Source organism: Castor canadensis, chromosome 12, assembly GCF_047511655.1.
Source record: "Castor canadensis chromosome 12, mCasCan1.hap1v2, whole genome shotgun sequence".
Classification (NCBI taxonomy): Eukaryota; Metazoa; Chordata; class Mammalia; order Rodentia; family Castoridae; genus Castor; species Castor canadensis.
The window spans coordinates 128,134,487-128,278,665 of NC_133397.1; the positions used below are offsets into that span (position 1 = coordinate 128,134,487).

At 42.6% G+C, this 144,179-nt stretch overlaps 1 protein-coding gene and 4 long non-coding RNA genes across 8 annotated transcripts; 1 reads left to right on the forward strand and 4 right to left on the reverse strand.

Annotated features, from left to right (window-relative positions):
* Nucleotides 1-6,528: 6,528 nt before the first annotated feature.
* Abcd3 (ATP binding cassette subfamily D member 3) lies at nt 6,529-67,599 on the reverse strand. Its single transcript, XM_020163936.2, has 23 exons — nt 67,418-67,599; nt 53,178-53,214; nt 45,827-45,925; nt 44,355-44,443; nt 35,562-35,631; nt 33,926-34,023; nt 33,481-33,604; nt 31,384-31,440; nt 29,436-29,578; nt 26,748-26,817; nt 25,221-25,290; nt 25,041-25,138; nt 24,864-24,955; nt 23,112-23,203; nt 22,956-23,028; nt 21,781-21,844; nt 17,813-17,890; nt 17,645-17,710; nt 17,449-17,538; nt 16,905-17,024; nt 11,523-11,627; nt 9,148-9,204; nt 6,529-7,916 (listed from the first exon to the last, which is right to left on the reverse strand). Exons 1-23 carry the CDS (start codon nt 67,525-67,527, stop codon nt 7,839-7,841), a joined length of 1,980 nt encoding a protein of 659 aa, XP_020019525.2. The 5' UTR covers nt 67,528-67,599; the 3' UTR covers nt 6,529-7,838.
* Nucleotides 66,561-118,314, forward strand: LOC141414967 (uncharacterized). 4 transcript variants are annotated; one of them, XR_012439995.1, is made up of 9 exons: nt 66,564-67,293; nt 85,134-89,831; nt 89,924-90,008; nt 92,716-95,315; nt 98,864-98,995; nt 101,612-101,739; nt 101,844-102,155; nt 115,936-116,103; nt 116,539-118,308. It is a non-coding gene; the product is annotated as an uncharacterized lncRNA (long non-coding RNA). The 4 variants fall into 4 exon arrangements; XR_012439993.1 differs by having other exon boundaries at nt 66,561-67,293; nt 89,924-95,315; nt 116,539-118,314; XR_012439996.1 differs by lacking the exon at nt 92,716-95,315 and having other exon boundaries at nt 66,569-67,293; nt 116,539-118,298.
* Nucleotides 69,723-73,841, reverse strand: LOC141414966 (uncharacterized). Its single transcript, XR_012439992.1, has 3 exons — nt 73,772-73,841; nt 72,087-72,201; nt 69,723-70,886 (listed from the first exon to the last, which is right to left on the reverse strand). It is a non-coding gene; the product is annotated as an uncharacterized lncRNA (long non-coding RNA).
* LOC141414968 (uncharacterized) lies at nt 77,516-86,063 on the reverse strand. The gene is made up of 3 exons (XR_012439997.1): nt 85,960-86,063; nt 78,398-78,556; nt 77,516-78,272 (listed from the first exon to the last, which is right to left on the reverse strand). It is a non-coding gene; the product is annotated as an uncharacterized lncRNA (long non-coding RNA).
* LOC141414969 (uncharacterized) lies at nt 98,964-101,859 on the reverse strand. The gene is made up of 3 exons (XR_012439998.1): nt 101,765-101,859; nt 100,211-100,317; nt 98,964-99,565 (listed from the first exon to the last, which is right to left on the reverse strand). It is a non-coding gene; the product is annotated as an uncharacterized lncRNA (long non-coding RNA).
* Nucleotides 118,315-144,179: the final 25,865 nt, after the last annotated feature.

The window sequence follows — 144,179 nt, forward strand, 5'->3', positions numbered from 1 at the left end:
GTTTTTGTGCCAGTACCATGCTGTTTTTATTGTTATTGCTTTGTAATATAGTTTGAAGTCAGGTATTGTGATACCTCCTGCATTGTTCTTTTGACTGAGTATTGCCTTGGCTATTCGTGGCCTCTTGTGTTTCCATATAAATTTCACAGTAGATTTTTCAATCTCTTTAATGAATGTCATTGGAATTTTGATGGGAATTGCATTAAACATGTAGATTACTTTGGGGAGTATCGACATTTTTACTATGTTGATTCTACCAATCCATGAGCATGGGAGATCTCTCCACTTTCTATAGTCTTCCTCAATCTCTTTCTTCAGAAGTGTATAGTTTTCCTTGTAGAGGTCTTTCACATCTTTTGTTAGGTTTACACCTAGGTATTTGATTTTGTTTGAGGCTATTGTAAATGGAATTGTTTTCATACATTCTTTTTCCGTTTGCTCATTGTTAGTGTATAGAAATGCTAATGATTTTTCTATGTTGATTTTATATCCTGCTACCTTGCTATAGCTATTGATGATGTCTAGAAGCTTCTGAGTAGAGTTTTTTGGGTCTTTAAGGTATAGGATCATGTCGTCTGCAAATAGGGATATTTTGACAGTTTCTTTACCTATTTGTATTCCTTTTATTCCTTCTTCTTGCCTAATTGCTCTGGATAGGAATTCCAGTACTATGTTGAATAGGAGTGGAGATAGTGGGCATCCTTGTCTGGTTCCTGATTTTAGAGGGAATGGTTTTAATTTTTCTCCGTTAAGTATAATGCTGGCTGTAGGTTTGTCATATATAGCTTTTATAATGTTGAGGAACTTTCCTTCTATTCCTAGTTTTCTTAGAGCTTTTATCATGAAATGATGTTGGATCTTATCAAAGGCTTTTTCTGCATCTATTGAGATGATCAAGTGATTTTTGTCTTTGCTTCTGTTAATGTGGTTTATTACGTTTATTGATTTTCGTATGTTGAACCACCCCTGCATCCCTGGGATGAAGCCTACCTGGTCGTGGTGAATAATCTTTTTGATGTGTTGCTGAATTCGATTTGCCATTATTTTGTTGAGGATTTTTGCATCAATGTTCATTAAGGAGATTGGCCTATAGTTCTCCTTTTTGGAGGTGTCTTTGCCTGGTTTTGGGATAAGTGTAATACTGGCTTCATAAAATGTGTTTGGCAGTTTTCCTTCCCTTTCTATTTCATGGAACAGTTTAAGGAGGGTTGGTATCAGTTCTTCTTTAAAGGTCTGATAGAATTCAGCAGAGAATCCATCAGGTCCTGGACTTTTCTTTTTTGGGAGACTCTTGATTGCTGCTTCAATTTCATTTTGTGTTACAGGTCTATTCAGGTGATTAATTTCCTCTTGGTTCAGTTTTGGATGATCATATGTATCTAGAAATCTGTCCATTTCTTTTAGATTTTCAAATTTATTTGAATATAGGTTCTCAAAGTAGTCTCTGATGATTTCCTGGACTTCCATGGTGTTTGTTGTTATCTCCCCTTTTGCATTCCTGATTCTACTAATTTGGGTTTTTTCTCTCCTCATTTTAGTCAGGTTTGCCAGGGGTCTATCGATCTTGTTTATTTTTTCAAAGAACCAACTTTTTGTTTCATTAATTCTTTGTATGGTTTTTTTGGTTTCTATTTCGTTGATTTCAGCTCTTATTTTATTATTTCTCTCCTTCTATTTGTTTTGGGATTTGCTTGTTCTTGTTTTTCTAGGAGTTTGAGATGTATCATTAGGTCATTGATTTGGGATCTTTCAATCTTTTTAATATATGCACTCATGGCTATAAACTTTCCTCTCAAGACTGCCTTAGCTGTGTCCCATAGGTTCCGGTAGGTTGTGTTTTCATTTTCATTGACTTCCAGGAACTTTTTAATTTCCTCTTTTATTGCATCGATGATCCACGCTTCATTAAGTAATGAGTTATTTAGTTTCCAGCTGTTTGCATGTTTTTTGTCTTTACTTTTGTTGTTGAGTTCTACTTTTACTGCATTGTGGTCAGATAGTATGCATGGTATTATTTCTATTTTCTTATATTTGCTGAGGCTTGCTTTGTGCCCTAGGATATGATCTATTTTGGAGAAGGTTCCATGGGCTGCTGAGAAGAATGTATATTGTGTAGAGGTTGGATGAAATGTTCTGTAGACATCTACTAGGTCCACTTGATCTATTGCATATTTTAAATCTTGGATTTCTTTATTGAGTTTTTGTTTGGATGACCTATCTATTGATGATAATGGAGTGTTAAAGTCTCCCACAACCACTGTGTTGGCGTTTATATATGCTTTTAGGTCTTTCAGGGTATGTTTGATGAAATTGGGTGCGTTGACATTGGGTGCATACAGATTGATGATTATTATTTCCTTTTGGTCTATTTCCCCTTTTATTAGTATGGAATGTCCTTCTTTATCTCGTTTGATCAATGTAGGTTTGAAGTCTACTTTGTCAGAGATAAGTATTGCTACTCCTGCTTGTTTTCGGGGGCCATTGGCTTGGTAAATCTTCTTCCAGCCTTTCATCCTAAGCATATGCTTATTTCTGTCGGTGAGATGAGTCTCCTGTAAGCAACAAATTGTTGGATCTTCTTTTTTAATCCATTTTGTCAAACGGTGTCTTTTGATGGGTGAATTAAGTCCATTAACATTAAGTGTTAGTACTGATAGGTATGTGGTGATTCCTGCCATTTAGTTATCTTAGTTGTTTGAAGGTTTGATTGTGTGTACCTAACTTGATGTTACTCTCTACTGTCTTGCTTTTTCTTATCCTGTGGTTTGGTGCTGCCTGCCTTTTCATGGTTAAGTTGGGTGTCACTTTCTGTGTGCAGGATCCCTTGCAGAATCTTTTGTAATGGTGGCTTTGTGGTCACATATTGTTTTAGTTTCTGCTTATCATGGAAGACTTTTATTGCTCCATCTATTTTGAATGATAGCTTTGCTGGGTAGAGTATCCTGGGGTTGAAGTTATTTTCATTCAGTGCCCGGAAGATCTCACCCCACGCTCTTCTTGCTTTTAATGTTTCTGTTGAGAAGTCTGCTGTGATTTTGATGGGTTTACCTTTGTATGTTACTTGTTTTTTCTCTGTTGCAGACTTCAATATTCTTTCCTTAGTTTCTGAACTTGTTGTTTTAATGATGATATGTCATGGAGTAGTTCTATTTTGATCTGGTCTGTTTGGTGTCCTGGAGGCCTCTTGCATTTGTATGGGAATATCTTTCTCTAGATTTGGGAAATTTTCCGTTAATATTTTGTTGAATATATTACGCATTCCCTTCGCTTGCACCTCTTCTCCTTCTTCGATGCCCATGATTCTCAAGTTTGGTCTTTTGATGGAGTCAGTGAGTTCTTGCATTTTCTTTTCACAGGTCTTGAGTTGTTTAATTAATAGTTCTTCAGTTTTTCCTTTAATTACCATTTCATCTTCAAGTTCTGAGATTCTGTCTTCTGTTTGTTCTATTCTGCTGGATTGGCCTTCCGTTTTGTTTTGCAGTTCTGTTTCGTTCTTTTTTCTGAGGTTTTCCATATCCTGGCTGTTTTCTTCTTTATTGTTGTCTATTTTTGTCCTGAGTTCATTTATCCATTTATTCATTGTGTTCTCTCTTTCACTTTGGTGTTTATACAGTGCTTCTATGGTTTCCTTTATTTCTTCTTTTGCTTTTTCAAATTCTCTATTTTTATTGTCTTGTAATTTCTTGAGTGTCTCCTGTACATTTTGGTTGACCCTATCCAGTATCATCTCTATAAAATTCTCATTGAGTACTTGTAGTATGTCTTCTTTTAAATTATTCTTGTGGGCTTCATTGGGTCCTTTGGCATAGTTTATCTTCATTTTGTTGGAGTCTGGCTCTGAGTTTCTGTTCTCTTCATTCCCCTCTGGTTCCTGTACTAATTTTTTGCTGTGGGGAAACTGGTTTCCTTGTTTTTTCTGTCTTCCTGTCATTGTCCTTGGTGTTGTTACTGTCCCTGTACTGTGTGTAATTAAGTATTTTCTAGCTTGTAATAATAACAATGGTAATATTGAGAATGGAAGAGTGAGCTGAGATGGAAAGCAAGAAGTTAAAGAAAAGGGGAAAACAAATATACAGACTAGAGGGAGAAAGCAGAACAAGGTATCAGACAAGAGAGTTTCAAAGGTATAAACAGGGAGTGTTAGTGTACTAATCGACAGTAAGCTGAACAGACAATAGAGTGACAGAGAGAGGATTGAAAATCAAAGATAAAAAAAATAAAAAATAAGTATATGAAAGTAATATCTATTTATAAAAATGAATTAAAATAAAATGGAAAATAGAAAATTAAAAAAAAAAACAAAAAACAAAAAACCAAAAAACTTCCAAGTTTATATGCAATGCAATTTCAGTCTTAATAATTTGGATGTCCGTCTCAATCTCCAGTCCTGGAGTTGGTGCCTCAGATGTTGTTCTGTAGTTGTCTCATCAAAGGGGATGCATAAAGTAGAACAAAACTACACTCACACACACACAGAAGAAAAAAAAAAAAAAAAAGCCCCACCAAGTGCCCCCAGTTCAAATGCAATACAGTTTCAGTAAGTTTTTCGGCTTGCAGGTGTAATTCGGTTGTTCTCTCATCAAAGGTAGGGAGAAAAAGAAAAAAAAGCGTCTGGAGGCAGTTCTGAGAGTGGTATCTGCAGCTGTGGCTTGCCTGCCTGCTGCTCTCAGCCTGTAGCTGGCGGCGTTATTTATGCAGATCTCTGGGGTGAGCTTAGCACTCACCTGGTCCCACAGGCTTTGTTTGCTCAGAGTTCTCCTGTGCAGGAGCCTCTGCTACAGGCTTTCCCCTTTCCAAACACTGGGAAGGGTGACACTGCCCCACGTTGTCAGGCCTGCGTGTTTATTTACAGTTCACGTGGGAAGTGGGTCTTCCCTCCTCTCACAAGCGTCCCCGCTCCTGGTTGCTGGGCGCGCCCCGCTCCCACCAGAGCCTCTCCGGCCCGCCCGGCTTGTTTATTTACAGTCCCGGGAAGGAGTCCCTTCCCCCAATCTTCAGCGCTCAGGGCGCCCCACCCTCTTTCCAGCGTGTCTTAACTGTTCTTATTGCTTAGTACTCAGTTTCTCTTTTTTTCCCGGGTGGAGGTCAGTCTGTCCAGGGGGCTATGCTGCTCTGGCCCAGGCTTGTCTGTGGGGCTACCGCGGTACCGCGAAGCTCACCTGGTCCGCGTCTTCCCAAGCCGTATGGGCGCCAGCCACTGGCGGCCCCGGGGCCCTCCTCGGTTCTCCGTTTAACGTGAAGTGGAGATTCTCTGCGCCGGCTGGAGATGTGGAGGAGTCAAAGTTATGCCTTTTCTCGGTGATTATGCCTGCAAAGTGTGTCTCCAGCGTCTCTCCAAGATTTCACTATAGGAGGCTCGCTTTCTGCTTCCTACCTCTAGCCGCCATCTTGGAATTCTTCCTTACCAAGTCTTAAAAATGATTTGTGGGGAGAAGGCAGCAGGCACATCAGTGGTGGGGAATATCTAAATCTGATAAACCAAGAAATAGCTGAGGACATATTGTTTTTGAAATAAGAAGTACCCCAATTAAGAATTAAAACTGGGACTGAGGGTGTGGCTCAGGTGGTAGAGCACCTGCCTGGCAAGCCTGAGGCCCTGAGTTCAAACCCCAGTGCTGTATCCCCCACAAAGAAAAGTTAAAATTGGTTTCCCTTAAGGAGCAGAAGTGAATTTTTTCCCCCAGTTTTTTGGTATTAGAGTTCTTTTTAAAGTGACATTTACATGACATGTTCAAAGCATTTCAATCCTTCATGAAAAAAATATTCCTAATACAGGTTAAAAAAGGAGACAGCTTCGGATGGTAAAAAATGTGAAAGTCCATCTGGCAGAAGAAAATTCACTCTGCTTATTTAGGTACATATTATGGTTTTAAAACCCAAGTTTAAAAGTTTAAAAATGACATAAGGAAACACTATTTTCGGGGCTGAGGATAACCCCTGTAGAGGGGAACCTGGATACATTTTACCCTCTCCTCATCACACATAACACACAGCGGCCCTCGCTTAGCAGAATGCTGAGGGCGGGTCTGGTTCAATCCCCCATTCCCCATGCAGTGTGACAGGTGTGTGTGCACAGGAGTTGTAGTCAGTCACGCTTGCAGACACCGCTATCCTCACAGTGGGTCAAGGTCCTCAGTGAGTTCCAGTGCAGGATCCTCTAGAAGGACCCTCCTCTGTGACTCAGATGGGAGTGAGTGATGGCGGGAATTCATTACAAAAGGGATCCAGAGACAGGAGAGAGTTCTTTCATGAAAGGTTATGTAACCCAGAACTCTGAAAATCTGCATCTGGCTGCCTTCAAATCTCTCTCAGGACTGACATGCCTGAAGGCCTCCTTGTGAGGGATACACTGAAGATTTTGTTAGCTTTTCTAAAAAAGACATGCATTCACTTCAAAGCACATTGAACAAAACTTTTTAAAAACAGACACTTAGTGCTAAAAGCACTTTCTGGATGTTCACTGCTTTTCAGGAACTGCCTACCAACTACCCAGCATCTGGACACTGAACACGACAGAGCAGGCAGAGCTGATGAGGCATCTGATCTTCTTTAATCTGAACAGAAAAGTAATACAAGTTTGCTAAACAGAAATGGTAAAAATTGAGTGTTATGTATTAGAGAATCAGTACATCGAGTTGACTTCGGTAGCCAGTGATTCTTGGTTAATTCTGCAAAACACCAACCAGTCATGCAATGCCTATGCCGACCTCAGCTTGATGAGCTGACTTCACAGCTAGCTCCCTGGTTGTGCTCACTTTCAGTTCTCTTCGTGCAAATAACACATGAGGCATCATCGATGGGGCTTGGTGAGCTGAATTCATTTCTCTTAGGAAAGTTCGCATAATTTGTCAAATATAAAAAGTTATTCAAGATTCACAGAGATAAACCAGTGCCTGGGAAATGTAATTCACCCCTGTGCATAACAGTATTACCTTTTTAACCTAAAAGATGGTTGTAGAGACCATGACGACACTTCATCTTCAGTGCACACTCGCGCAGTGTGTGTGCGGCTCATCTGCAGCAAACACTCCACAGCCACCATGCTCCGGTCACAGACTTCCACCACACACAGGTCTGTCCAATGCTTTGGAAAAATCTACAACTCACCTAAGACTTAGAGCATCCCAAACATTGGGAAGATTAGGTGACACATGGTTACTGCCCTGTAATAAGCAAGATTGCACATGGACTTCTGTCACAAAGAACCCTCAAAACAACTCAATGCTGCAGAATGAGAGGGGCCTGGTTCTCACCTGGAGAAAATCCGATGGCTCTCGTGGCATCAACATACCACAAGGCATAATGAAGAATGAGCATGGCAGTGACGGCTCAGAAATCTGCCACTGTGTGACAACTTTCAGTACAAGCTGTGCGGTCACGCTGTGCGGTTCAGTAACGCATTGTGATGTGTGTCATTCCCACGACCATGGCACAAGAAAATGAACTCAAGACTGCTGTGACTAGGACAAGTGATGACCCCCATTTTAAGGAGGGTTTCTCATCGAAGGAAAAGTCAAATTAGCTGACTTCACATGCTTTACATCCAGGATGAATCAGGTCACGCTGACTTAAGCCCAATTGAATTTAGGCAGGTTTTTAACCACAAGAATAAGGACATTATTAGCACATATTAAAAATTAAACCAACATATACACAATTAGCAATATTCTACATCATATTAAATGTTTTAACATGTTCTCGATTATTCTATATCTAGTTAATTTGTTGCTTTGTTTTTTAAAAAAACAAGCTGAACTTTATTCCACAATGCACGCTGTGTTTCTAAGTGTTCTGTAAGGATTTATCTCATTGAAGAAGGTGCAGTTCTCTGGATGTCTCTAGGAGCCGAACTCAACAGTGTCATCTGTGATTTCTTTGAATTCATAGTTACCTCTGCCGTCCATGTGCAGGTAGAACTGTGGGAGACAAGGGAAAAATCAGTCCCCAAGGCAGACAGAGCACTTTCTTCTCTGAAAACTAAACTACAGACTTCTGTCTTGTTCTTAGGCTTCCCACAAATGAGACTGCTTCTGCGCCTTCAGGAGCAAGGGTCAGCACAACCGTGGGGCGGCCACAGTACAGTCTCCATTGCTTCCTCTGTAGCTGATTTCCTAGGTGAGCTGATGATAGCTGAGATGCTCTTGGCTTTAGCAGAGGAGCAAAAGAACTCCACGATGTGCCTACTTAACTGGTCCCAAGGACAGCAGCTACAAAGCCGTCTGGTTTTCAATGTCTGTCTTCCTGCTTATCTTCTGAACTATTTCTCAGCTATTCTGACCTTACCTTCCCCCGTCCATCACACGATTACTAGCCTGCTGTTCGTTCACTAATTGTCTAAAGCTTCAGGAAAAGAGGACAGGGGGACCCAAGCCCTCTTGCTGTCCTATGGCAGCAGTGTTTGTGAAGTTCTAAGAAAACAAAAGCTTGGATGTATTTTAAATTCCTCTGGCTTCTAGTTATTCCATTCCTCATTCACTACGTAAAAATTATAACATGTACCTTAAGATAATAATAAAAGTCAGTGGCTCACACCTGTGACCCCAACTACTCAGGAGGCAGAGAACAGGAGGATCAGTTTACAGCCACCCAGGGCAAAAAAGTTAGCGAGACTCCATCTCAACAAACAAGTTGGGAGAACTATACCAACACAGACCAGGGCTCACATGACATCCCTGTATGTGACAGTGAGGAGCTAGAGAACACTGTCTCGTTACACTGTGACTGTAATCCACATCCCCCTGTAACCCTAACCTCTACTAAAAGTAACCCCAAAATGGCTGCCATTGGTTCTTCTTAAGACTACTGTCAAACCTGGATGATAAGGTTTATTCAGCCCTCTCTCTGTGATAAGATTATGCAAACGTAGCTATTATGCAATGCTCACCAAGAAAACTAGAAAAATGCTAACTGCTCACTGTGGTGTCTAACTAGACATTGTTAATATACACACTGTACTTCCAAAACTGACTACAATAATATTGAAGAAAGTCCTACTGTATACAACAAAACTGGAGCGAAATTGCTTTTTTTCTTGAGGTGTATGTTCATTAGGGAATATACACCATGAAATTTAAAATTACATTCATTTAAATTCACATATATAAGTAAAAGAAACTCACTGCACCATAAAAGAGAAGAAATACAAACCTCGTGGTGTTTCCAGAGAGACTTTCTATGTGACACAGTGAACAGGGTGATCCCAACCTAATTCAAAGAGAAGGGTTCAGTTTTATACAGGAAGGCAAGCCGAGAGGTGAGCCAGTGCAAATTCGCTAAGCTGTTCAGATGACCAGTGCCAAACAGAAAAAACTGCAAATGATGCAAATGTTTACAGCACTGAAGTTTGGGTCATTCACCACATAATAAAAACTAGCAGGTCCAGGACTGAGCATATCATTTTGTCTGGGGCAGAGGATCAACCTTCTAGCACGTTTCTTGACCCCCCTGCTGGAGACTCTTGCTGCAATGTCTTGGAATCCAGAGTTTGGAAATGTATTATTTAGCATCCTCGAAGGTTCGGGGACAGAAATTTGCAATGAAACACACAAGTGTTCCGTAACAGCAAGTATGGACCTGGCGTTATAGGTGGTTCTCAACCAAGGGGAGATTTTTTTGCGTCCCCAGCAGACATTTGAGGAAGTCTGGAGCCATTTTTTAGTGGTCCCATCTGAGAGCACTGCTGCCATCTACTGGGAAGAGGCGGAGATGCCACTGAACACAACCATCTGTAACAGGAGCCTGCCATGACAGACCAGGAATCCAGCCATGGTCGGTCAGCACCACCTGGTCAACAGCACCTGGGTGTGAGACGCACTGGAGATCTCAGCCCTTCAGGCTGGCAGGACACGCTTTGGGAACTCAGAAATTGCCACTATGGTTTTAAACTTTATTCTTATTTTAATGATAATTTTAAAAAGTAGCCTAAGTATATTCTTGATCATTCCTACCATAAAATTACACTTCCGCTGCCACAAAGCATTATCACTTAACACTTTCCAGTGTCACAGGTTTGGCTGCTCTGCAAAAATTGGTTGTGAACTGCATAATAAAATAAGTACATCGTCAGCATTAAGAAAACACATTTCAGCTGACTACTGAAAGCTCAATGCATACGTTATTATTTTGTTCATGATTCCATAACTGGGATTAGATCTCTAATTAGAGTAGGCATTCTTTAAGATTTTTCTTAGCACATATTGGTTGTGTAGGGGTTTTCACTGTGACATTTGCACAGAAGCTCACAATGTTCATTAGGTTCACCCCTCCATCAACAGAGTAGACATTCTTTATATTAGAGTTACTTAAGTCAAAATACAAAAGCAAAACTGTAAGATCTGAAGGGCAGATTCTGTCCTTCCATAAACAAACACAAAACACTAGCTTGGTTTCAGCAAAAAAGCATCACAAGTGTCTTCAGTGCTACAAATTGTGCATTGTGCCTAAGTTTTCTTGTATTTAAATTTGCAGTTATTTTATAGTCGTAGAAGAGCTCCAAGCTTAAGGAGTTCATACCTCACTGTCTGTGCATCCATGTATAAGTGCTGTTATGATTTTATGGTAACTTTTTGTTACTATGATTTATCACTGGGACCCCTTATGAACTTCCTTCCTTTAAATACAATCTGTGTCTTACAGAGTTACATAATCTTTTGTGGAGACTCACAGCCTGTACACAGGATACATAAGGAAGTCACATGGTGAATTCCCAGCAAAAGCCTCTAAGTCAACATGAACTCCCTGGTTTTACATATATACCTCAAATATCGCTAATACCTACAAACTGAAAACCATATGGACAAATGCATAGAAACTATGAATTACCAAACTGATTCAAGAGTAGAAAATAAGCATCAAAGAAATAAACAGTTACAATCTTCCTACAGAGAAGAACCTGCATTTCTAACAACCTCCTGAATATTACCTGCTTACACATGTAATATGATCTTTTTTATTTACCATAAACTCCCTAAAATACTCCCATACTTCACCCAGTTACACAGAAAAGAGCAAAGTGTTGTTCTTAAAATGTAACAAGAGTATAGGGGGTAATAACAACTCCTTCAAGGAGAAAGTGACTGGGACTACTGAATGACCATGTAAAGAGCAGCCGAATGGACAGCCTTGCATGTGTCTACTAAATAGTTGGTAAGACACTGCCCAGGCCACAGAATCCAACAGATAAATTAAAAGTTGCGAAGTGATTACTGCTGGGTTTTCCTGACAAATGATGCTCAGGTAAAGCTCATGAACAAACTCGGAGAAGACCAGTTAACGCCTGGTGTAGGCATGAACTACAAGCGAGGAAGCCGTGCGTAAACGTTATTTTGTGTGGAAGAAGTGGCTAGAATGGGTTATACACAGAATGCATGCACAGTTCCTTTTCCTTTCACTATTTTAGCTCCCAGTTTTAAAATCGTCCTTAAACCAAGGCATCACCTTTTGGTGGTAACTCTGCTGAGTAGCCTGGTGGACACGGTGCCCATGGGGACACAGACCCTGCCACCAAGAAACTGCCCGCTCACCTTCCGACAGTGGCTGTAAATGTAGTCCTCCACGTCCACGCTGACGGCACTTGTGCACTCATCCAAAATGGCAAACTGGGGCTTATGATAAAACAACCTTGCCATCTGAAGCAAAGAAGAAATGTTATTTGTAAACACATGCAGACCTGAAACTAATAAGCTAAGATAAACTTACTTTAGTTAAATATGCATTTGATATCTTGTAAAGCTGAAGTATGAAAATTATTCTAACTCAAACCATCTTCTTCTCAGGAATGGGAACAATTTAACAAGACTAGTTGTCTTGCCGGGTGCCATGGCTCATGCCTGTAATCTCAGCTACTCAGGAGGCAGAGATCAGGAGGATCACAGTTTGAAGCCAGCCCAGGCTAATAGTTCACCAGACCCTATCTCAAAAAAATCCTTCACAAAAATAGGACTGGTGGAGTGGCTCAAGGTGAAGGCCCTGAGTTCAAGCCCCAGTACCCGGAAAAAAAAAAAGGACTAGTTGTCTTTACTGTTGTCCCAAAGGGGAAGACACAGTACATGTGTAATAATCATTGATCAGAGCAAACCACAAACTGGTGTGACATGAGGCTGTTTTAAAATAGTACTGAAGTTCACTAAACAAACAAGATTAGAGGCAGAACCAAATCTCAGAAGTCAGAGGTCCAGGTGCTTGAGCGCATCAAACCCCAGTGAGCACTCGCCTGCATCAGGCCTCGGCTGTTCCTGCGGATGTGTGCGCTTATTAAACGCCATTCTAATTTTACCAGTGACAATTCCCATCAGGACGCCACAGCTTTCTTTCCCTCATTGGCAGGAATGCTGAGCACTTCTCACTCTTACCATCCACCTGTACTTCATGTTCTGGAAATGATTTCTGCTAATCCTCAGACAGATGCTGCAATTTGTCACCTGCTCCCGACAGTGACCTCCATGTTGCAGAACTGGCCTTCCCACCCTGTCGTCTTGCCTGCTTGATAAGCCTCCATCCACCTGTCCGTCTCTCCCTTCCTCCAAGTCCCACTTCCCAGGCCGCCTTCTCAGCTTCTCCTCCAGCACTTTATCCTTCACTTGGCATGAAATGTGGTATTCTCAGGGCTGCTTCCCATCTCTCCTCTTCCCTACACCGTGTCTTTCTGAGGGGTCTCATTCGATCTCACGTTTCAAACATGTTTACCTTCTCAAAACTCCTAATACACATCTCCTTGTCCCTTTCTAACTTCCAGATTGATAAATTCTTCTTTGGATTCTCTACTCAGATATCTCTCAGGATTTTTAGACTTCAAGACTAAAACTCAAATGCATTTTTTTTTCTAGACATTTCTCTAACCTGCTCCCCCACCTCCAATCTTCAACATTTCAGAAAATGGCGTTAGTCCTCCTTAATCCTTCTCCTCCTCTCTCTCACCCACCCCTCCTCTTTAGTCAAGTGCACTCAGTCTTCCTCATCCCCACCACCAGGCCCTCATTCCAGATCACACTCATCTGCACGGGTGGCCACAAGCAATCACCTGCTTCCTCTTGGCTCATCCTCCAAGTAACCAGAGAGAATCTGTACAATTGTAAATCAGAATCTTCACTGAAGGTTCAACATCCTTCAGCTCCTTTCTATTTCACTTAGAATAAAAGTCAAACTCCTTACCACGGCCCCCACAATTTCATTCCCACTACTGCTCTGGCCTCAGCATTCTACCCAGGACTGTCTTCCCACAACTAGGAGCACCATGGCCTACAGTTCAGAGGCTCAGCACGTGCCGTGCTTTCTCTGTGTCTCAAGGCCTGATGGCTCCAACAAGTGCCTGCAGGAGACTGCAGGAGCTCCCTCTTGACAGTAAGCTACTTATCTTTGTCTGCTTGCCTGGGCTGCAGGACTCACAGAGACTACAATTTAATTACCCATCAGGGAATATTCAAATACATAGTAAGTGAATGACTAAAACAAGCAGCTGTCTTGGGGTTAGCTTGCCTTTGCAAGGCGAGGAAGAGGAAACAGGAAAGTCTGCAGAAATGAGAAGTACGGGCCACAGGGACTTCTGATGAGGCAGGCTGCCTCTAGATTAGACTTGAAAACATCTACTATAGATGGAGGCAGGATGCAGAGCTGAAGGCCATGGGAGTGACACTCAGAGGAGAGTGTCCCTGGCACTCAGCCTTCCAGAAGAGCGAGACAGATGGAGCCAGGCTGGTCAGAAGAATGGCTACAGGAAGGAAGGCCTCCACAAGAACCTCTCCTCTGCTCACATGGCAATTTTGTCATCATGTAGGACCATCACTTTTCTCACCTCTCTCCTTCTGTGCTATCAGCTTCTTGGCTCCACAGCACAGGGAGGTTGTGGAATGAGTGGTGTACGAATGCAGGGGCCGTACTGCTGCCTAAGCACCACAACCACCCGCCACGGGCTCTAACATTCACAGTCATCTGTGCCCAGCCAGCCACCCAGCAGCACAGAGTCCCTCTCCCCAGGGAAATGGGCCCTCGGTGCCTCACTCAGGGCCCGCGGGGATGACTGTGTGAGGCAGTCTGCTAATGTGCTTGGCATGCTGTCTGCACCTACAAAACAGCTACCATTTAACTGAACAAACAGCCTGTTTTTTCTTTATGCAGAAAGCCAGTCATTCTGCTGACAGCAGTAAAGGAAACAATGAGGTAAAAAACCCAAGATGGTAGTTTTTAAATAATTACCATAAAAAATGAGAAAGTAGCTGGGGACAAGGCTCAAATGGTAAAGCGCCTGCCTATGTGGCAAGTGCAAAGCCCTGATTTCAAATCCCAGTACCATGAAAGGAAGGAGGAGGGGAGGGGAAGGGAAGGAAAGGGAGGGGAGGAAAGGAAGATGCGTGAAGAGCACAGATAAGCAAAGTAACTGCCAAGCTGCACTTCGAGCCCCTCACCACACATATACCAGTCTCATTTGTTCAGCTATGCTCAGAAGCCTACATAGCTTTTGGGTGGGGTTTAGGTAATAGGAAGAAAGAAAATGCAGGAAGGGCTGCTAAGGAGCAGGGATTATCTGTTCACCCCTTTAGAATGTCCTGGGTGACCAAAGAAAAGGGAAGAATTCAGTGAGATTTAAGTCAACAGAAACAGAATTACAAAACTGGATTTTTAAAGAACACTGCACACTTTGTGACAGAGGTCCTCTGGTGTGAGGTTTCTAAATATTCCAGCCTTTCTATCATATCACTTTTTCATCGTTCAATATAAAAAACTCGTTAGTAAGTAGGAAGAGTAGAAGAAAGAAGTAGAAAAAAACTTTTGGTCAGAGATATAGGATGTCCCAACATGGTATAAGCTGAGGCAAGGGTGACTGGGGTCGTAAGGCCCAAATGGGTGCAGTGGAGGTAAGGGAAGCATCACTTGATTTTTCATCAAGGGCCAGGTGTGGTGCTGCACACCTGCAATCAGCTATACAAGAGGTGAAGGTAGGAAAAGATGGTGGTCTGAAGTTAGTCTCTGGCAAAAGCAAGAGATACTATCTGAAAAATTAACTAAAGCAAAAAGGACTGGCTCAAGTGGAGAGCACCTGCCTCCATGCACAAGGCCCTGAGTTCAAACTCTGGTGCATTGCCTGCCTCCCAAAAAAGGAAGTATCAAGGGCCAATGAAAGAAGCCCAGGGCTGCTAGGGGTTAGAAGGGAACTGCCATGCAAAGCCAGGCTCCTCCCTACTACCCCAGGCTCCTTCTTTGGAGCTGTAACTGACGCTGTCAAGTGTTACAGTTACATGAGAGTAACTGGAGCTCTGCCTAGATTTTAAAGGCAGGACGGAAAGCATGTCATTTAACACTTTCCATGCTGAGATGTCCCACATACACGCTAACTGTCACCACACCTCCCGCGTTCAACAGCATCACTCTATTCCGTGTCACAGCCCAAACTCAAATCCTGACCTTACACAAGGGCTGCTTGAGTTCACCTGTCTTACTGCAACCTCCAGGCTTACAGACTGTGGAGGTGGCCAGGCCTTCACATCTGTTCTTTCTACATGCTAAAATGTCTTTTCTCCCAAGGCTCTACTGGGACAAAAACTGAGCAACAGTAAAATGAACACAAATCTTTCCCATGCCAGGATTTGCTGCCCTGGCCTTCTGTCTTCCTCTCTTGTAAAGCTGGCCTACAGGAGAGCACCCTGCCTGTGGCTCCTGTCAGGTGGGCGGCAGCTGCACTGATGAGCTCGGCCTGCCTCCCAAACAGCTTACTACGCACCGCCCACTTATGCAGGGCTCTTCTCCTGCTCTGTCACTCCTCAGAGTTACCACACCCACCCCTTCAGGCCACAGTCTTTCTTCTGACTTTCTACGGTGCCCACTTCCATGTTCTACAAACTTAAATTTGTTCTGCTGACTTGCAGTGTGATTTCTCCACAGTCTACAGAGTCATTTTCTATTAAAAAAAAAAAAAGAAGCTGCCTCCATGCCTGGTTGATTAAAATTCTCACTCCTTGCTAATTTCCATTTTGAGCACAGAAAATATTTCCCTTCTGCTTGTGGTTCATTCTTCACAGAAATTAATCTCACGTGACAGCACTAGGCAAGCAATCACAGCATTAGTTACCAAGTTCTACAGAGTGGTGGTGACCCTGGAAAGAACATGCAAAATCAGGGAGGAGCCAAAGAAAAGCCAGAAAACAAAGGATGTGGCCAAAGATGGTGGCAAAAAATCCAGTAGAAGCCACTGCTTCTCTTTCCTTCCTTGTCTAGCTTTCTGCAACTTCCACCAGCTAACACTGAGGGAAGAAATACTCTCATCCTCAATCTATGGTACACGCAGCTAGAAAAGAGTCCTCACAAGTCAGTCCTCTTAAAAGGTGTCCCAGGACCTCTCCTAACATGCAGCGTTCAGCACATGTTTTTGGTTTGAGATAAATGTAATTATTATAAAAATTAAAGTCACTCCTTTCAAATGCTTCTTTACATGAGGAAAAATGTTCAATTCCAAACAACTTCAATCAGTGGCTATTGAGTCTTAAAAGGAAGACACACATAGTAGAGGGAGAAGGTAAGAACAAAGAATAAAACAAAGAGCTGCCATTTCTGATCCCTTCAGCTATGTCAGGGAGAACAGCCTGAGGGAACAGAAGAGGTATCTGCAGGGAGAAGACACTGAGAAGACCCAGTGACTCACCACGCTAGCACAGACCCAGGGCCAATGTGCCACACTGTCTCCAAACTAGAGGGTTTATCCAGCTCTTCCTTTCACAGGTACACATTATTAATGGGTTTTCAGAATTCCAAATCTGCATGTGAGTTAAACATTTCTAAGCACTTCTATTACCATTTAAACTAATCCATCTTATAATAACTGCTAAATAAGAAGATAAAAGCTAGAACTCAGATGGACTCTAAAAGTAACCTTCAGCAAGCAGTTGCATTTGTGCAGGTCTGTGGAGTACACTTACAGCCATTCTTTGCTTCTCTCCTCCGCTGAGCACATCCATCCAGTCCTGAACACTGTCCCAGCCTCCTTCCCGTTCTAAGATATGACCCAACTGCACGTTGTCCAAGTACTCCTTCAGTACCTGTCAACAAAGGAGGAAGAATGAAGTCAAGCTTATAGAAAGCACATACTCAATGGAATCTCAACGATTCCATTGCCAATACCCTCAGAGAGGTATGCACTCTTCACAGGACTGTGGCACAAGGTAACCCTGAACTTTCCAGATCCTGTCTCTGTCAACCTTGGCCAAGTGTGTCTACCATCTTGAGATACTGGAGCCCTGGGCATCATCAGAGGGCAGGGTGACGAGAAAGCAAGCAGGAGTGAAGTACTTGCACATGATGCTTACCCTCTCACCTCAACCTGGGAAGGTGTGACTAGTGGATTGGGAAGGCCTGACTGGCTTAGGCCAATGCCTGCACTGAAAATACTCCACTAATTCAGGTAAGGACGTAAGAGGAAGCATTTTCAGCAGCCCCAGGACATAATCCCTCTCCCTCTCTTACCTGGTCGGAGATACCCTTCTTCTTCTGATCTTCCCTTCCATCTGGATATATCACTTGGTCTCGAAGAGTTCCAAGGGTCATGTAAGGTCTCTGAACAGAGCACAGCAAAAGCCATTGGAAAGTATATAAATAAATAAAGAAGAACATTTCATTAAATAAGTAAAAAGATTACAAAATAACTCAAAAAAGGTCTTACCTGAGGAACATAAAACAACTTTCCCCTCTCAGGTTTAGTAAGACGCCCTCCAAAAAGAGGCCATAACTGTAAAAGAAGGGAAGGAAGAGAGAAGCAACTGTGGAATTCTCATGTAGCAAAAGGTATTGCAACATAAGACTGACAACTTGGACAACAGTTTGAACATACTTCACCGAGAACACGGAACAGTGAACTCTTTCCGCAGCCATTTGGGCCACAAATGAGTACATTGGCCCCAGATCGAACCTGAAAGAAAATTCATCTATGAATTGATTAAATCAAGTGAGTATGTCCACACAAACACTTCCTTGGAGTCAGACAGCTGTTTGCTAATTGTGTGTAAGCATGGCATTAGAGCAGAACAATGGGGTGATATGGCGCCCGTAAACTTCTGTTTATGGTTTCACCTTGCCATTTAAGAACCATTGCTGACCAATGCCATCCAACTTAATCTGAATCAGAATTCAAAAAGCTAAAACTTTAAAATCTGATAATTCTTGAGAACAATAAACGTGTATCCTCAGCCTTTTTCTAAAAAACTGAACTCTATCTATGTATGTATATATTGCATATGCTATTCTACCTAGTGGTCCATATATACATAACAATATTCCACGAATATTCCAGTCAATAAACTTTGTGACCCCCCCCATTCCCATCACCTTAAAGCCTTGTGGGGCCTTCCACAGTAAGAATGCACCATAATTTATTTCACCGCCCCCTTTGGTTAAATAATTAAATAACTTTGTTTTGCTCTTTTATCTAATACTGCAATGAACTTCTGTATCAGCAAGTAAACTTACGCACTACAAAGAAATGTTTGTATAAATTAGATTCTCAAAACTTAAAGTTGTCAGATCAAAGAGTATGAGAATGACCAATATTGACAAGTGCCACTAAACTGTTCTGTGACCAGGGAAAGATCAGTCTCATGAGAAATGTGAAATGCGGCTGTGTTCTAAACTATGGTCGTTCCAGTGTCTAATCACCTCTCTAACTAATTAGAGAATCTGGGTTATAACTCTTGTTTTCAGCACTGTGCAGCACAGCAGCACAGAAGGCGCTGAAGAGTCATGGGCTGCACTGGCTGTGTAGCCTGCCTCCGGCAAGTGTTTTAAACTGGTGATAACAGATTCTGCTGATTGCAGCCCGTGCTTTCTGTCAGGGTCTGTCCTCAACAATGGGCTACATTAGTGAACAAGAGACAAAAAAGAAACAACAACCCTGCCTCACCTTTTACTCTCCAGTGGGAGGAGAAACACATAAAGACTGTGCACAATAAACTGGTGAGTGAAAGTCTGTGCTAGAGGCTAAGCACTATGGGTTAAAAGCAGATCTAGATCAGGACGACTAAGGCGGCTGGAGTAGACTCACTGAGTGGCAGTGGGCAGGACTGGAAGAAGTGATCTAGATGGGGATCTGGAGGAAATCCGTGCTTTACAACTAAACACAAAGGGCCGCTGCAAAGGCACTGAGGCAGCAACAAGCCTGTCCTTTGCACACAGCACAAAGGAGGCTGATTTGGTTTGAGAAGAATGACCAGGAGGGAAGAGAAGCAGGAACTAGGGTCAGTGAGCAATGAGACAAGGCAAAGTAGATGCACTTAAATCTCACCAATTACTGTAAGCCAGCTGAGAAGACTTTGGCTTTTACTGTGACGAAACAGAAAGCTATCAACATTTTTCATAGTGGCCAAAAAGTGGAAGCAACCCAAGGGGATGAATAGATTTTAAAATGTGGTGCACACATACAATGGAATAACATTCAGCCTTCAAGAGGAGTGATGCACACCTGTGCGGGGAGCTCATGGAAGAAAGAGGCAAACCCTCTCATCCTGATGAGGCTTGTGTTTTCGGTTATAGCGCAATCAGAAGATAGGTGAATTGTAAGGTGGACAGTTTACTTTCTGAGGGCCAAGTCTCGACTCCACTATACTTCTCTCTGAAAGAAATCCTTCAGGCTGGTGCAGTAGTTCAAATGGTAGAGTGCCTGCCTAGCAAGCATGAAACCCCGAGTTCAAACCCCACCACCACCACCACCAAAAAAAAAAAAAAAGCAACTAACAGAAATCCTTCAAGCCAGGTAGGCAGAAAATAATTAACAGTTACAAAGAACTAAGCAGGATGCTAGTTGCATAAAGAAAGGTTGTGCTCAGAAAAGATGGCAAGATAATAAGTGAGAAAAGCCAAGTCTAACAGAGAACACTGAGTCAGGGATACAAAAGGAACCTGAACAGCGCTATTGGACAGGAGTCAGAGAACAGGTGCCAGTGCAGGAGAAAACTAACAAGAACCACTTTACGAAGCAGAGCTAGGAACATGCCATGAGGTTGAAGCTTGAGCAAGTCGGAGCAAAACTGCAGACTCAGAAAGACTTTGCAAACAAAACCAAAATAAAAGCAACAAGGGCCTTTAAGACTATAAAAGTGACATTACAGGGACTGGTCACAAATATATCCAATCCAAATTTAAGGGCTTTGACAGGACAGGCTCTGGACATAAATGAAAGAGACAGCTTCAGTGTGTGGCAAAGTGGTATCACGAACCAGTCATGATCCAGCATACCTGTGTGACCCATCCACTCTGGGTGTGTACAGACCCCTCCGTGCTCAGGCCATGTGGCCATCTACCCTGCACCTGTACAGATCTCATGATACTTAAGCCACATGTGACCCATCCATTCTGCATACACACATTCCACGATGCTCATGTCACATGACCCATCCACTCTGTGTGCACACAGACCACTCCACGCTCAGGTTGTGTGTGGCCATCGACTCTGCACCTGCACACACAGATCCACAATGCTTAAGCCACATGTGTACTTACAAAGCTGGCTTATTTCAGTTCTGCTAAAGATTGGAATGAGGGACAGTGGGAGAAAGGCTACAGAGGCAGTCTTCAATGGAGAAGTATCATATCCTTCTCATCATGGGGGCTTAGTAATAAGGGGGCTACTGGGAACCTAACAAAGACAGGATTCTGAGCTCTGTTCTCTATAAAGTCAAGCTGGCAATGACCCCCTCTTTGCAAAGAAAGCACTAAGTGACACTTCTGCCACCCCTAGAGTCTCAATATTTGCCAACTGTATTTACATTTTCTGTACTTCCATCTTATGTTTCCTGGCTTTAAAACAACTATGAAGATGATATAATACTCGCTGCTGAGTAAGTTTAAAGCTCTCTGCATAGCTAGCAACCTTCTCACCCCAAGAAGACAATAGAGTTGCACTTATATATAATTACTAAAGACTTACCTAAGACTGTAAAAATTTAAAAACAAATCCAGTAATTGCACCCCTTATTTTATAAACTATTAGACATTTTTTTAATGAAAGCAGCTGGGAAAACCTCAAATAAAACGTCACTACAGATGCCACACATAGAGTGGCTTTCTAGAGCTGTGCTGCCCAACACAGAAGCCACTGGTCACCTGTGGTTACTTAATTTACAATCAAACTAATTAAAATTAAAATGCGTCCCTTGACGGTGTTCAGTGTCCACACCTGGCTACTGAGTGGACAGCAGGATCAGAACATGTCCGTCAGCACAGGAAGTTCTAGAGACCCGGCACCTGGAACTGGGGAGAGTGTGCAAGTGGGGATGTCCTGTCACAGCATGCACAGCCTACAGCAGCCCTTGGGTCCTGCAGGCCCTCCCCAGGAAGCATAGTCCCTGTCTGCGGTCTGCTTGCTGGGGACAGGCTATCTGCACTGCTCCTGAGCTGCTCTGCCAAGGGTTTATCAGTGAGACATGACTGTACTTTGTTTGTATGGGTATAAATCCTCCTGCATAATCAAAGTAATATCAAACCATAAGATTCTTTTATAATTTGAAGAGAGTAAAACTATATTTGCATGTTTAAACAGGAAATTCCAATTAAATACAAATTATATGGCTTTCTTGGTATGGATTTAACTTGCAAAAAAATTTTGACAGAGGAGCAGTACTTGAAATCTTAAAGTCCAGTCAATTAAAAAAACAGCAACTTCCAGGTGATTCAAGGATTGAATTTGAAAAGCAATTCTGTGAACAAAGACTAAATGAAGACTTGCAATTCATTTAACTATTGCAGACAGTTTTTCAGTTCACATTTTGAGGATGATTTAAGCGTTTATATGAACATTCAAAAACTTACTTCAAAATTAAGATCCTGGATCAAGATATCTCCATTTGGTGTTGCTAAAATAACATGATCAAACCTACCGAGGAAATTAATAAGAAGAGGACAATTAAAAAACATGTAAGGAACTCATACAACTCAGTATCAAAAATACCAATAATGCGTCTGAAAAAGGGGCAAAGGACCTGAGTAGACACTTCCTAAGAGGAAGCCAGATGGCCAGCTGGCATGTGAGAAGGCGCTCGATCTCTAATCACCAGGAAAATGCAAATCAAAACTGCAACGAGAATCCCCTCACATGTTAGGATAACTGTTATCAAAAACGACAAGAGGTAAGGACCCGTTCCATGTGGTCAATAAGGATGCAAATTAATACAGCCATTATGGAAAACATATGGAGGGTCCACAAAAAATTAAAGATATAACTGCCAAATGACCCACCAATACTACTTCCAAAGAAAGTAAAATCCATTATCTCAAAGAGGTATCTGCATTCCATGTTCACTGCAGTATTTTTCACCACGCCAAGATGTGGGAGCAGCCTAAATGCCCTTCAAACTGATGAAAGAATACACAGTGTGCGTGAATGAATACACACACGCATGCACATATGGAATATTATTCAGCTTTAAAAAAAAAAAAGTAGGAAACCCTGCCATTTTTTACATGGATGGTGCTGGAGAGCATTACACTAAGCAAAATAAGCAAGACACAAAAGGAAACATACTGCATGATCTTATCTGTACGTGGAATCTAAAATAGTCAAATTCATGGAAGTACAGAGGATGACAGTGGCTGCCAGGGGCTGAGGGAGGGAATTGGGGGTGACAGCGGTCAGAGGGCATAAAGTTTTCAAGATGAGTAAGTTCTCGAGGTCTAAATGCACAGACTGGGCAACTGTTAAAGATGATGCACCACACAGTTGAAATTTACTAAGCTGGATCTTAAATTCTCAGCCCATGCATAGGCATATTCAAATGGCAACTACGCAGAGATGACAGACACATTAATTAGCTAGAACGTGGTCGTCATTTTACAATGTATACTTGACATCAAAACGCTACGTTATATTGCTCAAACATACACAACGTTATGCCATGGCATCTCGAGGCGTTTCTGAGACATTCCTTTTTAAATCAGACATGAAGGGCCGTGATGCCTGTGGCGTGGAGCCTTTCCTCTGCACTTACTTTATAACATTGTCTGCATTGATGATTTCTCCAGCACCAGGTATCAAGGGACTGAGCTGCACTCCTTCAGGACCTAAGGGGAAAGTCAGAGTTAACGCATCCTGTCACATCAGCAAGGACTGAGCTGTGAGCTCAACCTGTGACACTCATACTTACCCCTTTCCTGCTGTGACACCATCGTGCGCTCGTATTTGCCATGATTTAAATCCTTCAGTACTTGCATTAACTCTGTGATCCGGGCAGTAAAACTACAATTTTAAAAAAGAAAAGCATAGTTCTTCAGACTGTTGTCACATTCTTTAGTCACACAAGTGTGACTGAAGCTTCTAAATGTCCCATTGAGTTTAAGGGAGGCACTCTGAAAGATTAAGAACGTGCCTGCTCTACCGCTTCCTAAGAAAGCAGGAACGTGGGAAAGGGCAGAGGTTTCACAGGAAGGGGATTTTCAATGTGGCTGTGTGCACTGCGTGGGGTGACTGCACATCATATGGAAGGATGGCATCTCTATCAAGGAAAGAACATTCTAGATGCATGCCAAATGCACACGGCCTCCCAGAGATGGAGGAGTTGGGCATCAGTGCACCTTTCTTTTCTGAGGAGGAGCTGTTACATGGACATCACTGTGTTAAAACAGAGAAAGGACCAATGACAAGAGACTGTAGAGCATGAGAATGACATAAGGCCAGAGAAAGTTCTCTGCATCAGAGAAGCAAAATGGGACTTTTTTGAACAAGGAAGAGAAACCTCCTACAGGACACTTTGGATGATGATGGATAGATGCACTTATGGTCTTGACGGTGGTGATGGTTTCACAGGTGCATTACTTGTTTACATACTCATCATGAACTATGTAGATTGCAGTGTGAATCACACACTAATGAAGAACCTCCTCAAAGATGAGACCCAGCCCACAACGCCATGAACTATAAAGAAAAGCTATTAACAAGCACAACGAATGTCAGCATTCTCCAGAGCAAGAGAAGCCTCACAGAGGTTCACAATGTCTATCTGCCATGAAGACCTAACATGTCACAGCAGGAAGAAGGAATAAAGAGGAAGCATGAAGATGGTGACTAGGACACCAAGTCACCAAATTCCTCAGGTGAGCTCAAGTGTATGGCGCTTTTTATGTTACAGTGGTTTCTTTTTTAAATCCCACACTACGCCCTTTATGGTAGAGTTCTAAATACTGAAATATCTAATGTCTTCCCATTTAAGAACAACTTTACAATATGGCTACATCTACAACTGAACCTACAAATTAACTTGTCATTTTTAGTTCATTAAAATCTACCTCTGTTCATTCACTTTACTAAGTTGCCAGTATCAAAATCTAAGGGAAAAACCTATAGTGACGAACAAAAGAGTTCAAATGAGAAAATTCTACCCACTGAGGTGAACTGCTGTGACTCAGGACTAGACTGTCCTGACTCTTCATTTGTCAGCTCATCCACACTGTCACCCATGCAACACCCGGCTCTAGCACAAGGCTGACAACAGCTATCTTCAGGAAGCAGGAAAAGTTCATGTCAGAGAAAAATCTTCCTCCATTGTCTATCAAAAACAGCTTCCTAGAGAAGGAAAGGCTGACTCTTTATCGTAACTGGGCAGAGTCATAAAGGATAACATATTTTTAAAAAAACTACTCTGCTACTGAGTGCTGGTGACTCACACCTGTAATCCCAGCTACTTGGGAGGCTGCTATCAGGAAGATCACTGTTCAAAGCCAGCCTGGGCAAATAGTGTAAGAAACCCCATTTCCAAAATAGCCAGAGCAAAATGGACTGGAGGTGTGGCTCAAGCAGCAGAGCACCTGCTTTGAAGCATGAAGTCCTGGGTTCAATCCCCAGCTCCACCAAAAGGAAGAGAGAAAAAGTTACTCTGCGGGTTGTTCACCGTCAGCCTTACCCGGCCAGTCTAGTCATCTCGCGCCCAGCCAGGACAATGCGGCCCAGCGCTTGAGACATCCGCAGAAGCATCCGCCCGCTTTGGTAGTAGTCCTGAAATGGAAAGACACGCACTTACATTTCCGATGCTAAAACGGGGCTCACGCATACACGCTCACGTGACTGCTTCCCGCTTTACCTCCAGAAGCTCCGAATGTGTGCTCCTGACATGTCGAGGGTGAGTCAGATCTAGGAAAGGGCGGCTGACCACCAGGTAACCGACCACAGTGGCAATGTCTGAAACACAGTGGTGTTAAAACATGCACTGCTTGACTTTTCCGCAAATCTCATTACACCAGCTCTTTTAAGACACACTTACATTTGGCAATTATGTTATCAACGAAGCCCATAGAAAACCGAAAGAAAATGAAATTATGTAGGTGCTCCACCTGGCAAAACACAAAAACAAAATGAGTTTTTTAATATATAAAAAGTTAATTTACCACGAGGATAAAGCCAACTGGATAGTCCATTTATCCAACAAAATCCTGTGGGTGCCTATGGTTTCTGATGACACTGCACCCCACACTTTGCCACACAGTGCTGGTCACAGCGCAGGTGCAAACACGTCATTCAATCATTTTTATGCATGCACAACAAAAATGACATGAACAACTTTAACACCACTGTTTCCCTAGTATGTAACCGCCCCCAGCTTGTTGGAGCTCATCAACAACGAAAGAAAATAGCGAAGGATGAGCAAATCTGAAAGAAACAGCCAGTGGTTGCCTGTGGCAGGCACCTGGTCCGTGCTTTCTCTCAAGGTGACAGCACACCTGCCCTGGTCAGAGTGCTGATGCAAATACTGCAGTCCACACAGCTGCATCTAGAGCTTCGATCTGAGCACACAGCATGTCAACATCCAAATCTAAAAACGCTTCTCATTCTGGAGTCCTAGGGTTCTCCAACTGTCCTTCAGACTGTTCAAGGCAGTGCACGATCTGCTGCACGGGCTCCACTGTGCTCCTTCTGGCTGTGCTGCAGATACCTAAGGCCCCTGCAGGGGCCAGTCGTCCTCCAAAACATGGCCTTAAGTGACTTGAGACAGTGATCTAAAACCTCAAGCATGCTCCACTGGGTGAGCCAAAGTCCAATTTCTGAAATAATTTAGCAACTTCCTTAACTTTTCTAAAGGACAAGCTTAACTCCATAACTTGAGCTAAAATGTGAGTTCCCTGGAGGCAGAATTCAAACCAGCACATTCACTATGCAATTATCATCCGCACCCAGGGAGGATGGCCACTAAGCACCTTAGAAGGCACTCAATGTCTTTGAGTGAATACTGAATAAAATTACAGGAACTCAAATTTTTCAAGTAGCAAGTAAATAAAAAGAGAAGCACAGCTTTCATGAGGAACAAAGTTTACATTCTACATCAAAGGTCAGCAAACTATGACCCACCATCCAAATCCAGTATGCACTTGCTGTAATTAAAGCTTTTTAGAACACTGACCAACACAGCTGACCAAGGTCTGGAAAGTTGAAAATATACTCAAGCTATCTCCTCCTTTGCAGAGAAACTTTGCTGAAGCCCACTCTACTCACGCATCTTTACTGTGTTGCATGACTGCTACAGAACACACAGCATCACTGTGCTTATCAATAAGACTCCTTAAGCAACTACTGCAAAAATATACCCAAGTATTTTAATAAACATAACCGTTCTTATAAATGGGCAATTTAATATGCTGATAGGATAGTTTTTATCTCTAGTTTTAATTTAAAATGTGTACCCTTATGTACACAAGATATATAGATAGATACTTTACACACACACACACACACACACACACACACACACACACCCCTTTCCATAAATACCCAAGGCTCAATTATGTTATCTTACCAGTTTTCGGAAGACTGAGTGGATTGTCTGCTTTTCTCTTTTATTCCCATTGTAAAAGGCAATTTCTTCACTGTTAAAGAAAAGGATTTGGCAATTAATTGCAATATTGCCTAAGCCTGAAAAATAACTGAAACACTGTATTTGATGACTAAACATTTGTACTTCAATGGACATCTTTGAGGCATCTCAAGCCAGGGATTGTACTTGCAATCCACTCTCAGCTATCAGAACACAGAAGTGTACACCTCAATGAACCACAGACTGGACTACAACTTATGCCATATGTAGCCTGGCATACCAGAAAAGGTATGATGGGCTTAACTCTCAAAAACCTGAAATAAGACAATGAAGGAAGATGCCACAATACCCAGAAAGACATGGCTAGGACAGACATTGTAGACTGTAAGTTAAAGTACAGACCCAAACAGGAGTGAAGGGAAAGAATGACAGTAAGAAAAACACAGGTAGCAATGCCTTGACATACAGCCTTTGAAAAACAGAAATGCAGGCTAGGTTCTGGCAGCTTCCCAGAACCAGCTCCCAGGAGTCCTATATGCACCACAATTTCTTTCTTATTCTTGGAAGCCCACCATATCCTCACAATTCCCCTTTTCCTGAGCTACCTTGAATGAGTCCACAAAGACCACAAGGATCTGACTAGGAAAGAGAGAGAATCTCCAGATGAAGAAAGCTTCAATTTAAGCAAATTTGCTAAAGTCACGTAGCTAGCAAGTCAGGAGCTACAGTCCTCCTGCAATGCAAGTACGACGTACCCCGTCGCAGAAGTACCTCTCACAGCACAAAACTCCATGTATCCCCACTCAAACAGCCTTCAGTAAGCATGCTCTCTTAAGTATTTTTCCTTAAAAGTTTATGTGAGTTTTATACTCCACTCCAAAATGCAGCTGTAGTCATTCCATTGTAAAAGGAAGCTATCTCCTATCTCAACCTCTTCAAGTAAAATGAACTTCCCATAAAGGTGCATGACATTTGGCCTGTGGTTCTCGGTGTTAAGAGCCCCAGGGACCAGAATCCCAGGGTAAGAGAATCCCACAACGCCACAGCTATATCAGCTGCTTTTCTCATGTCCTTTTACCTCCTCTACACTCTAAGCCAACAGAGGAAGAGAGGCAAGGACTCTCCTCACCTGAGTCCTCCGGTGACAGTCAAAAACCTGAAGGAATGAATACCCGCTGACGCTGGCAACTTCTTACACAATATTGATTCTCTTCAAGACAGTCTTCCTGGGGGCCCAAGTTTTCGTAAAGCTCTCCATCCTTCTCTGTGCACTCTATGCTTTGGTCTCAACCCCATTCAGAGGGGAGGGTTCCCCCTGATTTAAGCCAATCACTTTGCTGGAACTGCTTCAGGCTCAGGCCAGTGAGATGTGAGCAAAGTCGGCCATGGGACTTTTCTATATATCTTTTCCAGTAAGGGTTCTTTGCTCTCTTAAAGGAAAACCAAAAGCATCGCCCTCTTTTGTTTCTGACCTTTTTGCAAGGAAGGGAGGCTGGTGAAACCAGCATTGCTTCTTCCACCTTGAGATCACAAGAAGGATTATAAGTGGGCAGAGTCAAGAGGACATCCAACCAGAGCCAGAGCCCTGACCTGTTGTATCTTATGGCTTCTTGGGTGAAGCAGGTATGTCGTTATGGTTGGAGACTCTTGAGTCAGACTTTGTTCTTACAGTTAAGAACAGCCTACCTTATACTACCTTCCATTTATTTTGCACATTACCATTCTGCTTAATCCTCTAGTCCCCAGCCTCCTAGGGCACAAAACTCCATATGTAAAGCTAGCCCCAAGCAAATAAGGAAGAGGGAACCCTGAAGAGAGTAATTTTCTAAGAAATTTCACAAATTCCTATAGAGTAATCTAGAGTATTCAATAAGTATTAGGACCCTCAAAATTGAATGAAAGTTGACAGATCAATAAAGACAATAAAACTGAGCTAGAAGAGGCACAGTATCAAATTTAATCCCCATAATGGTATTATTACCTATTGTAAGCAAGAAGTGTGAGGCTGTGAATAACTTGCTAAATCTTACATCCTTGAAGAGTGAAAGGGGACAGATTTTGAAACTAGTATGGCTGGCTTTAAAGCCTACATTTTTTTCTTCCTATTTTAGGCTTTAAAGCTATCTGAGCTAGGAGTGTAGCACAAGACACTGGGTTTAATTTATCCCAGCACTATCAGAAACAAAACAAACAAACAAAAAACTATCAGAAAAATGGGTAGAAACACAAGCTGTGAGAGTGAATTACTGAGCAATACTCAAATTTAAAACATTACGCTGAGTGTGGTGGTGCCTGACGATAAGCACAGTACTTGGGAAGTTGAGGATTTTGTTTGAGGCCAGCCTGAGTTACAAAACAAAACCCTGACTTAAAAGAAATAAATAACAAGTAAAGTTTGTGGGCAAACTGAGTCAAAATGTTTTTTGAAAAAATATTATCTGCAAATTTGAATTTTAATTATGTCATAACTAAATTTAAAATGAAATTAATACAGAGTGAGTCAAGGGGACATATCAAATGGTGATCAGAGATGTCACAAGGTTATCAGGAAAAAGGTTTGAAGCATGGAGGACTGCTTCTCTATAACATACACTTCAGAACAAGTAAAGACAGGCTTTTCTGAGGCCACATGAATGACATCACTCTCTATGAAATGGGTTTGCAGCATACCTGTTTGTGATAAGCCGGGCATTGACATATCTGTATTCACCTTCATACTTTTGCTCGGTCACTGTCATCTTCCCAATGGGTCTTCGAAGTCGAGTCAGGAATAGCCCAGAAACCAGCAGGTAGGCCATCATACATGCTGGTCCCTGTCATTATTGGAAGATAAGATACACGAAGGACATTACAACAAAACCTCCTCGGTGCAAACGTGTGCAATTTCTATAGCTAACGCCCGTGACTCCCAGTCGCTGATCCTTTGGTAACTGTCTCCAGTTTCTTTCCTGAGAAAACACTCGGTAGTCTACACTCCTCTACTCACCTGCTCTCCAGCCTCTGCAGCTCTTCCCCAGCTTGCTCAGTTGCCCACAGAGAACTTGTACTTAAATTCACATTTTTCTGTGGTATCTGACACTCTTCTGTTGGAATTCTCCTTAACATTCTCTCAGACCCCACACAGATCTCAGACCCCTTTTTGCCTCCTATCTGAACATTAGTATTCCCCCAGGTTCCTTTCTTAGGTCTCTTCTCACCCCAAATGTACACCGCTAGTCCCACCATACTTAGGAACTCAGACATTATTGCCAAGCAAGTACCGTACACCTCATCTCACCTGCAGTGTGCCAATGTCTAAAGCTCAATTCTCCCAAGCAAGCTCTCCTGCCTTGCCCTGCAGGAGCTCCTTGCATCCAGCTAATGCATTTTCTAACTTTGCAAATGACCTCGTCACCCGATGACCATCTAAGAAGCTTCCAGCTTACCTTTCCAGGCTCATTGTAGGCCCTTCTTTCCTTTCTGAATGTACCCTATGTTCTGCCATACCAAAAAATTGTTTCCTGAACTGCCATTCAGCATGGTGGTTTTATGTCTGGCAAGTTTGACATATCTAATGGGCACTTACTTATCTCCTTAAAACAGTTCAAATATCAGCTTTTCTTCCAGGTACTAAGTACTTCCCTGAAACTTCCATTATATTTCATTATCATTGCTAGTGTAATGACTTCTTTCATTATATTGCAATTTGTCCTCAGAAAGAACATTTTATTTCTACTCTCTAGCATAGTATATGTGAAAAACAGTGGATGTCCAAGATTTTAAAATTACACCTGGCTCGTTCAATGCACTTCCACAACCATTGCAAATATGGACCAAAAAAATGGCTAAAACTCCTGTAAGGAAATGCAGAATTAAGTAACATGTAAACACACATGAACATAAGAAGGACAATACTCCAGCACAGACACAAGAGAGGCTAAGTCATCACTCTCACACACAACAGTAAATTCTGACAACGATTAAACCTTAATCAAAGAATTAAAAGGACAGACAAAACATTCAGTAAAAACCACTTTCTGCAGTGTTGTGGAAAGCAACAGAAGCCAGCACATATTAATTAACCACCTGCCAAGAAGACATGCATGCACATGTACACATACGCACATGAAGCCACACTACTGTACAGAGTGCTACAGATGTGAACAGCAAGATTCCATAGGACTAACTGACTAAGAATTCCATGAGACGCACACAGAAAACTTAAGGTGACTCGTGCTATCACAAACGTCAGAGCCAGGGCTGGAAGGCTCCTGGGACAGCCAACAGTTTATATTATAAAATATGCTTGAAACTACTATGCCCATTCCAATGAATTGCTCATATTTCAACATTCAAATTTTATACTAGAATGGCTGCCTTCAATTTTCTTTTTAGACATTACTTTGTGATAAGTGCATATACGGTTACTGCCATAAAATGTTTCCAAGTGTCTGACCAAAGGGATATTAAAAAGCCAAGTAATAATGCTTTTAAAATCTCTAGTACTATACTGTTTTATAACCAGACTACATTAGCCACACGATGTGAAAACATGTCTGTACAAAAAATCCTTAAACTATCACGCTAGTCACTACAGGGTGTTATGGCAATTTAAGAGGGAGAATAAAAGTAGACTTACCTGAGCGCCAATTGCACTTGTTAACTTGAAAATATACAAAACTATATCTAAAAATGGCTGCAAAATAGACAATAGAACAAAGAGAATTAGAGCTAAGAACTAGAGGGGTTGCCTAGACTGCTAGCCAGTACAGCACACTGAACACACAAGGCTACTCTTCATGCAGCACTCTCCTCGTGCAGAATGGACCAATGGCATGTACCTCACAATGGAGATAGGCTGAACAGTTCTTACTGACCATCTAGTGCAAGAAACACATTGTCTTCCACCAGCTCTGACAGCTCTACAGTGATAACTGACCATAATTAACTTACCGACTTCTCAGTGTGTATGGAGGCCCTGACCAAGATTACTGAGTTGTAACCCCACATCCACTACCCACTTTCCTGGTTTCTAGACATCTTCACCTGTAAAGTAAGAGGGCCTTCCTACTCTAATACTGTTTGAGTGTGTTACTCATTTACCACAACTAAATACTAAAATAATCAAGTAGGCCTCTGATCCTAAACTTGCATTATAAAACTCAAGCTCCTGGAACTAGAATGGTACTGCTTCTCGTGCAGAGGCAACTCAAGAATTGGACCTACGAACTAGACTGCTGAACTGATAACTACACACGTTACACGCTACGTACAAAATGGCACTGCGGCACTAGCAGCATTACTCTGAAGTGCTTTCCAAGGAACCCAGGCTGCTCTTTCACTTTGCCTCGGTCAACTCCATTACTATGGTACACGGCTCGGTTTACAAATGAGTTACAACTAAGAGGCACCTTTTCTTTTCTTTTTGTCTTAAGTATTATCAAGAAGACAAAAGTATGGCAAAATTCAAGTACATTTAAAAATTACTGACAAAAATTAACTCATAATTTAAATCAAAGAATTTTCAAACAGCAAATACACTGTAGAGCAACACTACTATTAATTTAGTAACACATCTCTATGGCAGTGACAAGAACTGAGACACAGTTTTGCTCAAAGTGCCAACATGTAAAAAATATGCAATCATCTGTCTATGAACGGGCCGTAAAGCACAAGACAAGTTTTATGCGCACCATCCACCCAGAGAGCAAACTTCGAGTGTGGTGAAAGCTAATCACTAAGCTGTGAGCAGCTGTCAGTTTCTAGAGCTTGGGGCCAGTCATCAAAGACTTCTGGAGCGCTAAAGGAAAGGACCAAGTCTGGCACAGTGAAAAGTTCCTTCCTAGTGGCCCTGTAGTAAGGAGGAAAGTTTTTGTGAGTACACATAACTTTTCCAAGAGCTGCCTCTCCTCCGTCCACATGGCTGAAGCAGGAGCACTCCTGGTGCTCCATCGTGACCCAGACACTTACGGTCTTCATGTCAAGAGACTGAACACCTTGGTTGATTGTGAACAGAAGCAAAGAGAGCACGATCAAGTCAGCTTGAGCCACCTCCCACCCCAGACCAAGGGCAGCCATGTGAAAGAGAGTGAGAGAAGAGCACCTCAGATAAGAGGGCCGGGTGGACTAGCATACAGGTGTTGCTATCAACACAGCAGATAACGACAGAGACAGTGGCTTACAGGGAAGACTACAGAAACAGTGCGGGGCTGGCAAGAGGGCGGATACAAACAGGAAGACAGCAATCTGGTTCAAGACCTATCAGAACCAAGAGCTTTGGCAGCACTCTAAGAAAGGAGGAAACGGCAAAGAAAAACTTAAACTTCCAACAATTTATTAGAATTAGAGCAATCCAGAGAAGAGACGTGGGTAGGAAGCCCCTCTAGTTTTATAGGTGTTGAATGAAAGCATGAATTGACAGGTCAATTTCCAGCAGATGCAGAAGTACATAGGAAAAGAGATGAGAATTCAAATTTCTATCCTTTTACTGAAATCAGCCTGCAAAATTCTTACGAAATCCTTACAAGGCACTAAATTATCAATTCTGGGCCAAACAACCATAATGGAAACTAAATGACCATAGACTTAAAACTACTAAATCATTCTAATTTTCTTATAAAAGCACTGAACTTTGATATGCTGCTGTTCTGCACATCCAATCAATTCTACATAAACTTGCTTAGATTCAAAATTCAGTGAAGTCAACACAGAATGTGTTAAGAATAGGGAGACTCACCTTGCTAAGATTTGAGTACAGGTCAACTACACTGTTACAAAACTTCTCTACATCTTGTGTAAGCAGCTGGTCTGGGTTGGCGATTCTGTTGTCCAGATTTCCCATCTTATAATATGTGAACGCTCTAAGACAGCAGGAAGAAAATTTTACGACAGTCATTTCGAAAACAGAACAAAAAATATTCACATTACGCCACCTAGTGCATACACACAAACAGAAAGTTTGGAGACCCTAAGCACTGCCCTCGTCACTGCAGAGAGGACACACATTCAGAGGGCGACAGCTTGCCAAGCAGTGGAAGAACCGGACTAGACTCCACATTACTCAGCTGGTGCCCAACACGCTTCCACTTGCAGGCTGTTTTCTTGAACAACAGCTCCATAAGTAAGAACAAGGTCTGTGTCTGAGCATCACAAATGTAACTTGGCAGCGGGCGGTCACTTACTTGAGGTACTCATCGTAGAGGTGTCTGGTAAGCCTCACTCGGAAGCAGAGCTTGAGCTCGTTTAGCCCATACTTGAGGAAGTTGTTGACCAGGGAGATCTAAACAAACAACCACTGTTACTGCTCTGTGATTTACTTCTCTGTCGTTCGCTCACTGTAACCCCAAACCTATGATTTTTGTAACTGATACAATTCAATTCTGTTTTACCTAAAATTTGTAGCAATACAGAAGAACAAACTAAACCAAATGCAACTGGCTTTAATTACTTTATATTAAACTTTACATGGAACTTAACTTTAAAATATTATTAATCATGAAATGTATTTTGCAATCTTTTTCTTGGGGTTTGAACTCAGGGCCTTGCACTTGCTAAGCAGGTGCTCTACCACTTGAGCCATGCTTCCAGTTCCTTTTCTGCTTCAGTTATTTCTCAGATAGGGACTTTCATTTTCCCATGGGGATTGGCTTGGACCATAATTCTAACTATGCCTCCCACATGGCCAAGATCACAGGGATGCACCACTACACCCAGCTTTTTTATGGATATGGGAGTCTCACTAACTGCCTGGCTGGCCTCAAACTGACCTATTCTATACAAAGACCTGATTTTAGAAGCTCAGACTCTTAAGCTTATGCCTTTGTTTCCTGTATCAGCAGGACAACCCTAGACAGCAAAGTGTAAACACGTTATATGTGCCTTTGTTTAGAAAACAGGATGCTTTATACCAACTAATGCTGTTTTCCAGATTACCTCTAGAACCATCTTTACTAATGTTCTTCATCACTGTACCAAACTTCATACTTTCACATCTCTGAACAACATTCACACTTCAAATTCACGTCTACTAAATTTTATGAGGTAGTGTTTGCACGACCAGCATGGTCGTCTGCTGGCTCCTGATCTTTGGTATCTGTTGTTTATCGCAACTTTTTGTTTTAAAAGGTCTAAAAACTCTGTATGTCCATTATCAAGCTTTTAAAGTCAAAGTTTCTTTTATATTTTCAATTTAATTGGATTTTACAACCAAACTTCCCTTTTCTACCCTGAAATTTAGAACACTAGAAGTTTTATAGGGCCAATAAAATAAAAATAAACACCAAATGAGGAAAATTACTTATGTTTTAGACTAAACAATTCATTTCTAAGAAATTCAGATCATAAATTTAATAATTAATATTAAGTTTCAATTTAACTTAATAGTGGTTCAAGTTACAATACTTTATGGCCTAAATCAACAGCTCTCAACCAAGGTGACTTGCCCCCATCTTACCCCCTATTTGGCAAAATCTGGGGATATTTCAGGTGCCATGACTGGGAAAGGGGTACTTTTGACATCTAAAAGGATGCTGCGAGCACTGGATTAAACCTTACTGAAGGTTAAAAGAAAGAAGACGAAAACACGTATGTATACATGTACACTGTCAATGAAATTGAGCCAAACATAATTTAAAAAAATTTTTCTGTCTAGCATAAACATTTACAATGAAAAATTAGGCTTTAAGTTACAAAACTTAACTCAAAACTAGAATTTGATATCATTACCTTTAAAGAATTTAATAAGTAAAATCCTCGGAGATTTTAATAAGATGAAGTTGTCCCTCTAAATCAGTAAAATTTGCAAAGGAATGAACTTACGAGAGGCATGGCAGCGATGAAGTTGAATAAGTACCTCTTGAAATCTTTACTGCTACGACCAATGATACAACTGCAAACCAGCACATGCAATGCATTAGTTGTCAAAGAAGCAAAATGTAACACCAAGAAAACTTCTGTGAAGCTCTAAAATTAGTCCTGGACATTTCAACCAAGTCAAAAGAAGAGGAAAAACATGTTCTTATAAAAATAGGTTTGCAACTTTTGGTAGGTTTTTCCCTCCATGTTACTGTTTTAATACAATTGTACGGGTCTTTTACAATGTAATATTTTGCTATTTAAATGACCTCTAAATGGTTAATGTACCATAGTATCTTTTTTTGGTTTTGCAACTTTTGAAATGTTATGGTTATAAAACAGTCTGCTTAAATTTCACTCTCATAACAAAATTAGGTAGGAATGGTAACCAGAGCTGTGGCTATAGCTCAGTGCAAGGTGTAAGTCAGACCCCTGCCTTGTTGGGGGTCTAGTCAAACAATCCACAGCTTCAAGGTCCCAGGAATGGGTGCTGGATGCTATGGATAAGTCAAAGCAGTGCTGGCTTGTTTTTAAATACTTTAACATCCTCAATTTTCACTGTCATGAACTAATGATGACAGAAAGACAGACCCATAGGGGAGCTGACTGGCAAACTTCCACTTTAAAGGTCAAGAGCAAGTATTTAAGGCTTCATGGGCATTAGGGTTCCTTTGCAACTACCAGCTCAGCATTATGGTGTTAATAACGGCCAAGAACGGGCCAGCTGCGCTTTGGGAAAATTTTACCTAAATAGAAGGCGAGTGGTAAGGTGTTGCCTGTGGGTCCCGGAACTAAAAGAGACGTCAGCGAAGCCTCAGACAGTTCTGTAGAGGCTTCAGCTCCCTAGACACAGTTCAGCTACATCAGCCCCCTCTTTATGTGCTTTTCTTTTACAAACGCCCGTTTTTAAAATATACATTAAGAATTTAAAGTGGGGCGGGGAAATGGCCCGAACAATGTATGCACATACGAATAATTGAATTTAAAAAAAGAACTTAAAGTGAAGCATACAGTACATTACCAAAAGTTGGCAAGCCATTATTCCATCACATAAATCAAGGGCCTTTGAGGAGAATGCGTCTTTGATTTTCTGTGATACATCACAGAACTCTGTTATTCAAAGAATTCCTATTCATATCCCCAAACAGAATAAAATAAATTTTCAGAAAAGCTGCACTAAGTAACCTAAACCTAGCTGCCATCAAAAATATGGTGCTATATATATGATAGGGCGATAACTTCCTTTTCATGAGCATGCAGGTAAATATTTGAGGAAATCTGAGGTAAACAAAGCTAACACACGTCTTCATCAAAGACCTTCTCAAAGATTTTGATATAGGGCTGGGGAGTGGCTTAAGTGGTAGAGCGTCTGCCTGGCAAGCGGGAGGCCCTGAGTTCAAAACCCTGTGCCACACACACAAAAAAACTTTAATATATAATGTGATCACCGTATCCCCCCGAGAAGGGTTATGGCACATAGCATTTCCTTTTGATACTTTTCGGAAAGCTAATGGGAAAATTAGATTCAATTTTGATTGAACTTGTAAAAAGCAAAAACCACTTTTTAAAAAAGCTGAACTAGAGTAAAGTTAAAATGGACGCATACAAAAATGCTGCTTATAGTAACAAGGATATTAGAACCACTAAGCAGCTAAAACCATACAAAATGCTTAGACAATAAGCTAAACCCATTCAAACAAACTACATAAACCACAGCATGCTAGCGCTGCCCAAACTGTGAAACTCTCAGCATGGCACAGCCCCAGCACAGCACATGCTGTCACTCAGCAACAGTTTACCATGGGAGTAGCAGCCACAAATTTAAAAAATGGTTCCTTGAATAAAGCCTCATTCCTGCTTATTATTCCACTGCAAAAGGAAAATAATAATTAATGAAGAGTAATTTTATACCAGTCCTAATCACTACTCCAAAATATGTAAGGATCTTTAGAAAAGAAAAGTAACTTGGTAACTTTAAAAGTGCAGATTGTAACCAAATGGGGAAGATAAAATGTATCTTTATAGTTAGAAAAAACAGTGCTTGCTTAAGAAAAGCGAAATTAGCATACATCCAATTAAAGGTGAGAATCTCTAATTTAGAAAATTAGTATTATCCTTTTGATTACTGTAGTATGAAATTACAACACCTGAATAAAAAGGAAACATTTTAAGAAATAAACTGCTTCTTGACTGGACTCTGCCACTGTTGCACAGCCTTCCTTACAGCATGTGACTGTCTGCACAGACACTAAGATGACAACACGTTCACATGGACGCACACAAGGTAACCAACAATATTAGAGTGGGGGAGACTATATTTTTATCAACAGATGAGGCATTTAAAATCACAGATAAAATTTTACAGTTATGTGGAAAGACGGCGGCACTGTCTCTGTACATCAAATACAAAGGACTCAGATGCACAAGGCTTCTAAAGACAGAACCAAGTGATCACAATGGAGCCCCCAGTGCTAACAAGCCAGCCAGCGACAATGAACACATGTCCCGGTTATGTTTGTTAGAGGATCCCCCACAGGGTACACACACGGCTGTCACAATCTCCCCTCCGGGACACCAGCAAGCAAGTCCCTAACTCTTGTCTTTCACGGTCTTCATTTTTAAATATTGGTTCATGGTCAGGAATCACAGACTTCGTGAAGAAATTCCCTAACACAAATGACAAGGACCATGAAGGAAACAGAAACAACGCTGGCAGATAAAAGCAGAATCAACCAACCAAACCACTCAACAAACCTGAATTAAAAACACTGCATCCTAGAAGGCATGGTTACAATGAAAATGAGCAGCCCACAAAAGACAGCTGTTGAAAATAAAATGACAACAAAAGTCCACTGGACAACAGTTAAAGAAATGCCCCAGAAAACAGAGTAAAATGTCAGCAAGGACAACAGTAGAGAAACTTAAAGATAATCAGATGATTGGTCCAGGGGGTTCAACAGTCAACAAAGAATTTTTTTTTAAATAGGAAGTTTTTTTTAACACATATATTTTTGTCTAGAATTAATGAGCTTCGGGTTGAAAAGAGCCCACCTCAGCCCGGCCAGTGAATGATGAGAAAGTTCATCAGTGTGCAGTGAAACTTTCAAATGCTAGTCATCATCATCAACTTCAAAAATTAAAAACTGACTTTTAAAAAGCTTTTGTGGGAAGGAGAGGACAGAATCCCCACTGAGGAAGGGCAATGGGAGTGGGAGCAGGCCTCAGCACCCAACATGAGTCAGTAGTTGGGAGAAGGTTAACTGAAGCAGTCACTGGTGGCACTGCTCAAAATGCCACCAAGGATCCCAGGTGTCCTGCAGCCAGGCTGAGAGCTAGCAGCAGCAGTGATGCTCTTGAAATTTTCGTGAGAAATGGTTTCTAACTTGGAATGCATAAACACACCTAACTGATTAGCTAGCATGGAAGTAGAAGACATTTTCAGATCTATGAGGTCTCAAACCTTTATCTCCCTCGTACTCTTCCTCAGAACACCATCATGTGCCAAAATGAGAAAGTCAACTGAGGAGAAAATCATAAAACATTCAGAAAAGACTGTTGAATGCAGAAGAGGAAGCTGAAAGAAATCCCTGCCTAAGTAATGATAAACGCTGTTCACACAAAGTGTCTACCCACTGTATCTAAGGTGAAACAATCCTCATCAGAGCAGGAAGACAGGAAAGAATAGGGCATGGAGCAGGTGGGGAAACACACATAAAACTGACAGACCACCTGGTGTGTATGACAGCATACAGTGTTCCAGTATTGTCAAGAATAGCAGGTGACAAACTAAAGTGCACAAAACAGAAGCTATGATTTGTAACTGCCAGGTCAACCAAAATACCATGTAGAAGGAGAACGACTGCAGTTCAAAATATGGCTTAGCTATAAACAGAAGCATCACAGCATCACATAACCAATGAATCTTGATTCAACAAAAAACTGCAGCATGACACTGAGCAGGTGAGCAGGGGTGTGGTAGGAATGCAGAGAGCGAATTCCCTCCTCCTAAGGCAGGGAAGGAACACATGCAACCAGAACATCTCCTAACAGTGATACAGTATGTTACAGCCAAATGCAGCTGTAAACGATGACAAATAAGAACAGAAAACTAGGGCTCCAGGACACTCAGGACTGGGAGGAGGGAGCCATAGCACTGATGTGGTTCATAATTTGGTCCCATAAGCCTACCTGATTTTAAGCTAAGCTCACATATTACTTTGATTAAAATAAAAAGGCATGGGGCTGACCACCGGTTTCAGTGCTTAAAGTCTGTGCTGAATTGAAAGGCTGCATAATTCACCTACACTCAGGGTGCAGAAGGGTTTTAGCACTGTGCACTTCTTTATTCTCCTGGACAAATGAGTCAAAAAGATGGGTATAAAATAAAGCATGTTTCCTCTTTCTATAGATTCTCTAAGAAACAAATCAAGGATCTAACAGAAAAAGCCTTTATTTTAAAAATCTGGGTGTGTCATTCAAAAAGTTCCTTAGAGGAAGTATTTTAAGAAATTTTCTGATACAATAATGTATATTAAGAGACAGAAACCTATGGGACACAGCTAAGGCAGTCTTGAGAGGAAAGTTTATAGCCATGAGTGCATATATTAAAAATATTGAAAGATCCCAAATCAATGACCTAATGATACATCTCAAACTCCTAGAAAAACAAGAACAAGCAAATCCCAAAACAAATAGGAGAGAAATAATAAAAATAAGACCTGAAATCAATGAAATAGAAACCAAAAAAACCATACAAAGAATTAATGAAACAAAAAGTTGGTTCTTTGAAAAAATAAACAAGACCGATAGACCTCTGGCAAACCTGACTAAAATGAGGAGAGAAAAAACCCAAATTAGTAGAATTAGGAATGCAAAAGGGGAGATAACAACAAACACCATGGAAGTCCAGGAAATCATCAGAGACTACTTTGAGAACCTATATTCAAGTAGATTTGAAAATCTAAAAGAAATGGACAGATTTCTAGATACATATGATCATCCAAAACTGAACCAAGAGGAAATTAATCACCTGAATAGACCTGTAACACAAAACGAAATTGAAGCAGCAATCAAGAATCTCCCCAAAAAGAAAAGTCCAGGACCTGATGGATTCTCTGCTGAATTCTATCAGACCTTTAAAGAAGAACTGATACCAACCCTCCTTAAACTGTTCCACGAAATAGAAAGGGAAGGAAAACTGCCTAACACATTTTATGAAGTCAGTATTACACTTATCCCAAAACCAGGCAAAGACACCTCCAAAAAGGAGAACTATAGGCCAATCTCCTTAATGAACATTGATGCAAAAATCCTCAACAAAATAATGGCAAACCGAATTCAGCAACACATCAAAAAGATTATTCACCACAACCAAGTAGGCTTCATCCCAGGGATGCAGGGGTGGTTCAACATACGAAAATCAATAAATGTAATAAACCACATTAACAGAAACAAAGACAAAAACCACTTGATCATCTCAATAGATGCAGAAAAAGCCTTTGATAAAATCCAACATCATTTCATGATAAAAGCTCTAAGAAAACTAGGAATAGAAGGAAAGTTCCTCAACATTATAAAAGCTATATATGACAAACCTACAGCCAGCATTATATTTAATGGAGAAAAACTAAAACCATTCCCTCTAAAATCAGGAACCAGACAAGGATGCCCACTATCTCCACTCCTATTCAACATAGTACTGGAATTCCTAGCCAGAGCAATTAGGCAAGAAGAAGGAATAAAAGCAATACAAATAGGTAAAGAAACTGTCAAAATATCCCTATTTGCAGACGACATGATCCTATACCTTAAAGACCCAAAAAACTCTACTCAGAAGCTTCTAGACATCATCAATAGCTATAGCAAGGTAGCAGGGTATAAAATCAACATAGAAAAATCATTAGCATTTCTATACACTAACAATGAGCAAACGGAAAAAGAATGTATGAAAACAATTCCATTTACAATAGCCTCAAAAAAAATCAAATACCTAGGTGTAAACCTAACAAAAGATGTGAAAGACCTCTACAAGGAAAACTATACACTTCTGAAGAAAGAGATTGAGGAAGACTATAGAAAGTGGAGAGATCTCCCATGCTCATGGATTGGTAGAATCAACATAGTAAAAATGTCAGTACTCCCAAAAGTAATCTATATGTTTAATGCAATTTCCATCAAAATTCCAATGACATTCATTAAAGAGATTGAAAAATCTACTGTTAAATTTATATGGAAACACAAGAGGCCACGAATAGCCAAGGCAATACTCAGTCAAAAGAACAATGCAGGAGGTATCACAATACCTGACTTCAAACTATATTACAAAGCAATAACAATAAAAACAGCATGGTACTGGCACAAAAACAGACATGAAGACCAGTGGAACCGAATAGAGGACCCAGATATGAAGCCACACAACTATAACCAACTTATCTTTGACAAAGGAGCTAAAAATATACGATGGAGAAATAGCAGCCTCTTCAACAAAAACTGCTGGGAAAACTGGTTAGCAGTCTGAAAAAACGGAAACTAGATCCATGTATATCACCCTATACCAAGATTAACTCAAAATGGATCAAGGATCTTAATATCAGACCCCAAACTCTTAAGTTGATACAAGAAAGAGTAGGTAATACTCTGGAGTTAGTAGGTATAGGTAAGAACTTTCTCAATGAAACCCCAGCAGCACAGCAACTAAGAGATAGCATAGATAAATGGGACCTCATAAAGCTAAAAAGCTTCTGTTCATCAAAAGAAATGGTCTCTAAACTGAAGAGAACACCCACAGAGTGGGAGAAAATATTTGCCAATTATACATCAGACAAAGGACTGATAACCAGAATATACAGGGAACTTAAAAAACTAAATTCTCCCAAAACTAATGAACCAATAAAGAAATGGGCACATGAACTAAACAGAACTTTCTCAAAAGAAGAAATTCAAATGGCCAGAAAAAACATGAAAAAATGCTCACCATCTCTAGCAATAAAGGAAATGCAAAATAAAACCACGCTAAGATTCCACCTCACCCCTGTTAGAATAGCCATCATCAGCAACACCACCAACAACAGGTGTCGGCGAGGATGTGGGGAAAAAGGAACCCTCTTACACTGTTGGTGGGAATGTAGACTAGTACAACCACTCTGGAAAAAAATTTGGAGGCTACTTAAAAAGCTGGACATCGATCTACCATTTGATCCAGCAATACCACTCTTGGGGATATACCCAAAAGACTGTTACTCCAGAGGCACCTGCATATCCATGTTTATTGCGGCACTATTCACAATAGCCAAGTTATGGAAACAGCCAAGATGCCCCACCACTGACGAATGGATTAAGAAAATGTGGTATCTATACACAATGGAATTTTATGCAGCCCTGAAGAAGAACGAAATGTTATCATTCGCTGGTAAATGGATGGAATTGGAGAACATCATTCTGAGTGAGGTTAGCCTGGCTCAAAAGACCAAAAATCGTATGTTCTCCCTCATATGTGGACATTAGATCAAGGGCAAACACAACAATGGGATTGGACTATGAGCACAGGATAAAAGCGAGAGCACACAAGGAAGGGGTGAGGATAGGTAAGACGCCTAAAAAACTAGCTAGCATTTGTTGTCCTTAACGCAGAGAAACTAAAGCAGATACCTTAAAGCAACTGAGGCCAATAGGAAAAGGGGAACAGGTACTAGAGAAAAGGTTAGATCAAAAAGAATTAACCTAGAAGGTAACACCCTCGCACAGGAAATCAATGTGAGTCAATGCCCTGTATAGCTATCCTTATCTCAACCAGCAAAACCCCTTGTTCCTTCCTATTATTGCTTATACTCTCTCTACAACAAAATTAGAAATAAGGGCAAAATAGTTTCTGCTGGGTATTGGGCGGGGGGAGAGGGAGGGGGCGGAGTGGGTGGTAAGGGAGGGGGTGGGGGCAGGGGGGAGAAATGAACCAAGCCTAGTATGCACATATGAATAATAAAAGAAAAATGAAAAAAAAAATAATAAAGACATTCATTAATGTTAAAAAATTAATTAATTAATTAATTTTAATGGATACATTAAAAAAAAGGATCTAACAGAAAAAGCCTTTATTTTAAAAATCTGGGTGTGTCATTCAAAAAGTTCCTTAGAGGAAGTATTTTAAGAAATTTTCTGATACAATAATGTATATTAAGAGACAGAAATCTGAGAAAAAGTTTTACTCTGACACTTAAATAGGTGTAATAAATTCATTATTAACAGACAAATGATGAGAGGTTGTAACAACCCAAGATATTCCAATTGACATTGTTTAAGTTTTTAAATTCAAAATTGTCAGTTGCAGTGGATAATATAAGTAGGAAGAATATAAAGAAAAAATGTAAAAAGCACTAACTTCAGAACGTTTTCTAAGAAACATGCTCCTATCATGCACTGAAATCGCTGATGTTTTCCCATAAATGATCTTTCTTCAGAGTCCCACTTGGTGCTTTCACTTGTTACACAGCATTTTACTTTTTGGCCTGTCTCTAACCCTCTATAGACTGTCAGCTCAGCACAGCATGGTACAGTTTCTCCTGTGCATTGCTGTGCACACCCCTACACTGTTGGCCTAATGCCTGACACAGGGGAAACACACATTTCTAAAGTCAGTGAACAAACATGCAGTTTGACTTCCATGTCCTTCACCTCTCTTAGATCCCCATTTTGCTGGTAAAGACAACGTCCACATAGGAGACAACTTAACAACCCACACATAGGAGGAAGGGGCACTGGTACCTTTCAATGAGTGTTCCGTTCTGGATCATCCACACATCACAGTATGTCCGAGACACAAGCATGGCAGCAATCAGTATCAAATATCCTGTCTAAAATAAGCCAGGCACAGTAAACCCAATGTACTTTACAAAGTTCAAAAAAAAAATATCACTTTGGTAACATTTTTGGCTTCAAAATTCAAAGCTTTATTCATTCTTGCGTAATACAGTTGGGCTACATTTGACCTATAGTCAAATTAAATATACTTTAAAAGGAACTTAAAAGTATAATATAAACGTAAGAGGCTTTACAGACCATTTACTCTTTCTCATCCAAAATTGAAAAGTGAATCCCACGGAGTTCAACTGACTTGTCTTCCTACACATAGTCAATGACAGAAGCTAGAAGTATGAGTTAGATGACCTGAATCAACCTATAGTCATCCTTTTATTTTTAATACACAACTTTAGTGGTGAAAAATGACAATAATGGTTAAAACATATTTAAACACCTAACAGATTAAAATCTCAAATTGTACCAACTAGAATAAATTTGGTTCAATTTGAATGTAAATATTTTTGGCTTTTTTCCTTTCTTTGCTTTGAGGAATGTGAATTAACTCATCTAATCAGGCAAAGACAAAGACTACCCCATTATTTCTTCTAGAACTTCTCAAGGACACACCGCTGAGGGGAAGGGAAGAACAAGCACCGAGTGACCGAGGACAGGCCTGTTTTTTTCGAGCTACAGCACTTACGGAACACTCTATCCTTGTCTTCCTATTGCTTGAAAAGTTTACACTTAAAAATCTTAACAATGGGAAGCGGTATGTTTTCAGAAGATAAATTTGGCAGAAAAGACTCAAAATGAGATCCTGGAAGCAAGACTAATTAACGAACACTATCCTATCCAGGTAAGAACAGGAGCAAACACGATCGGGCTCAGGGGTTGAACAGCTGCGGCATGGTGAGGAGACAAAGGTTCTGGTTCTGGTTGGGAGAACGCTAGGGAGTAAAGATGATGAAAGCACATATTTCAGTAACCGTTAGAAGTGTTCATCGAAACCAATAAGATAATCTGGATAAAAGGGTACACGAAAAACTAATAAAATTTTACTTCAACCAAATCACTTGCTGAACCATCTGGGGTATCTTAAGAAGCAGCACTCAAACAAATCTCATTTCACTGACTGGTCACATCTCAACATAATAAAAGCCTTGCCTTTTAAATGAGTCTTGTTTTTGCTCAGAGTATTTACCTATTATAAAGGCGAGCATTAGGAAGCTGCACTGAGGAGTTCCAGCATCTCACATGAACAGAATGGAAACTTAGAAAACACTGCTGAGTAGAATGCGTGTACGCCAGAGGATTGTCAGTCAAATTAATCACCTTCTTTACCTACACACAAAACACTCCCCCATAGCATCATGATTGTTATAATCTCATGAATCTTCAAAGTCGAACAGGTAACATCATCATTTCATAAGACTTACCTCTTTACAGAATGTTCTAGGGACCATGATTTTCAGGATCTGTGAGAGCCTTGACAAAAGCACACTGTCCACCACAGCTCGCTCTTTTTTCCCTTCTTTCTACGTGGAGGGGAGGAAAAAAGACCTTTTAAGATAATACAGCAATTAGAGAGCCATGTTTTATCCAAGTCAACGTGTAGAACATCCATCAGGATGGACACCCACTGACAAAGCACAGACTTGTGCTCTTCCCATTCAACACGCTTCCAAGAAAACAGGCCAAGAAACTGAGCAAGGCCGTGAGGCATGAGTGCTGGAAGTTGGGCGGCACACGCAGAAGTAACAAGTACAAAACACCATGAGAAGGCGCGCTTGAAGTTTTCCAGGAACAGCAGAGTGGCCAGTCTGCACACAGTTACGAGAAAGGTGTAGAAGTGGGGAGGTCAGAGGGACAGGTAAGAAGCAGGAAGTGGCTACTGACTTCTACTACTGCCCACTTGTCGATTACCAGAAGGCTTATTGAACACCTTGAACAGGACTTTACCTGACATCAAGGACTGAGATTTTAGATTCCTAGAATTATCATCTACCATTTCCAATCGGCAATGTGCCAACCTGCCCTCTCCTCTTCTTAAATTCAAAGGTAGACAAGGTTTCTAGCCTAACGTAGTTCTCACTCTCACAGGGAAACACATAAAAGTAAGCCAGCAAAAAGCCATCCCAGATAGACGAGGCAGTGTCATAAGAGAGAACGGTTCAGACATGGTGACCCTAAAGAGCTTTTGACATTTAAGCTGAAACAGAGTGAAGCTATGGGGTTATTTGGGAGAAAGGGAGCAACAGGAGGGTGAGGCACAAGGAACACCAAGCACAAAACCCAGTGCTGGAACAGAACTGGTGCGCACATGCCACAGCAAGACCACAGCACAGGGAACAAAGTCAGAAAAGCTAGGCAGGGCCTGTAAAGCACAGCCTAGAAGCCACAGTATAATGGACAATTTGCTATCAGTGTAGAAGGATTGAGATAAGATAACCCCATTGCCCTTAAAGTCGTCCTTGTTTTCAATGGGTCCATGAAAACAAAGTGCAAAGTGACAGCATCACAGCCCATGGTACAAAGTGACACCAGCGGCCCGTGGCCCTGTGGCAGGGAAGATTTACTATTTTAGCCTTGGACTGTCCAGGCAAGAGAAGCTTCCTAGAAAAGGCAAGAGCTCTAGAACCTCTCTCCACCTAGCCCTTTCCAAACCCATGATCACAGCTCATTTCTTGGGTTAATATGCAAATGTGCTTTAATTAAATTAGTATCTAAGTTGGTGAATGTCAGGTCTAATTGGGTTTAGTACTGAATTAAAATACTACTTTCTGTATGCCGGACATGCTAAGTGCTTTGTACACAGACCTCTAATAAGCAGACCCTGCAGATAGGTCATAATGCCCACTACACAGCCTAAGGCGCTGTGTGTACAGGGTTGCACAGGAAGGTTCAGGACACTCAGCCCCTGATGGCAGCACAGACCCAGAAGGTTGCCAACCATGTCTCACAGATGCGCTCATTCTCTCCACAGAAGCCTACTTGACCCAAGCTCCAGATGAGGACACACCACTACAGACAACAAACCTTATTCACAGCCTGTTTAGCTGAGCTAGCCTACTTACTTCAAGCCAAACCTTACAACTTCAACCTAAATCTCCATTTGTATTTCCCCAAACTCAGAAAATAAAGGAAGAAAAAAAATAAAGAGCAGCAATACACAAGCAACTGCCTTTAAAAATAAAGTTAAAGCTGATTGCCAGTGGCACACGCCTGTAATCCTACCCACTTGGGAGGCTGAGATCAGGAGGATCACAGTTTGAAGCCAGTCTAGTCAAAAAAAAAGTTTGCAAGACCCCATCTCAACAGAAAAAAACACTGGGTACAATGGCATTCACCTGTCGTCCCACTATGCAGGAAGCATAAATAGGAGGATCCTGGTGCAGCCAGCCTGGGCAAAATTCAAGAGGGAGGAGGGAAAAAAATGTTAAGAGAATGAAAACTACTGAAACGTCCATTTATATATAAGTATGACATAATGCCCTGTAAGGTGTGAGTAACAGGTGGTAGAGAAAGAGTAAGTGATGCCAGGGTGAAACCCCCTTGGACTATCAATATACACTACTGAAAAAAAGGAGGACAGGAGGGTAAAACAGGTCTTTTGCAGTGGTGGGTATTGCGGGGAGCAGAACATAAGGAAAAGGTGAAGGAGGGTGAACATGGTGGGTATATTTTGCAAACAGAAGAATGAAACCTGTTAAAAATGTTTTAAGAAGGGGATAAGGGGAATGGTGGAGGGGGTGAATCTAACTAAGATCTATGATAAGCACATATGCAAATGTCACAATGTATCCCTGTACACCTGCTGTAGTACAATATATAGTGCAAAATATGTAGTATAGTATATAATACATAGTAACATATAATATTACAGAGTGTTATTATATGCTAATAATAAAAAATAAAAGGCATTACACTGGGAAAAGTAGAATGATGCGTGTAAGTCACGTAAGTGGATTTATAAAACTTCTATGCATATAAAATAATTCTACTTATATTGTTTATGGAGATACATATGCAGACCAATACATTCAATAATGTAATAATACACACAGGAATGTTGAATACCAAACCCAGCATGGTATTTTGAATTTAGTACTGTGCACTATATCAAATTAAATGAATATTTAAATAAAATAAACTACCTATGCTGTTTTCTGTCTCAACTCTGCCTATCTTGCAACATTCTCACCCCACCCCCTCTCAGACATTGTGATTATGAAAAATTTCAATGAGAAACAATCCTTTTCAAATTGCATTCTCATATTCACTGTTGAAAACTTTTAAAATTCTAGTGAACAAGTATCAGAAGCCTACACTTGCCACTGGAGATACAAACTGCCAATATCTAAATGCATCTACCAGAGTCCGTTTAAGCACGTGTGCCTCTATGTGTGCACTTCCTAACCTCTACGTGTGCAATCAGCGCACGGCTGTGACCTTTGTTGCCAGTCATTTCATCTGACTTAAGTTTATCTTGCTCACACCAACACAATCTGCAAATAAGTATGTACAAAAACAAAATCCTACACAGCACTTGGGAAGAGGACAAAACAAGGGAAATGAACCAGGCTGTCTTAGAATGTGCAGATGTGACGACATACAGACAGAAGAGATGCTGGCGACAGAGGTGGCAGAAGACTGGGAAAGAGAGATGATGGAACAAAGAACAAAATGTCGACCTGATCTCCAGAATGTTCAGGGATTACAGAGACACTACTAGAGGGTTGGGAGACTTGAGACACTAGTCAGCAGGAGCCAGCTGAGCTCACTGGAAGTGCCATAAGCTATTCTAATTTCCTCCTTTGCTAAACACACAGTACTAGGACATGAGTGGGCTTGCAGAAGGTATGGACTAATCTTACTTTCCATGGTACTGGGGTTTGACCTCAGGGCCCTGGGCTTGCTCTTCTACTTGCTGAGTCACACCCACAGCCCTTGTTGATTTCAGTTTATCTGTCACATAGGTCTCAGGCTTTTATCCAAGGTCAGCCTCAGACCTCAATCCTCCTACTACACCTCCCATATAGCTGGAATTTAATTTTAATAACTGCCATGTATCTTGAGCCAAGAACAATGCCAGGCATTGAGGGGCCATTTATTAATAAAAGGATTAAGAAATGAATCAAGGATTTGAGGCTTCCTTTTCCAATCGTCTTTTTCTTAGCAAATACTAATTGTACAAAGGATTTCCTTGTGTTATTATCTTACATGCAAATATGCAAATAATGTACTTTGATCAAATTTACCCTTCTCTTCTTAAACCCTCTCACCCCTCTATTAAAAACAAAACAACCTTAACAGTCTCGTTCTACTCTCATACATGCAAATTAGTACCTGATCATAGTTGTCCTCCTCTTCCCTCTCCTTCTGCACTCCCCCTCACTGGTACTCACCCCCAAACAGAACCCATTTCACACTCTGCTGCTCATTTTATGGACTGGATTTCATGTGTGAGAGACTGCACTGTCTCTCAGTCTGGCTTATTTCCCCTCAACATGATCATCTCCAGTTCCAACCGCTGTCCTGAAAAGACAGAATTCCATTCTTCTTCATGGCTGAATAATACTTCATTGTGTCTATGTGCCACATTTTCTTCATCTATTCATTGGTTTCTGGGCACCTAGGCTGATTTCATCTTTTGGTTATTGTGAATACATGTTTGAGTAGGTAAATCCTTTGGATGTTCTCGGGAGTGGTATTACTGGATCACATGGCAGTTCTATTTGTAGTTTTTAAGGAGCCTCCCTCCCTACTGATGTCCATTGTGTATAAGGGTCCCTTTGCCCCTGCAGCCTCACCAGCATGTGTTGCTGTTTGTTTTCTTAATGACAGCCATTCTGACTGGGGTGAGAGAGAATCTCAATGGTGTTTGATTTGCATTTTTTCACGGTTAAAAAATGTTGAACACTTCTTCATATATTTACCAGACTTCTTTTGAAAACTGTTCATTTGTCCATTTACTAACTGGATTAATTTTCTTTTGGTGTCTAATTTTTTGAGCTCCACATATTCCGGATTAACCCTTTATCCAATACATAACTGAGAAAGACTTTCTTCCATTCTATAGGTCATTTCTTGATCCTGGTCATTTTTTCCTTTGATGTGCAGAAGCTTTTTAATTTGATGCAATCCCATTTGTCAATTCTCATTTCATTTCCTGAGCAATTGGGATTCTATTTGGAAAAGTGTGACCTAGGAACTGATGTCGTCAAAGCTTTCCACCGGTTTTCCTTTAGCAGTTTCAAAAGTTCTGGTTTTACTTTAAGATTTTTCATGCATGTGGAATTGGTTTGTGCCAGGGTGAGAGACTGGGGTCTAGTACAGTCTTCTACATATGGAAATCTAGTTTTCCCAGCACCATTCTTGAAGGGTCTGTCTTTTTTTCTAACGTATGTTTTTGGCACCTTTGACAAAAATCAGATGGCTGTGGCTGTGTGGGCTTATTTCTGCACCTTCTGTTCTACTGCAGTGGTCTCTGTGTCCGTTTTGTGGCTGTGCCACGCTGTCTTTGCTATTTTGGCTCTGTACTATAGTCCGAAGTCAGGTATTGTCATACCTCCAGCGTTGCTATTTGTGCTCAGGATTGTTTTGGCTACTCAGGGTCTTTTATGCTTCCAAATGAATCTTAGGATAGAATTTTCAATTTCTGTGAAGAATGACCTTGGAATTTTGATGGGATTCATCAAATCTGTAGATCACTTTGGGTAATATAGCCATTTTCACAATGTTGATTCTGCCAATCCATGAGCATGGGTGGTCTTTCCATCCTCCAGTGGCTCCCTCAGTCTCTTTCTGCGTGTTTTATAGTTTTCATTGTAGAAGCCTTTTAAAACCTAGATTAGGTTTATCCTAAGTATTCAGATTTTAGGCTATTGTGCATGGGCTTGTTTCCATCAGCCTGCTCATTACTGGTCTATAGAAAAGACACTGACTTTTTAATTTTGATTTTGTATCCTGCAACTTTGCCACAAGTGTTCATCAGCTCTAAGAGTTTTTTGGTGGAGTATCTAGGATCTTAGTAAGTTTAGGATCATATCATCTGCAAATTCTTATAAATTTATAAAATTCTTATAAAGTTTATAAAATTAGAGTGGACTTAAATGGAGAAATAAGAACCAAATTCTGACATGGTTGGATCCAGTCACAGTCAAATAAACCCTAATGTTGAAACCCACAAAGATGGGGTGAGGTGAGAGTAGAGTAATCCTCTAGACTTCGTCAACACAGCGATTTTCAGAAAGAGAAGGCAAATTAAACTTGTAGATAACACCTTGTACTTCACAGACTAGACATAAGAGAGCCACTGAAAATTACACTAAGGGAATAGCCATTAAGTACAATAAGGTAACATATCCAATGACAGATTAGTCTTTACTTAAAGGAAATCAAATGAATTACCATATGACCTGAAATTCTACTGCAAGGTATACACTACCTCAGAAAAATGAAAATATACCTCCACCCAAAAACTGGTAGAAAAACATTCATAGTAGCATTATCCATAACAGTCAAAAATGGAAGCAGCTTAAATGTCCTTCACCTGATGCATGAATAAATAAAATGCAGTATATATCTTTCAGCAAAAAAAAAAAGAACATCATACAGATATAGCAAAGCCCAGATCGACCCTGAAGACATTATGCTAAGTGAAAGGCAGCAGGCTGCACAGTGCTAGTCTATGAAAGGCCCAGGAAGGAAGTCAACAGAGACAGAAGTATATGAGTGGTTGCCAGGGGCTAAAGGAAGAGAGTGATGTAGAATGACTGCTGCGGGGTAGGGACTTTATTCTAAAATTAGACAGTGCTGATAGCCATTCAAGTCTGTGACTATACTAATAACTACTGAGTTACACCCTTAAAAGGGTAAATATTATAGTTTGTAGACTGTATCTCAATAAAGCTGTTATTAAAGAAATAAATCACCTGATGAACACAAGACGTGGGAGATCTGTCAACAGAGCTGTTCATCAGAAAGATACTTGAAGGTTACAATCTGCAATTACCTTACCTAATGTAAACAACAGCTACAACTAAATGAATAGAAGCAGAGTTAGGCTGAATGCTAGCAATATGGTGTTCCTGTCAAGGAGTGAGTAATGCTGATGTACTCCATGCTAGGTAACCCACATTTGGGCCAAGTACCTTCTATTCTAAGCACAATGTCTAGGGAAACTAGTATACATCCAAAAAAGGTATATAGAATTGAAAAAGGATTAAAGACCATGTCGCATACAAAATAGCTGAAGGTATAATTACTTAGTAAGAGGGTAAAAAAACCTCAGAGGACACAAGTGCCTTCAAATATATGTGTTGCTACAAATACATAATACAGTCAATCAGTAAGAAGCTAGAGGGATGTCAGGCATGGTGGCACAAACCTGCAATCCCAGCTCTTGGGAGCTGAGGGAAGAGGACCAAGAGTTTGAGGCCAGCTTTGTCTATATAGCCTGACCCTCTTTCAAAAAATTTAAATTAAAAACAGAAAAGAAAGAAACTAGAGGGTGAGGAGTTACATCTCATGGTGGGTTAAAACAAGCAGAACTCCACCTCCTCAGAACTGTGTTCTCCACGAGTGAACACTCAAAAACACTAGAAGACAGCTATCAGAATGACATTTCATGAAGAGTTCCTATAATATGCAGTAGACTGCAAGTGACATTTTTAAGTTCCTTTCTAATTCTAAAATTCTATGATCTTATCTAATTCAAAATTATAAAACAAAATAAATGAAATAAATGTATGGAATCCCAAAAAGTAGATGATTGAAAAGTTTTACCTCATTGTTCTGTAATGGTGGTTTTCCACTTTTCTTACTGCAGAGGAAAGAAAAGGAGAGAGCTTTACTTTATTTGCAAAGTGTTGTCACCATTAAAATTATCCTAAGATGTCAAAAAGAATGTACCAAATCTCCACATGGGTGTTTTCTTTTTCATCCTCCTGAGACAAAACCTGCTAAGAATAGCCCAGGTGCCTCTATGTTGTTTCGTTCTGTTCGTTTGTTTTGTTGTTGCTTTGGGGGGACAGGGACTGAACCCAGGGCCTCTTGCACGCCTGACAAGCACCGCATCCCTGTCCTCCAGTTGCCTCTATACAAGCTGAGTGTCCCCTACCTTAAAAAGATGCTCGGGACCAGAGTGTTTCAGATATCAGAGTTTTTCAGATTTTGGAGTATTTCATATACTGTACTGGTTGAGTTTCCCAAATCTAAAAATCCACGGGGCTCAAAGTTTCAGATTTCAGACTTTCAGATTCGGCATGCTCACCTCTAATAAGTATTTTTACAGAAAATGACGAGTAAATGTTAACTGCTACTATTATAAGACATGTTATGCTGGTAACTTTCACACACGTGTGTAAAGCACATACACACATTTTACAAATCCTCCCATGCAAAGGGGAAATCTGTCTCTCCTTGTTGAAAATAAATTTGGTCCTGTGAACTGTTTTGGCCAATGCGACATTAGCAAAGTGACTCCAACAAAGTTACTCAGACTTTTCATTGACATGACAAACAACTTAAGGGAGGAAAGACTTGTTTTGGCTCCTGGTTTCAGTCCATTACAGCAGCAGGACATGGTGGAGCAGGCATCTCACTCTGGCGGCCAGGAAGCAGAGAGAGAGAATGCCTACAGTCCTGGGCTCACTCCTTCTTCCCCTTTTACTCCACACAGATACCCAGCCTATGCATGACGCTGCCTAGCTAAAGAGAGTTTCCCCTGGCCAGTCCTCTCTGGAAACGCCCTCACACACACCCAGTGTGCTTTACTCATCTCCTAGACACTTCTCAATCCAGTCGGGTTGACAATGAAGATTCATTACCACATTAGAAAAATGTTCGCTGCTGGGAATCCTTCCACAATCACTTGAGCAACCCCAGGACAGTCTCCTAAAGGATGAGCAGACGTGGGTCCTTTCCACATTACAAATGAGGAAGCTGGCATGGAAGGAGTGGTAGCCAAGTTCATGTTCTGACTAATCCAAGCCACCTCCAGGCTTAGTCTTCTTAAAACACACTGCCATGGTACTCTGTGCATCTACATAACAGTGAGCACATTTCTAATTTCTTGCTTGATGCGTATTTTCTTCCAACCAATTTGTAGTAGCTTCTGGTCTCATGGAACTAGTGTACTGGAATCAACACCAGTGAGTGGAACACAGAGAAAGCAAGTTAGGGCAAAATTCAAACTGTGATACTGGCCCAACAAAAATTTAGCCAACCAGATGGAAGCCGTAGAGCACTGTCCCTCACAGCACTCTGCAAAAGGCAGCAACATCCAGTTTGTTATACCCCTCCATCACATGGTGCTCAAGAACTTCACAACTTGGCTCTGGCCCCTTTTCCAGGCTCATCCCTGGTCACTCAGCATGAATGCTCTGTGCTCCCCTTACCTTAGATTCAACTGCATGGAATTACAAATACCTGACCATTGTCCATTCACAAGGTGGCAGTGTCACATGCTTCCACGAGTACCACATGCTCGCTGACACCCACCATGTCTTCCATGCTACTGCTAAAGGCGATTCTTCCTCAGTCGCCAGCTTGCTTCCTGCTTGCCTTTAAAACTCAGCACTTCTTGGATTAGAGTACCTGCCTGTGTCAGGTAGTCCAGAATGACCTGCTTACATCATCAACTCTGATGATTCACTGTGCTCCTCCACTCCAAAACTGTGCCTTAGGATCATAAAGTCATGGTGACCCTGTCTTAGAAGGCTTCTCTGTCCATTTTCTCCCCTCAAACAGCTTTAGGTAGTCTCTGTACCCCCCTCACCTGGACAGTACACCTGGCCCTCCTCTGCTGGAAAGGAGCCCTGTCTTGTTCATCTTTGTAGCACCCCTGCCTAAAACTGTCCAGCACCCAGTAGGTACTTCTCAAACTTACACCTGGTTTTGCCTTCTAAATTTATTCTCACTCAGGATGTCAGTAAAGTTCCCTTCGATTTTTTTTTAATGTTTAAGGGACATTTAATTGAATCAGTCTAAGACTTTCAAAGTCTGTCTACAAAGCAAAAAGAATCTAAGCGAGCAGACCTGCTAGACCCACCTCTGGGCAGCCTGCCAGAGCTGGGGCTGTGGGCTCCTGAAACAAGTGAATGAGCAGCTTCCTACTCAAGTAATCTGACGCATGCAGGATGCAACATTTTCATGGCACCCACAGGACGAGACAACTGGTAAAGGTTCAAAATAAATGCTCAGAAATTCAGCTACCTCTGAATCCACTTTCAAAGGAAAAAGAAAAGAAGATGTTATATGTGGATTTCTCCTAATGCCTGGATGTTTCCACTGAGTGGACTGCCTTATCCAATGCCACATTAAAAGACCCTTACCTGATCACAAATGACTCCACTCACCACTAAAGTGCTTCAAAATACACCATGTATGCATAGAGCAAATTCTGAAGAGTCTTGTGATTGCCCAGGTAGCATAATCTGATTTTAATACCATCATAAGGATGAAGATCTGGAAGTGGACAGCTGAGGCCTATGGTACAAACATACTAAAAGCCAAATGCTAACAATACGCATGTCTAGAAATATTGATACAGGTTTCTAACAGATTTTCCTATAAAGCAAATGACATGTAAAACTAAGTCAGTCACACACTAAGTCAAACACTTGAGGAGCCTCTTATGACAAACCCAGGGCCTCACCCAAAACTTGCTTTCCACATGCAATTCTTTCATAGACCAAATCTCACTCTTGTAAATGTCCTCAGTGGTGGCAATTTTTCATCTTTTAGGGGAAGACTGCATTTTTTAAATGCAGTTGAAGTCATGTCATAAAAGTTAGGAGGCTGTGGTAAACGCTGATTGTTTCATCCACTGGAACTACAGACGATCTTAGAAGTACAGTCATTGTGAAAACAGGGCAAGCAGGGAAGAAGCTAGCAAAGCAATTCAGAGCACAGAGTGAAGATGAGGAACTATCTCAGTGAGCAGTCTTAAGTAAGAACAAAGTATGCAGGGTCTTCATTGCAGCACAAAGGATGGTTAAAAACCACTAACTTAGAATAATTAAATAAATGGACACTGTGAAGTAAGAATCTGAAGGCAAAAATTCTACAAAGCTGTATGAAGCCCTGCAGACTCATCAGGTCTGTCGTAAGAGAGTCAGAGATTAACAGGAATAGTACTTGCCATCAAGTACAACAAAATTAACTGGAGAGAACAAGAGACAGAGAGAGAGAGACAGAGAGAGAGAGAGAGAAGAAAGACAAATAGGAGCAAAAATTTAAATAAAAAACAGACAACAGAAAGATAAAGAAAAACTAAAAATTGAATTATTGAAAAAGTAGTACATTTTATAAATTCATGACAAGACTGATCCAAAGGAAAGGCTACATAACCAACATTTGAAATGACCGATATGTGACAAGCAACTCCCACCAAAATATCAACATGCTGATTCCCAAACTGATAGACTAGCAATCCCAGTGCAGGAGTTGACAACTGAGGCATTCTGTTTGTTTACAAGATTCACAAATAGGGTTACCTTGCTGCTACTAATAAAATAGGATTCCTTTATCCACATGCTCAAGACCTTTAGAATAAAGGGAGAATGTCACATGAAGCATCTCTTAAGGGGAATCTGGGCGCATGGCTAACGATGACTGCATAACTGAAAACTAGGAAAGACGACAAGTGTCAGCCTCCTGTCTAACCACCTGTGCGCATGGTGGTTGGAACCCTCAGAAACACTGTTTCAGTGGGAACCTAAAGGGTACAAATGATGAGACATGCTAGTGCAAAAGCTGGGCCAAAAACCTGGAAAACATTTTTAAATGACCCACACATTAAATAATGTTTACAAAATGAAAAAACTCTTATGTTTACATAATTGTGAACTAACTGAAAAGCTGCTAGGGTAAAGAACTCTCAGCTACCTTTCATCTAGATTTCCTAATTAAAATTTTACTGCATTGCTTTATTATTTTCTCTCTCTGCTCTTCCCCTCTCTCTATACACACAATTTTCTCTAAACCATCTGAGAGTAAGGGACCCTTAAATACCTCAGTGTTTATTTCCTAAGATCAAGGACTTTCTCTGATATAACACAGTACATCAACACGAGGAATTGAACCCTGATACAATGCTATGAGCTCACTTACTGACCTTATTCAAATTTTTCCAGCAGTCCCAATACTACCCTTCCTACCCTGTGACAACCCTTCCTTTCTGCTGCAACCAATTTCATCACTCTCCAATTTGTCTCTCCAGTGTTTCTGTTTGTACAGAATAAGCAAAGGTGTTCGAACATCCCTGTAGCACTCTGTGACAATCAAATGATTCCCGCAGTCATTAAATCTAACTTCCTGATGCAATATGATGGATTCATAGGTAAACCAAGAACGACATCTTCAATAAAGTGCTACTAAAGGATGTTTTGTTGGGCTGGCTGAGAATTTAACTGGAAAAGTGGTGTTGAAATGTTAAAACACAGATTCTCTTTCAATCATCTGTGAGTTTCTTCACAGCAAAAATCTTGCCTGATTTAATTTTTAATCTCCCCCAAATAAACTGGTTTTGTCTTTTACCACTGTAAGATCCATTTAGGAAAGAGACCACCTTACTTATCACTGTGTCCTGAGCACCTAGAACTTCAATGTCAAGTTAACCGAGATACAGACTTGGATCCTATCCCTCAATGTTTGAGGACAGAGCCTCATAACCATCTCTACTGAACTCTGACAGGCTGCACCTCTGGGTCCCTCTAAACAGTTCCTTTTTTCCACCTACTGATTTGCCTCCTCCTGCCTTGTTCTGGAATGAAGAAAATATCTGATTCTACTCAATTTCTTCTTTTATTGCTTTGTTTCTAAGCTCACTTCCACAATATACAAAAGAATAACTGTAAACTGAATTTACAGTCACAGGTTTTAATCTGATGCTGACATGCACTATTTTTACAAGCAAGGTAAAAGCACGAATACAAAGGGAATTCAACAGTGTGCTAATCCTGCCTGTGTGTATCTTAGGTGTATTAGTTGTAAGCTGCGCCCTAACTGCAGAGATATTAAAATATCACCAGTGGATATTAGAATAAATGACATACAGTAGGTGTTTCTTCCTTTCCTTTTTCAGATTTCAAGCTTTCTGTGGTCCATATTAACTTTTTATCATGTGAAATGTTTAATATTTAAAACAATGAAGCATTAGGAGAGAAATTTTAACTTCTTAGCTCTAGTGCTGTTCCCTAAATTACAATAATCACTGCCTTTTTCCTTAAGAGACACCATTTCTCAATGCTGCTCACTTCACAGGTTTAGGTTGTACAAACACTTGAGAAACAGTGCCATAAAATGCAGCATGCTAACTAAACTATTATTTACCTAGAAAAGCTGCTGCATTCCACATAGTGCATTTATTTTTAATGCCAACATATGTGAAATATTAAGGAGTCAAAGTAATTTACACACTGAGTCAATCATACAATCCACTTTCATGTCTATATCATGGTACCAGGACAGAGGTGGGAATGCTGCTGACTAGACTTTGGCGAGCTTTGTTTTCAAATTTATTAACGTCATTAAATTAATTTATTAATTTTCATTAAGTTGCACTCACTCAAGTCTGCCAACCTAGAAAAACGACAAGAAATGTAGATTTTAAAAAATACCTTTTAGCACATTCACAGTTATTTCCAACCAGGGCTCAGAAAGCCTTAGTGTCTGTAACAGTTCGCACTGAAGAGCACAACTACCAGCCAGCCAAGGCAATATTCCTGACAGACGTGCACAACAAAAGTGACACTCAGAAAAGAATGCTATCATTGTTCTTAAGCAAGGACTTGGTGTCTAATTTTTGTAGAAGTATCATAAATGCTATTTTAAACAACTAACATTCCATAAAATCTCTCCAAAAGAAATACTACAGAAATACCATTTTGAATAAAATTTTATTTAATCTGCCATACATAACTCCAAAGAAAATGCAGAAGATTCTTCCTCTGAGTAACTCCAATTACACTGTTGCAACAGATTAGAAGGTGATGCCCCTCATCAGGTCTTGAGTGGGTTTAATGAAGATCCTGGGGAAAAGTACTATCTATTTTTCTCCATGGACAATATGGTGTGGTCACTTAGAAGGATGGGGAAAATTCTAGGTGCAAGCATGACTTCACAACTAAAAGGATCATGGGAGCTCTCTAAACCTTATTACTATGCTACAGGGCATTTCATGTTAGACCAAACAGGGATTCTTTGCTTCTCCTATGCCACATACAGCTCTAGGTTTTCATCTTCACTCCATTACCAGAAAATAAAGACCGTTTTCTGCTGGCTCCAAGAGAAACATCACAAAACAGGACTCTGGCCCAGTACAGATGAGACTATGGATAGTGCCAGGTCTGTAATCAGGAGTCAATATAATACCCAAAGGGTGTCAACTAAGACAAAGGTCAGGGTGGTGTGAGTACACTGTTTTCTAAGTACACTTAGTCCTATCCAATAAAGCCTAACTTACTGGGAAAATGTGCAGAAAAATACTTATTAAATATACAGTACAAGAAAGTTGTAGGAGAAAGTGGCATGCCCAAACAAAGAAAAGTATAAAGACAACACTGACCAGCACCCAGGTTTAAAAATAAAACTAAGCACAACAAATTGAGGGAGAGGAAGGGACGAATGTTAGCAAAGCATACTTGACTGTCATAAAAATGAATGTAACTTATGCTATTGTAACTTATGCTTAGGATGCACAGGGCAAGTGACAATTCTGCTCTATTCTGTGTCAATGAGACTGCACTTTGGACACTGAACTCAAATCACCTCTGCAACAAGTGGAACAAAAACAGTATCATGTTTGGAAGTCAGAAACTGAAAAAATACAGAAGCCTGAAACTGTATCAACTAAACTAACTTAAACCCATTTCCAACTCTGAGAGTTAATGATTCTGCCAGCTTACAAAGGCTTCATTAGGGAGCTTTTCACAGCCATATTTCAAGAAATTTTTAGGAAGACAACCATTTTTGGATATTTTGCTGTCCCGCAAGCATGGAGACAGCCTATGAGTTGAACACTGGGTTAGCCCATGTTATGTTTAATCCTCACACAGGGGCTAAACAACTACTATTATCTCTGTGTGTGCTGAGGCCCAAAGAGGTTGAAGGAATGGACCAAGGCCACAGATCTAGTAAACGGCTAACTAAAAATGTGAACCCATCTCTGACTACTAAGACCACACTTTTCCACTACACCAAGCTACCCTCTAGTCAAGATGAAGCTGACTCACTCTGAGGACATACGCTAAGGACAGGATGCTGGAACACAAGAGACACCTGCATGCCCTTGTTCATTATGGCATTATTCTTAAGAGCTAAAATATGGAATCTGTAGGGCCTGAAATCAGAAGAATGCATAAAGAAAATGTGGAATGTGTATACAACGGAGTACTACTCAGTCATAGAAGAGTCAAATCCTGTCATTTGGAAGAAAACGGATGGAACTCTAGGGCATCATGGTAAGCAAAGTAGGCTAGACACAGAAAGACAAGGATCACACACCTTTGGTCATACGTGAACGCAAACAGAAGAGTGGAAAGGATGACTGAGCAGGACTACTTAGGGGCTGAGACGGGTGCTGGGATAAGGGGTGTAGGATAGTAGAGACCTGGGTAGAAGAGTGATAGGACATGATCAATGTACAAAGTATGCACAGTGAAATATCTCAGTGATCCCTATTAAATTGTGTTGATAATTATAATAAAAACGCATCAGTAGAAAAGCGGGAAAAAGACCAAGCTGCTGCATAAAGTTCACTCTTGCAAATGTATAAACCACATTCAAGTTAATCTCTCCACGTTATTTCAAAGGCAGAAAAAAATTAAACATGCAGTAAGTAGTGGATAATCCTACTAGCACTCACTCAGTCTCTCAAGTAGGCACAGCTCTTAAAAAGTAATCTGTGTAGCTCCACACTGTTTATATCCTTTCCACAATCACCGAAGAAATTCTTAAGTTTCCAACTCATTCATGCTATTTCTGGCAATTTATTCCAAAGAAATTATTCCACAGTGACAAAAATGTTCAGTCACAAAAAAATACACTACTATGTATAAAAATTCAAGGAGCAACCTAAATACCCAATATCAATGCCTGATAAAGCCATGCAGAGGAATGCTGATGTGTTCTTTAAAAGCACAGGCATGAAGGTCACGCAGAAACATGGGGAGGATTTACACTCTAAATGAAAACAGCAAAACATGTAGTTATAACTATGTAAAGTGCATATAAATAAGGACTGTGTGAAGCTAAAAAAGTATGTTTTATGGTTTTGAAATTATGAATAGTATTTGTCTTTAATATTTGCACTGTTAATATCAAAGATAGGTTACAGGCATGGTGGCACTAGGAGGTGTAATCCCAACATTTGGTAGGCAGAGGATCCTGAGTTCAAGGCCAGCCTAGACAACATAGCCTAACCATCTCAAAAGAAAAAAAGAAAAGAAAGAAGAAAAAATCAAGGGTTAGAGATGTAGATCTGGCTCAGTGCTTGCCTAGCATGCACAAGGCCCTGGGTGAAAGCCCTGGATGAAGTTATAATAATAATGATACTTCTATAATTTTCTGAGATTACAAACAGGAAGCATAGGTCCAGTTCCTAAAGAGCTCCTAATATACTTAAAGAGACAACATTTACACCTGTAGCAAGAAAAATTTTTTATTTAAAGCAACAGTAACCATAGTCAGGCAGTCACTCAAGAAAGGTTTTCTGAGGGCCCACTGTGTGCCAGCCACTGTTCCAGCCACTAGGGCTATAACAATGAACAGGAGGGAAAAAAATTCCTTCCCTCACCAAGCTTATATCCTCGAAGCTCAGAAATATGATAAACAAGTGTACGGTGAGGACAGTAAGTAAAATAAATAGCACATTTGAAAATGAAAAGGCTGAGAAAAGAAAAGCCAGAAGGTGGACAGAGCATGTGTAGACGATGCTATTTTAGACTGAGAGGCAACAGGTTTCACTAACATGTCTGATGAAAGAGTAAAGAGAGGAGGGCATAAGGGATGGGGCATCTGGGAAAGAGCCCTTTAGGCAGGGGAACAACAAACACCAAAGCCCTGAAAAGAATACTTGGCCAAAGATGCTCCCGTGCTAAACTGGGAAGCGTAATTAATTAAACAACCAGTACCCAGTGGCTCCCAGCAGATGAAACAGCTACAGTTCTTGATGCTGTTCTGGGCCTGATCTGCCTCAGCTGGGTTCTGTAAGCAGCTGCTTTTTAGCACTGGTCACATGGCATATCCTTGTATTCTAGGGTTCCACACAGGGCCAGCCATCACATCTACTCATGGTTCACCTTAAGAGCCACATGCAACTCCAACCCCTCACATGACTCAGGCTTACAGTTTGCAAACACTCGGTGGACCTGTGCGGTTGTTGTGCTCAGTGAAGCCATATAGAGCTTGCTTTGAAGGGTAACGATGAACCTGAAGTTCACAGGAGAGTTAGAGAGTTAGAGGGCTAGTGGGAAGGGACAGCAAGGAGTGGAAGGAAGCCTGAGGACTTTCAAATGTTAAAGAAAAGGCTCTGCAACCAACAGGCCACAAGACTGAAACTCAGCGCAAAAAAAAAATAGCCCCCAGATCTCCAGCAGGGGCAGTGTCCAAGGAATTGGCCAAGTAAAAGAATTTTAAAATGTTCGCTAAACTGGGATATAATCCCTGCCACTGCACCCATGTTCAACCAGAATCTTCTACAATGCCTGTTTTGTGTGTCGTGCTTTGAAAGAACTCTAGGCAGATATCAGAGGCAGGCTCAGAAGACTAGATGTAAGAGGGATGTAAATTAGAGCAGAAGCAAAGAAGCACGAGGTGACTAAGAGAAACACAAACACCAAAAACTCCTCGGAAATGTGTGGAGGAAGAAAGTGCGTCAGCATTTGTAGGCGGGACTTTAAGAAGAAGACAGGATAAAGGTGTACCTGGATCACCCAGCTGGGTTTTACCCATAGAGGCACTGAGTAATGAAGCCAGCAGGGCACCTGCATGCTTGCTTTGGAAGGTCACAGGGGGTACTCATCGTCTGCACCCCGTAGAGAGCTAAATACCTCAGAAGGGTATCCTTCAAGGATGCTAAGAGGTGACGAACAGAGGATACCAAGAGAGAAATTCCAGGTGTGGCTGACAGCATGGCTGAGGCCCCAAAGCCAGGAACGAAAATAACCTCTCAAAGAGCAGCGCAAAAGCCGGCCCACTTGGAACAGAGCACCTACTGGCAGACAGTACATAGAAGATTAGACAGGTAAGATGAGACTAGATCGAGGAAGGCTCTGAAACCCAGGAGGAGAAATCTGAACTTTATTTCACAAGCACTGATGGGTAGGGAAAGAAACTGGTTTGTTCTATTTTGTGTGTTTTGCTTGTTGGTTTAAGATAATAAAATACAGTGGCAACATAGACTGATATGCGTTCTAAAACTGGTTCATTGATTGCCCACTACCCAGTCAAGTTATATAGACTGTCAGGTACACAACCCTCACTTCTGCAGCCATAAGTCTATATTCATGTTTGTACTAGTCTCACATCTCCAATGCCTGTCAATCATGCGTAAGAGTTCTTCAACTCTTCATCATTGTTCTTCATCATTGAGCTAGTCTGTAATACTTACTGAATATCTGTCCAGTGGCATACCCAAACAAGGGATTTAAAGGTGATTCAGAGTGCTTGCCTAGCATGCACAAGGCTCTAGGTTTGATCTCCAGCATTGCAAAAAATACATACATATATTCATACATACATAAGCCCGGCATAATGGTACACATCTGTAACCCAGCTACTTGGAAGGGGAAGGCAGGCGGATCTCAAGTTCCAGGCTAGCCTGAGCTAAGTTAGAGAGACTCTATCTCAAACATAAAGTAAAAACAAAAAGGTTAGGGGCATAGAAGTGCAACAACCTACGTTCAATCCCCAGCAAATTAATTAATTAACATAAACAAAGATCACTCAGTCCATGCCCTCAAGAGACTGAGGGCCTGATGTAGAAAGAAGACAAGAAAAGAAACCAGCACAACACAGAGTGGCCACTGCTAGGAGAAGAATGCTTATCGTGAGGACAGCGGAAGACGCCCACATCAGCATGGAGACATTCCCTACCCCAAGACTGCGTGCACCTAGGAGAGGATGTTCACTGGCTGAGTCAGAGAGCTGGGGGAAGTAGGGGATTACAACCAGAACCCGTTGTGCTCGGGAGAGTACAACTCCACATGCTGGATAGGAACAAACTCATGACACTGGAGGTTTGTATTTTAGAGGGGGTGAAATGTTTTAATGAAGGAGTATTATGGTATTTGTGTTTCTTCAAAAGATGGTGGCAGTGGAAGATGGATTAAAAGAACATCACAATGTCTCTGCCTATCATAAATGCAACAAAAATCTGATAAAGGCTGCTATAACCTTCAATTTATCTCATTATCCACGCCCACACCCTTTCCAGGCTCAGCTCGCATCCTTAACAAAGCCTTCCCTACCTCTTCCTGAAGACATTCCTCGGGCCTTTCTGAGAACTTAGAGGGCATGTCTGCCTGTACACCTCCTTCTGTCACCTTGCATTTCTAATATTTTGTGTTTACAATTCTTCTCCCTATCAAGAATGTAGGCTCCTTCAAAAAAGATGTCTTACACCTTTTAAATATATGTAATATATATGTCTCCTATTACCTGCAGCACACTAACACAACATCCTGAAACAGACACTTCCTTTGCACTGAATAAATGGCTCTTATCCATGAGCAAAAAGATTCCACTTTTCCCTCTAAGAGTTATAAACAAAATAATATGTATGAGTGGGCAAAACTAAAGTGAAAAAAGTAGCACATCAGTGGTGGGAAGCAATCAGAAGTGAATACAAAGAAACTTTCTGGTACTGAAAAACCCTAACTCCAAGAGGAATGTACTACAGAAGTATATCCGCTTGTTTTAAAAAATGTGCACCTAATCATTGCACATTTAAATGTATATAAATTTTACCTAAAAACCTGTGAAAAGAAGGAATAAGGAGCAAGTAGGTATACATGAAACAACATCAAAATTGGTACCTCTTGGGTAAAGTGAACAGGGAGATTATTAAATTATTTTGTGTATGTGCAAAGTTTGCATATGCAAAGGCTGTGTGTGTATATGTATGTGTGTATGATTTAAGCGGGTGAAAAGAAATTCCTTACGGTAATTTTTTTAAAGGCCAGAACATTACTTACTCTCCTAATGTTTGAGATGACATTCTACTGTAACTTGAAATGATTTTATGTATTACCAATCCAATTCCAAGAGAACACAGACTCTTAAGACAAATCCACTGTTGACAAGAGGGACAAAAGAAGTCCCAGCAACCACTTGCTCCTTAATTAAGTAGCAGGCATTAAAATTAATTAGACCTGTTACCCAAAACATACAAAGGCCAGTAAAATAAAAGGTTCAAACTGTGAAGCTGAAGGTAGTGACTGAAAGGCGTAAGAGTCTGGAAGTACATCTACAAAGGATGCCTCGTATCATTAATGACTTCAAAATAATTCAGTCGTTTTAAATCAGTTATTTAAACCTCATGATTATCTGGTCTTAATCTGCATTCTCTTCCCACAAAATACTTAATGTGTAAAGCAAAGATTTTGCTGCTCATCCGATGCAAAAGACGGGCAACAACATTTTGTTCAGTAACAGGATCCTCCAAAAGTTGACAAAGTTTCTCAAAGAGCTTTTTAAAGAATTTTACAATAGTGAATGAACAGGCACAATTATTTGGTAAGACAAATTCCATTACACTGCTTTCCTGCTACTCTCTCACTGGACTAGGTTTAAAATCCCCTAAACTAGGTTTAAATTCCACAACCTATGGTCTTAATACATAAATCAGTGGGCATGAGAGTGGATCTGGCTGCTGACACAGGTGTGTTCTACCTGTGAAAAATGGTATGTGGATTTTTCTGTATGTATGTAATTCCCCAGAAAAGAAAGGTGGTTTTTTTGGTTTTTTTCTTGAAAAAGCAATCATAAAAGCAAGCCAAAGTTGCTAGCTGTCCTGTTCTATGCACTGAGACACTTCTCTGCGAAAATGTCACTCAAGGTAAAGTATTTAACATCACCTATAGCACACTCCCAGGTAGCAAGTAACTTCCATTTGCCAGTGGGAGCGTCGAAAGCATGCAAACCAATAGGGGGAAAAACAAAACAAAACGTTTTGTACTTTCCAGAACGAATCCTTCAAACACACACAAACACTCACTGAACAGAAGAAAAATGAATCGGTATTGTAACCACCAGCCTGTGACGGGGATCATTTTTAACTTCGTTAAGCTGATTTAGGGAGGAAAACAAAGGCCCTGGCTTCGGATTTTAGTAAGACGAAGTAAACAGAAGGCTAAAGCGCTTGGGAACAGGATCCGAGGAGCCACCTGTCAGTCAGTGCTGGTCGGAACTCACTGACTACCTAGACATCCCAGACGGTTCAAGCACGGGAGACAACCATCCCTGCCCAGAGGGGTGGATGAACCACCGTGCACGAAAACTAGGATCCAAAGACTGACTGCAAGAACGCTCGGGAGGTAAGCACCCTTTCTCCTGCACTCGCCCAGAAAATGAAAACCTTGCCTGCCATCCCTCCACCCCGGCGACCCTGTCTTCCTGCCCAAAAGTTCAATGGAACGCGGTGGGGCGTAACGCAGGAGGCGATCCTCACCTAGAACACACTTTTCCCTTTCACCTACAAAGCTGGAGGAGGGACTTTGTCCTGCACGCACCGGGCACCGCCTCGGTGCGGAACGATGGACTGCCAGGACGGCCGCTGACCCCTGCGAGGGGACCGGGCCCGGCGGACCCGAGCCAAGCGCATCCCCTTCGAGTCACCACCACCCGCGCCCCCAAATCAAGTCCTCGGGCCGAGATGGCAGCACCACAACACGCCAAGGTGACGGGAACAGAGGGAGGCTTGAGGACACCGGGCCGGGACGCCCTGACTGACGGACGCCCTGACATTGGCGGGACGCGGGAACTCGGCCGGTGGACGGGGGCGGCACGGCCAGCAGCCTTACCGGTGCAGGCCGAGGGCGCGGTGCCGCCTGTGGAGCAGGCAGAGCAGCAGCAGCGCGGCCCCCGCCAGAGAGGAGTTCCGCGCCGTCAGGTACTTGCTGAAGGCCGCCATGGCACCACCGAGAGCGAGCGAGCTGGCGCGGGCGCCCGGCGCGGCCGACTTTAAGGCAGGAAGCGCGGGGCAGACTGGGAGGACAAGAGCGTGCCCGGGGTGGGGTGGGCGGGGCCTGGCGGAAGGACCGCCCCCTAGCGCGCCGCCGGCGTGACCCCGCCTCCGGCTGAGGCTCAGCGGGAGCGCGCGCGGAGGGACGCCGGGGCGCACTCTGCGCGTGCGCACATCCCCTTTATTCACTCTCCTCTTCCCTCCCCCGCTGCGGGCTCGCCGGAAACGCGGCGGATCTTCCGTTGGCCGCGCCTCAGCTGTGCAATGGTCGCCAGGAGTTCTGGGCTCTGTTTCTCTGTCAGCCTTGCCCCTCCATGCGCGCACACACATGCCCCGGCTTTCCCAAGAACTGGAAGAGCGAGTCCGGCCTCTCCCCCACGCTCCGCCATGGCTCCCTGCCACCACCTTAGAGGAGCCGGCAAGAAGGGAGCGCCCCATGCAAGGGCGTTTGCACAAAACGGGAGCCATGATGATCGTTCTGACGGGAACAAAACGGCCGTGACTCCCGAGGAGTGGAGGGGGATGGGGGAAGAAGGACCGCAGGTCAAGCCAGCGTTTCCCAAACGATGAGCTAGGATCCCTAGGGCACTGTAAAATAGGTTTGCAGCACCACGGTATGTTTTTAATGGAACAGGACACATTGGAAAAGCTCAGTGCATGATATAGTCAAGTAGCTGTTTCGAGATATTTTACCAGGGTTGTTTTTGTTTTTTTGGTAAGGATGCATGCTGGTGGCCATATAAAATGTATTTCTTTAGGTTAGGTCTGGTCAAAGTTTGAGAAGCACTGTTGCTTGCAAAAGGGACATTCAGAAAAATCACAATCGAGCTGTTGTGTGGTGTTGGCCTGGCTCCCAGAGTCAGGAGGGTTTGCACGTGACAGCATTCTTCTGCTGGCCCACCCCAGGGATGCAAAAGTGGTCATCCCTAGCATGTAGCCCAGTGCAGGCACAGTAACTTGAGTGGCTGGCAAGCACGTGTCACTTGGAAAGTAAGTTCATAAAGCCTCAGGTAATACTCCTGGTAACGTGTCCTACAAACAATGGTGCTTTAGGTGTTTTCTCCATGTGAACTGTTGGTTGCTTTTCGAAGGTTACAAAAATCACAAAAGACCAGACAAGTGAGGTTATGGTAGGTGTATGTGGAGTAGTGCTCAGCAGACAATTCTAAATTAGGTAAAAGTGGGGGAACTTCTCTCACATTCTCCAAGTGCCATGTGGACATTTTCATTACCTCATGTAACGTTCAGGAAATTCAGTAGATCTGACACGGAGAATACAAGGATGAATAGTCAATTCTTTATCTCCAGATGCTGGTAGAGAAGAAAAATGTGCAAAACACTGTGAATGTGGTAAGTACTATAGAGGTAGGAAGAAAAGACTAAGAACACAAACAAGAAAATCCTTGGATTTGTCCAGAGCTTTCAACTAAGGCTTGACAAACAAGATGGTTTTGTAGCCAAATCATAAACACCAAACGAGTCCCTAGTAGTATGGAGTGAAAATTACTAATTCACTAGTGAATTAGAGTGCTCTAAAAGTGTTGGGAACCTGGAGAGAAAATGATGATATCATCTTGGAGTTTCTAACTACAAAGAAAGTGCTTGTAAGTATTCAAAAACATAATCTACTAAGGAAAGAGACTTTAAAACATTCAGAGGAAAGATAGGTATTCTAAACAAGGTATTCCTTGTTGAAGAAGAATGGGAATGTCAAAATGAAATTAGTTATATAAGCCCCTTTAATTTTAGTTACTGATAATGCCAATCTGATAAAGACCACCTGGGCCACACTTGGCAACCCAACAAAATCAAGTTTGTAAACTTGCTGCAAAAACAGGAATACCACACAGTAGAGGGATTGTAGGTATGTTTCCAAAAAAAAATAAAAAGGATGAATTGTGGAATCATTATACTTAGGGAAAGAGATGAATGCAGGCAAAGGCTAAGCAAAGTAATGCTTGAAAGTCTCTAAGCAAAACAGACCTGTATGTGACATTAAACCTTAGTTAAGAAGACTCAGCATTCTATTTCCTTGGAAATATAAAATACAGAATATTGTTTCTATAAACCTGTTATCTGTGTAAGGAACTGCTGAATAAAGACCTTGCCACATGTGGAAAAGAAAGATTTATTACAGACTGCTGGGCTGTCCCTCTTGAGATCAGGGAACAATGGCTTTGCTGGAATGGGTAGTGGGCTTTATAGAAGGAGCCAAGCCATGGGAGAGGGAGAGAGTCTCTGGTCTTCAATTATCTGTGATCACCAGATGGAACAGGTCGACATGCCTGGCTAGTTGAGAAACTGGAAGTTCCTGAGATTTTTCAAGCAGGGGAACAAGCAGGGAAGTTTGGCAAGTGGTGGTAAATCAGGGGGTCTGGTTTCGGTGTTAGCCTTGGGACCTTCTGCCTGCCCCAAGAATGCCAGGGACCTAACATTCCGGCCTTTTGTTGGTATTATGGGCACTGGTCAATCTGGCTGTTTCGTGCTGAGTGAGGGCATCGTTAAGGGGGCTTCAGCTGGAATTTGGAAATTTGTGAGGTCCCCGGGAGCAGAGGCTGATGGTTTTTCCCAGGCTTCCTTTGCAGACCAGGCCAGTTGGTAGGCAGGAGAAGGTTGTAGTAACATCTGGTGGGAAGTCTTATTTGCTGAGTTCCCCTAGGTGATCCTGGAGGCATCTAGTGTTAAAGAGCATTTTCCTGGTTTAAGGGTTCGTATTTCCATAGCACCATTACATGTGCAGCTGTTTTTCTTTCTATAGTAGCCTCTATGATGGACCTAACAGATTGTATAACCAAGAGAAGGAAGCAGGGAAGTATTGTGCATGCTCCCAGAATTAGGCCCACTGCCCCACCAGTGTTTTAAATCCACCTGTGGCAGAAAATCAAGAGCCAGATGAGGACTAAGAACTTATGTAGGAGTGGAAGAGAGAGAGAGTTTTCCGGAGAGGTGTAGCCTTGTGGGATCCAGCGGTATGCAAGAGTACTCATCCTTTGCTGTAGGGAAAGAGTCTGAAGTTGGTGGGCAATGTTTTATCCTTGAAAGATGCTGCCACTGGGGGATCCCATTGAGCTTGACAGTGGTGGGCGTTGTGTGGATGACCAGATGAGGGCCAGTCCACCGAGGTCCAAACAGAGAGGGATGAAGATCGTCTAGGAGAATGAGATCCCCTGGTTTAATAGAAATTGTTACAGGGCCATCTGAGGGGTGGGGCAGGATCTGGTCCACATGCTGTCTGAGAAGTTCCCGGAGGAGGTTAAGATAAGGTAGATAGTCAGCCAGAGGAGCAGGGTCTGTTGGAGGCAAGTTTCCTAAAAGAAATGGGCAGCCATACATTATTTCAAAGGGGCTCAAGAAGGAAGGGCTTCTGGGGGTGGTCTGGTGTAGTGGGTTTTTCTCATTTCCTGTGGATTCATTGGCTTTCTCAGGTGAACTGGTTTGGTTTGCACCTTTATGAGGGGAGAGGAAACAATCTTGAGAGCATTTATTATGTAAGACCCAATAGGAATATTAGAAGGAGCATAAAAAGGTGTCTGCTAAGGGCTGCATATCTAAGGATCCAGATTCTGCAAAATCCTGTAACTCTCAAGAAAGCTCTAAGCTGCTTTATGGTATGGGGGAGTGGGAAACGGAGGATTGGGTCAATTCCCTCATGACTCAGGGAGTGAGTCTGTCCCTTTAAAACCACGCCTAGGTAAGTGACCTGTGGGAGGCAGGGTCTGACTGTCAGGATTTAGGTTAAATGTAACACCTTTGGATAAAAGAGAGCTTTAGCTCATTATTTTATATAAATCTACATTTTTAACTTTGTAAATGTTTGCACCATATTTAGATAAAGTATAGACACAACACTGTTACAAGATGGTCATTTAAGACACATGAGCAAATACATAAATGAACTCTGATTTAGCAGTACTTAAAAGCTTGACAAGGTCAGCAGAAAACACAATTTCTTTGATAAAATCTTTTCCTATAGTAGTTTTTTGTAGCTGTTACTCAGAGCTGAACAATACTAGGATAATCTTGTTATTTTATAAACATAGAGAATTTGATTTTAGTTTGAGATGACCTTAAAGATCTTTTAGGCAACTCTTAGATTAGAGTCAACTTTAACTTTATCACACACTGAAGCTTTTTAATTATGCACTTTTAAAACTTACTCAGACCTTCACACAACATACTAAACCCTTGGATGGTTTGTCCTTATCCCTCCTATTTGAAACAATCTTTAGGACAAACTCTTCTTTACAAAATCCTTTCTCATCCAAAAAAACATTCCTTTTTCCTTTAACTTCTCAAAAAATACATTCAATACCTATCTATATCCTTTCCAGTTGTTTACTTTGTAGCTTGTATTTTAAAATCAACCCCCATAAGAATTTTAATTTTAAATAAAACTCTCTTTCCTTTTTGGCTGGTGGAGGAGACCGTCAACACCCACCATGGAGATCTGTGAAGGGTAAAGCTTACCCGAGAAGTCAGGTAGCACCAAGTAGGTGATTGAGGCCTACCTGCTACTTGGATGGTTACCCTGGGGTCCTCTGAGGTGATCTTGAAGGAGGCCGAGATCCCAGGGCCACATCAGTCTTCTGCCGCCAGGCCCAAGAGATCTGTGAGGCCTTCACTCTGTTAAGAGTGGGAATGGGAGACTGACCTACCTTGCAGAGACAAAGAGGGGCAGTCGTCCTTCCAGTGTCCACTCTGGCCATATTGTGGACAGGGTCCTGGCAGTGGGCAAGATGAAGGGCGGTTTTTTTGCCCAATGTCCCATCTGGTTGTAATTGAAGCAGGCCCCTGGGGGTGTCCGTTGCTGTCTGGCCCGTCTGGAAGTTGGGGGAGGTAGCCTCAGAGCAGCCGCCAAGAGCTGGGCCTTTTGCTGGTCTCAAGCCTCATCTCGGTTATTAAATACTTTAAATGCCATTTTCAATAGATCTCCCTGGGGGGATTGAGGACCATTCCCTCCTGTTTAAGGTTTTTTTTTTTCCTGACTATCAGGGAAGGATTGGGAAATAAAATGAGAGTTGAGAATAATGACTCCATCCTTGGAAGATGGGTCTCGTGCCCAGTCATATCCTTGCTTGGGTTAGGGATTTAAATTCTTTAACATAGGAGGCTGAGTCATTAGAGAAGGAGCCAAGCCTCTTTTCAATTTGCGAGAGGTCAGTCATGGAAAAGGGCACATGGACTCTGATAATGCCATCAGCTCCTGCCACCTGGAGTGGGTATAGATGGGCTGGGTGTGCTTGGGAGGAGGTATGGGAGTGGGTGTGGGACGCAGGTGGGGAGGAGAAGGGTGAGGGTGTAGCAGGGTCTGAGGGCAATGTTGGCTGGGGAGCCGATGGCTCAGGGTCAATTGTGACTACTGTAGAAGGGGAATAGGGTGGCGGATGTTTGGGAGAGCCAGCAGGGGTGGAAGAATGGGGGTCTGAGTCATGGGAGGATGGGGTGGGAGAAGAGATTGATGTAGAGGACTGGCAGGAGGAGTTGGGAGGCGGGCATACAGAGCCTGTGAGGTCACAAGTAAGGGAAGAATCTTCTGAAGGGTTCAGTGGGAGGGAGAGACACAGACTTTGAAGAGGGGGGTTTGTTGCTGGCAAGGAAGATTTGAACAGCGTTACAAGATTGGAGCAGGGAGGGTTGAGAGTGGAGAGAAAGGAAAGCTTGGATGAATGGGATTCCGAGCCAGTTATCATTGCGATGGCAGAAATTGTCAAGATCTAGAAGTGTGAAAATCAGTTACTTAGGTTGTATATCATCTTGGATGGAGACCAAGGGGAGGATGCAGAGAAGGCATCCCAGTGGACGTGTCTAATTTGCAATGTGTGGTAGAAGAAAAGGAGAGAGAGAAAGAGAGGCAGGTGCCTTGGTGAGTTTACTCTTCAGGCCAATATAGATCTAGGTCAAGATCTAGCCTCCCTTACATGAGGCAAGGAGAGCAGAATCATCCGGTTGCTCTTTGGCCAAGGTAAGCTGGAGGGGCTATTGAGCTCTCACCCTAGGTGAAGGAAAAGAAAACAGAGAAGGAGAGCAAGAGAGAGAGAGAGAGTGTGTGAGAGGGAGGGGGAAGTGTCACCCGAATGGGTTCCCAAGGGCGGGCGTCCCTAGCCTGGGTTGCCGTCCAACAGAGAATGCCCAACTGGTTAGCCAGGCATTCCCATGCTAAGTGGTGGGTGCCCCACGGGCATAGGAGGCGTACCTGGCATAGCGCTATGACTTCCAGACCAGACAGAGCAGGCAGCGCTGAGGAGGGTGACACCAAGTCTGAGGAGAGGAGTAGGTCAGGTGGAGAGCAGTGGAAGAGAGATTAATGATGGATGGGAAAGCCAGCAAGGCAGTAAGGTCCAAGATCCACAGTCCGTAGGCACTTGGGGTCAGTTCAGCAGTCTGGGTTCGGGAGAGGGCAGGACACAAAGGCCAAGGGAGCAGTCCTGGGCCGGAGCGTCCTGTTAACCTCTCCCGGGTTTTGGCACCAGATGTGAAGAACTGCTGAATAAAGACCTCGCCACATGTGGAAAAGAAAGATTTATTATAGTCTGCTGGGCTGTCCCCCTTGAGATCAGGGAACAGTGGCTTGTCTGGAATGGGTAGTGGGCTTTGTAGGAGGAGCCAAGCCTTTGGGGAGGGAGAGAGTCTCTGGTCTTCAGTTATCTGTGATCACCAGATGGAACAGATCAACATGCCTGGCTAGTTGAGAAACTGGAAGTTCCTGAGATTTTGCAAGCAGGGGAACAAGCAGGGAAGTTTGGCAAGTGGTCGTAAATCAGGGGTCTGGTTTGGATGTTAGCCTTGGGACCTTCTGCCTGCCCCAAGAATGCCAGGGACCTAACAATCTGAACCTCTGCACTGTAAATTGAGGCTACTTTTCTAAGTGAAAGTGACTCATAATTCATATCATCCAAGCAAGAAACAGATGTTCTGTTCTCAACTGATAAGATCTTAGAACAAAGTTTTGGATAACCTAGGAATTTAGAGAACAAATAACCTCAGCCCTATGTCCTTTGATAAATAACCAAAGCAATTTTGCAGGTTCACACTTTATAATACTAAATAATTAGGGAAAAAGAAGAAAATGTGATTTTATTAAGCAGTCACCTGGAGCTCAGGTTTGTAATGAATTTAAGCTATTGAGAGGAGGGGGGAGAGAGAAGTATGGAGCTGAGGCCCCAAAGCCCTCCTGAAGCAGTGTTTTGTCAACCAGCCTCCAAGATTGTCCCCGGTGGTCCTTGCCTCCAACCATGTATGCCCTCCCATCAGAGCTGGGTCAAAGAGAAAGGTGAAGGTGATATGTGACTCCTGAGGCCAGATCATGGCAGGCATTGCGGCTTCTGCCTTGTCTCTTAGCTGCCACAGAGAACTCTCCATCAACCCTGGAGGGGAATTGAGGTCTCCTTGATGCCTCCCACCAAGAGCCAGCACCAACCTGACAGCCATGTGACCATACCACCTACGAAACAGGCCCCCATCTCCAGTCAAACCCCTAACTGCAATCTCAAGAATGACCTTGAGGTAGACAGCTCAACCAAGATGCTCCTCACTCGCAGATATGCTGGGAGTTAGTAAATGTTTATTGTGTTAGCCACTGAATTTGGGGGTAGTTTTTGTGTAACTGATGTGATTTGGGCCTTGAAAAACAGATGAGAGACAGGGCACTTAGGATATAATGGGAGTGAAGATACAGACACAAGAATGTACACAGCAGGTCAGGCATGGTGGGTACACTTGTAATCCCAGCCACACAGGAGGTAAAGAAGGAAGAGTAGCAATTGAAGGCCAGCCAGAGCAAAAAAGTCAGCGAGACCCTATCTGAAAAACAAGCTGGGCATGCTGGTGCACCTCTGTATCCCAAGCTATGAGGAAGCAGAGGTAAAAGGATCGAGGTCAAAGGCTAGCCCAGGGCAAAAGCATGAGACTATCTGAAAAATAAACAAGCAAAAAGGGTTAAGGCAGTATCAAATGGTAGACTGCCTATCAAAGCCCTGAGTTCAAATCCTGGTACTGCAAAAAAAAATGCACACAACAGATTGAGGAACATGACTAAGTCTGGTGTTGACAGAAGTTCAGGAAGGAAAGGAGAGGAAAAGCTAACATGTTTAATTGGCATCTGTTGATGGAGGGTCTGAAACATCAAGTAAACCAGGCAGGATTTTATCCTGCGTGTATGAGGAAGTATTGTGTGCATTGTGTGTAGGTTTGGATAAAGATGGTGCCATCAGCTTTGGTTTAAGGAAGATCATGCTACTGGAACATTAAGAGTGAACTGAAGGAGGAGACTTCAAGCAGAGAGACCAGTTTGGACACTTGTGAAATAACCTTCATGAGAGATGATGAGCAACTGAGTCAGCAGCACAGAGCAAATAGGAAAAGAAGAATTCTTATGGGTTCAAATTGGATGGGGGTAGATGAGATTGTTAATTAATAGGAAGAAAACTTTTAAGTTGATTCTAATATTTCCTGACTGAGTGCTAAGTCAGAGGCACAGCAGTGGTGCATACTTGTCAGGAAAGACAAGATGCAAATGTGGGGTTTTGGGGGGGAGGTGTGGGGGTGGTACTGGGTCTCATGCTTGCTAAGCAGGCCCTCTACTACTTGAGCCACTCCATCAGTGAGTTTATCCTAATCACTAGGGTAAACTCCAAGATCCTTAGCATCCCACACAAACCAGTCACTCTAAACTCCCATCTTGGCATTTTCTACTTTAAAGTATGCTACCCCACCCCAAGAGGAGTGACTGAGTCACTCCTGTGGTGTTTCTTCGAACATGTTATTCTTCCTGAAGTATCAACCTCTCCCTACCCTAGCAACCCCACTTCCAATTCAGTTTATCCTTCAAAAGGAAGTCTTGATGGTCTGCTGCGCACGCTCCTCTCTGGACATCTCTGCCTAACCCTGCACCCTTCCAAGTTCATCTCTCCCTCCTTTGTGTTACTTCTGCTTCATATATAATCCTATTGACGTGTAGTAGAGTTTCTGGGGAGACAGATCTTAAAACTTCAAAGAGAAACTGCCAATCATTTCTCCAGTGAGGTAATAGCCCAAGTCACTGACTGAGAACAAATGATCTTTGCTGAATAAAGAGACTCTTAAGAAGCCCTCTTACAAAGTCCTCCTTCAAATGGAAGGAGACACAAAGTACCCACTGCACTATGGTAGCAGGAGGACATTCTGACAAGACTCCTCCATATAGCCCTAGTTAGCCCAAGCTAGTGTTGGGAAAGTTTGCACTGTTTGTCCTGTTTCCCAGGACAGCCTCCTGGGAAGAAAGCAGTTGAGACCTCCACCTCTTTCTTCTTGACGTTGCACATTATTAGCCTCTTTCTGGTAGATGGGGAGTCCCTCTCACCTGCTCAAGGTCCTAAAGAGAAGTGAAAAGCCTAGGTGGCAACACAACAGCAGCCCAAGCAAGTGCTGGTTCTGCCCAGTCCATGTTAAGCCATGTTGAGGCCAGCTCAACTCACCTACCTAGTAGCTACCTGTTTGGGGTTTTTTTTGGAGAATGATGTCCAAGCACAGGGAAAGCTTTGTAGTGTCTTTCAGCCACTGTACAACCTACGCCTCCAGGACACTGTGGTAGGGGAGCAAAGAGACCTGCATGAAGAAGAACCAACTCACAATGGCAACACCAGCAAGTGGCCAGATGATTTTGTGCTTAACAGACTGTTTGGAAGCTTCACTTCTTTTGTCTGGAAACATATCTAGTTTCTTAGGAATCAGTAGCTCCTATAGTTTTCAGTAAATTAGGTAAGACATTGTCTCAAAATTTCCTCATGAGGCTTTCCTAATAAGGACCTGAATTGGGCAATTAATTGGAAAACACGTTGTACAAATGAGATTTTTGTTTTGCTTTTCTTAGAAAATGTATTAATTGTGTGTGTGTGTGTTGCTAGTGATGGAGCCCAGGGCCTCACACATGCTAGGTAAGCTCACTGAGTGCCCTATTTTTGTTTCTTTACAGTATACATCCTGGGGCTCTAACACAGAGTTGGTACATAGCAAGTGCTCGGTAAATGTTCGTTGACCAGAAAAAATTGATGTTGAAGTGCTAAGAAAAGTGTCCAGGGGAAATGTCAGAAAGGTAGCCAAATAATTACAATTCAGTACTTAGGAAAAAAGATCAGTGCTAAATATTTATTCACATGAAAATATTAAAAACAGTATGTGCCAGGAACTGGGCCCAATGTTAAGAAAAATAGAACAGTCATCACCTAGAACAGTCTAAAAGAAGAGGAACAGATATTAACCAAATAACTAAGTAAATACAGAATTCCAAATATGAATGGTTTCAAATTTAGATTTAGCATACAGTATGTATTTGGGAGAATGACAGACAGATACAAAAACAATGAATCCATGGAAATGAGTAAACTTTAATGAGAAGGTGAGAAGTGGGATAGAAACCTATGAGACGCCTATATTGAAGGGATAGAAAGAGGAAAAATAGCAGAAGGAGAGTAAGAAAAGGTCATCATGGGCACCTGGAGACTGCTGATCACAGCATCGAGGCAGGGAGAGTTTCCAGAAGGTTCAGACTTTCCTTCAAACTGTTCCTCCTTGGCGCCTTTCCTGGTCTCCTTCTTCCTCTCATTAGTGTCCCCACAGTGCCCTGCTCAGAATCTGCCACAGCTCCTCCAAGGTATATTGATTTAAATGGCCTTACTGAGGAAGAGCCAAGGTTCATTTTTTCTTTAATCCTACACAGACTGAAAAAAATTATCATTACCTCATACTCCAAAACAATAAAAAGAGTAATTGCTCAAAGAATGAATTTTTGAGAAGAAAAAAATAAGTGATAAAAATCTTAGAAGATTAGATCATGAAGACTTACCCCCTAGGTTTTCTTCTAAGAGTTTTGTAGTTTCGCATCTTTCAGTTGGGTTTGTATTCATTTTGAGCACGTTTTTATGTGGTGTGAGGTAGGGGTACAATTCCATTCTTCCGAATGTGGCATACAGTTATTCCAGCACCATTTGTTGTACCTATTACACTTTTAAAGTAAAATTTAAATATGAAAGAGAACCCCAATCTTCTTGGGGTCCCCTCCTCTGAGAGTTCTATGGTTTCATAAATCACTCAGGCATTGTGGAGACCCCTCCTTTATTAATTATCTGTCTGCTCTAGATACGCCTAAGGTCTCGTTTTCTTAGTCTACATGTTCCTTCTATGCCGTGAAAGGAGACTGGGGATCTTGGGTGAGGCTGGGCCTTCCAACCTCGTATCCAACTGGCAAGCATGGAGCTAGGACGCACCATGGAGCCAAAAAACCCCTCTCCCTCCTGTGTCTGATAGGATCTTTAGTTTCCTTAACCTGCAGTGCACATTTTGACAATTAAAAGTCATGAAGCTCTCTACTAATGAAGAGAATGAAGCATGAAGCTTGTTCTCTGAATAGAAGGGAAAGAAGAAAATGTAGTATAAAAGTAGATACTTCAAGAAAATTATCTTGCAACTCATGTCTTGAGAACCTACTTACAAGGAATTCAAAATTAAATAAAATAGTCCTGCCTTCTTGCAATGAACAATGTGGACACAAAAATAACAATGTAGAGGGACAATAAAAGCCATGATGGATGCATAATCAACCCTGTGTGGATGTCTGCAAGAGGGGAAACCAATTGCAGAGAAGCAGCTACAAGGAGACAAGTCTCTGACTCCATACATTCACTGTTATATTTACATGACTTCACTTCTCTGGCCCAGTGTGCCCACACTTGCATGCTCAGTTCAACTCATTTGTAAATTCTTCAAGACACAAGGCAAACTGCAGCTGCAGTCTTGATATTCTACCCAGCAGCTCTATGTCCAGTAACCACCTGTATATTGGATATAACCAGACAGAGCTCACAGGCTTTGATAAAGGTGAGTCTGACACCACCATCCTTCTTTGAGGACTAAAGAGCTACCTTGAATCTTGTCAGGTCTCCTTTCCTAAAATAGAACTTTGCACTGTACCCTGCCCTGTGGAGTTCCTTTTCCCCACTCTTCTTGTAGGATATTTGGTCAAGTCTCCTAGAGTCTCTACCATTACCTGCTAATCATCAGAGTGGAAAACTGCTCAAATTTGATGTATCAAAAAAACCATAATATCCCCCAAGTTTTACAATAAAATAGTATTATGGACAGGGTGTGATGGCTCACACTCGTAATCCCAGCTACATGGAAGACATAGTTAGGAAGATCACAGTCCAGGGTTGGTCCTGGGCAAAAAAATAGGAGACCCTGTTTGAAAATTAACAGAAAAAAAGGGCTGGGGAAAAAAAAGGAGTGACTCAAGTGGTAGAGTGCCTGCCTACCAAGCATAAGGCCTTGAGTTCAAGTCTCAATAACATGAAACATAAATAATTAACTTCTTGCCTTGAAAGGTGCTGGGGATTAAACCCAGAGCCTTGCACTAGCTAAGCAAGAGCTCTACCACTGCCCCACATCCACAGCTCTTAGGGATGTTTTGTTTTGTTTTGTTTTTAAATCTGATCCTTGCCTCCTTCTTCATCTCCTCCAGCCATGTGGATTACTGACAAACTCAGGCACATAGGCTCTACCCAACCTTTGCATTTCTATTATAATAACTTTCAGCCTTAACCTCCTACCTCCTCCCCAAGTTGTTTCTCTTACAAGATTTGGCTCAGCCATTTTTTTAAAAAAAATATTTTTTCTCTATCTTTTCTTACCCTCTTGTACAATTACAGTTCTGTATCATACTAATCTATTTTCTTCACTTTTGCCTCCCCCAGATAGCAAATTCCTTCGGGGAAAAGACTGCCAAATTTTTCTACAAAGGGCCAAATAGGAACTATTTTAGGCTATGTGGGGCAGAAAGCCTGTACCCATAGCTTCTGCCTGTGTGTCAGGCACATTGCATATGCACACATGTGCACAATCCCTGATTCAGTGGCTCTGAAGTGCAAGAACGGGCAAAATAAGCAGTAGTCAGGAAGTGGTTGCTTGGGAGTGGGACCAACTCCTCTGGAAAGTAGCAGAAGAGGACTTTCTGGGGTGACGGAAATGTTCTGGACTTGGAGGCAGTGGTGTTCTGGGGTGTTCACAAATGTCAAAAGCCATCAGACTGAACACTTAAGATTTACACCTTGTGCAGTTTGCAAATTCTAACCCCAACTAACTGGATGAACGTGCAGCTGAGCAAATTACTCATCATTTCCCCATGCCTTTGCTTCACAGTGCTACTAATTTTTCCTTTTTATTTTTTTAAGAAAAGGAAAGCGCTTAGGTTAACTCAGGTTGGTAGACAATTTGCAGCCACTTAGACAGCCCTGGAATTCATTCTGGGGTCACGTTCGCTTACCTGTATCCTTACACCCTGAGAAAGATCCAGCATCCAAAACTATGGAAGGGAAATACTTTAAGAAAACCTGGGTTGTCTGAAAACATGGAAGGAAAATAATTTATCTCAAATGTCCCTCAAGCAACCTTTAGAATAGCTTAGAATGTCTAGCAGGCTGTACAGTTAATCTCAAAACATAATTTACCAGTTTGTAATCCAAAAAGAGGCCGATGTTACCACACTCGGAAAGATTTCTAGATTTTGCTGCTTGCGGATTTTGTTTCCTACATATGAGGTGTCACGTCTCCATAGAACTGGGACATGTTTGAGCACCGTTGTATGCTGGCATGTTATCCTGATCTGCCCAATCTGGGTCCCAAGGCTGTGACCTGCACATGTATGTTAGCAAGTTCCACCCCAGTCAGGTATGGCTCTTTTAACAGTACAGGAGGGAGTTCATTTTACTCAAACAGTAACAGGATTTGTTCAGAAAAATAAAATTGCACAGTGGTAATAATATAAGTTTAAATATCTGTGCCATGTTTCTAGGTTTTTTTTTTTTTTGAGACAGGTATTACTAGATAGCCCAGGGTGGTCTCAAACTTGTGATCTTCCTGCCTCAGCTTTCTGAGTGCAGGGATTACAGGGGTGAACCACCATGGCTGGCCATAGGCTAGTTTTACAGAAAGCGGGGGGCCCTGTTCTCTAGAAGACTTCAGTGAGTCCCTCAGGTAGTGACCCTCCTGGTCCTATATCAGCTCCACTTCTAACGTCAACTGCCACTGCACGTGCTCCCCTCCGAGGGCCACACTGGCCCAGTGTGAGGGCCACCTCCTGTTATTTCAGTTAGTGAACGAATTCAGGAGCTTCCCATTCTCTTCAGTTCCTCAATGTTCACTTTCAAGGGCACACATTGTATCAGTGGTCCTTTTGTTGTTCTAGAATACTGTGTTTCTATTTGCTAGTGCTCAAATCTTTGCAAAACAGGGATTCCATGAGAAAATTCTTTGCTGTAGCCTTCTGTCTGCAAGCGCCTCTGTGAATCTCTGCTAAATTTCTGCTACAGCCAGAGTGGAAAGATTTTTGGTTTTAGTTTTATTTGTTTGTTTTAAGTAGTCCTCTACATGGTATAACCCAGGAAGTCCGAGCACATGCCCTTGAACACCAGGAAAAAAGAAAGAACCATGCACCAGGAGTCCTGAGTCTACTCTCCATCTCAAGCTTTGCTCTAAGTGATGATGTGACCTTACTCTCTGGCTCCCAATGGTCTCGGACGTGACAGAAAGGGGTCAGTAGGGACTACCTTGGGAGTGGGGCTTGGACTCTTAGGCTACTTAGGGACTTCTGGATTTAAAGGTCCAAGAACGGGTCAAACAAGGACATACCAGTGGAGATCAGAATAAAGAAGCCCTTATGTACTCACACACACAGACACAACTGAGGGAGATTTGCTCTTCATGCTACCATTGAGCAAAAATATGTAGGCATCACTTTTATACATTTAAAAACACCAAAAAGTTATAAAATATAAACGTTTGAGCCAAGCATGGTGGCTCAAGCCTGTAATTCTAGCTACTTTGGAGATAGAGGGTAAGGTGGAGGAGATCGCGGTTTGAGGCAGGCAAAAAATTTGCAAGACCCAGTCTTAACCAATGGCTGGACATGGTGGCACGTGCCTGCCATCCCAGCTACACAGGAAGCACAAATAGGATGACTGTTATCTAGGCTGCCTGGGCATGAAATGAGACCCTAACTCAAAAATAACCAACACACACAAAGAAAGGGCTGTCAGAGTGGGCTCAAGTGTAGACTGCCTGCCTAACGATGCAAGGCCTGAGTTCAACCTCCAGTACTGCCAAAAAATTTTTTTTTTATTTCTAATGTCATTTATGTTTAAAGTTTTGTTATGAGGTGTTGGGGAAGGGGAAGGAGTTCACTCCCAAGGTGATGCGCAGGGGAATTTTAGGGTGGTGGAACTGGACTGTGTAGTAAGCACGTGACCATACTGGCAGAACCCACTGAACTGTTACATCACGAAGAGTAAACTTTACTGTGGGCAAATTGTAAAAATAAATGGGGCTGTTGGGAATGTCAAGATGGAATGCCAACTCTGAAAACATGAATCTAATTTTACACCACAAGTGCAGGCAGCAGGAAAGAGCTGACTTCAGTAATTTATTGTCTACTGTAAGACTAAGGCAATGAGAAGTAGACAAAATCCTTGTAGTTTGCATCTCAGACAAGAGTACCAGAAGAGCAACTGTGCTGAGTTAGCAGTTCAATGCCATTACACGGGGGAGCTATGGTTGAACACCAAAGCAAATAACTGCAGATCATGCAAGTCATACTTACTCCCTCACCGTCGGAGAAAGTAACAAACCAGCAATAGGAGGAAGACCAGAATAGAGTCCAGAGACTCCATATGAACACGTGTGGATTGGTAAGGTGGACAGATGACTTAGAAATAAAAAGAGCTTTTGTTGTCTACATCTAGGACAATGAGAGAAAGAAACTAACAATAGTGTTGGATTATAACCCAGAGAATGAAACAAATGTCCACGGGCTCATACTTATATAAAGAATGATTGTGTAAACAAATCAGGGAGACGGGAACACTCTTCCTCACAGAAAAATTCCAGAGTTCCAAATAGTAAGTGTGGAAGGAATGAAGGCAATGGAAAACCACCGCTTGAACATCTTAGTAATAATTGTTGTGAGCTAGACTCAAGGCTGAATGCTAGAATTAGCGGGTGAAACTTCAGCGAGAAAAAGAATCATTGCAGTCTCAAACTATCTTTTCCAAAATATTTCTCAAAATATCGCCAATGCCTTGGTGATTTTACTACACATCCACACATTCTTTGACACTCCTCCCTCTAGCAAGTGTATCCATCTGTTAGTTTCTGTCACTGTGAGAGAATACCTGAGCACAACAACTCAAAGGAGGAACAGTTGATTTTGGCTCATGGTTTCAGAGGTACCAGTCCGTAGTGAGATGGTTCCATGGCTTTTAGGCTGGTGGCAGGGCAGAAGCATCATGGTAGAAGGGCACAGCGGAGCAAACCTGCTCATGTCGCGGCAGCCAGGAAGCAAAGCAAAAGCCAGAGAGGAAGGACCCAGGGATGCGATATACCACTGGAGGTCACGTCCCCATGACCTACTTCCTCCAACTCCGCCCCACCTCCTCATAGCCCATTCAGCTGCAGCCCATCAGTGGTTTATCCATTGATTCCCACGCTCCATTCGCCTTCATGAACAGTGGGTGGAAGGGGACCCCGCCTTCAACACACGGGCCTTTTTAGGGGACACTAAACCACAACACAGCCCCTGGGTGTTAACTGAACTAATTCGCTTCTAGTGAATAGAGTAAAAAAGGGGGAAAAATAGCAAATTTACAGTAGAGAGATGTGACCTTAACCACATGGCCAAGGTTAGCATCACCACGAGTAAGCTGACCAGGATTTACTGCTATGATCTGTTCCTGGAAGGATAGTTCGCCTCCATGGTGTTCTTTAAAAGCACTAAACAGTTGAACCCAAACTGAAAGACTCTCTACAAAATATCCAACTAGTACTTTTCAAAATTAGCGCAAGAAAACCCCTGAGAAACCATCACGGATTGGAGGAGACTAAGCCATTGTGGTGACTGAAGGCAATGTGGCATTCCATGGAGCCCTGGACCAGAAAAACACCATAAATGGAAAAACTGGGAAGTTCAGACAAAGTCTGTGGCTTAGTTGACAATGCAGTGCCAATGTTGGTGTCTCAGGCTTGATAAGTGTTCCACACCTGGCTACAATGGTAACATTACGGAAGCCCGGTGAAAGGAACCTAAGAATTCTGTTCCATCTTTATAACTAATCTGTAAGTCCAAAACTATCTCAAAACAGGCTTAGAAAATGCTATGTTAAAATGTCTTCGGGTGCCACAATAAAAAATTCTTGTGGTGTCAAGAGCCTTATTTTTGGGTTCACAAACCAAGTAAGAAATTAATAAAAGTAAATGAACCCTAAAAATTAAGATATAAAGCACTGTACTCTTTTTCCTTGAAATACCAGTCACAGGCCATCTCAGGCCCATCAACAAGGTCTGGAAACATAGCTTGCGAATCAAGTGAGAATGGAACGTGTTATTTTGTCACATAGCTTGCGTTCATGTCTCTAAAAGAACCTCAAAAAATTATTTCCAGGCTGGAGAAACATTTTGTTCCCATCCGGGCCCATAGACCCCTGCAGAAACGTCAGCCTGGGTACAAAGCAACTTACCATCTTTCTTTTCTCTTTCAGAGGTAGAAGCGTGTCGTGCTGCATTCATGTGACTTTAAGAAGAGATTGTGTGAAGTGGTTCATAAGTGTGAACAGTATTCCCATGAAAACCCTTCTATTCATGCGGGGAGCAGGGAGAAGGAAGAAGGGAAGATGAGAGCAATGCCTGTCCCCGAAGGTGCACACCAGGTTGGTGATGGCCCATCCTTGCAGAGTGTGCTGGAAAACGAGGTTGCAAGAAGCGTTTATGTGAAGCAGCGGTGAGAAACACCTGAGTGCAGCTGGAGCCAAGTGAACGAGCATTAAATTTCAGTAGTGAGATTTTGGTGTCAGGTCCACAGGTGAAAAGAGAAATATAAGTAACAATTAGAGCCCCCGTTTATAGTGTATTTCTCATTTTATTCTTGCAATAGGCCTATGATATCATCCTCCTTTTATAACTGGGAAACCTGAAGCTAAAAGTCATTAAGGAACTTGCCCAAGGTCACATGCCTAGTAATTGGGAAGTCAGGATTGGAACCTAAGGTTACGTGACCTTAGAGTTTGAGTTCTTAACCAAAACGCAGAGTCAAAAGCTGAGCAGACAGGGGAACCAAGAAGGGAAGGAGAGAGCACAAATCTGGAGAGCCTGACACTCTTGCCAACTCCTGGGATTAGAATCAGACTTAAAGATTGGAGCAAGCAAAATACCAACAGAGATAGAAACAAAAAAGTGTTCTTTCCTTGTCTCTCTCAGAGATGTAAACACACACAGACACACACACACACACACTCACAGAAATGCTAGACACAGAAGAAATGGAAGTGGAGCCACCATAGGTAACGACACAGCTACAGAAGCAATTACCGTCTCCTCTAGACGCCAGTCCTCTGTTGGCTCTGTCCTGCCCGGGCCTGAAGATTGCAGAGGCATGTCTGGTAGGACAGTGATCAGGAGCTCTTTCACCTGGAGGGAGTGGCGCTTGGAAGTGCTGCTGCTCCCACACCTGTAAAAATCTGAGACACGTTTGTCTCCCTAGACCAGGTGGGATCTGCTGTCACCCATCCTTCCCCACAGCAAGCTTTATTGTAATGATAAGCTAACCATTGGAACTCGCCCATCTGAACGTCTTCCTGTCTTCTACCTAAGCACCAAAGAGACATATTTTTTCCTTTCCTTTTTAAAGTGATGCTTCCTTGGTTTTCAGAGCAATGCAGGGTAGTTTTCAGTATTTGTTGATTTAAAGGGAGCTGCCTTAGCATTGGGCTCCTCCCTGGTCATCACAGCCCTGCAGTGAGAGGCCAGTCTACCTGACCTTCTGTACTGTCCCCAGAGAGTCTCAGCCCTGATCACCAATCTGATAGGATGGAATTCCAACCATCCCCTCTCCTACTTTTTCCTCGATCCCTTCTCTGGAGCTGAATTGTACTCCCTGTAAAGATGGGCTCTAGCTTGCTCTAGCGCGCTGGTCAGCACTGCCGTCTCTGAACCTGATCCTGACACTGAAGACAGCCCAGTGCAGAAGCTCCTGGCTTGAGCTTGTGCCTGCCTAGCTGGATACATAAAGCTTCCTAAACCCCATCTCGCCCTGATGAGCACTTTCCCACTGGGAACTCTGATCGCCTCAGTCAGACACGCCAGGTGTGAGCCACAGGTGTGAGGAGTCAGAGGATACACCTTGCTGGATATTGTCCATTTTGGACAACAGCAGCAATAGTCTCCTCCTCTTCCTTGTCCCTTCCCTCTCTACTTCCGCTTACCCTTCCTCTCTGAGTGAGTCTGCAGCAACAGGGACTCACTTGCCAGGGACTGGGCTTGCAGCTGTGCCTCCTTTTCTTTGAGTTCTTTGGTCAAGGAATTATTACAAGAAGTCTGTTCTGGACAGACCTTTTTCTCAAAAGAGGGCTCAAATGTCAACCCAAATGTGCTTCGTTTTCAGATTTTAGGACAAAGCTCGGTTTTTGCTTTTGTTTTTAAAATCACTTTCATTTGAAAATAGGTCTTTCCTGGCAGGATAATTCTCTTCCACTGAACCCCCATCTTTGGGAAGGACACTGTATCTATATGGAACAGGAACAAAAGGAAGGTACAGCCACCAACCTCTGTTAATCAATGGACAGTGTCCATGTAACCAAATCATCTCAATGTAGGATAGATAGATGTTTCAAAAACTAAAACCAAATATCTGACAGGTTCTGTTTCAGTAATAACTCCAAATTTCACTGGCCTAAGACAACAAACACGAGTTCTTGCTCATGTCGTACATTTGTGTTGCTGTCGCTGACCTGCTGTGGGTACCACGCTGCATTGCTAATGGGACTTCATCAGGACCTTCTTAGGTCATGGTGACAGGAGGAAGGAAACAACGTGTAGTGGCATTTGAAGACTTCTTCCTAAACCCAACACATCCCACTTCCACTCACATCCCATTGGTGAAGACCATGGTCAAGTTGAAGGTGTGGGGGAGGAATTGCCATTACTGACCAGCATTTAGCACCATTACAAACTAATTCCACCAACCACTCGACTCTTATTTCCCCCAGAAATTCCCGTGTAATCACTTAGATACATTATAATGAAAAATATATTTCTATCACATTTGCTCAATTGTTAAATATTATAAAAATGATTCAAAAATACAAATACTGGTTTTATTTATATGGCAACTGTAAGCATGTATTTTCCTCTAACTTTTGGTTTTTCAGAATTATAAATTTTCTCGAGTGATTTTCTAGTGTCTTTAAAATGAAAAATATCAGTAAGAATGCTTATTTAAAGTACATTTGTGAGGCTAAAGTAACAAAGAGAAGATGTTTATTGTTTAGTTGTTTATTTTTATTATTGTTGTACTGGGAGTCCATTGTGACTTTTACAAAAGCTCTTACAATGTATCATAGTTGAATTCACCCCTCCATCATTCTCCTTTATTCCCACTACCCACAGAAGTTTATGGCTTATTAAGTGAAAAAATCAATATATAAACTTGAATCTGAGGGACAAAGGAAATAGGTAAGGTGTTACAGTGGCTATATATTAGTGAATTTTAAAACAGCAAAATTTAAAGATTTTAATGTAAAATGAGTTATATAGGAAAGAACACTGTAAGGAGTAATAAAATGCAATCACATTTGCAACTAGGGCAGGAAATATGAAGGAAACCTTATTTTAAACTTCTGTCACTATTTCCAGCAAAATATCCATGCACTATGACCACAGAGGGTCACACTGTGCCGGGGGATGGCAGAGAAACAGAGGACCAGGAACAAGGAGACCTACATTGTAATTCCTGCTCTAAAACTAACCTATGACATGATTTTGCCCAATTCATTTAGCCTCGCTTGGCCTGGCTACTCATCTGGGAAGTGAAGATATTGACAGAGGCGATCTTTTTATTTCATTTGACTTAAAAATTCTTTAGGCCATGCAAGGCGCAAGGGCCCTGAGTCCCTGTTCTGTGGGACGTGAAGTATCTTATGAAATGTTTCCTTTCTAACGCCAGTGCCTTGTGTGACAATCCTAAAACGAGGCCGGAGTTTAGTAAGCGCTCGTTACTCAGAATTCTCACCGAACAGTCATAATATTCTCCAGGGGGACAGCATTGCTCTCTTTGCTTATTAATGGGATCACATGTAGGTTGAATACACGTGTCTGATAAGAAGGTGTCTACTCCAAAGTCAAGGCACACTGTGAGCTGCCTAAGAGAAGTAATTACAATTCACAATGTCTGTTAATTCGTAGAGACGGGATCAACTTTAATCTACTTGGCAAAACTAGCATTCTGAATTAGGGAAGACATTCATTCAAAAGATTGTTTAGTAAGAAGATAACCCAGTGATGGGAACCCTGTGTTCCAGAACCATGCAAGACAAAGCCAGCAGGGCAAATGCTGGCTGTCATGCCTGAACCTGTCACCCTTTGCAGTTGTCCTCAGACACCTTGCCTGATCTCCTATGAAGGACTTTGACAAAGGAGACAGGGGCTTCCATCCCAAACAGACTGTTCCCTTTCACGATCCCTCCTTCCCACCATTCTGAATCCCATAACTTGAAGTTGCTTCACCTAGCCCTTAGCTGTCTGGGGACACCAACCTCAATGTCACACATCAAGGGCTTCATTTTGTTCCCGGAGAAATGCTCAAGACCTTGTCACAGTGTTGGGTTCTTTTTCACGGAAGATATAAACGCTAACAAATGAGCCCAAATAGCTTTTTATAAACTCCTTCCAGTACAAACAGGTGACTGAAAAGAATATTTTGGGACAGATTCAACAAATTCCTCAGTCCGGAATGCTTTTAATTAAAACACAAATGATGCTTTTCTTCCTTAAGATAGACTTTTAATAAGAAGGCTTCAATCAAACAAATTGCCAAGATGACAGAATTCTGAATTTGCTAAACTCTAGTCACAGCTGTCACCTGTTCACATACATGGACTTCCACTGTCACACTGCCACCTCTTCAGGATTGGCTGTTGTCCTCGGCTATCGGGCTTTTTCACGGACTCACTTCTGTGAGTGGTGCAGTGTAAACATAACAACTTTAAGAGCGATTTCAATGAAAAGTGTTTTAGGTCTGTTTCCAAAAGTTTTGTCTTTTTTCCCCTTTAACCAAAATCTAAAAAGTTCATCTGAGCACCTCTGCTTACTCCGGATTTTCTCCTTGACCCCCTGGGTTTTTGTCCTGGTCCCAGGATGCCACAATAGGTTGAATAAACTGTGACCAGCAGCAATGCTGTTCCAAGGTATGTTTCAATCCTATCAGATCAGCACCTTTTTTGTGGCACATTTAGTAAGCTTGATTTAAATATGTATTTACATTTTTATCTTTTATTAGCTTCCCATAGCACAAATCTCAGAAGGAAATCAGAATGTCCATATGGCAGTCCATCAGAGCAGAACCAGCTTCCTCCAGAGCTATGGTAAGTGAGGTGGACAGCTTGTTTCCCTAGTGACAACTGGCATCATCCCCTGAACCTTTGTAGAAGAACGAAGCTCAGCCTGTCCAGAGAGAGGCTTGACGGATTCAACCTGAGGTAGGTCGTATCAGAACCATGCTTATCTTTGTCAAGATAAGAGCTGCTCCAAACTGACAACTGACAAGATCTCAGTGCAGCTCCAAGGGGAAACCAGTCCTTGTTCAGGAAGGAATCAGCTTCAGAACTTGGAGTGATGCACATTTCAGGAATCAGGGTAACACATGAGGCTGGGTGTGTGATGATAGTGTATGGGGGGTGGCGGGAGGAGGGAGGCAAAGCTGAGTGGAATGAGGTTTTTTGTATTTATTTATTTGTATTTTATTAGGATGTATTCATTATGGCAGGGATTCATAGTGACATTTCCAAATGGACTTACACTGTACATTAGTTAAGGATGTGTTTTTTTGACATGGTCACACTCCTTCTCCTTAGAGCTCAGAGTCCTCACAAGGGCTCCCCAATCCTGCCTGCCATGCTGCTGAGATGGCTCTGTGAGGCTGGTGCCTGATGGTAGCCTCAAAAAGGAGGTGGAGCTGCTGGGATTGCCTCAGCATCGCACTAAGAAAGGGCTCTGACACTCAAGGGAGTGAAGCGCTGTGAGGATGAATTTATCACGTGTGATCAGAGAAACTGACCCCTGCCTGTGTTCCCTAAGGGGACTCAGAGGAACCTCTCTCACTAAAAAGTGAGGAACACCTTGTGGAGGGGTACCTGCCCATTTGAGCAGCTCAGTGTAACTGTGTTTCTATGGAATTGAGATTCCTATCATTGAGGGGAAGGAGGGTTCTGGAATGGCAGTATTTATTGCCAGAGAAAGATCGCTGTAACCAGTATCAAAGCCAGAGTGGTATTGCGTATGCTTTCACCCCGGTGACTCTAGCACTCCCTCGCAAATCAGGTGTTCTGAGGCGTGACATAGATGGAGATCCAACCAGAGTTTTGCATGACTTACAAAAATTAGAAGCTTGTGAGAAGACACCTTCACTGATTTTCACTTCAGAGAAAAAAATCCCTCACCCAGCTCCCGGATAAGTCACTGCACAGACCCAGAGCCCACTCCCTGAACAAGAGATGTGTCCGCCTGAGGAAGGGCAGTAAAGCTACCCCAAGTGTGTGTGACAACCATTCCCGTGAGTCTTCCCCAGAGCAATCAAAGACTATCATTGTGAACATGTGAAAGCCTCAGGCTTTCCAAGAACTGATGCTCACAGAGATCATGTCTCTGGGCTGATACTGAATCAAGGAAGCTGAGTTACTTTCAGGAGCTCCTACTTAGCATGGGGACACAGAGAAGCCAGGTGAAAAGTAGGGTTCTACCTCAAGAGTGGGTCACAATGGATCCGTTAGACCTGCCCTCTGGTTATTCCTCTGGTTTCTGACTATGACAGTGGGATATGGACAGGAGGTACTGACAGATCCCTCACATTGATTCTCTATCCCGTGGAGGAAGAGCCATTATGGTAAACTTGAAGTCGCCCTTCCCCTCAGCCATGGTGACATGACACAGTGCTAATATACACAGAGAAGAGCACAGAGATCAGTAACACCACTGCAGACTTCAGAAGAGCAGAAGGTGGGTAACCAATATGTTCCCAAGCTGTCACTTATGTGGCCCTACAAAAAATATATGGATCATGCCAACGGGAGTGAACTTAACCATGTGCCGTGTCACATGCACTGTCTCCTAGAAAAGAACCCCACAGACTCTGGTACTTGCTTTTCCTGCATCACAACACACTCTGCAGAGACCTCAGTGGGCTTAACACTCACAGAATATAACTCTGCTCTGACAAATTAATGACACCGTACTAATCAGAGCTGATGAATTAGGCAGTAGAAAGTTCTAGCAGCCCCAGAAAGACACATGTGAGATCTAGAATTGCTGTTCCAGGAGGGAGATGGTGCACAGATAGATTTCAGTGATGACATCTGCTAAGCCTTCAGGCCTTCACAAATAAGAGGAATCTACGAGGCCATTTTCTATGTGTCACTTTATGTCACCTCCAGCCCACCAGGGCGCCACTGTAGCAACTAGTTCTGCACAGACTTCAAAAAGCTTTGCACAAAAACAATCTGTTAGCCACAGACTAATTATTGTTCCCAATCCTGGGATTTCTTAACGGTGAGATATGGGGTGCCCCTCGTCACCACGAGCAAGATGGGAATGGAAGGTAGTTGACAGTCCTGGGCAAGGCTCGTCTTGATGTAGAGAAGCCAAACAGTGGATGAGCCTCTTCCTTCTCTCAGCTGATCAGTTTTAAGGTGCAGTTCTTGGCTCTGCCGAAGGTCTCCGCCAGGACTGAGCACCAGCTAACCTTATCTTGATCAGTGGCCAGATCAAGAATCACGTTTTGGTTTTCTTTTCCTATTTTACTTCTCATTCCTGCTCCCTAAAATGCCTTTTTTCGTTTGTTTGTTTTTATTTTTTTGAGGTGGGGATTCTTTATGTAGTCCAGGCTGGCCTTGAACTCAAGACCCTCCTACTTCAGCCTCCTGAGTGCTAGCGTTACAGGCATGTACCTGGCTTTAAAACATTTCTTGAATATATTGCAGACAGGAGAGACTCTGCTTTTTACTTTTGGGTGAGGGTGGAGGAGTCCAAGCTAAGATGCTTTTCTCATTGGCATCATATTACTCAACTTATTTTCAGGGTGGGAGGCCAGATGTTCTGAACAGGAACTACCAGATTTTTAGGCAACTTCACCTCCTTGACCAACGTAACTGATCAAAGAACAGACATGGGACACAAGGTGGGCCAAGAAGGGTGCTTCCCAGACTTGCTGTAACTGGAGCCATTGCAGGATGCCGTCTTCCTTACGGTCATAGAACTCCAAGCATGAGCTTTTCGGCTGCTCCAGGCAAGTCCCCACAACTTGAAGAAATTGGTCTGAGAGAATAAAGCTGGCACCAGCAAAAGATGGAGACGAGAGAAAGTGAAAATCCCAGCGTTCTCTTCATCAGCCATCCCTACTTCTAGCTCTATGCACACAGAACAGTCACACACCTGTGTAACTCTGTTCTATTGTTGAAGTTAGTCTAAATTGGACTTCTTAAAGAAATCCTTTGTACCCACAAATAACAAGTACTTGGTGGGAATTATGTTTTGTTTTCAAGGAAATTTCCTCTTTCTGTCTTCAGTGAAATTATTTTACTTGCCAAACACAGCAATGTCTGAAAAACTGCTCAGGCAACAACACGCAGCTGAAAGCTAGTGTGGGCTTGGTTGTTAAACAGACCTACTGCTTCTAAATCATGTGCCCTTGGGCCGTGACTTGGCCTCCCCAGCCTTAGTTTCCCCATTTGTGTCATCTGTGTTCAGGGCAGGGAAACAGAAACACAAGGAATCTGATACTTCCAAAATAATTTGCCCAGGGGTAATAAAACTCAGAGAGAAGCACCCAAGCACCAGAGTGCACATCTTCAATCCCAGCTACCGGGACACTGAGATCAGAAGGATCACAGTTCAAGACCAGCCCAGATAAATAGCTCACAAGACCTGATCTCCAAAATAACCAGAGCAAACTGGACTGGAGGTGTGGCTCAAGTGGAAGAGCATCTGCTTTGCAAGTGTGAAGTCCAGGGTTCAGACCCCAGTTGCACACTCCCACGCGCCCCAATTCAGGCAGATCACCGCTCACTGCCACAAACAAGGATCCCACAGCTGTTTTCAAATATCAGAATACTTCAGAGACCTGGGGCGGAACGCTCTGCCCTTCAAGATGGAGCACTGTTGGCAGAGCAGAGCCTGGCCAGACCTGCAAAACTTCTCACGAGCCAAACCTGCCTGTCCTGGACCTTCCCTCCCTTCAAATATCCAGAATGTTGGCAGAATTTAAATCACATCCAGAAATGTGCTTCCCAAGCTTTTGGTAGTTTTAATAGAGGGAAAAGCATAAAACAAGGTGAAAATAAACACTGATTGCTAATAAACAATATCACACCCAGGGTAATACACAGTTCATAGGACCAGGGATGGGTAAATGTGACTACATACAATGGTGGTACAGAGCAGGGATTAAATGGATGATGACAATACACAACTCAAAAAAAAAAAAAAAAAACCTGGATTAAATGATATTGCCATGGTAGAGGACTGTGTCTGTTATGTGTGTTTTCCTTTGGAATAACCAGCTGTTTCTACAAACATGTAAAAGCCATGCGGGTTTGGAATCAAGCTTTTAAAACTGTGATTTTCTCCATTTTACAAGGTCAGGAAATGGTAGAATCAAGCTTTGAACTTGGTGCTTCTGAACTTCAAAGTTCGTGGTGTTTCCTCTGCACCTCGAGAAGTACAGAGGCCCCCAGAGTGTAAATAAATTAATTGTACTTGGGGAATGTGGGAAACCTTTTGAACACATGATGGAGAATAATTACAAGGTGACTCTGGGGAAAGGAAACACTGTCCTGGAGAAGTCCCGGGAGGCCAGAGGGGAGCAGCTGTGAGTGGGTCCAGTGGAACAAACATGGCTGCCTGTGTTGGTCATGGGGCAACTTCTGCCCAACCTTAGCTGTTCCAGGAGGCATGGTGAACTTTTCCCTAAATAATGCTGGGCACAGAGCCATCACCTTTGATCTGTGACAGGTGGTACAGAACATCGTGGTGGGGGAAGGGACTCAACTTGTCATCACCAGGATTCAGAAATCCATCATCTTTGGTTGCCATCTTGTACCATATGACCCAGGTAGCAAAGACTCATGGCATGTTGGCACATCCCCGTCCAGCAGGTCACGAGTCCCCGTCCTCAATCTTCGCAGGACTCAAGGACTCTATGAATGTGGCACTGCCACCTGTCTCTCAGAGATCCTCAGGCTAGCAGTGTCTCACTGACGCTGGAGAACTGGTCACTGCAGGGAGTTCTCCAAGCAGGTGACTCCTCCCAGACGATGTGTCCTTAATGCAGCTGACCTTGGGGCAAGCTCACAGAGCAGCAGAAGACGAACATGTAGCCCGGAGGGAGGCAGAGAGGGCTGAGCAGTGGAAGAAAGCAGCGTCAGTCATCTCTGCCAAGTGTAATTTTGAGGAAGTTCAGAGGATCACCAACTCACTGGCCGCTGTGGGTGGCAGCCCAACCCAGCAGACAAGGTGGACACCACAGGGACATTTCTCCCAATATTTCTACTGGAATATTACCTGCCCACCTCCTCCGTCCAATGGGGTCACAGCCCCCAAATCCTGAAAACCGCCTGCCTTCTGCCCCCACCAGAAATCACTGTGAAACTTCAGGATTGGCTTAACATGAAGCTGTAAAAGTAAGCTCTACTTAGAGAAAGAAAAAGGAAAGGGAAGGAGGAAGGAAGGAAAGAAGAAAGAAGAGAGGAAGGAAGGGAGGGAAGAAAGGATGGAGGGAGGGAAGGAGGAAGGAGGGAGGAAGGAGGGAAGGAGGAAGGAAGGAGGGAAAGAAGAAAAGGGAAGGAGGAAGGAAAGGGAAGGAGGAAGGAAAGGGAAGGAGGAAGGAAAGGGAAGGAGGAAGGAAGGAAGGAGGGAGGAAGGAAGGAAGGGAGGGAGGGAGGAAGGGAGGGGAAGAGAGGGGAAGGAAGGAAGGGAGGAAAGAAGGAAGGAAGGAGGAGGAAAGAAGGAAAGAAGGGAGAGAGGGTGGGAGGAAGGAAGGAAGGGATGGAGGGAGTGACAGAGGGAGGGCTACAGGCAGGCAGGAAGCAAGAAAAGCAAGGCAAGGCAAAACATCCCGGGCAGAGACAGGACTAGAGAGAGGAAAGCAAGGCATAGCACATTTGGAAAGCAATGAGTGTTTTGGGGTACAGAATTCAGGGGGTACAAGACAGACTGTCCCAGACAAGGCCAGCCATTGGGCCTGCCATTGCTCAGTGCTGTGTCCTGGCACAGAGAGGACTTAGTGACTATTTGTTGAATCACTTGACAGAGAGTCAGCCTGTTAGAAACATGGCCGGGTCAGGATTTAAGGAGCTGAGAAGGCCAGGCTGGGTATCAGCTTTGCTCCCTGTGTGGTAGGAAGCTCCTGGGGAATGCAAAGAGAACACTCCATCCCCAAGCTGAGAGAACAGGCACCTGGGCTGGGTCCCCTGGTAGGAGGCACTGGAGGAGACAAGGGAAGGTAGGACGTATACGTTTATGCGTGACTCAGATGGAAGACACAGTTGAAACCGTGGAAGAAATTATCAAAGAGAAACCCAGGTCATATGAGGAGATAAAGATGGAGTGATGGTTGAGACCATGTTCTGGTTCAGTATGGAAACTACTTCCAAAACAACACGATCAGCCGTAAGAGGTGACCTTAGGGAAAGTCACTACATTTACTCTTTTCCCATAAAAACCTGGGAAGAAAAACATATAACAATTTACACTTAAGTCAGAAGGATCTACTAGTAATCAGCTCTTCCTATGAAGTTAACTTAAAATGAAAAACATCTTTAGAAAAATTTAGTGGATATAGTAGTGGGTACATGCCTGTAATCCCAGGCTGCCTCAGAAAAACCATTTTAGAGGATATCTAGCTTGCACATTATTTTGCAGAGACCCTGATAAAAACATGGCTTATCTAGAAAATGAATGCTGAGGACCACTGCCACGTCTGCTTAACGTTCACCAAGCAGAGAAAAGTTGCTGTTCTTTTCCCCTGGAAATCCTCTGCAGGGATATTTTTCTCCTGTTAAGTACAGTAACGGGTTTGGTTTTGCAAAGGTAAAACCCAAACCAAGTGTGTGGAAAGGCTCATGAAGTGAAACTTCTCTGTAATGGAAGAGTTGACGTTCCAGGAGCCATGCAGGAGGGAAGGGTGGGGGTGGGGAGGAGGTATGGACGGTGAGAACAGGAGAGGGGACATCAGGTCAGGAGTGGCCTGGGGCAGCCAAGGATGATGGATGGGGCTCTAGAACTTGAGAAGCAGAGATGGCTACTCTTCAGCACTTTTGTTTGTTTGTTTTATTGCAGTACTGGGTTTGAACTCAGGGCCTTCACCTTGAGCCACTCCACCAGCCCTTTTTTTTGTGATGAGTTTTTTTAAGACAGGTTCTCACAAACTATTTGCCCAGGCTGGCTTTGAACCGGAGATCCTCCTGATCTCTGCCTCCTGAGTAGCTGGGATTACAGGCGTGAGCCACAGCGCCTGGCTATGTGATATTATTATTATTTACGCAGTCAGTAGATTAAAGTTCAGCTTTGCATGCTTTACACTGCTTTGTAAACTGTGCATAGTGGATATGTGCCGAATGGAATTAACAACGTGCCTGGAACTGATTGTGTACAATCGAGAGCACAGTCTCATTCATCCAAGCCATTTAACTCTGAAAGGCAAACATGCATCCATGAAACTCTCACGTACTGTTCCTGTTATGAAATTTAAATATAATTTAGGATGACCTTTCTTCTAAGGAACTTGCTGCTCACATGACACTCAAGGTCACCATGTAAGTAATGGTGGCCAATGCCACAGACCTTACCCACTTCTGCCCCAGGCCAGGCTTTGGTGCTGGTCTTGCTTAGAAGGGAGAGAGAATTTCTTTGCTTCTTCCCAAACTCACTGAGAGAGGGAGGTTGTAAAGTGACCTGTTGACTTTCAAGCATATGGGACCTATAGCTATATATCAAACACTGAGAAGAAAATGAACATAACACCTGGAAACGTTTTGGTGACCTTCCAGTCTGTCTTTAAGATCACACGTCCATACATCCACAAGCATTTCCCCACCATGTATGGGAACCCAAGGCAAGTCCTCAGGGACATAGATGGACATCTCCCAGAGTTAGATTCTGGTGACATTTCTGGACTTGTAGGTAATGACAGCAGATCCCTGTGTTAGACACGGGGCTTGGAAGCATGAAGTTCCTTGGAAGATTAGTGACACGTGTATCCCATGGCTGAAAAAGAATTCACCATGCCTGAGGCACTGACTGATGAATGTGGAATACTTTTGTGCCACCAGGTATGTGACACCCTCAGGAATGTCAACAAGTGCCAGGGGATGAATGACAGTGGCTGCACCTCCCCGACTGCTCCATGTCCAGTGATCCCTTAGGGATTTGTTCTCCCTCCCTTCTCAGCTCTCTCTGTCTCTCTCTGCCTTTCTGTCTCTCTGTCTCTGCCTCTCTTTGTCTCTGTCTCTCTTTTTCCATCTCTCTCTCTCTGTTTCGCTTTGTCTTTCTCTCTGTCTCTCTGTGTATGTATCTCTATGTTTCTGTCTCTCTGTCTCTGTCTCTCTGTCTTTCTCTCTGTCTCTGACTCTGTCTGTCTCTGTCTCTCTTTTTGTCTCCCTCTTTTTGTCTCTCTTTGTCTCTGTTGTCTGTGTCTCTTCTGTCTCTGTCTCTCTTTCTCTTTGTCTCTCTCTCTCTGTCTCTGTCTCTGTCTGTCTTTTTTCTGTCTCTGTCTCCTAATCCCCTTTGGATTCTGGAGTCACCTTGGATTACTGGGACATCAGAGGTCTTACTACAGTGCATGATTGTGTGTCACTTGCTCGAGCCCCACACGTCCTGGATCACCAGTTTCAGGAGACTGTTACCGCCTTCCGCTCGCTGGCTGTTCCTGGCCTGAGAGAATGTCCCATGGCTCCTCTCCAGGAAAAGTCCCTGAGATGGCACACCATGTCCTTCACAATACCACCATTTTTCTTCAAGCCTCTACTCATCAGTAGTGCCTCAGGCGTTGGTGAAGTCCCTTTTCCACCTTGGGATACACGTGTCACTCCACAGAACCTCACGCTTCAAAGCCCTGTGTCTAACACAAGTCCACTGCCACGATGGCTGGTGGATGCTTCTCTCCAGCTATTGGGGTCTGTGAAGGAAGCATCAGACTTTGGTCTAAGTTCACTTAGCACTGTTTCCCCAGAGGGCTCCACGCAGCACTTGGGAGCATGGATGTGATGGGATCCTCTGCGAAGCTGACATCCCATGTCCTGCGGATCAGTGTCTTCATGCCCTCAAACCTGGCCTTGATGCAGAAACATCCGTGGAAGAGCAGGTATGGACAGTGCTTTAAATAATGGCAGGTTTAGAAACTGGCTCTCAGAGTGATGAGTTAAGGTGATGATTTTATTTTTAATTACTTGCTTATTAGGCAGAACTGGGGTTTGAACTCAGGGCCTCACACTGGCTAGGCAGGTGCTCTACCACTCGAACCACCCCACCAGCCCTGTTTTGTGTTGCGTATTTTCCAGATAGGGTCTGGTAAACTATTCACCCAGGCTGGCTTCGAACCACAATCCTCCTGAATAGCTAGGATCACAGGCGTGAGCCACTGGCACCCAGATGAGGTGTTTATTTTTAAAAGTTCATATTGACTCCCATTTACTGAGCTCCGGGGATGGGCTGTTTGCCTGCACACCTTATTTCATTTTATTCATTGCAGCAGCCATGGAAAGTAGGTATTATTTATCCTGCTCACAGGTGAGTAGAAGCTGGGACACACTGAGTGGCTTTCCCAGCGGTGTGAAGCTAGTAAGTGGCAACCCAGGTCTATTTGACTCCAGATCCATCTTGGTTCTTAATCACCCCGCTGTCAGCCTCACACAAGAAAGCACAGAGACCGGCCCTGCAGGAAAAGCACAGGTCACACCATTACCAAACAGGCTGTTAGAATCTATACTTCTTGGTCAATGATTCACAGAGTCTAACTAAACGGAAGGTACATTGGCCGGCCAGAGAAGAACAAGCCAAATGATGACATGGTCCTTGCCTCGAAGCTCAAGCAGTGACATCAGACAGAATTGCCCAGTGCAGGAGCTAAGAATAAGATTAAGCAACAATGCAAGAGATCCAGCAATCTATGCTTTCCTATAATTTGCTGTCCGGAGAAACAACTTTTTCTTACTGTGGTTAAAAAAAATGCGTGTGCATATACGTATATATAAAATTTAACCACTTGCTTTTTGTTGTTGTTTTGAGACAGGATCTCACTAGGTGGCCCAGGCTGGCCTGGAACTCACCATGAAGCACAAAATGCCCTTGAATTCACTATCCTCCTGCCTCAGCCTCCCAAGTATTAGGACACAGCAGTGTGCCACCACACCTGGCAAAAGTCACCACGTTTAAATTTAAAATTTATCCATCTCTAGAATTTTTAAGCATCCTATACTGAAACTCTGTCCCCACTCAACAATAAGCCCCACTTTCTTGTCCCCTCTGCCAGGCAGTCTTCCACCTGTACATTTGACCATAAGGATGTAAGTGAACTCACAGAATTTGTGTCCTTTTGTGTGCAGCTCACTGCCTTTGTCATGATGTCTTCAAGGCCCATCGTTTGTAGCTGTAGCAGAATTTCACTCCTTTTTACAAGGGAGTTCCCTTTTAAAAAAGAAACCCATGAGACTGAGGCATGGCTCAGAGGTGGAGCACTTGCCTTGCATGCACGGGGCCCTGGGTTTGATCCCAGTGTCCCACAAAGAAGAAATCTGTTGGCCAATGAATGATAAACAGTGTCATGTGTGCATATAATTTTATCTATTCATCCACTGATGGGTTTGCGCTCTTCCAAGCCTTGTTATAAGAACTAACTTGTGCCTGCTTTGAGTAAGCATATTAAACCCTGAGTTCAAGTCCCAGTCCCACCAAAAAAGAAAAAAGAAAAAGAATTAACTTGTGAGGTTTCATTTTCAAATGAAGAAACCAAGGGTGAGATAAATTTAAAAATTGTGCCTAGACCAGGTGACCCATGCCTGTGAGTCCAGCTGAAGCTGAAACAGGAGATTCGGTAGGAGGATCACAGTCCAGTTCAGGCCAGCCCAGGCAAAAAGCCCAAGTTCCTACCTGAAAAATAGCTAAAGCAAAAACAGCTGGGGTGTGGCTCAAGTGGCAGAACACCTGCCTAGCAAGCTCCAGGCCCAGAATTTAAACCTCAGCAAACAAAAGAAGGAAAGAATTGGCCCCAGAAATGGTGAATTTGGATCCGAATGGCAAGAAGAGCCTGAAGTCTTAAACATTCAGTTCAGCTATCTCTGTATTTGTGGTGAGAGCTAGAAGGGAAGGGAACTAAATTCTGTATGTTGTAAGGATGAGGAAATCCCCACGGGTTAGGTCGGGATGGGAAGGTTGGATTGGAACAGGAGCACTTGAAGACTGTGACTCTAGCTCTGTGCCTCAAAGGACATCAAAGATGATAACAGGCTGTGAGCTGCAGGAGCCAAGCTGTGAGAGTGGAGACCGGCTTGCTCGCTTGCTCGGAGAGAGGGATTACGCAAGGATCTGCGGGATCAGGCATTCCTCACAGGGGATCATGTGCCAAGCACAACAGCTGATTAAAAGATAAGGCTGAGGTCACCACCCTACAGCCTGCATGGCAAGAAACTGCCTTGTCACCACTGTGCCTTCTTAAAACCAACCATGGGCACAGCAGACCAAACCTGTCTGTAAACATTTAACTTCTTAATCAAATGAATGTTCAGCGCCCTGGAAGGCCTGGCTAGTTAAGGGGTCACATCCCATCCTCTCTGTGGATGACAGGCTGTCCTGCTTCCTCACTTAGACACCATCAAATCAGATGGTGTCCATTTTTTCTCTGCCTCATGTGCTCATGTGACACGGGAGGCTTTGAGACAATGAACTTCTGGAAAGAAGACCTCTGGCTTTTTTTAAATCTCAGGTCCTAGCCACAAAGTAACCATCTAGTCCTTGAAAATCTGGTCTCCTGAATGGCCTAGAATGGAAAGGCAGAGGCTACTTGGCATGAAGAAACCCCAGCTCCCTCGCCTGGACTCTGCTGCCGTGGCGGTAAGACCGTCAGCACATTGCTTACCTTTCCTGGACGTCAGTGTCTTCACTTTAAAGACAGAACCCATGATGCCTGTCTCTATCCCTTTTCTTTTTCACCTCAGGATTCTTCAGCCGAGATGTGTTGGCAGAGAGAGCCACCTACCCACCCAGTGGATAAGCCACACCCCAACCGGTGCTCCTTGACTTGGTGGCTCCTAGGCACGGAGGGGAGAAGATCAGGCAGCTGCATCAGGAGGCCAATGGCTACCTCGTGCTGGTCAGAGCTAGATTATGACCAACTCACCAGAGGCAGGAAAGCACTGTGGCAAGAGGGACATTATGGAAAAGTCCCCGAGGTGGATAGTGGCCATGCTGGAACAACAATGCGAGCAAACTTACTGTCATTGAACTGCAAACTTAACAATTCTAGAAAGGTAAATTTTATATTTTACTATAATCAAAAATGCTATGGCATGTCCAGAACGTCTCTATGTATTTTCTGAATCCTTTGGGATTGAAATAAGGATTATAAACAAACAGCTCAAATTTTCCATTCTTTATCAGCATGGGTTTATCTAGTTGCTGAATGACAGTTTCTGACCCTATCTGCCACAAAAAGATGGGACAGCTCAGAGGAACATTCATTCCCATCTCTCTTCCTCCTTCTTCTCCTCTCTACTCAACCTCTTCCAAGTCTGATTGTGAAGCAGTGACTAAGGTTGTGAGCACAGGAAGTGGGCATTGAAATAGTGCGTCAGGAGCAGCCACGGTGCGGTAGTGGTCAGGGTGGTGAGGAATGAGCAGCCTTGAGCAGGATGAGCCTGGGTTATTACATAAAATGAAAACTAGTTCATAAACAGATGTTATAAATAAGAGAAGTGAGAACAAAAGGCAAGAGGAGTGTTCCAATGTGCTGGAACAGGAGGGTGATGGCTTTATCACAATTTTTATGCATTTTATAAAGAACTAGGCATTTGGAGGCTCCCAATATGAGGAAATGAAAATCTTTGAAGAGACAACTATGGATTTGGTCATTACATATCACATTTATCTATCAAATTATTACACTGTGCCCTGTAACTGGATATCATTCCCGTGTGTCAGTTAAAAAGAATTTTAGTTGCATTGTGAACTCTTATCACACTGAATTTAACTGTTTACCAAGCTGGCAAGTCTATAAGGTAGGGGTTTTTCCTGCTTCTTTACAGCCCTTTCTTACCATTGAATTTGAAAGGCTTATTATAGGATGTCTTAAAAACATGTATCAGAGAATGTTATTCGAAAGATGCAGTGTGAAGGAAGGAGGGAAGTGGGAGGGAGGGAGAGAGAGAGAGAGGGAGGGAGAGAGAGGGAAGGAAGGAATGAAAACAGGCTGCACACCCAGCTGGACCCCAAGAGGAGGGTAGCTGAGTAAGGTTAACATGAAGACTGGGCACCTCTGGGCTCATCAGCCAGTGGAGATACAGATAACCCTGAGTACAGGGGCCAAGTGACCAACCCTGGCTCATGGAAGCCAGGGCTGAGCAGTCAGTCCTAAAGGCCTACTGCTCCCAGTGTGGTCCCCACACCCCAACAACTCTAATCTCTTGTGTCCTGATAATCAGATGTTCCCAGGTTTTCACACATGACGTCCCTCCTATGATAAGCCTGCCACACCAGCATTGCTCTTTTATATTACTTGTTTGTGGGGGTCTGCAATGTGAGACATGTCTGAAACACAATGTAGAAAGTGCCACCGACATGAGCACATTGAGGAAGATGGCTGTCACAGCTCTTCACCCATGAGTAGAGTCTGAGACAGTGTTGTGCACTGTCAGTTGATATAGGAATGTAATGGCTGGGACAGTGGAATAAGGAATAAGAGTGAAAAGGGGAGGAGAGAAAAATAATCCAGGAAACACTACCCCTCCTACAATGACCAGTTATATTGTACAGTCTTTTAAAGATCATTCTGAAATGTGCCTCAAAACTATCCACCCAAGAGAAGAAAGGAGGAAGCATTTATCTGAGGCTCCTGTCCTTTTTCTTGACAAAAGTTGACCACTCAGGAGCAGTCCTCTGGGCACTCCCCATGTCAGCCTCCAAGAAGCCCTGGCAGAACTGGCTGCTGCCTATCCTTTGGTCATGGCATGCAGTTGGAAGAGCAAGCCGAGGACTGGGCTGTGTGATGTCACTTCCTCCTAGTCCAATCAGGCCCCTACTGAGATGGGTTCTTTAAAGCAGGTGAGGAAGGAATTCCACCAAGATAAACACCAGGCCCTCTCTTCCTACTATGTAGTCCTTTGGTACAAAGATTCTATTCTAAACTCATTCCTTAAAAAATACTGTAGTATGTGAGAGAGGAAAAAAGTCATAAGGATAGCACACTGTATGTACATATTGATGTATTAAAAGCAGCAATTGAAAAGAAAAGCCACCCTTTTAAAAAATGGCCACACCTTGAGGATTCCAGTTTTTCAATGTGACAATGTTCTTATGTGGAAGAAGGGGAGGTAGCATGAGGAAAGCTATATAGAACATAAGGCAATGACAAAACATGATGGGTAGTTTCACAGTTCCTGTTTTTTAGATTCTAAGGTTAAGTAGATCATTTCACATTTAAAAACTCAATTTTAAGAGCTCTTCCTGCAAGTACTGGGGCTGACTTCATTTTAATATTGTCATGACAATAAACAATGCTAAAGAGCCTGGGGATGTCTATCATCATATATTTCGGAATTTCAGTCACCAAACAGCAATACTGAGGGGTGTGTGTAAGTGACCATTTTTCCAGTGAAGCAAGCCCTGCCCTTTGTACTCCCAGTGCTTATTACAGTTGTTTTAGCTTGTCACCCCATGGGACAAAGTTCAAGTCTTTATTTTATCAAGGCTTCTTTTCACAGTCAGTCCAGTAAAACAAATACCTGTACAAACACAAGAGCTACAAAATAAGTGAAGCAAAACCCAATAAAACTGAAAGGAATAGTCAAATCTGTAATGACACAGGGACCATCAAGTAATCTCCTCTTTAAAACTGATAGAATAATTACACAGAAGATCACAGTGAATACAGAAAATGTCAACAACGTCAATCACCAAAATCTCAAAACATTTGTAGAACACTACATTCAAAAATTGCAGGCCACATGTTCCTTTCAAGAATATATGCCCACAGAACATATACCAAGATAGACTATATCCCGGGCCATAAGACAAACCTAAACAAATTTAAAAGAGTTGAAATCACACAAGTGTGTTCTCCAAAAACAATGGAGATTTACTAGAAATCCAAGTGTGAAGTTAAGAAGGCCTCTGGCCTCTTGGACACAGAAGAACATGCTTCTGTGTGATTCATGAGTCAACGAAGAGACCTTGAGAGAAGTAAAAACTTAACTGAGTGACAGTGAAAATACAACATATTAAAATTTATAGCACACATATAAAGCCACACTGACAGGGAATCCATAGCACCAAACATGTATATTAGAAGAAAGGAAAATTTTTAGATCAATAATCTAAATTCCCACCTTAGGAAACTAAAAAAATAAGATAAAAAAAAATCCAAAACAAGCAGAAGGAAAGAAATAGTAATGATAAGAACTAAACTCATGAACAGTAAACAAAAAGCAACTGAGAAAACTAATAAGATGGAGAGGTGGTTCTTTAGAAGATTAATGAAGTTGGTACCCTCTAATGAGACTGACAAAAAGGAGCACAAATTACTCATCTCTGCAGTGAAATGACAGCTATCATTATGAGTCCTCAGAGGGGTGATAAGGGAAGGTAACAACTCTATATATGTATTAATAACTTGGAATAAAACCTGACAACTTAGATGAAATGAATCAGTAAAGAACTGATTTGTGATCGTAAAGAAAATGATCACAAATCACAAACATGAAATAGATAATTTAAAAAGGAAACCATTAAGGAACTTAGATTTGTAATCTTAAAAACTCCCAAGAATGAAGTCTTCAGGTCCAAACCATTTCAGTAGAGAATTCTACCCAACATCAAAAGAAGGTTTATCATTGATTCTACACAATCTCTTCCAGAAAGTAGAAGTAGTGATATTTTCCAATTCATTTTAGGAAATAAGTATTATTCTGATACTCAAACCAGATAATGACAGTACAAAAGAAAAAGAAAGCTAAACACCAATATCTCTCATGAATATAGAGACAAAATTCCTTAACAAATTGAATCCAGCAAAGAATTACATACTATGACAAAGTGGGGTTTATCCCAGGGTTTTTCAATCAATGTAATTCATCAGTGTTAAAAGACTAAGAAAACACACAATATGATCCCAGAACCACAAAAAATTTGAGAAAAATCAACATGACAACAACTCTCAGACAATAAGACTAAAAGAGAAACTTCTCTAACATGATAAAGAACATCTATTTTTTAAAAATCTACAGCTTCCATTATATTTGGTGGAGAAAAACTATTTGCTTTTCCCCTCACATCAAGAATAATGTCCATCCTTGCCAATCTTTACTCAAAAGAGTGGTAAACATTTTGACCAGTGCAATAAGACAAGAAAAGGAAACTAGGAAGCATTAAATGAGGGAGAAAGAGATGAAACTATTCCTAGTTGGAGATTGCATGTAAAAAAAAACTATATAAAAAAAAAACTCCTAGAAATAATAAATGAATTTAGCAAGCTTGCAGGATAGAAAAACGTAGTAAGAAATCAGCTGTATTTCCACACATAAGCAATAAACACATAGACACAGAAATCTAAAACAACTGCACTATTTACAATTGTCCACCCCAAGTGAAATACTTAAGGTATCAATCTAACAAAGCATGTACAGGATTTATGTTCCCGAAGCTATATAATGCTGATGAAAGAAATAAAAAAATCTAAGTAAGTGGAGAGACATACAGAGGACAACTTACTAATGCTATTGATTCTCCCCAAATTGGTATCCAGGTTTAAGACAACTACTCTCCCAGAAAGATGTACCTGGACATATCGATCAAGAAAATAGGATAGGATGAGATTCCAAGATGGTGGCTAGAGGGAGGAAGCAGAAAGCGTGCCTCCTAAAGTAAAATCTTGGAGAGATGCTGGAGATACACCTTACAGGAAAAAAACACCAAGAAGAGGCAAAACTTTGACTCTTCCAAACCTCCAGCCCACACATAGCATCTCCACTCCACATTAAATGGAGAAACCAGGAGGGCTCCTGCACCACTGCCAGACAGCAGCACACAGACAGCTTGGTAAGACGCAGCCCAGAAGGTGAGCTAAGCAGCATGCAGTACTCCCACAGACAACCCTGGGACAGATCAGCATAGCCCCCTGGACAGACTGACCCCCACCCAGGGGAAAAAAAGAGGGAAAAACTGAATAATAAGCAAAAACAACAAAAAAGACACATCTCCAGGATTGGAGGCTGAGGGACTAACACCAAAATTATTAAGACTGGAACTTTATTGCATTTGAACTTGGAGATTTTTTTTTCATTTATTTATTTATTATTTTTATTTTTATTTTTTTATTTTCAATCCTCTCTGTCTCTCTAATGCCTATTCAGCTTACTGTTGATTACTACACTATCTCACCCCATTTATATCTTTGAAACTTTTATTTGTTTGTTTGTTTTGTTTTTTCTACTTGTTTATTTATTTGTTTTTCCCTTTAACTTCTTTGCTTTCCATCTCCTCTCACGCTTCCATTCTAAATATCACCATTGTTATTATTACAAGCCAGAAAACACTTAATTGCACACAGTACAGGGAAAATAACAACACCAAGGGCAATGACGGGAAGACAGAAAAAACAGGGAAACCAGTTTCCCCACAGCAAAAAATTAGTACAGGAACCACAGGGAAATGAAAAAAACAGATACTCAGATCCAGACTCCAAAACAAAATGAAGATAAACTATGCCAAAGAACCCAATGAAGCCCACCAGAACAATCTAAAAGAAGAAATACTACAGGTACTCAATGAGAATTTTATAGAGATGATACTTGATAGGGTCAACCAAAATGTACAGGAGACACTCAAGAAATTACAAGGCAACAAAAATAGAGAATTTGAAAAAGCAAAAGAAGAAATAAAGGAAACCATAGAAGCTCTGTATAAACACCGAAGTGAAACAGAGAACATGATTAATAAAGAGATAAATGAACTCAGGACAAAAATAGACAACATTAAAGAGGAAAAGACTCAGGAAATGGAAAACCTCAGAAAAAAGAACAAAACAGAACAGCAAAACAAAACGGAAGGCCAATCCAGCAGAATAGAACAAACAGAAGACAGAATCTCAGAACTCGAAGATGAAATGGTAATTAAAGGAAAAACCGACGAACTATTAAACAACTCAAGACCTATGAAAAGAAAATGCAAGAACTCACTGACTCCATCAAAAGACCAAACCTGAGAATCATGGGCATCGAAGAAGGAGAAGAGGTGCAAGCAAAGGGAATGCGTAATATATTCAACAAAATAATAACAGAAAATTTCCCAAATCTAGAGAAATCTGTCCCCATAAGATGCAAGAGGCCTCCACAACACCAAACAGACCAGATCAAAATAGATCTACCCTATGGCATATCATCATCAAAACAACAAATACAGAGACCCAAGAAAGAATACTGAAGGCTGTAAGAGAGAAAAAACAAAAAACATACAAAGGTAAACCCGTCAAAATCACAGCACAGTTCCCAACAGAAACATTAAAAGCAAGAAGAGCTTGAGGTGAGATCTTTTGGGCACTGAATGAAAATAACTTCAACCCTACGATACTCTACCCAGCCAAACTATCATTCAAAATAGATGGAGCAATAAAAGTCTTCTATGATAAGCAGAAACTAAAACAATATGTGACCACAAAGCCACCACTACAAAAGATTCTGCAAGGGATTCTGCACACAGAAAGTGAAACCCAACATAACCATGAAAGGGCAGGCAGCACCAAATTACAGGAAAAGAAAAAGCAAGAAAGTAGAGAGAAACCTTAACTTAGGTACACACAATCAAACCTTCAAACAACTAAGACAACTAAATGACAGGAATCACCACATACCTATCAGTACTAACACTTAATGTTAACGGACTTAATTCACCCATCAAAAGGCACCATTTGATGAAATGGATTACAAAGAAATATCCAACAATTTGTTGCTTACAGGAGACCCATCTCACCGACAGAAGTAAGTATAGGCTTAGGATGAAAGGCTGGAAGAAGATTTACCAAGCCATTGGCCCCCGAAAATGGGCAGGAGTAGCAATACTTATCTCTGACGAAGTAGACTTCAAACCTACATTGATCAAACAAGATAAAGGACATTCCATACTAATAAAAGGGGAAATAGACCGAAAGGAAATAACAATTAACAACCTTTATGCACCCAATGTCAACACACCCATTTCATCAAACATACCCTGAAAGACCTAAAAGCATATATCAACTCCAACACAGTGGTTGTGGGAGACTTTAACACCCCATTATCAGCAATAGATAGGTCATCCAAACAAAAAATCAATAAAGAAATCCTAGATCTAAAATATACAGTAGATCAAATGGACTTAGCTGATGTCTACAGAACATTTCATCCAACCTCTACACAATATACATTCGTCTCAGCAGCCCACGGAACCATCTCCAAAACAGATCATATCCTAGGGCACAAAGCAAGTCTCAGCAAATAGAAGAAAATAGAAATTATACCATGCATTCTATCTGATCACAATGCAACAAAACTAGAACTCAACAACAAAAGTAAAGACAAAAAGCATGCACACAGCTGGAAACTGAATAACTCATTGCTTAATGAACAATGGGTCATTGATGAAATAAAAGAGGAAATTAAAAAGTTCCTGGAAGTTAATGAAAATGAAAACACAACATACCGGAACCTATGGGACACAGCAAAGGCAGTCCTGAGAGGAAAGTTTATAGCCATGAGTGCATACATTAAAAAGACTGAAATATCCTAAATCAATGACCTAATGATACATCTCTGACTCCTAAAAACAAGAACAAGCAAATCCCAAAACAACTAGAAGGAGAGAAATAATAAAAATAAGAGCTGAAATCCACAAAATAGAAACCAAAAAAACCATACAAAGAATTAATGAAACAAAAAGTTGGTTCTTTGAAAAATAAACAAGATCGATACACCCCTGGGAAACCTGACTAAAATGAGGAGAGAAAAAACCCAAATTAGTAGAATCAGGAATGCAAAAAGGGAGACAACAACAAACACCATCGTAGTCCAGGAAATCATCAGAGACTACTTCGAGAACCTATATTAAAATAAATTCGAAAATCTTAAAGAAATGGACACATTTCTAGATACATATGATCATCCAAAACTGAACCAAGAGGAAATTAATAAACTGAATAGATCTATAACACAAAATGAAATTGAAGCAGCAATCAAGAGTCTTCCAAAAAGGAAAAGTCCAGGACCTAAAGGATTTTCTGCTGAATTCTATCAGACTTTTAAAGAAGAACTGATACCAACCCTCCTTAAACTATTCCACAAAATAGAAAGGGAAGGAAAACTGCCGAACCCATTTTATGAAGTCAGTATTACACTTACTGCAAAACCAGGCAAAGACACCTCCAAAAGGAGAATTATAGGCCAATCTCCTTAATGAACATTGATGCAAAAATCCTCAATAAAATAATGGCAAACCGAATTCAACAACACATCAAAAAGATCATTCAACATGACCAAGTAGGCTTCATCCCAGGAATGCAGGGGTGGTTCAACATATGAAAATCAATAAATGTAATAAACCACATTAACAGAAGCAAAGACAAAAACCACTTGATCATCTCAATAGATGCAGAAAAAGCCTTTGATAAGATCCAACACCACTTCATGATAAAAGCTCTAAGAAAACTAGGAATAGAAGGAAAGTACCTCAACATTGTAAAAGCTATATATGACAAACCTACAGCCAGCATTATACTTAACAGAGAAAAACTGAAACCATTCCCTCTAAAATCAGGAACCAGACAAGGACGCCCACTATCTCCACTCCTATTCAACATAGTACTGGAATTCCTAGCCAGAGCAATTAGGCAAGGAGAAGGAATAAAAGGAATACAAATAGGTAAAGAAACTGTCAAAATATCCCTATTTGCAGACGACATGATCCTATACCTTAAAGACCCAAAAAACTCTACTCAGAAGCTCCTAGACACCATCAATAGCTATAGCAACATAGCAGGATATAAAATCAACATAGAAAAATCATTAGCATTTTCATACAGTAATAATGAACAAACTGAGAAAGAATATATGAAAACAATTCCATTTACAATAGCCTCAAAAAAAATCAAATCCCTAGTTGTAAACTTAACAAAGGATGTGAAAGACCTCTACAAGGAAAACTATAAACTTCTGAAGAAAGAGATTGAGGAAGTCTATAGAAAGTGGAGAGATCTCCCATGCTCATGGATTGGTAGAATCAACATAATAAAAATGTCTATACTCCCAAAAGTAATCTACATGTTTAATGCAATTCCCATCAAAATTCCAATGTACATTGGAATGTACATTAAAGAGATTGAAAAATCTACCGTTAAATTTATGTGGAAACACAAGAGGCCACGAATAGCCAAGGCAATACTCAGTCAAAAGAACAATGCTGGAGGTATCACAATACCTGACTTCAAATTACATTACAAAGCAATAACAATAAAAACAGCATGGTACTGGCACAAAAACAGACATGAACCAGTGGAACAGAATAGAGGACCCAGATATGAAGCCACACAACTATAACCAACTTGTCTTTGACAAAGGAGCTAAAAATATACGATGGAGAAAAGGCAGCCTCTTCAACAAAAACTGCTGGGGAAACTGGTTAGCAGTCTGCAAAAAACTGAAACTAGATCCATGTATATCACCCTATACCAATATTAACTCAAAATGGACCAAGGATCTTAATATCAGACCCCAAACTCTAAAGTTGTACAGGAAAGAGTAGGAAATACTCTGGAATTAGTAGATATAGGCAAGAACTTTCTCAATGGAACCCCAGCAGCACAGCAACTAAGAGACAGCATAGATAAATGGGACTTCATAAAACTAAAAAGCTTCTGCTCACCAAAAGAAATGGTCTCTAAACTGAAGAGAACACCCACAGAATGGGAGAAAATATTTACCTGCTACACATCAAAGGACTGATAGCCAGAATATATAGGGACTCAAAAAACTGAATTCTCCCAAAATAACGAAGTAATAAAGAAATGGGCAAGTGAACCAAACAGAACTTTCTCAAAAGAAGAAATTCAAATGGCCAAAAAACACACGAAAAAATGCTCACCATCTCTAGCCATAAAGGAAATGCAAATTAAAACCACACTAAGATCCCACCTCACCCCGTTAGAATAGCTGTCATCAAAAATACCACCACCAACAGGTGTTACCGAGGATGTAGGGAAAAAGGAACCCTCTTACACTGCTGGTGGGAATGTAAACTAGTACAACCACTCTGGAAAAAAAATTTGGAGGCTACTTAAAAAGCTAGACATTGATCTACCATTTGATCCAGCAATACCACTCTTGGGGATATACCCAAAAGACTGTGACACAGGTGACTCCAGAGGCACCTGCACACCCATGTTTATTGCGGCACTATTCACAATAGCCAAGTTATGGAAACAGCCAAGATGCCCCACCACTGACGAATGGATCAAGAAAATGTGGTATCTATACACAATGGAATTTTATGCAGCCATGAAGAAGAACGAAATGTTATCATTTGCTGGTAAATGGATGGAACTGGAGAACATCATTCTGAGTGAGGTTAGCCTGGCCCAAAAGACCAAAAAAATCTTATGTTCTCCCTCATATGTGGACATTAGATCAAGGGCAAACACAACAAGGGGATTGGACTTTGAGCACATGATAAAAGCGAGAGCACACAAGGGAGATATGAGGATAGGTAAGACACCTAAAATACTAGCTAGCATTTGTTGCCCTCAACACAGAGAAACTAATGCACATACTTTAAAGTGACATAGGCCAATAGGAGAAGGGGACCAGGAACTAGAGAAAAGATTAGTTCAAGAAGAATTAACCTGGAAGGTAACACACACGCACAGGAAATTAATGCGAGTCAACTCCCTGTATAGCTATCCTTATCTCAACTAGCAAAAACCCTTGTTCCTTCCTATTATTGCTTATACTCTCTCTACAACAAAATTAGAGATAAGGGCAAAATAGTTTCTGCCTGATAGTGAGGGGGTAGGGAGAGAGAGGGAGGGGGTGGGGAAGAAGGGAGGGGGTAGGGGAAGGGGGGAGAAATGACCCAAACATTGTATGCACATATGAATAAAAGAAAAAAAGTGAAAAAAATAAAAATAAAAAATAAAATAGATAAAGATCCATGTCACCAAAGACAATATGTACATGGAAACTAACAATGGAAACCATTTCCAACATTTTTAGCCGTTAGGGAAACGCAAGTTTAAATTACAATGCACTTACCAGTATGGGCAAATGAACAACAGGGATGACACAAAATGCTAACCAGCAAGCAGAGAAACTGAATTGCTCATTCATGGCTGGAGAATTTGTAAAATGGAATAGCCAGTATGGAAAACAGTTTGACAGTTTCTTAAAAAAATGAATCACGCAGTTATCACAGAGCAATTGCACTACTGGGCGTTTTTCCCCAAAGAAATGAAGACTTGTGTTTGTCTAAAGCCTTTACACAAATGTGCACTGCACTTTTATACACAACTTCCCCAACTGAGGCTCTACCCTGGGCAAAGTTAGCAAGACCCTATCTCAAAATCAAAATACAAGGCTGGTGGAGGGGCTCAAGCAGTAAGAGCGCCCGCCTAGGAAGCGTGAGGCCCTGAGTTCAAACCCCAGTACCACCAAAAAACCAAAATACAAACCAGAGAGCTGGGGCCATGACTCAAGTGGTAGAACGCTTGCCTACCATGCTCCAGGTCCTGGGTTCAATCCTCACTACTACTACAAAAAGAAAGGAAAGATCTTTTTTTTTTCTTTTTTGGTGCTCCATACCATGAAATATGGCTCAGCAATGAGGCAGATGAATTACTGATACACTCGGCAAACTGGATGGTGCCCAAAAGATTATGCTGAGCTAAAAAGGCAATCATTAAAGGGTATGCCATTTGTATCAATTAGTGAAATGACAACACTACACGAATGGAGAGTAGATTGGTGTTGTCCATGGATTGGAGGGAAGTGGGTGTGGTGGCAATGGGAACCTGTGGTGATGGGACCGTCCTGTATCTGCCTCTGGTGATGGATGGAGGAGCTGACACAGCCAAGAAATTGTACAGAACAGAATTCACAAGCACCAGGCCAGCTGTGTCACGCCCTTTCACTAACACGTGGTTTTTACATTTTCTTATCTAATACTAGCTGTCTAAAGGGTTTCACTGTGATATTTCCATACACATTTCTCATCTCTGCCCCACTTCTAAGATAATTTCAACAGCTTTCACCCACCTGTGTAAAGTCCTGCACTCCCCTTCACCCTCTCCTTTCATCCTCCCCCTCCTGCCGGGACCCACCCCCCAAACAGAACCTGTTTTATATCCATGTCATTCTTTTTTAAGGACCAGATTCTCCATCAGAGAGACTGCACAATATTTCTTTTTGTCACTTTGGCTTCTTTCACTTAACATGATGACCTCGAGTTCCATCCATTGTCCTGCAAACAACATAATTTCATTCTTCTTTACCACCAATCAATACTGAATTTGTACCACATCTTCTTTACCCATTCATCAGCTGATCCATTCACCTGGGCTGATTCCACAGCTGTGGCTGTTATCAGTGGTGCTGCTGTAAACATGGGTGTGTATGTTGATTGACATCCTTTGGGTAGGCACCCAGGAGCAGTATCACTGAATCATATGGCAGCTCTATCTAACTTTTTAAGGAACCTCCATGATGATTTCCATGGTGGCTGCACTAATTTATATTCCCACCAGCAGTGTAGAGGGTTCCTTTCCCCACATCTCACCAGCACTCATTGTTTGTTTTCTTGCTGATGGCCATTCTGACTGGAGTGAGATGGAACCTCAGTGATGTTTTGTTTGCATTTCTTTCGTGGCTAAGAATGTTAGATGTTTCTTCCCAGATTTATGTGCCATTTTTACTTCTTTCCTATTTAATAATTGGTGTTTTGGTGTTTAATTTTTTGAGCTCTTTATACATTCTGGATACTAATCCTTTATCCAAAGAATAAGTGACAACGATTTTCTTCCATTCTGTAAGCTTTTTTTTATTCTGGTAGTTGTTTCCTTTGCCATGCAGAAACTTTTTAATTTGATGAAATCCCATTTATCGATTCTTGTTCGATAAGAACAAGAGCAATTGGAGTTCTGTTCAGAAAAGTGTTGCTATGCCTACATCTTCAAGTGTTTTCGTAATGTTTTTTCTGCAGTAGTGTCAAAGCTTCAGGTCTTTCTGATCACTGATCAATTTTGAATTGATTTTTGTACATGTGAGGGGAAGGGACCTAGTTTCATTCTTTAACATGTAGATATCCTGTTTCCCAACACCATTTGTTGAAAAGACTGTCTTTTCTCCAAAGCAGATTTTGGCTCCTTTGTCAACAATTAGATTCTGTAGCTGTGTGGGTTTTTCTTGGTCTCAATTGTACTAAATTGCTCTGACTGTCTGTTTTTGGGCCAGTTCCATGCTGGTTTTGCTACTACAACTCTGTGGTATAATTTAAAGTCAGCCATTGTGATACCTCCAGCATTGCTCTTTTTGCTCAGGATTGCTTTGGCTATTTGGGGTCTTTGGTTTCCATATGAATTTTAGCATTGATTTTTTTCTATTCTGTGAAGAATAACATTGGAATTCTGTGGGGAATGATTGAATCTGTAGATCACTTTTGGTGATACAGCCATTTTCACAATGTTGATCCTGCCCATCCATCAACAGGGAAACCTGCTTTCACACTACCATGGATGATTTGAACAGCCTGGTGTAAGGTTGCTTTATGGAGTCCTTACACCAGGCTGGGACCTGCAATATCTAGGCTGATATCTTTCCTCAGCTCCTGGGCACAAGCCCCATCTTGTCACGGCTCTGCCACTTGAGGAACTTCCCCCAAGTCATCAGAGCCCTGATCTGCTGGTGGAAGTATCAAGAATCATTTTCTGATAAAGCTATTGCAGTTTTTAAGCCCTGCTAGATTTTCACAAACTGAGCTGCCCATGTAACCAGCACCTTGACCATGAAACTTTTCTCACTCCAGGTGCCCTTCTGTGCTTCCTTCCTGTCCCTGTGACCCAAGGAGCTCCCAGGGGATGTCTGAGTGCATGAGTTAGCTTTGCCCTTTTCATACCTAACACCAGTGCATCATGCAGGATGTGCAGAGCTGTACCTTTCTGCGGCACTGTGTGCTGATGCTCCTCTGTGACAGGTAATTGTGATTATTCCCTCTCCTACCTGTGCAGTATTCTGTAGTGTGACTATTCCACAATGGACTTGTCCATTTAGGGTATAGAGTGGCTTTGAGAATTGTTTATTAGAGACTTAACTTTCACCAACTGAACTCTTCCATGTAACCAACATGTAGGTGGACAAAACAGATGCCTTCCTCAGTTTCCCTTCTGGTCACTGTCCCCCAAAGTAACAGGCAATTTAATCTTAAGTATTGTATAGTTGTTTGGTTTGTTTTTTCACAGTGTTAGGGATCAAACCAGGTCCTCATGCATACTGGGCAAGTTCTCTACCACTGAGCTACCTTCCTGGCCCTGTATGATTTTATTTTGGTATCTGAATATTTATTGTTGTTATTGCTGGTGTTGTAGATAAAACTAGAAGACATCCTGAAAGTGTTTTGTCTCTTCTCCAGAAACTTGAGCCAGAAAACTATTTGTGATGAATGAAAGTCAGCCCCACTCTCTGGAAGAGATACCTTGGAATCACCTGCACACAGTCGTGGTGGCCTTGCTGAAGAGCCAGTCACTGAAAACTGGCCTGGCTTCCTCTGAACAGGTTCAGAGGAATGGGGGGGCCTAGGGGTGACCACTGCAAAAGAACCACCTTTATCTCTGCTGTCCAAGGACATGGGACCTGATCACAGCCTTTGTGACTCGGGTTTAAATAGAAGCCAGACCCATTTACATCAGTGCTTTCCAAACTGTGGACCTTGGCCATTGACAAAGCACAACCAGCATTTTTTTTTTCTGGAGATAGGATCTCACTCCATTGCTCAGGCTAGCCTAGAATTTTCTATGTAGCCCAGACTGGCCTCAGATTTGTGAGCCTCCTGCCTCAGCCTCCTAAATGCTGGATAACAGGCATGAACCACTATGCCTGGATACAACCAGTATTTAAAAATAAATAAATAAAATGACAAAGTAAAGACAGTAGCAGTATAAATCATATGTAGGAAGGGTAAAATTTTTCTTTCAAATTCATGTATTTAAGTTGCGTGTGTGTACCAGGTTGAGTATTTTTCTTTCTTTCTTTTTTTGAACAAGCATTTATGTATTAATAAATTTTTCTTTTCTTTCTCTCTTTCTTTCTTCTTTTCTTTCATGTGCAGCTTCTTTATATCCACTGTTGGTTTATCTTTCTGTGATTTCCTCCTACCGAGGGTGTACTTATCTAGCAAGAAACTTGACACGGAAATATTTTACTGTCTAAAAGAGTTGCCCACAGGTAGTAGGTTGAGTATTTTTCACTGTGGGTTGAGAAAACTGTTGTAGGTGGAGGTCAGGCTCAGGCCTGTGGAGGTAGCTGAGGCCTGTGGGACCTGAGCCCTGTCTGCCACCACACACAGAGGCACCTGCCAGGCTCTGCAGACATGAGATTGGACTCTGCAAGAAGTGAGCAAACTGAAAGGTGACCTGGGTCAGCCAGGTGTCAGGTCAGCAGTGGACAAACAGCGATGGGATCACGTGGTCTGTGTTGGAGGACTGTTGGGAGGCTCCATGTGGAGCCTAAGGAGGATTCAGCCTGCAGCACCTTCTGGGGCCTTGGCAGGGAGATCCTGGCTTATTGGGCTTCCTCGGGGGAAGCTGGAGGCCACCTGCTCACTCAGCCGGTGAGTGCTCAGGCAAATTCTTAGAAAAAGTAAAGGAGGCAGACACGAGCACATTGTCCCTGTGAGCTCATGGAGCTAGTTATGCTAACTCAACAACTCACTCTTTCGGGAATATTCAAGATGCAGTTCTACGTCTGTCTGTTTCTCTATGTATATATCTATCACCCATCTATCTATCATCTATTTATCATCTATCATCTATCTATCTATCTATCTATCTATTCATCCATCTATCTTCTATTATCAATCTATCCTCTATCATCTATCTATTCATCCATCTATCATCTATATATCTATCATCAATCTATCATCTATCTATCCATCTATTCATCCATCTATCATCTATCTATCTATAGCTATCTATCTACTTACTTGCCTATCTCTCTTTTTCCTACCTACTGTCCAGGCACACGGAAGTAGGCACCTGCTTATCAAAACACAACAGTGATCTCTAAGTTCTGAAACTGCAGACAATTTTCACTAGACTATAACCACATGCTCGATAAATATCTGTTGAATGAATAAATGAATAACTTTCCTTCTAGGTGTCTTATGTTCAGTTCTAAACTCCCTGAGAACACAGACTAGGTCTCTTTTAATTTGGTATTGAATTCTTAGTGTGTACATGCAGTAGGAGTTCAAAAATACTTATTGTTTGAATGAAGGTGGGTTTAAGTTTTTTTCTATAGTAAACATATGTTGTTTTTTCAATCAGAAAAGAGAACACTATTAAATTGTAGCAGACCACACTAAAAATATTTCTTTTATAAGAATAACTAAACACATGCTGCTATCCTTAAAACAAGGGTTGATATTTAATTTCCAAAAGATAACACACCACCTTGACCTCCCCTAGGCACTGAACTGCTTCATCAGGGAAGCAGGAGGACTCTCAGAGAGGAACGTGCTCTGACAGAACACATGAGCCTTTCCTCATTGTCCTTCCTTCAACTTTTTCCCCATCTTATGACCCCATTCATAGTTCTTGTCCGCAGAAACATGGAAAATAAATCATTTCTTTCTGCATACACTCAAAGAAAAATCGCAACCCTCTTCAAGAACCCTCTTGAAGCCATCCATGTTAAAAACAAACAAGGCCCTCCCACGGCTCTGACCTTATCTTCAAAGCCCAGTGTGAGTTAGAAAAGAGACTTCATACTTTTTTGAGCTCTAAATTCAAAAAGTTTAGACCATCTGTTTCATTTCAGAGCTGTTTAAAAGGAAGCTTCTGATGCTTACAGTACAGAAGGTTTTAGGGGGAAAGCAGAGTTCCATGTTTAGCTTTAAGCAAATCCTACAGCCATGTGAAATCTTTCCACCTTCATTTCATTCTGGTTTAGAAAACTCTGGAAATGAGTTTCTTGTGTCATTTCTCCTCCTCCTCCTTTGAGGTGACTTCGGGCCCGAGAGCATTACAGGAATGCTACCCCAGGATGAAGCAATAGCCCTCTTACTCAACCAGAGCCACCCACCGATGGCACCTGCTCCAGTCCACAAAGGATTTCACCTTTCCCCTACTTGTGTTACTCTTTACTAATTCTGAAAATGTGCTTGAGACTTTGTTGGTAGTAGTGGTGAGGATGGAGGAGAGGGCTGTTAGCAGGGAAGGTGTGTTCCTGCACAAAGTCCAGATTTTCTCCCCGTCACCGGTTGGGCAGATTGCGATCAGCACTTTCAGTGAGGAGAGGGAAAAGGCAGGGAAGCAGAGGAAACTCGGTTGACCCTGTCTGGTAATCACGCTCATTCCTTTGTCAGATAATGTTGGGGTAACCATGCTGATTATCAGAGGACAATTACATAAGGCCGTGCTAAGAATTCTCTTCTTATAATTACATAGCCTTATACAGAGAAAGCTCTCCATGTCCCCAAACCTCGTGTGATCTAGTGTCCCTGAGACAGGCGTGGGGAGCTGCTTGCTCATCTCCCCACTGGCACCAGGACAAACATAAAATCCCCCAGTGGCTGCTGGCCAGATCTTAAGATCTTCAGGGCCTGACCTGAAAGGTGGGATGGGTGGCACAATAGATGTCCCTTGACTGGGTTCCTCAGAATAAGGTGCTTAAAATACATGGACTATGAAAGAAGAGCTCCCGTGCTGACTTCTGGCTGCCTTCCTAAGTGTTCAAATGGGACGTGCAATTTGGTATTAATGTCCGTCGTCTCCTGAGCAAGAAGAGGGTCCTACAGCTGGGTGCAGGAGAGTGAAGCAGGCTCACAGGCATAAGCCCACTTTGGGGATCCAGGGGGCCAAGGCCTAAGTGCCCTTGAGGCAGCCTGAGAAGCCTTGAGGAACACTGGAACACCCTCAGGCTGCCTAGTGTCCAGCCTGACACAAAGAGTAATGGTTCATTCCACGATTCTGAGCCAGGTCTGGTTTGAATCCTAGCTTTATTACTTAACTAGCTGAGTGACCTGGGTGTGATGTTTACGCTCTTAGACCTTCGTTTCTTTACATTCAGAACGAGAGAAATACAAGACCCGATGGCTTTGTTGTAAGCCTCTCAACACAAAGGGGCTTGAGCTGTAGCTCAGAGGTACAGCACCAGCTCAGCATGCTTTAAACCCTGGGTTCGACAGCCAGCACCAAGTAATAAAATAATATTGTAAGCCTTTGCTAGGTGAATTTACTTAGGGCACTAAAAGAGTACCCAGAACTTAGCTCATTATTTGTTGACAAGTACTCATATGCCTGTGTTTGGCTTAGCCATTTAGGAAATGCAGCCTGTCTCACCCCAGGGGTGGAGACATTACAGCCATTTAACAGAGCAGCTCAACATTGTCACCATCTCTTTGTCCTGCCATCCTGAATGGTGGCTTCGTTTTCAGGCCGAGAGTAAGATGGTTACAGATGCTCCAAACGGCACATCGAGAAATAAGATGTATTTCTTTCTTTGGCCTTCTGGCAAAGGAAATGAACAGGTTACTCTTAGACTAATTAATTCCATCTCCAAAACTGAGATGAACTCAGCTTTCTCTAGAAAGTTTGAAATAAGTGAATGTCCAAATGGTGTTTGGGCTCCATCAAGAACTTATCCTTAAGAGGGTGAGGGAATGCTAAAGAATGGGCATTTGATACCCAACCAACAGTGGCCACTGCCACCAGGATGCCACTAAGAACCGACTCTCTGGTGAATAGGACGGGACAAGAAAGTGCAAGAGGCTGAGCTGGGTGAGATGGTTCATTCCTGCGGATCCCAGCTGTATGGGAGGCCGTAGGTAGGAGGATTGCAGTCTGCGGCTGGCCCCAGGTGTAAATGCAAGACACTACCTGAAAAATGACTGAAGCAAAAAGGGACGGGGATATAGCTCAAGTGGCGGAGTGCTCGCCTATCTAGCTTGAGGCCCTGAGTTCAAACCCCATAGCCTGGAGGAATGCATTGAGGTCATTTTCCCCGTGGGAAGGGGCAGCTTAAAGAGTGACCAAGCCGCCAAAAGGGAGAGAGCTGTGAGGGACAGCAAAGTCACCCAAGTCCCTCATCAGTCCTTTCATGGGTGGTAAGGGACAGTTATGCTAAGTTCACTCGGTAGAAAGCTTTAACTCAGTGGGATCATTATGAATAAGGTAAATTCTTGAATGATATGAAGGTCCTGAGATTTGTAATCTCGCGAGCTAGCCCTTTTACCTCATGGCTTCTGGTAGCAAACCTGAGACACTTGGGGCAGAGGCAGAGCACTTATTATTCACAGCAATAGCAGTAGCCAAATTAAGAGCATTTTTGCAGGTTCCCCAAGTCCCAATACCTACAGAATGATGCAAAAAAAAAAAAGCCAGGTGTCACTGGCTGAAAGTGGATTCAAGCTTGGGGAGGAATGCAGATCCAGAGAGATATGTCAGTGACTACACAGGCTCTGTCTTGCCCTGGTCAGGGAAGTCTGGGGCAGTTATATCTATAACAATACCCTGATGCCTTCTGGAATGAGGTGGGAGCACTGATCACCTCAACTGAAGCAACACATCTTTTCTAATTGGATGACTTCTGACATCAGGATAACTGCACGCAGGAACTCAGGAGCCAGTTATGCTTCTGGGAATATCTCCCACATAACCACGTGTGACCTCTCTCTGGAGGAATGCTCTGTTGGTGGTGCTACCTTAAATACTTGAAGGTATCTTATGACCACTGCTAAGGCGTGACCACCGTGTTTGCAGGAGGCAGGAAGGTTAATGCCTGGGTCCCACAAAGGAAGTATGGCTCTAAGGGCGTATATCATGCCCACAGAAAAGCAGTATTGGTTGTAATTGTTGGGGATCCCTAAGTGGAACCCACAGGTCTGGGCGAAGAGGTTGATGAACATTCCAACATGAATTTTTGGCCAGCTGGTAAACAGAATTCCAGTTCAGCTTCAATCAGTTCAGTTTTTGTTTTTAGAAGGACTGACCATCTGAGGGCAGTAAGTCCAATCCATCCTGTTTGTCAACACCACCAGCTGGGAGCATCTGCCCACCAGAGGGAATGACGGAGTGGCAGTTCTCAGCATGGGACAGAAAAGACACCTGGAGGTATTAGCAGATGCTTTTGTGGGAGGTGAGGGAGCTGGGCTATCTGTTGCTATTTCCATCAGACTTCCCAGCAGGGTTAAGGGTTATGGCAGACAAACTATGGTCTGGCAGAGGACTGCAGATCCAGCAGTCAGTTAAATGTAAGGCCTTTTCCTTATACCATTTCGTTTCACCAGGGTGTTTCCCTTGGAGGAAGACTCCAGGGGCTGTTCCGAAAAACAAACACCATTCAAGGCCTCTCTCCCTGTGTCCTTCGGGGTCTGAGGTTGTACCTGTCTGTCCTCTTCTCTACCCCACAACAATCAACACCTGTGGCTTCTGACGCCATGTGTGGGGAGTCTAGCAGACACCAGCTGGGTGTCCTCTACTCCAGTTCAGTTCTGATACTATCTACCTGGAGAAAGTGTCACATCTCACAGGCTGAGGGCACCGTCCCCTTGCCTCCAGGTGCCACTCCCCGGCCCCAGGCTGTTTAACCTGTGCTTCTAACCCACTGCTTATAATTCGAGCTCCCACAATTCCCTCCTCAGGTTCAACCAATTGCTTGAGTGGCTCACAGAAACACTTTTGATTGGTTTATTGTAAAGGATATCATAACCCCGTGCCAGTGGCTCCTATCTGCAATCCTAGCTACTTAGGAGACTGAGATGCAAAGGATTGTGGTTTAAGGGCAGTCTGGACAAATAGTTCTTGAGACCAATCTCCAAAATAACCAAAGCAAAATGGAAATGGACTGGAGGAATGACTCAAGCGGTAGGGCACCTGCTTTGCAAGTGCAAAGCCCTAAGTTCAAACCCCAATCCCACCATGAATAAATAAATGATTTTAAAGAGAATACCACTGAAGAATCACCCTCCAGGAGCTCTGTGCATTCAGCTGTCCGGAAGCTACCGTCCTTGGGGTTTTGGGAGGCTTCATGGCACAGGCATGATTGCTGAGCCTGGGTGGGGAACCCTTCAAGGCCTGTGTGCCTCAGCCTTCCTCTTGGCCTCATCGTAGCTTTCTTCCTTCCAGGGTGTGGAGGAGGACTCCTCTAGAATGAGAAGGGTCTTATGACCAACTACTGGACAAGAACTATTTTATGGCCAGATCTAGGACAGAAGGGTTGGAGATTGGAACACACCGCTAGTTTTTGGGTGGGGTAGGAGGGTACTGAGGTTTGAACTTAGGGCCTTGTGCTACCACTTGAGCCAGGCCCCCAAGCCTTATTTCTAGTTTCTCCAAGTCACCTTGGAGAAGAGAAATTCTAGTTTTTATAGCCTGCCTCGGAGAGGAGATTGCGAACCGTAAACTGTGGACAGTATATATAATTATCTCAGAAGTGCTCGCATCCCAGGTTATTTGCCCTCGTTTGTTTCAAAATCTCTGTGTCCAGGTTCTGTAACTATCATTCCCCTGTTTTACAATCATCCCCAAATCACATCCTGACTTTTTATTCAGAAGACCGGATGTTTTTCTAAATGTTTTAGACATTCATTACAGCCTCCACATTTGCCTGTGTGGACCACGGAAGAGGGGACATGAGGCATGTGACTCAACCAAGTGGCAATTACCCTTAAGACCTAGGACCATGTGAATCCCACAGGAGAATCCAGGTGGCTGGACTAGAATTCAGTCTGGCTCTCCCAGGCCTTGTCTTGCTGGGCTGCCATCAGGAGGGTCTACCAAGCAGTGGGCCTGGGGTTGCCATTAGTAGAAGGAACGATGTGTGGTACTCAGGAATAGTCAGGGACCTCGTGCCCCTTTTGTCCTGATGTTACCCAGAAAATAGTCAAGAGATGGGATTTTCTGGGGACAACTATATTTAGTGACTTAATTACCTCACTAACATGTGGATCAGGAGACGGGGGAAGCAGACTCAGAATGCTTCTAGAATAAGCCTTTGTTGGTTACCAACAGCACCAGATGCCCATGGGTGCAGGGGAGAGTCCTAGAGATGGGAAGATCCACGGTGGATCTGTTCTACCCATAGCTGAGGTCAGGGTAGAGGAGGGAGGAACGACGGGAGACAACAAAGAGGAAAAGAACCTTTCCAGCTAGGAAGGCTTTCCCTTGTTCTCCTCACTGTGACAGCTGCTTGTGATCAACCCAATGGTCAACCCAATGGTCAACCCAATGGTCAACTCAATGCAACCCCTTGGCTGGTGGGGAGCTTGATTCTGGGTAGCAATGTCCTCCTGCATGACACCCTCTGCTTCAGCCTTGGGAACCTTTTCAGAGCCATGACCATGCTGTTTTCTGGATGGTGTCACTAGGTTTGTGCCCTTTTGCTAGCTCAGGTTTGACTCGCAAAATATCAGTGTTTTTAAGGAATCCGCCTTATTCTGGGCCAGTATCAAAATAACACCTCTTAAAGTCTCACCTCATTTCAATGTAAGTTTTCCAGGGGTGCAGAATTGACCAGTAGAGTTTGTCTGGAATCATTTGGATTGGTCTTGTCTCTCATTCTTGAGTGGGTCACCTTCACCAGCACTGTAAACCCAGTCTTGGGTGGTCAGTGCCTCATCTGTGGCTTTCCATAGGAGTTTGTATCAGGAAATTTCCCATTCTACACCCACACACACAAAAAAAAATCTCCCATATGGCAGCTAAGACCTACTGCAAAAATCCTGAGATGTTTATTCTTGTCTTAGTGGACCTGAAGTCAGTATGATAGACTGTAAGAGTGACTGAGTCATAAAATGGCCTTTTCTTCCAAAAAGCTCCAACCTTCTGCTCACCCAGGGTAAGTATTAGTCATGACTGCTACAGTGGGGCAGACCTGAAGGTCATTGCCAGATTGTTGAGCAGGAACCCTGCTCAGAGGAGAGTCAATGACACCCAAGATACTGTTTTGGGCAGCTGACTTTGAATCTGCTTCCTGTTTTCAGCCTGCAACTCCTCAATTCCCCCCTAGCAACTGGTAAAAAAGTAGAAAACCATTTAATGTCAGATTGATCATAAAATTTGGTCAACATGTTTGCTGAAGATTCCTAGGGACTTTCCCCAAAAAACCTGTTAATTGGCTTCATTATTCTTCTTTTACATATCTGTCTACATTCAATCTTGGTTACAGTTCTCCATCAAGAACCGCGAAGGACCTGAGATTTTTCCATCCTTATAATCAGTTAGCTTGTCACTGTTTCATGAGTGCTGGCCACAGGCGCAAGACTCCCAGGTCATGGACAAAGGACTCCATTGTTCACCATGATGGTAATAGTCATATGTTATATACTAGTTTCTGGAGCCCTAATTCTACAGTAAATGAGAGGAAGACCAGAAGACACTGTGCATGCATGGATGGTGTTACGAACCCTGAGCTTAGGGGATCCAACCCTTTTATATTAGTCAGCAAGCAAACATGTTCCTTTGTTCCACAAGGAAGTGCCATGTCTGTCTCCCTGGCTGTTGGTTACACAAATACCCTTAAAGCACTAACTGACACAAAGATACTGGTGAAAGACGGATTGACACCAACCTATGGATGAATTTCAAAGCATTGTGTTAAGGGGAAGAGCCCAGACACAAAAGGACTACAGTATGATCTCATTTATATAAAATTCCAAAAAAGGCAAAATTATAGGGACAAAAAGGAGATTGGTATTTTCTGGCTGTGCAAGAAGGGCCACAAGTAAACTTTCAGGGGTGATGATGATTATCTGTACTTTGATCGGTTGGTGACACTTTGGTGTGGTAAAGTATAGAGGGCATAAAACATGCCATCTAACCACTGAGTGCACAAACAGAATCTCTGTACCCATTAGGCAATAACTCCTCATTCCCTTAGGTGACTTAAAATTCACTGCCCCATCCAGGCACTGTGATAAATGCTTCACCATAGTGAAGGTCGTTTTTATAGCACTTGATCTTACAAGCCCCTTGGGAATTTCCTGGACTTCCCTCTCTGAGGGTCCAGATCCCAGACAGTCACTTCCTTTTCCAGAATGTCCACAGACTATCCACACACATTTCCTGGGTTGTTTGAAGACTTATTTTTTTTAAACAGCAAGATATCCCTGACCTCTCTGCAGCTAATCATGTCTCAGTGAGTTTTTTAACACAGCCAAGTTTACCATGATCTGTATCATGATTTGGAAACCTGTACAACGTGTGTGTGTGTGTGTGTGTGTGTGTGTGTGTGTGTGAACACACACTCCCTATAACCATGGTTTCTTCCTTCGACAGTGGGACACAGCCTTTTTCCCTTATCATTTTACTCCCTCTCAGTCACCTCAGTCTAACTTGAATTTCACATTTATATTTGTAATTGGTTCAAACTACTGGTAAAAGGAAAAACAGCAACAAAAAACTTTTTTAAAAAATGAACAGAAATCTTGCTGGGTGTAGCAGTACAAACCTGTAATCCCAGCACTTGGGAGACGGAACAAAGCAGGAGGATTGTGAGTTTGAAACCAGCTTGAATTGCATAGCAAGACCCTGTCTCAAAATAAAGAAGGAAGGAAAGAAGGAGAGAGAGAAGGAGGGGAATCCTTTTTCTATTGTGCCTTTCTGTGACATTCCTCTAATCACACAGAACTTCTTCCAAAGCATCTTCTTGCATATGGACAATTTAGAATCTGCCTCATTGGTCCTACTCCCTCTCCTCTCAGGGGAGGAGGTAAAATGTGCTTCTCCCTTCTGGTTCCCTTTCTCCTTCCTCTCCCAAAGACATGCAACTGATGCTTCCTCCTTCCTTTTTCACAAAAACAGGGGCAAGGATTTTCCCTGGTGAAAAACAGAATCCTGTCTTTTCACAAGAGACTCTGAAATTGCTGTGTGGTGTGTGGCTCACAGAGTGACCATTTACAGTCCATTTCTTATTCTGTGAGGCCAGAGGGGATAAGATTTGAAAGTGTGAGGTTAAGGAAAGAAATTAATGCAATCAAGAATGGGAAAATGAATTGACTCCAAGATGGCGGCTAGAGGGAGGAAGCAGAAAGTGTATCTCCTGAAGTAAAATCTTGGAGAGATGCTGGAGATACACCTTACAGGAAAAACCACCAAGAAGATGCAAAACTTTGACTCCTCCACACCTCCAGCCTGCGCATAGCATCTCCACTTCATGTTAAATGGAGAAACCAGGAGGGCTCCCATGCTGCCACCAGATAGCAGTGCCCAGACAGCTTGGGAAGACGTAGACCACAAGGTGAGCTAAGCCACACGTGGTAAATCCCACAGACAACCCTGGGCAAGATCAGCATAGCCCCCTGGACAGACCGACCCCACCCAGGGAAAAATGAAAAAAAAAACTGAATAGTAAGCAATAACAACAAAAAAGACATGGAGCAAAGAGGGCAGGGCACCCTGAGCGCTGAAGAGGGAGAGGGGAAATCCCACACAAGCTGGCCAGAGAAGGCAGGAGCAGTGGCACACGCCCAGCAACCAGGAGCAGGAAAGCTTATAAAAGTGGTGGTGGGAGGAAAACTCCACAGGAGAGGGGGGAAGACCCACTTCCCACATGAACTGTAAATAAACACACAGGCCGGAGAAAGCGGGTGCAGTGTCACCTCCCCCAGTGTGCTTGGAAAGGGGAAAGCTTGTAGCAGTGGCTCCCGCACAGGAGAACTCTGAGTAAACAAAGCCTGTGGGGCCAGGTGAGTGCTAAGCTCACCCCAGAGATCTGCATAAATAACGCCTCCAGCAACAGCAGGCTGACAGCAGCGGGCAGTGAACCAGAGCCGCAGATACCATTCTCAGAACTGTCTCCAGACTCTTTTTTTTCTCTCTCCCTACCTTTAATGAGAAAACAACCGAACTACACCTGCAAGCTGAAAAACTTACTGAAACAGTATTGCATTTGAACTTGGGACACTTTGTGGGTTTTTTTCTTTTGTTTTGTTTTGTGTTGTTTTGTTTTTTAAGTTTTTTTCCCCTTTGATGAGACAACAACAGGACTACTTCTGAGACACCATCTCTAGGATTGGAGGCTGAGGGACTAACACCAAAATTATTAAGACTGAAACTTTATTGCATTTGAACTTGGAGATCTTTTTTTCATTTATTTATTTCTTTTTTATTATTATTATTTATTTTCAATCCTCTCTCTGTCTCGCTAATGCCTATTCAGCTTACTGTTGATTACTACACTATCTCACCCCATTTATATCTTTGAAACTTTTGTTTGTTTGTTTGTTTTGTTTTTTCTACTTGTTTATTTGTTTTTCCCTTTCTTTTTAACTTCTTTGCTTTCCATCCCCTCTCACCCTTCCATTCTAAATATCACCATTGTTATTATTACAAGCCAGAAAATACTTAATTGCACACAGTACAGGGACAATAACAACACCAAGGGCAATGACAGGAAGACAGAAAAAACAGGAAAACCAGTTTCCCCACAGCAAAAAATTAGTACAGGAACCAGAGGGAAATGAAGAAAACAGATACTCAGATCCAGACTCCAACAAAATGAAGATAAACTATGCCAAAGAACCCAATGAAGCCCACAAGAACAATCTAAAAGAAGACACACTACAGGTACTCAATGAGAATTTTATAGAGATGATATTGGATATGGTCAACCAAAATGTACAGGAGACACTCAAGAAATTACAAGGCAACAAAAATAGAGAATTTGAGAAAGCAAAAGAAGAAATAAAAGAAACCATAGAAGAATTGTATAAACACCAAAGTGAAGCAAAGGACATGATTAATAAAGAGATAAATGAACTCAGGACAAAAATAGACAACATTAAAGAGGAAGTGACTCTTTAATGGAAAACCTCAGAAAAAGAACGAAACAGAACTGCAAAACAAAATGGAAAGCCATTCCAGCAGAATAGAATAAACAGAAGACAGAATCTCATAACTCAAAGATGAAATGGTAATTAAAGGAAAAACCGATGAACTATTAGTTAAACAACTCAAGACCTGTGAAAAGAAAATGCAAGAACTCACCAACTCCATCAAAAGACCAAACTTGAGAATCATGGGCATCGAAGAAGGAGAAGAAGTGCAAGCAAAGGGAATGCGTAACATATTCAACAAAATAATAACAGAAAATTTCCCAAATCTAGAGAAATCTGTCCCCATAAGATGCAAGAGGCCTCCAGAACACCAAACAGACCAGATCAAAATAGATCTACTCCAATGCCATATCATCATTAAAACAACAAGTACAGCAACTAGAGAAAGAATACTGAAGGCTTTAAGAAAGAAAAAACAAATAACCTACAAAGAAACCCATCAAAATCACAGCAGACTTCTCAACAGAAACATTAAAAGCAAGAAGAGCTTGGGGTGAGATCTTCCGGGCACTGAATGAAAATAAATTCAACCCCAGGATACTCTACCCAGCAAAACTATCATTCAATATAGATGGAGCAATAAAAGTCTTCCATGATAAGCAGAAACTAAGACAATATGTGACCACAAATCCACCACTAAAAAACATACTTCAAGGGATTCTGCACACAGAAAGTGAAACCCAACTTAACCATGAAAGGGCAGGCAGCACTAAACTACAGGAAAAGAAAAAGCAAGAAGGTAGAGAGTAACCTCAACTTAGGTACACACAATCAAACCTTCAAACAACTAAGACAACTAAATGACAGGAATCACCACATACCTATCACTACTAACGCTTAATGTTAACGGACTTAATTCACCCATCAAAAGACACCATTTGACAAAATGGATTAAAAAAGAAGATCCAACAATTTGTTGCTTACAGGAGACCCTGACAGAAATAAGCACAGGCTTAGGATGAAAGGCTGGAAGAAGATTTACCAAGCCAATGGCCCCCCAAAACAGGAAGGAGTAGCAATACTTATCTCTGACAAAGTAGACTTCAAACCTACATTGATCAAACAAGATAAAGAAGGACATTCCATACTAATAAAAGGGGAAATAGATCAAAAGGAAATAACAATTACAACCTATATGCACCCAATGTCAATGCACCCAATTTCATCAAACATACCCTGAAGGACCAAAAAGCATATATTAACTCCAACACAGTGGTTGTGGGAGACTTTAACACCCCATTATCATCAATAGATAGGTCATCCAAACAAAAATTCAATAAAGAAATCCTAGATCTAAAATATACAATAGATCAAATGGACCTACTTGATGTCTACAGAACATTTCATCCAACAGCTACACAATATACATTCTTCTCAGCAGCCCATGGAACCTTCTCAAAAATAGATCATATCCTAGGGCACAAAGCAAGCCTCAGCAAATATAAGAAAATAGAAATTATACCGTGCATTCTATCTGATCACAATGCAGTAAAACTAGAACTCAACAACAAAAGTAAAGACAAAAACCATGCAAACAGCTGGAAACTGAATAACTCATTACTTAATGAACAATGGGTCATGGATGAAATAAAAGAGGACATTAAAAGGTTCCTGGAATCAATGAAAATGAAAACACAACCTACTGGAACCTATGGGACACAGCAAAGGCAGTCCTGAGAGGAAAGTTTATAGCCAAGACTGCATAGATTAAGAAGACTGAAAGATCCCAAATCAATGACCTAATGATACATCTCAGACTCCTAGAAAAACAAGAACAAGTAAATCCCAAAACAAATAGGAGGGAAATAATAAAAATAAGAGCTGAGATCAATGAAATAGAAACCAAAAAAACCATACAAAGAATTAGTGAAACAAAAAGTTGATTCTTTGAAAAAATAAACAAGATTGATAGACCACTGGCAAACCTGACTAAAATGAGGAGAGAAAAAACCCACATCAGTAGAATCAGGAATGCAAAAGGGGAGACAACAACAAACACCATCGTAGTCCAGGAAATCATTGGAGATTACTTTGAGAATCTATATTCAAATAAATTTGAAAATCTTAAAGAAATGGACAGGTTTCTAGATACATATGATCATCCAAAACTGAACCAAGAGGATATTAATAAACTGAATAGATCTATAACACAAAATGAAATTGAAGCAGCAATCAAGAGTCTCCCAAAAAAGAAAAGTCCAGGACCTGATGGATTCTCTACTGAATTCTATCAGACCTTTAAAGAAGAACTGATACCAACCCTCCTTAAACTGTTCCACGAAATAGAAAGGGAAGGAAAACTACCTAACACATTTTATGAAGCCAGTATTACACTTATCCCAAAACCAGGCAAAGACACCTCCAAAAAGGAGAACTATAGGCCAATCTCCTTAATGAACATTGGTGCAAAAATCCTCAACAAAATAATGGCAAACCGAATTCAACAACACATCAAAAAGATCATTCACCACGACCAAGTAGGCTTCATCCCAGGGATGCAGGGGTGGTTCAACATACGAAAATCAATAAATGTAATAAACCACATTAACAGAAGCAAAGACAAAAACCACTTGATCATCTCAATAGATGCAGAAAAAGCATTTGATAAGATCCAACACCACTTCATGATAAAAGCTCTAAGAAAACTAGGAATAGAAGGAAAGTTCCTCAACATTATAAAAGCTATATATGACAAACCTACAGCCAGCATTACACTTAATGGAGAAAAACTGAAACCATTCCCTCTAAAATCAGGAACCAGACAAGGGTGCCCACTATCTCCACTCCTATTCAACATAGTACTGGAATTCCTAGCCAGAGCAATTAGGTAAGAAGAAGGAATAAAAGGAATACAAATAGGTAAAGAAACTGTCAAAATATCCCTATTTGCAGATGACATGATCCTATACCTTAAAGACCCAAAAAACTCTACTCAGAAGTTCCTAGACACCATCAATAGCTATAGCAACATAGCAGGATATAAAATCAACATAGAAAAATCATTAGCATTTCTATACACTAATAATGAACAAACTGAGAAAGAATATATGAAAACAATTCCATTTACAATAGCCTCAAAAAAAATCAAATACCTAGGTGTAAACCTAACAAAAGATGTGAAAGACCTCTACAAGGAAAACTATACACTTCTGAAGAAAGAGATTGAGGAAGACTATAGAAAGTGGAGAGATCTCCCATGCTCATGGATTGGTAGAATCAACATAGTAAAAATGTCGATACTCCCCAAAGTAATCTACATGTTTAATGCAATTCCCATCAAAATTCCAATGACATTCATTAAAGAGATTGAAAAATCTACCATTAAAATTATATGGAAACACAAGAGGCCACGAATAGCCAAGGCAATACTCAGTCAAAAGAACAATGCAGGAGGTATCACAATACCTGACTTCAAACTATATTACAAAGCAATAACAATAAAAACAGCATGGTACTGGCACAAAAACAGACATGAAGGCCAGTGGAACAGAATAGAGGACCCAGATATGAAGCCACACAACTATAACCAACTTGTCTTTGACAAAGGAGCTAAAAATATACGATGGAGAAATAGCAGCCTCTTCAGCAAAAACTTCTGGGAAATCTGGTTAGCAGTCTGCAAAAAACTGAAACTAGATCCATGTATATCACCCTATACCAAGATTAACTCAAAATGGACCAAGGATCTTAATATCAGACCCAAACTCTAAAGTCGATACAGGAAAGAGTAGGAAATACTCTGGAGTTAGTAGGTATAGGTAAGAACTTTCTCAATGGAACCCCAGCAGCACAGCAACTAAGAGATAGCATAGATAAATGGGACTTCATAAAACTAAAAAGCTTCTGCTCACCAAAAGAAATGGTCTCTAAACTGAAGAGAACACCCACAGAGTGGGAGATAATATTTGCCAGCTACACATCATAGGACTGACAAACAGAATATATAGGGAACTCAAAAAACCATGTTCTCCCAAAACTAATGAACCAGTAAAGAAATGGGCAAGTGAACTAAACAGAACTTTCTCAAAAGAAGAAATTCAAATGGCCAAAAAACACATGAAAAAATGCTCACCATCTGTAGCAATAAAGGAAATGCAAATTAAAACCACACTAAGATTCCACCTCACCCTTGTTAGAATAGCCATCATCAGCAACACCACCAACAACAGGTGTTGGCGAGGATGCGGGGAAAAAGGAACCCTCTTACACTGTTGGTGGGAATGTAAACTAGTACAACCACTCTGGAAAAAAATTTGGAGGCTTCTTAAAAATCTAAACATTGATCTACCATTTGATCCAGCAATACCACTCTTGGGGATATACCCAAAAGACTGTGACACAGGTTACTCCAGAGGCACCTGCACACCCATGTTTATTGCGGCACTATTCACAATAGCCAAGTTATGGAAACAGCCAAGATGTCCCACCACTGACGAATGGATTAAAAAAATGTGGTATCTATACACAATGGAATTTTATGCAGCCATGAAGAAGAATGAAATGTTATCATTCGCTGGTAAATGGATGGAACTGGAGAACATCATTCTGAGTGAGGTTAGCCTGGCCCAAAAAAACAAAAGTCGTATGTTTTCCCTCATATGTGGACATTAGATCAAGGGCAAACACAACAAGGGGATTGGACTTTGATCACAAGATAAAAGCGAGAGCACACAAGGGAGGGGTGAGGATAGGTAAGACACCTAAAAAACTAGATAGCATTTGTTGCCCTCAACGCAGAGAAACTAAAGCCGATACCTTAAAAGCAACTGAAGCCAATAGGAAAAGGGGAACAGGTACTAGAGAAAAGGTTAGATCAAAAAGAATTAACCTAGAAGGTAACACCCACGCACAGGAAATCAATGGGAGTCAGCTCTGTGTATAGCTATCCTTATCTCAACTAGCAAAAACCCTTGTTCCTTCCTATTATTGCTTATACTCTCTCTTCAACAAAATTAGAGATAAGGGCAAAATAGTTTCTGCCGGGTATTGAGGGGGTGGGGAGGAGGAGGAGGGGCTGGGGGGTAAGGGAATGGGTGGGGGAAGGGGGGAGAAATGACCCAAACATTGTATGCACATATGAATAAATAAATAAAAATGGGAAAATGGATGCAGGGTCTGTAGCTTATGGGTTGAGTTCCTCCAAGGAGACTGGAGGGCTCCTCCATACTTCTCCATAGAGTTAGCAGTGCTGCAGCCCTCCCCAGTCAGCTCTGGGGACTTGAAAGACTACAGGTCACTCCCCCAGTGGGTACCATTAGGGCTCCTTCTTCCTCTCCAGTATTCTAAGGAAGATCTACTACTGGAGACAGAAACAATTCAGAGGCAAGACTGACCCTTTAGATTGGCATTAGGGTTTTGTTTAGAGGTGGGGAGAAGAATCCACAATAGGTTGGGAGACAGTGAGTCACCAGTGGCACACACCTGACATCCCAAGCTATGTAAGTGGTTGAGATGGGGAAGATCACAGTTCTAGGACAGGCTGGACAAAAAAAGCTTATGAGACCCCATCTCAATGGAAAAAGGCTGGATGTGGTGGTACATGCCTGTCTTCCCAGTGATAGCGGGAAGAGTTAAATAGGAAAATTGGGGCACAGGCTGGCCTGAGCAAAAGCGAGACCCAGTCCCCAAAATAACCAGAGCCAAAAGGGCTGGAAGCATGGCTTAAGTGCTAGAGCACCTGCCTGGCAAGCACGAAGCCAAAGTCCAATACTGCCACACACCAAAAAAGGAAGACTTAAGGGCGGGAGTGGCATTAGTAACCAGGGTGCACCACGAGGAATTCCCTATGAAATTACTTAATGTCTTGAGAGCACTTCCAGAAAAAAACACAGTATTTCAGAAAATAAAGGGAGCATATAACAGACAAAGAGTTGCTTCCCCACGCTGACACCTCCACCGATGAGGGACCCTTTGAGGGGAGAGAACGATACCTAGGAATTGCAGACGGGGAGCATCTGTGAGGTTACCTGAGGTCCACAGCACAGTGGGAGCCCAAGGAAGTATTTGAACTTGAAAAAGAGCTCCTGAGAGACACGAGACACAAAGCATTTCCAAATAACCATGTTACAGACCACGAGTGGTCAGGTCTACTCCTCCACTCCACCCAGAGAGGAGGGGAAGGTGCTGCAATGTGTTTGTCAAGATCAAGGCCGCATTTTCTAGAGTGGGGTCTTGAGTAAACATATAAAGAAAGCTATACAAAACTCTTTTTCAACAAAACTCAAAGGCAACAAGCTGGGGAAAAGGCTCCTACAAGTGATTAACAAAGGGCTGTAATTCTGATAAAGTAATTACTTCTGATACAGTGCCTACAATTCAGTAAGAAAAGTCAACATCATTTTTTTAAAAAGTGAAAATGATAGATTACCTTCAGCAGGATAAACCCAGGGATTTACTTGCACAGGGTTTCTTTGCACAGGAGTAAGTCAAGGGAACTACATGGAATGGCGGGGTTACCTGGGGCCATTTGCAGCCCCGTTACTACTTCTTGCCCTGAAAAGACAGGAGGAGGGGAGGCCAAGGAGCCCAAAGGAGGAGAGGATCAGGTTAGAAGAGTAATGAACTGGGTTCTAAAGACACAGCCAATCAGAGGCAACCCACGGAAGAACCCCAGAAAATAAATACTTTGAGCTGACTCCCTTTCAACCTCTCTCTCATCTTCTGCCAGACTTTGCACTGGCTGAACCTAGCTGCAAGCCAAAGGGCACCGATACTGCACCGATATTGCAGCGATGTCATGGTGACGAAGCCCGCAGAGGTCACACCTGCAGGGCAAGTGCGGGATGGAGAAGGGGAGCACAAACAGAAGGTCCACAGCCCAGGAGGAAATACTGTGAGTGATGAATCACAGAGGAGTTACCCCCGGGCACACTGCCCACTGATAACGCAGTCTCCAGGTAAGCTTCTGAAGTCAGAAGCTTAAGTCCACCTGTTCTGCTACATGATTACTAGTGACCCCAACCAAGTCCTGTTCTCCTCATCCGTAAAATGGGTTAATAATCTATAACCCTACGTCATAGGCTTGTCGCAAGGATCGAGTGAGGAAAGGCACAAAAAGCCCAGGGATGGTGCTTGGCGAGGAGTAAAGGATCAATGCAAAATTGTCTATGTTTTCTTTCAAATTGGTAAAAAAAGATCTGTAATACTAGGCATTGGCAAGGTGATAGTGTAAGAAATACTCTCAGAAAATTTTGGTGCTGGGAATTTGGCACATGTTAAGCCTGTGCTGTACCACTGAGCTATATCCCAGTGTCTCAGAAATATTTTAATGAGCTGGGAACAGTGGCTGTCACCTGTAATCCTAGCTACTTAGGAGGCTGAGAGCTGGAGGATCACAGTTCCAGGGCAACCTGGGCAAAAAAAAAAAAAAAAAAAAAAATTTCCCAAGACCTTATCTCAACGGAGAAAAGCTGCACTGGTGTTAACTGAGTACTGACTTTGTGCCAGACATCCTTCCAGGTCCTGGGAAAATAGCAGAGAATGAAGGGGACAAAATCCTTGCAGAAAATAAGCAAACACTTCCAGAAACGTCAGGTCAGTAAGAGCTACTGGGAGTGGTGGGGGCCGCTATTCTGCAGAGGGCAGATGGGGACACTTTGAGGAAAGGTGCAATTTGAGAAGGGACGCACACACCATGGAGGAAGAGAGTGAAGAATGCACGGTAGTAACCAAGAAGAGAGCCGGAGTGGGGTGTGCCCAGAGGACCTGAGGGACAAGGACATGGTCCAACAGGAGTAAGGTCCAAGCCTGCAGAACAGGGACAGCAAGATGTGAGCAGAATCAGCCAGGTCTTCTGGAGACAGGGCCCCATCTTTAAGCATGGCCACACTGCTGGTCACTATGTTACCTTATTCCTCGTCACAGAGCTCACTCCTATGAAAGTCTGGACATAGGAGAGTCGCTTTCCCGCCTGACTGTCCCTGGGCATAGGGTGTCCTATGGCCAGAGAGGTTGGCCAAGGAGAGACCTGGACAAGGGCAGTCAGGAGGCTGTCACCAGACTCTGGGACAGATGCTGCTTGTGTCTGAAAGGTGGCAATGGTTATAGGACGAGCAACGAGGGCTGGATGAGAGAGAGAAGATGGAGATGGGATTGAGCAGAAAGCGAGAGGCAAATATAAGGAAAGGGTGGCTGGGGGAATGTCAGAGCCCCAAGAAGGTGTGGGGTGGTCAGAGAAACAAGTTCCCTAGGGTGGTGGCTATGAGTGACGGGGGTCGGGGCGGGGGGAGAGCTCCCATCTGCTTTCGGTGTTCATTCTGCCTGGGATGATATTTGCCATGCCCTTTGTCTAGAAAACTCCTATTTATCCCTCTATAAGCTTTTCCATTGGACGTTCTCTTCCTACAGGACGATGGGGCCGGGATCTCGGTGGGGGGTAAGGAGTAGCTTAATGCTTTTTCTTTATCCCTGGCGCTTAAAACTGTGCCTGGAACACACTAGATAGTTATGCAGTCAGTGGCGAATGAAATGTTGATAAGGGAAGAGAGACAGCAAAGAGGGGTAAGGCTTTGAAATGAGTTAAGTTAGAACATTGAAGCCTCATAGATACTGGTGGGAGAGACGGCCGCCCTTGGAAACTTAGATGCTGCAACATCTAGAAGGAGGAGATAGAAATCTTGGAGCCAATCTCAAATCTGAGGAGGAATTGTGGTCATTAACTGAGAAGAGCCCAAGAAGAAAAGCAAGGTAAGGTCTCGATTAAGTTGGGATCCTGAGTCCTCAGACAACCTGAGGGTCCTGAGATTGTCTTTCAGGTTTTCAGGAAACATAGCGATCACTTTTTATGATGCAGTCATACTGCGATTATTAAAATCTTACACACTCAACATGGATATTTCCATAGGAAAGAGGATGTACACTGCATTGAGATCCCGTGTGATGTGTTAACAGGTGTCTTCACAGTGTTTTCTGGGAGCTTATCTTATAACCAGGCCAGGGCCAATTTGTTATGCATTGAATTCTCCTGTTTCAGGACAATTCAAGAACATTAAAGGTAGACTGCTGTGGGGTCACTATAGTTTTCACTTTGTCTCAGCCATTTCAGTGTGGTCTTCTCAATGGTTCTCAACCCAGGAGAATTTTGGGTCGCTCCACTGCACCCCCATCCCCAGTCATTTAGCAATATCTGGAGACATTTTTGACTGGAGGACTGTCCCTGCTGCCTGTTGGGTACATTCCATAATGCACAGGACAACCCCAGCCACTAACAGTCATCAGCCCCCAAGGTCAGTAGTGCTGATGCAGAGAAGCTTCACCCCAAATTAACACCGCCATGGGTGAGCGGCAGCCGGCCCCAGTTCTGCAATGGGCCACAAGAGGGAGTCAGAAGATTCCTTTTGAAGTCTTCAGCAAGAGACTGGAGGTTTTGTGCCTTATGTTGTCACAAGATGGTGCCAAAAGATTCCTTTGGGGGCAAATTCTACCCAACAGCACAGGTCCTGATGTCAAGTGCAAACATTTCAATTTAAACAAAAATCAGATAGTTTTTCTCTGTTCTAGCGTTAACCACAGAAACAGTCTTGAAGAGAAAACGCATGTCTCTGTTAATCAAGAAAATTTTCAACATAAAAAGTTTTATATTACACCTCACCAGTGGGAAGTGGGCAGCTCTGTCGTGTAAAAAGGATGGGATTCTCGGGGTCTGCTAGGAAGATACTGCTTTGGGGTTACTGTGAAGAAGAGGCAGCCTTGGGGAGCCAAGGAGCAGCCATGTGGAAGCAGAGCACCAGGGCTTCTCTGGGGCCCTGGGCTGTCACAATAAGTGACTTGAAGGTCATGGATTAGTCTGGTCCTGTTCTGTTGTTGCCCACCTTGCGCTAATCCTCTGAGGCCAAGGTAGGACCCTGAGGAGCCCACACATCTGCCCCTCACCTTCTCACCACCCCACAGGGTGGAGAAACCCAGGCTGAGAAGCGTTCAGAGCAGAAGTGTGTATACACCTTGCGAATATGAAACCTCGCCTGGCGGCGATGCCTGCAATCCCAGCTATAAGGGAGGATCGTGAGTTCAACCTAACCTGGGCAACATAGCAAGACTCAGTTCCAAAAACAAGAGAGGATCTGAAATAACAGCCACAGAGAAAGGAAACATGGTTCTTTCAAACATCCTCATAGGCCCATCTGAATGAATAAGAGATTGTTGCCGCTCCTTGTTGCAGCTTCTCACGTCTGTATTTATGTAAAGAATGCACTTAAGAATAATATTGAGGCAGGAAAGAGCCCTGAAGTCTGAAGGATCCCAATTTTGCAATGTCCAAATTGCTGAAAAGCCTAGCACAGGGGGCAGGGAGGGGGAAAGGAGGCAAGAGGGAAGAGGAGGAGGTAACGACTCAATGACTACTCTATGCTGGGCAAGGTCTTCTCATTCTTCCACCATGACACATAACACGTAATTCTCAAAATAACACTACCAGTATGCTTCACTCAGGTAAACTGAGAATTCGAGAAGCTAGGTAACTTTCAAGGGCCACACAGCCAGCAAGGGGAGGAACCAGGAGTCAACCCATAGCTAAGAAATGCCAAGTATACAGACTTTTAGTAAAAGTTGACAACTAACCGTCCATAACCCTTAGTGCTTACGCCCCTGGAGCTGGTGTCAGAGGACCACACCGGAACCAGTTATGGCTCTCATGGCTTTGACCCAAGGGGCAGTGACCACAGATGATGCAGATGGGACTTGGCTTTTCCAGGGCAGGGGGCTCCCACTCTCCCTAAGGAAGTTCTGGGATTTGAGGGTTAAGACACTGTTCCCAGACTCAGGGACAGACATGGCCTGTCCAGTGAACACTGCCTGCCTCCTCCCCCGGGTGGTAGTTTCCCTCTACTGTTTATTGATTTGCTATAAAAAGAAAAGTGCTTGTGAACAACCTGAGAGCACGAACAATCTCATTAAAATAATTAAAGTAATAGCTTGTGAAAAAAGCAGGCAAAGTAATTATTATAGAGAAGCCGTGTGGGAGGACAAAAATTGCTGACATTCCTGGGGCCTCAGCAGCTCTCCTGGCACAGAACGCAAAGATGGTTGCACAGAATCTTCTGAGATGTGGTTTCCCATCCACCTAACCTAGATGTACCGTCTCCCGCTCCTCACCGTATTTTCAGTTTCCTTCTTGGCAACAGCCATCTGCTGGTGACCCTCCAGTGGCTCCCAACTCCTAGTGCCTCTGGTCAAGGGTTCGACTCTGTTCTCGTTGAACTCAGAGAACTGGATCATTTAGAATGTGAGGACCCCAGCACTGAAAGCAGCTGGAGACCCTCTAATGAAGCCATCCATGGGATGTGTGACCCCTCTGCAAGCATTTCCACGGGGTGCTTATCCAGCCCTTGCTTGAGCCCTTTCAGTGGGGAGAAAATGACTGCGAAGGTCACTCTAACTGCAGTCCAGATCCTTTCGTTTGGGTTTTGAGCTATACTCTGTCTCTTCAATGTCCACTGGTTCAAATTCTATGCCTTGGGACTACCAAGAATAAGAAAATGCTTCTTCCAAGTCTCTGAAGGCAGAATGACATCAGTTCATAACTTCCCAGTGTCCAGAGACAAACCTGCCAGGTGTCCTGCCCACCGAAGCAGTGCCCCGGTCAAAGGGCCACAGTTTACCTAGGCCCCAGTGTTTACCTGAGCTGGGTGAGTGAGGCGCAGAAGAGGGGAGGGCTGGGTCTTGGCTGAGAGAAGCCACACTCATGGAGGAGGGAAAGTGGAAGGAACAAGTCCAAATGCACAACAGGAAGGGGTCATTGGGTCTGGCAGAGTGGCTCGAGTGGTAGAGCACCTACCTAGCAAGCATGAGGCTCTGAGTTCAAACCCCAGTGTGGCAAAAAAAACAAAACAGGACATCAAACAACACGCCGTTAGCTCAGAGGACCAGAGGAAAGGCAGTTTGGAACTAAGACCGTGGACAATAAATGTGTGTAGGATTAGGCACCCCAGTTAAACAGACTCATCACATCACAGGCTTTCACCACTCCCTGGCAATCCATTCTAGAATCTTCTTAGCATCTCATTAAAAAATTGATGATGTTGATAGGATCCACTCGATTCTTTGGGGCAGTAGGACAGTTTTAACTGAGAGGTGCCTGAACAAGTACACAGGGCAGATTCTCTTGTTTCAGGAAACTCACTGTGGTAGATCCCATTAGTTATGTGAGCTTAGTTGCATAAAGATGAAAGGAACACCAAACTGAAGCTCAGCACAGCCGGCAACTAAAAGCCAAACACCAGCCATCCTTTGCCTAAAGTCACTTGGCCATTTGTCACCACGCCCTGGCCGTCCTCGTGGGCACCTCTGACATCAACGATTTGTCTCAATGCCACCAGCGCCTCTTTCTCTTCCTTCTGGCTGCCACTCCTCACTTCGATTCTTGCTGTTCTTCTCATCTAAGGTAATTTGTCTTGGGAGGCTTCGTCTTCTATATCCTCGGTCTTTTCTTAGACAAAGGATGGTCCTTTCTCTGAACAATTCTCCTTCCATCTTTAAAATTAATGTCTTCAGGCCCATGGCGCAATTTTTCTGCACCATTCACACAGAATTTTGGATTCCTAGTTCTGAAAGTGATATCGGTGCAGGGCAAGTGTTAATGGGTAACAAAATCTGCTTGTGTTTTTGCCAAAGAATCAATACACGCGTGTTCTAAGGTCCTTAGCATAGCTGTCAATCACACCATGGTGACTGCAATTCAGTGCAATTCAACATTTTTATGGAGTTTCACTGAGTCCTTGAAACTATACGCAATCACTTTGAGAGGTTGTAAAGAGAAAGATTAGCTTCTGCCTCTGAGAAAAACTAGCTTTTTGTTTCTGGAGAGAGAAGGAACAGGAGTCAATGAACAGGATACCACTCTACTGGCTGTTTGGTTTGAATAGCTGATGTCTCCCACACGCTTCTGTGTTGAAAACTTGATCCCCAGCTGATGGAGGTGGTGCAAGCTTTAGGAGGGAGGGTCTGGTTGGAGGGAGTAGGTCACTGGAGATGTGCCTCTAAAGGGTGTCTTGTCCCTGGCCCCTTTCTCAATCTCTCTTTCTCTCTCTCCCTCCCTCCCTCCCTTCCCTTCCTTTCTACCACACCCCACGCCCTGAATGATACCCTCCCACCTCACCAAGCCCAGAAACAGCAGCAAGCAGGCGCAGCCCAGGAGCAAGGTCCTGTGACCTAGGGCAGGCGAGGCTTGGGGCGGGGCTGCCAAGCCCTCTGGGGTCCCTATTCCACCACTTGTGCCCTAGATGCTGGACATGGAGCGACAGGATTTAATGCTTGCCCTGCTGGTTTCGGTCTTGCTTGGGTATTATCCATCCTTTCCATGTCCCCATTTTCCCCTTTGGAAATGGGGATGCTTATTTTATGACCTTGTGTCTTGGAAGTATACAACTTGCCTTTTGACTTTTACGGAGGTTCATTCTGAGAGTTTGCCTTCAGTCTCAGAAGAGGGCTTGGACTTGGACTTCCAAGCAATGCTGGAACTGTGATGGCTTCGGGGAATTTTGGAGCTAGGACTAAGTGGATGTTGCTTTAGGAGATGGACTGGAGCCTTTGGGGCCAGGGTGGAATATGAAATGTCCCCGCAGCCTCTTGCGGGGACACCCCCTGGTGATGGTGGAAACTTTAGGAGGTGGGGTCTTGCTGGAGGAAGTAGGTCACTGGAGGTGACCTTTGAGGGGTAGGTTGCCTCTGGCCTCTCTCTCTCTCTGTGTCAATCTCTCTCTCTTCCTGGGTACCATGAGGTGACCAGCGCTTCTCTACCACCACACCCCTCTGCCATGATGTTCTGCCTCACCACAGGCCCAGGAACCACGGAGCTGGAAAGAAACTGTCTTCTTTGGTGGCCATCCAATAGCACTTCAGCAGAGTGAGGGGGCAAAACTCAGTTTGGGTCACGTAGAAAAGATGAGCTCTGTCCACTGGGGGACGTACATGAAGATGGAGACATTTTGAGCAAGGCCGCAGATGGAGAGGCGGGAGCGGAGGATAAGGAGTCACTGCTGCTGGCAGAGGAGTGAGTTGCCAGAGACTTGAGGTCCTGGTTGGCCTTGGACAGGAGTGGAGGCACCACGCTGTCTGTCACAGGAGAGGGGACCTGGTGAAGCAGAAATGGAGCGTGTCTTGAATAGAGAAACCCATTCTAGTAGAGAAAGTGTGTGTGAGACCAGCCTTCCTACAGCATCTCTCAGAGTGAGAGACCCAGGCAAGGCTGGCGTCCTGGGGGAGTGCCAGGCTTTGAAGAGGCAACAGGAAGTCAGCCAGAGATGGATGGTCCCAAGGGGAAGGCGGGAATTTGTGTGTCCTCACATTCTCTCTCCCTTTCTCTTCTTTCGTTCTTTTTTCCCCTTGCTCTTTATTTTCTTTCCCCCTTTCTTTCTCTTCCTTCCTGCCTCCCTCCCTCCCTCTCTCCCTGTTTTTCTCACTCCTTCCTTCTTTCCTCTCTCCCCCTCCAATCCCTCCCTCTCTCTTTCTCTCTTTCTTTCTTTCATGTCAGGGATCAAACCCAGGGCCTCATACATGCTGGGAAAGCCCTGTCCCACTGAGTTCACCTCCAGCCAAAGGTGGAGGTTCTCATCTCACAAATCACCCACTGTGTAATCTGGAGTGCTCACTCATATACATACTGTTTCATTTAACTCTGAGAACAATCCTTAAGGCAGGTTTATTAAACTTCCAATTTTGAGATGAGGAAGCAAATCACAGAGAGAGATTACAAACAAAAACCTGATTATACCTGTTTCTCCATTGCTAACAAACCACTCCCATTCCAGAACACTTGATCTTTCCTGTCGATTTCTCAGTCTGATTTCTCATTCCTGGTTCTAGGCCTTCTGAGGCTCTTCCCACATCAGATAAACCATCTGCCCAGCGCACTGCTTGGTTCCTGCTCTCTGGGAGGGTTTCCTCACCTGAGCTTTCTCTGTGATGATGTTCCTGGTCAGATGAACCCAATGAGTCCCCGCTCGTGTGCGCCTGTACAACACGTGTGTGCGTGGACGCGGCGGGGTGGGGGGAATGCTTTCCTATCACTGGAGGTCCAAGCCTGTGAGCGTCAGGGTGGCCACACTGATGTCAGCTCCTTAAGAATGTCAGAACATTGGGGGGGGGTGCGTGGACGGTGCAATGTGTTCCCAATTCTTCCTCGTCGGCCTTTACTCTGATGATATCAGTTAACAGAAGCTGACAAGGAAGCCGTGAGTTGTATTTCTCAGTCCTCTGTATCATTTCTAGCACAGAGGCCAACATTTTAA

Bases quoted from the DNA above. Each gene is read 5' to 3' on its own strand.
- Abcd3 (XM_020163936.2), bottom strand. From the start codon at position 67,527: ATGGCGGCCTTCAGCAAGTACCTGACGGCGCGGAACTCCTCTCTGGCG. The intron at 17,711-17,812 runs GTATGTTCAAAC...CTTCTTTTACAG, and splicing joins TGTTCCGTGTTCTCGGTGAA to TTATGGCCTCTTTTTGGAGG. The intron at 7,917-9,147 runs GTTTGTATTTCT...TGTCTCCCACAG, and splicing joins CTCTCTGGAAACACCACGAG to TTCTACCTGCACATGGACGG.